This window comes from Cetorhinus maximus, chromosome 28, assembly GCF_964194155.1.
Source record: "Cetorhinus maximus chromosome 28, sCetMax3.hap1.1, whole genome shotgun sequence".
Taxonomy (NCBI): Eukaryota; Metazoa; Chordata; class Chondrichthyes; order Lamniformes; family Cetorhinidae; genus Cetorhinus; species Cetorhinus maximus.
The window spans coordinates 27,557,493-27,701,671 of record NC_135906.1 but is presented as its reverse complement, the minus strand read 5'-3'; the positions used below and the strand labels follow the sequence as shown (position 1 = coordinate 27,701,671).

The 144,179-nt window shown below is 41.9% G+C and overlaps 1 protein-coding gene across 6 annotated transcripts; it reads left to right on the top strand.

The window, feature by feature from the left end:
- Window positions 1-24,997: 24,997 nt before the first annotated feature.
- Window positions 24,998-143,113, top strand: LOC144668975 (MHC class II regulatory factor RFX1-like). Of its 6 annotated transcripts, none has more exons than XM_078531511.1 (19): window positions 24,998-25,104; window positions 46,174-46,508; window positions 73,073-73,182; window positions 96,814-96,888; window positions 104,163-104,258; window positions 109,809-109,912; window positions 111,595-111,715; window positions 114,543-114,724; window positions 117,033-117,152; window positions 118,989-119,128; window positions 120,225-120,343; window positions 124,302-124,411; window positions 124,698-124,849; window positions 124,991-125,088; window positions 133,442-133,591; window positions 135,492-135,700; window positions 139,158-139,311; window positions 139,829-139,874; window positions 142,752-143,113. In XM_078531511.1, exons 2-19 carry the CDS (start codon window positions 46,223-46,225, stop codon window positions 142,907-142,909), a joined length of 2,430 nt encoding a protein of 809 aa, XP_078387637.1. In that variant the 5' UTR covers window positions 24,998-25,104; window positions 46,174-46,222; the 3' UTR covers window positions 142,910-143,113. The 6 variants fall into 6 exon arrangements, with proteins under 6 accessions (XP_078387637.1, XP_078387635.1, XP_078387634.1 ...); XM_078531509.1 differs by having other exon boundaries at window positions 111,595-111,862; window positions 119,013-119,128; XM_078531508.1 differs by having other exon boundaries at window positions 111,595-111,862.
- Window positions 143,114-144,179: the final 1,066 nt, after the last annotated feature.

Below are 144,179 nucleotides of genomic sequence, written 5' to 3'. Positions count from 1 at the left end.
ATCCACTTCAATATACTGTAATAATGGTCCCAGTTTTAAATCCGTGGAAGTGAATGGGTTTTGGGTGGGTTAAAAATCAAGTCCAGTAATAGTGAACAAAAACAAAAATACCTGGAAAAACTCAGCAGGTCTGACAGCATCTGCGGAGAGGAGCACAGTTAACGATTCGAGTCCGTATGACTCTTCAACAGAACTAAGGAAAAATAGAAAAGAGGTGAAATGTAAGCTGGTTTAAGGGGGGTGGGACAGGTAGGGCTGGATAAAGGGCCAGTGATAGGTGGAGATAACCAAAAGATGTCACAGACAAAAGGACAAAGAGGTGTTGAAGGTGGTGATATTATCTAAGGAATGTGCTAATAGGTGACATTAAGGGTAGAAAGCAGGACAGAGCAAGGTGAAGCTGCACAAACTCACTGCAGATGTCGGCCTCGAAAAGTTCCTCCAAAAACAGGGTTGAAGGATATGCCGGGAATGATAGTGAACCACCGGCGTGGGTGCGGCCGGTCACCATCTTGAAATGTCATCGGCATCCTACACAAGGAGTTGACGTGACTTAAAATCTTGCATATCTTTGTGTCACAGCCCCTAGCACCGACTTAATCACTTGCATCCAGTTACCTGTGAGCAAAACATGCATTTGTGTGGTGAAAAATTGAGGCTGACTCCTAATGTGAGTGTAGCACGTCGTGGCTGAAAAGGCAGGGGGCGGGTTGACTTGTACACTCAGTAAATGCAAAAGCATGATTTTTGGGTCCACGAAAAATGGGGTTTTCTTATACGCCCGGTTAACTTATGCAGCGTGATTTATGGTAAGAAACAGATTAAACAGCACTGGCAAAGATACTTGAACTCTCTGTTAAGGATAAATGAAATTCAAACCAAAACTGAAGTTGGTGCCAGTATTTGTGTGAATGGGACCGGCGCCATGTTTGCAGATATTCAGGTCAGGCTGCTACTTGCACGATTCAGTTTCCATGTTTGTTTATCCGCCTATCTTGTCCTGTCCAAGCTTGCTGGCTTTTGCAGTTGTTCAGCACATTCTTACCTGGCTTCCTTTCTTTCCTCTGAACCAGTTTCCATCAATCCCTGCAGAATGCCTGTAGAAAAGAAGGCACACCCTTTCCCTGCCTGTGAAACACCAGGAATGCTGTTCTTGTAAAACTCCATTGTGTGCAGAAGTTCAAACAGAGTTAAACCATCACTTGTTCAGTCGGGGTTTCTGGAGCTGTGGGAAATCTGTGTTTGTCACGTCGGTGACCAGAGTAGCTTACTCCAACACCACAACATCAGCAACCAAATTCACAAAAACCCTTTGTTATCAGCTTATTTGAGCTATGCCTCATTATCTAAATATATAAAGAAATGAAATGTTTTTAATGCGTAGCACATTTGTTAAAAGGAAATCAAAAGTAACTATTCAAATAAGAATTTCTTTTAGCCTAAGGTTAATAAGCAAATGGAACAAACTCCTAGTGCAAGAGATGAAAAAGGAAACTTTGGCTAGAAATTACCCTTTATCAGTATTAGTATCCTTTAGAATTCATACCACATTTGCTGAGGGTGGAGTCAGGCACGGTTATGAAGGTGAAAGCAGACACTCCTGATGGAGAGGATATCAGGAGTTCAGCTCAGAGTCCAATAGCATGCCAAAGAATGGTTTGATTCAACCTCTGAAAGTAGCCCAGGAGGGTGATGGGATCAGTGCAGGGAACGGGGTTTGTGACAGAGACTGAACACAACGATTTCCATTTTCCCAAAATTTAATCTGAGGAAGTTTCTGCTCAACCAGTCCCTATGTAACAGCGTCCCTATGTAACAATCCCTATGTAACAGCGTGGGGTGGGAAGAGAATCCAAACCAGGTGATCAAAAGCAAGTAGCCTGGTCCCTATAGCCGAGATGTGACTGCTTTCTTAAAACTACATTGCCTTTGCTTTAAAATCTATGAAGCAAACCAGATATCTTTCCATATTTACATATTTATATTTCTATTGTAGTTTTATCTAAAGCCTTTCATCAGCAGTCATGGATAATTGGGAGTAAGTCAACCCTGGAAATAATAATTCCCTTCTGGCAACCAGCAAGAGCAGTATTGGCAGAGGACTGTGCGCTGGTCACTTGTCCACCCTCCTGGTTATGCAATCTTGTGCTGCAGTTAGGAAGCATTGGACTGGAGTTTGCTGGAGGGAGGATTCTCGCTGCTTGTCCAGTTAGTTAGTCTTATTTATGTATGTTTAGGATTTTAGAAAGTTGCTGGAACTGTAAACTGTTAACAACACAGCGAGGGCAACAGGGCATCTGGGACCTTAGAGAACAACAGAAGGTACAATGTATTTCCTTAACCAATGAGATTAAAGGATTGAGAAATAAAGAGGAGGTACTGAGATGAAATTAGAATAGATGAATTCAACGTCAAGTCAGGTAAAGAGAGGACAATGAAGAGAGGGAAAGAAAGATTAGATTATGAGAGAAAAAGAGGGAGAATTTAAAATGTTAAAATTTGACATTTAAAAAAATCTTCTAAAACAACTTACAACCTGAAAGAATGAGATTCCACACTTATAATTTACTCTCTCTTAGCAAGCGAGATCGATTGGCAGTCATTAACAATTACCATGCCAAAAGGGTAATCATGCTGTTAATTATAAGAATTAACTTTCTGCAGCAAGATTAATGGGCAAATATGCATCTAATTCATGAAAAGCTAACGGCGTACTGCCTAGCCACATGTGACAATTCATGATTCACGAGGTATCTACCATCTAGAAGGTCAAGGGCAGCAGATAGATGGGAACACCATCACCTGGAAGTTCCCCTCCAAGTCACTCACCATCCTGACTTGGGAATATATCGCCGTTCCTTCACTGTCACTGGGTCAAAATCCTGAACCTCCCTCCCTAACAGCATTGTGGGTGTACCTACACCACATGGACTGCAACGGTTCAAGAAGGCAGCTCACCACCACCTTCTCAAGGGCAACTAGGGATGGGCAATAAATGCTGGCCCAGCCAGTGAAGCCCACTCCCATGAATGAATATCAAAAACAATATTTTTCTTGCTACAAGTTGCTGTCCATATTTGCACATTAATAACAGCCTGAGTGACTATGTTTTCAGAAAAATCTGGCGATGTATTTTAAACAATGAGCGTTCTTCAGCAAATTGGTAAATATTGGAAATTAACAATGTGACTGGCTGATATCACGAAACCTCAGTCAATAAATTTATAATTTAAGAGGGAAAGACTAAGAAAGGAGAAAGAACATACATTTCTATAGGGTCTTGCACAATCTCAGAACATACCAAACCATGTTACAGACCATTAAGCACTTTTGGAAGTGTTGTAAGTCAGGCTAATTCATGTCTATGTTACTCTGTACTTGACCAGACCCATATTCTACCTCCATAAACTTGAAGTTATTCAAAACTCTGCTGTCCTGTCATAACTCGTACCAAGTCCTGTTTACCTACCACCCTGACCTACATTGGCTCCTGATTAAGCAATACCTTGATTGTAAAATTTTCATCCTTGTTTTCAATTCTCGCCCCTCCCTATCTCTTTAATCTCCTCCAGCCCTATGCTGTCTGAGACGTCTACATTTATAATTCAGGCCTCTTGAGCATCCTCAATTTCATCTGCTTTTTTCCATTCCCATGAGATTACATGGCTCTCAGGTGGGTTATATATTGAGTATATGTTGTCGAGCACTAGGTTTGCTAACTGTGATTATGTCTACTCCTGGAGGTTTCATCACATGTCTTTCCCCAATGCTCTGTTACTTACAATAAGTGCTTGTCATGGAAGAATGAGTTCAAGCGAGTCTTTTACTTCAGACTGGTTTATTCTCAAGACAGCTCTGCTGTGTAACAAGACTCTCCCATTCCCTTCCACACTGGAGTGTTACAGCTGTACCCATTTATAATCTTTAGAATGATCGACCTAAACTGAGTTGGTGTAGTCGGTGACCACTTTCATGCCTTCGGAGCCGGCATGTTTGGTCAGTTCCCCTGGCAACATGAGACGGACGGCGCTCTGGATCTCCCTGGCCGAGACGGTGTGGGCGCTTGTTGTAGTGAATGAGGTGCGAGGCCTCGGAGGCGATGCACCCGAAAACGTCAACAACGATGGAGTCCATCTCACTCATGGCCTTGGACAAGAGATCCTGGTGGAAGGGTGGACCTGGGGCAGAACCCTGAACACATCAGTGGAATAGCTCTGCTTGCAAGATTTCCTCCGTTTCTTGGGCGGCTTCTTGGTGATTTTAGTCAGCGACCTGCTTCGACACCTTGTGGGACGCACCACCCTTAGCTGCAGACGCCACCTCAGGCATTCCACTCCACTTGGACCAAATCAAATCACATCTACGGGTGAACCAATGCCCATCGCCTGTTTTAACAAGCAGTTGTCTTAACAATGTAATTGCCAGTCAACAAGAAGATTGTTATTGGACCTTGACAATTCCTGATACATTGACATGCTCCAGCCATTAGTTGGCCAACACATCCATCCTTGTGACGCACGACCTTCCTATGCCAATTGGAAAGCAAAAAGACTCATTACCCAATTGGATTATACGCGACTGTCAGCCAAACAGCCTTTATTGACCCCCATTTTTAATATTTTCATACCTGGTAAAGAGAAAAGTTCAAAGGGAGTGAAAAAAAGTTAATCTTTTTTAATATCCCTGTGGTATTTCTCCAGGGCTGCACACAGCAATTCCTGAAGACTCTAGGCCAATCCTGGGGCTGGCAATCCTATGAAGCACAAGACATTGCCGCTATGTTGGCCAGATTGAGAGGACTGAGGGTCTTTTTCCCGCTTATCATTGCCTTTATTCTTCTGTCACCTGTGCTACACAGCTGACCGGGAGCCTCTAGTGGCAGGAATAGATACTGCACAGCACCATCCCGAGTGAGGTATAAAGTAGAAATTTTGGGGTTAAATCCTAAAAAAGTGAGAATCATGTGTTGCTTGGCAAAGGTTTTGATTCCTCGAGAAAGACAAAAAGGGCCAAGTGCTCATTAATCATGAAGTCATTTGCAAATGCCATAACAATTCACTCAAGCTCAATCCCAATCATCATTACCATTAACAAATTGTTTTGTGGACACGTTTTCATGACAACAATGCACTTTCAAATACCACAGCGTGTACTTTGAGGCTTTATCAGAAAATTTTACATCAGCAACAATATTGACATTATATTTTGAGTACAGTGAAACTGTAACTCAGAGTAGCCGTACATTATTACTGATCCAGCTGGGCGGGAGCAAGGAGCATATTAGTACTTGCCAGAGGATCCCACAGATTACTCTGCATTCTGGTTATAGTTAACATCTGTGCAGTAATACGAGGAGTATTTTGGCATAACCATATATTAGCTCAAAAGACCAAACTTCACTTTTTTAATACCAAAGCCAAATTAGTGCTTCGGTACAGAGCAGGAAAATGGAGAGGAGAAAAAAACCATGAAAATAACTTAGCATCTTTGGTCAATAAATGTCTACAAATAAACGTTGAACATTCACTGGCCAGAGACAAGAACTGTGAGAGAAAAGAACTGGGCAAGAAAAAGTGGAGCTGGATTGGACATGTCGTGAGAATTCTGCACATCAAGTAACAAAAATGTGTACTTATAAAAAACTTCTAACATAGTGAACCTTCTCAGGAGCGCGCAGGTATCACTGAGAGTTGCACAGCATGAGGGGATTGCTGAAATAGGAAGGGGGTGAGTCCATGGCGGGATGTGAAAGCAGATAAAATAGAGGCATATAAACATAAAATGCTGGAAAAACTCAGCAGGTCTGGCAGCATCTGTGGAGAGAGGAACAGAGTCAATGTTTCGAGTCCGCATGACTCTTCTTCAGAGCTCTGAAGAGTCATACGAACTCGAAAGGTTAACTCTGTTTCACTGTCCACAGATGCTGCCGGACCTGCTGAGTTTTTCCAGCATTTTATGTTTTTATTTCGGGTTTCCAGAATCCACAGTATTTTGCTTTCATCATTAAAATAGAGGCATTGCTGTCCCAGAAGCCAGGATGGGGAGACCACAAAACAGTTGGCACAGAGTTGGAGAAACGTGAAAAGCAGGTTACACACAGCGCTACTTGGAAACGGTTACCCAAAACAGAATTCAATGGAGGACAACAGTGGTACATCTATATTTCACAAGGATTAATAAAGTTGTACAATGAAGATATTATTTTCCACTTAAAAAAAATTCTGCCTCTTTTAGTCTTAAACCTGGCCAGTCATCAATCCTCTATTATTATGTTGAACGGGCTGGTGAACTGCATTCAGGCTTTTTTCTATGGTTGCCATTCTTGCAGAATCATCCTGGAGTTGTAAAGATTAATTGGCAGGGCACTACTGCAAGGAATCCAGGAGAAAAATTGCCTCTCGTGTTTTTCACTCCTTGGAGGAAGGCGGGGAGGAGGGAATTTCCAAAGCTGTATCCATCGCCCTTCCTCTGACTGCACAACTGAAATGAGAAACTCGGTGCCAATGTAAACACATATCCAGTACTCCCAATGATGCCATCCTACCCAACTCACACAACTGAATTGTATAACTTTTTGATCAGTTAAACCATATAAAACGTTTCCAATACAAGCTGCTCCAATAAGCATCAAAGTTCTGCACGTATTATCGCTAAATCTGGCTCTTGCTTTATTTTCATCTAGTCCTTTGTCATGTGAATCACTGGACTGCAGCATTATTTTTGTGGTGCTCAGTCATTGGACTCAAACTGTTGCATACAACAAGGTTTCCCAAGGAATCACGGGGTTTTTAGTCTTTCTGTTTAGGGCCAAAGTACTCAAGGTTATGTAGGTGATTTCTTGTCCATCTGTCATTTATGCCTCAGGTTCATTTTACTACATCATTTCATAGACCATTAGTTATTTTTAATTGTTTCTTTTTCAGCTTAACATGGCTTCACAAGTGTAACATTCATTACAAGTTCACAGAGTGAATCCACGTCACTAATTTATCAAGAGGATTTGCAAATAGTTAGCTTGTCCAATACCATAAAATAGATTATTTCTATCTGTTGCAAACTTTCCAAGACCTAAAGTAAACTTAATTCGCAAATAATGAGTATGTTTCCTCCTAATGGTACAAGGTTAATCTGTGGTCTCCTTCATGGTGGATAAGTACATTTTTAGGATACTACTGTAGAAAGAATTCCTTTGGGCTCTCCCTCCCAATATTCTTTCCCATTGTTATGGCATGACTAATGGTAAATGCTGAGCTGCCCAAATCCCAGAGGGAAACTTGGAAGAGATACCAAAATGGTTTTTTCAATTTATGTTGTATGAGGAGATGTTCTGAAATCAGGAAATGATGTCCCTCACTCAGTGGGTGGGGGGCTGGTGTGCATTTTTCACACTAGACATTCCCAACCTGCAAGAAGGAAAATGCCATGGTGGTGGTGAGGGGGCGGGGTGCAGGAATGCTGAGGAAAATCAGATTTCCTCCATGATAAAAACTAAGTGTGGCCATTTGCACACCAAAGCATACCTCAGCATCCAGCACCCATAGAATCCTGCCTCACAGGAGAAAACCATTCTACCCATCACAAATATATTGTTTTTTTTGAAGGAACAATTCAATTAGTCTCATTCTCCTCCTCTTTCCTCATAGCCCTGAAAATTATCCCTTTAAGTACAAATGGTTAAAAATAATACTCTCAGTTTTTCTTGAATGATGTTGTTCATCCACCACTGCATCTAGAGGGGAAGAACATGATGTATTTCAGTCACTCAATTTAATTGTAAAAACACTTGTAGCATATTAGTTAAAAAATAATAAGCTTGGTTCTGAGTTTCAATACTAGGAACTTAAAACAGGAAATTCCATAATCCATGAGTCAGACTGACAGTTTACTGACTGCTGCATTAATTGTATCAAAGGCAAATGATTTTACCACATTCATCTCCTGGTCGGTATTTTGCATTGAAATGTTTAGAGCAAATAGAATTAGATATTTAAGGAGTCATGCCAATTATTTTGTGAGTGGAGGCACCATCTGATGTATTACTCAACTACATTAATTTCATGGTGACAATCCCAAGGCTTCGCAAAGTTAGTCAATACCACCCACAGTGATAATTGGGGTGCTATAATTAGTGGAAACTTCTCGAGGCTAAGAAGGGAAAGGCCAACTAGGATCCCCTAATCACCACCCACTGATTCCTGCTGGAAAGTACCTAGTTAGTAATGTTGATTCAAAACAGGATCGACCTCAGCTGTGATACCACAAATGGACAAAACTGGCCATTTAGGCCTATGTATGAAGTGTAGCCATTTAGGCCAGGTACTGAAGGACTGCTTGTGCTTTCAGAGCAGGAGGAAAGTGGAGGGATGAAAACTAGTAAAGCAAATGATTGTCTGATATAATTTTAACCAAAGCATAATTGGGAGGAGATTTTAACCCACGCAGTTGACTGAAACTGAAATCAACAGGAAATAACCCAGTCCAATTTAATTCCATGTAATAGAAATGATTGGCCTTATGGAATGTTGTACGTTTGGAAGTGGATGGAAATATTGGAATTCCATAGAACAACAGCAAATGGCAAGGGTTTGTTATGACGTGGCAGATGGTGTGTGCCAGGCAGATCAAAACCAAGAGAGAAACTTGGTCACGCTATCACAATGGTTTTGCAATTTGTAGTTATTACAAGAAGTGTGCACTGAATTCCAAAGTAATAAGTCCACCAAGACCTTTAGAGATTTTAAAAATTAAATTAAAATATTTATTAACAAAATATAAAAGATTTCAAGCACATACATAAGACTACAAATTACTTACTACTATAATAACTCCTAAAATTCCTAATTAACCAGACCCCCAGTTACAACCCCTTTAAGGCAACAGTCCAAAATAAGTTTTAGATTTAAAACAATCTCAGACAATACCCTGGACAGTGGAATTCCAAATGGCTTTTCCCCAACTTCAATTTCGTTATAAAGCAGACTTATACAAAAATGCTAGAGGCATCGTTAAGGCTATTTCATACACTCCTTACATGGACTTCTGACACATTACCTTTCAGTCTCCTTTTTAGATGTTTCTCTCTTTTTAAATATGTAAATCCTATTGTTCCATATGTCTTTGAAACTGTATCTTTCTCACTATATAAAAACTTTCATGTTGCCATTATTGCCAGTAACCTTTGGGAAAAGTAAACCTATTCCTTAGCCTTGCTTATCTGGCTAGTTGTAAACAGACTAATATCCCTTTGAAATCGAAATCTCTTCATTTATCAAAAAATGCAAATTCCCTTCACACCTTACATGCTAAGCCAACATCCACGTTTACTCATTAGCATGTCAAGCTTCTTTTGATGATTTCAATCTTGCAATATACTTGACTACAAAATGTAATTAGATCACACACAGACCCAACTATTCTTACCACCCCCCCCCCATAAACCTACTTCACAATAAACCAGAAAAGTATTATGAAAATTATTATACTTTCATCACAGGTTTTATCCATTGACAATGAGCTCAGATGATTTCTGTGTGCCTGGAGGAAACTGTGTTCTGATGAAGCCCCATTCATTTATTCTTCAAACTGTCAGATCCTACCCTGTTTACTAACGGCTCCTGTTTTCATTTCAGGTCTGCCCTCACTGCCACATCTATCCTCTGTCTCTATTTTCCCTTTTATTTTAGTCTGTTTCTCCCCATTGTCCCCTGTAAGCAGCATCATTAACCGACAACTGTTCGGCCCAAGGATTTTTATTTAACTTTACAGACTAAGTTAAATGCACTCCTCATCAAAATCTCAACACGATTTGTTAACAGTGGACAGTTGAGACTGAATGTTACCCACGCCAGGAATATCTGCATTGGGAAACCATGAGGGACACCAGGGTTCCCATTGTGTAGACAGGTAAAAGTGAAAAAAGCATTTTGTGATTCAGGAAAAGAGAAAGAGATTCACCAAAGAGATGGGAAAAAAAGTGAGTGTTATTTAACAAACCTGTGTGATTCTCCTCTTGCTGGCTCGCTGATGGAATTTCCTTATAAAGATTTTTTTTCAAAATGAGTTGCATATTTTCCTGGGGGGGGTGGCAAGGCAGCACAGACAGACTGAAGGGGGTACTCAAGCACATGCCGGGGGAGGGTGGGGGGAGTGGGGTGAGGGAAGTGGCCACACACTTGGAAAAGCTTGTCAAAAATGGGGAGCGGGGGGCGGGGTTGGTGGATGGGGGCGGGGTTGGTGGGTGGGGCGGGGTGGGGATGAGGGATGGGGCGGGGTTGGGGGTGGGGCGGGGTTGGGGGTGGGGTGGGGTTGGGGGGGCGGAGTTGGGGGTGGGGTGGGGTTGGGGGGGCGGGGGCAGGATTGGGGCGGGGTTGGGGGTGGGGTGGGGTTGGGGGGGCGGTGTTGGGGGGTGGGGTTGGGGGGTTGTGGGTGGGGCAGGGGTGGGATGTGGGGCAGGGTTTGGGGGGGGTGGGTGGGGTTGGGGGTAGAGGCGGGGTTGGGTGTTGGTGGTGGGGGGCGGGGCGGGATGGGGTGGTGGGGTTGGGGGAGTGGGGCGGGGTGGGGGAGTGGGGCGGGGTTGGGGGTGGGGGCTGGGTTGGTGGGGTGGGGTGGGGTGGGGTTGGGGGTTGGGGTGGGGTTGGGCATGTGGGGTTGGGGGTGGGGGCGTGTTTGTGGGTGAGGTGGGGATAAGGGGTGGGGCGGGGCGGGGCTGGGGGTGGGGCGGGGTTGGGGGGCAGGGTTGGGGGTGGGGTGGGGTTGGGGGTAGTTGGGGGGGTTGGGGGGCGGGGTTGGGGATGGGGTTGGGGGAGTGGGGCGGGGTTGGGGGTGGGGGCTGTGTTGGTGGGGTGGGGTTGGGGTGGGGTTGGGGGTGGGGTGGGGTTGGGGGGAGTGGGGTTGGGGGGGTGGGGTTGGGGGTTGGGTGTTGGGGTGGATTGGGGGGGCGGGGTTAGGCATGTGGGGTTGGGGGCGGGGGCGTGTTTGAGGGTAAGGCGGGGTTCGGGGTTGGGGGCTGGGGGCAGGGTTGGGGGTGGGGGCGGTGTTGGGGTGCGGGGTTGGGGTGGGAGTGGGGGTGGGGCTGGGGGTGGGGCAGGAAGTTGGGGGCGGGGTTGGGGAGTGGGGCAGGGTTGGGGGTGGGGCAGGGTTGGGGGGGCACGGTTGGGGGCGCGGGGTTGGGGGAGGGGGGTGGGGTTGGGGGGCGGGGTTGGGGGTGGGGTTTGGGGGGGCGGGGTTGGGGGGGGTGGGGGGTGGGGGGGCGGGAAGTTGGCGAAGCGTTTGTGATCCTTCACAGCTGAAAAGCAGCTAAAAGGTGTCGAGTGGGAAAGCTGAGAAGATTTTCCTCAAATTTGGGAGAATTTGTTCTACTGGATACACAACCCAAACCAATCTGGAAACTTAACAGCAGAAATCGAGAAGAATGTGTTTTTTAAAGGTTGGTAAATAATAAGCCATTTGGTCTATTCGGACCAGTCGGGATGTGTCATTATCTACACTGGGCTATACAAACACTCAAGGTCACCACTGCTTTAATAGTAGAGTCTACCAGACACCTAAAGGATAAATCACAGCAGACAGCTGCTTTTACCTTGTGATGTGAGCTTTGATAGCAAGGCAGGGTATCATTGACTACACAACACGAGTCAAAACAAAGGGGTATCAGGCCTGTGTGTTTGATCGATTTCTTTAGTTTGCTGAAGAGAAACAAAGCCTGTCAGACGTTGTCTAAGTATCACTCCAGTGAAGATCCAGTTTGGACTGACGAGTAATGTAATAAAACTCACAGGCGCTGCCACCAGCACATCAACACTAAAATACCATCTTCCACCAACAGCCCAGCCTTATCCTCAATCACCAACACACTGCATCCCATTCTCAAATAGACACATACAGACATAACAACACAGGAGTCCATTCGGCCCATTGAGAAAATGCTGGCTCTCTGGAGAGCAATCCAGTCACTCCCACTCCCCCGATGGATCGTCCATCCACGTTGGTGGGAAAGCACGCTGACGTGTTTCACAACAGCGGGTAAGGGCATGCACTATGTGGGCTGCACTTTGAGGGGAACTCGGAGTGAGTGCACAGTAACGTTGTGCAGCACTCGCTGGGGTTGTCTGTTGGTCTTCAAGCTTGAGGAGCATTAGTGGGGGAGGTCAAGGGCAGCTCTGCTGTTGTATATAGTGCACAAGTATTCAGGGTCCGGGGTCGGGGTGGACGAGGGAAGTGGTCTCACATTAGGGAACCCTGTATAAAGTGACCATTCCTCTGCAGCTGAGACAGTTCAGGCACAGCCACATTGATATGATTGGAGTCGGGCCTCTAGCTTCTCTGCCCACTCAAGCAACGCGAGGCACGAAAGTGCCACCAAGTGCTCCAAAGCTTTTCACATACTCCCCACCCCGGCACAGACTGCAAAGTTTTGAGTGTTTTAGTGGGCTGCAGAACAGTTGGACGACTGCACACGTTGTACAATCTCCTTGCTAAAACTGGCCATGGAGCAGTCACTGCTGGAGGTGTTCACAGCCTCTTGCAATGTCAGCATCCCGGTTTGGACCAGTCTCCCCTATGGTTCAAGCTAACAGTGCAGCCTTGCAGTGTGGGTTAGGAGAATGCCTGTGCCTGAGCTGAGAGCACAGCCTGCAGCCCAATGGGCAAAGCTGCTGCCAATCGGTCAGGTGGAATTAGGTGGATGTAGGTGGGGTTTTGGGCAGCCATGCAGCACACTGATCTCTGGCCATCCAAGTGGTGGTCAGCACTCTCCGGGAAACATTAAGGGGCCTTTATACTTAACCAGGACAGGTTCTTAGTACACCTATGCTAACCACACGTCTCTCTCCTTCACCCTGCAGGAGGAGGACATCAGGATCATGGAGCCTGGTGAGCTAGCTGTATGCCTGATGGCCTACAGAGAGCGATGACTACAGAGAAGAGAGCGACTGAGGTGCCTGGCTGCGCAGAGGGAAGAGCAGCACCCTCTGGAAGAAGGGGCAGCTGGGGCTCCCACACATGCTGCTGAAGAGCCACAGTGAGACATCGCTGGTCGGTGCCTAGCGACATCCAGGGTCTGTAGACACCGCCTTTCATTCCTGCAGATGACCGAGAACCAGTGTCGCCGAAGACGGCGCATGTCTAGGTAACTGGTCGGTCACATCTACCACCTACTGCAGGATTTGGTGCCACAGGGACATGGAGGGCATCCACTGCCAGTGGCTGTGAAAGTGACAGCGACGCTCAATTTCTACCCCAGTGGCTCCTTTCAGAGGTCCACAGGTGACCCTCTGTGGGATATCACATGTCTCACCTACAAATGCATCCATGAGGTCACGGATGCCATCTTCTCGAGGGCACACAACTTTGTGCATTTCGCCCAGGACTGGGACAGCCAGGATGCAAGGGGGCTGTGATTTGCCCAGACCTCGGGTTTCCCACAGGTGCAGGGTGCGATCTGCACTCCTGTGGTGCTCAGATCTCCATCGCAACACACGCAGCCAACTATATCAACCACAAGGGCTTCACTCACTGAACATGCAGCTGGTGTGCAACCATCAGAAACGCATCCTGCAGGTGTGTGCACAGTTTCCAGGGAGTGTGCATGAATCCTACATCCTCGGTCGGTTACAGATCCCTAAAGTCTTCCAGGGTCAACTGAAGATGCAGGGCTGGATGCTCGGGGACAAGGGCTACCTGCAGAGATCATGGCTGATGACACCCGTGCGGCCGCCTCAGACTGCAGCTATAATGAGGCTCATGCTGCAACTCGCAACTTGGTGGAGCAGACCATTGGGATGCTGAAGATGAGGTTCCAGTGCCTGGACTGGTCAAGCGTAGCCCAGCAATGCAGTCCAGGGAGGGTGTCACACATCATCATCGCCTGCTACACCTTTTACAGCCTGGTGCTGCAACAGGGAGAGGAGCTGGCTGAGGAGGAGATGGAGGAGCTGCAGGTCTCCTCCGATGAGGAAGACACAGACAGGGATGAGGGTGAGGAGGTCCTTAAAGACGATGATGACGTGGATGAGGCCCTCGCACTAGCCAGACAAGGCAGGTGCACTCGGGAGGCCCTCATAGCTGGGGGCAGGATTTGTGGAGGATGATGATGAGATGCAGTGAGGGGACACCATAGATCCTCACATTGCACCTGTGAACCTTTGACTCCAGTCTGGCTTATGGCAGCGCGAATACCCTCCATGAGAATGCTCCCGTCATAGAGACACAGTGGAGGCCCTAATAGTCGCTTTATTGCAGGAGAATGATTACAACATGCAGTGAGGACACTCCATAGATCTTCACACAGCCTCTGAGAATATCTGACTCTTGTCTCGCCGAGGGCAGCTCATTTGTGCTCTGTGATCAGGGTCATATCATAGAGACACAGCCATGAAACTTTAAAAGTATCTGATCCTTTGTCGGCCTTCAGCACCTGAGCCCTTCAGGAGCACAGCATCACTGGTCACAGATGCTGAAGAGATGAGGGGGCCAGCCCCAGCCTAAAGGTGCTGAGAGTGCACAGAGAGAATGAGGGAACTCTGTGACACCTGCCCACAACACTCTGGCAGCAATGACCATCACCATCGAGGTGCAGGCATCAGTAACGTGTCCAGGGAGTGTGAGGCCGGACCATCACTGTGGTCTGAAGGTTACACACTGCACAGGGAAGAGGCCCTGGACTGAGACACCTGCCTTTATCTTGTGCAGAAATATTTCACACCTGAGTGACAAGAGCACTGCTCATCAGAACAAGAAGCCATAGGATCCTTGGGAGTTTATTGACAATAGTGAACATTATGTACAAGTGATTAACACCCGGGCCCAGGCTGTGCAACTAATTCTTCTTAACTCTCCTAACCTTACTGCTACGTCTTGGTCCTCCCTGGACATCCACAGCTGACTGCTACGCCCTGTCTGTGATGACCTTGGCGGGCATCATCTGGAGGGCTGAGACCTGGAGGGCCCCGGCCTGCTATCGGGGTCCTGCTGTGTGGCAGTGGCACCTTCCTCGGCCTGTGGAGCTGGAGCTGCTGGGGTCACAGGAATAGGGGCATTCAGATGGGCTGGACACTCCCGAAGTCACCTGGATGGATGGCCCTGGGGTGTGCACCTACTGATCCTCCTCCCTATGGGTGCTCGAGGGCCCCAAACTGACTCCTTGAGCAGAGGGGGTACCTGGAGTGAGATCGAGCTGCCCGGCACCCCTCTCACGTACACACTGTTGGAGGCCAACTATGGCACCAGCGATGGAGTTGACCCCGTGCAGCAGTGCAGGAGCAACGTCCTGGACCAAAGTCTCCATGGCGGCCGCTATCCTACCAGTGTTGACCTCAGTGCGTTGGCAATGCCAGCGATGTCACCTCAGCCTGAAGACGGACAGACTCCTCCATCGTGCTTTGCAATCTGAGGAGTTCAGCGGACATCCCTTCCTGATGTTCCCGAGCTTGCCTTTGCAGCTCCACAACTGTGACATGACTGAGTCCAGATGCTTGTCACCTGACTCGGACTCAGCAAATTTCTGGCCTCCAGCAGCTCCTCCGAGTGCCGGCGACCTGGGAAGTCCCTGCCGCCACCTGCTGTGGATCAGACAGTGCGATGTGCTCACCAGATTGTGATCCCGAGGCTACTCTAAAGCTAGGTCCCATTGAGGTGTGTGTCTCTGCGCTGGTGACGGGACTTCAAGGAGGGTGCCTCCAGATTCCTCTTCAGAGGTTTCCTCAGGGCTTGATTGAAGGCCCTGGGTCAAGGACTCTGTTGGTTGTTTCCAGATGTGCCTGCGGAAGCAAAGGCAGATAATTAGTGCTTGGCAGTGGCCTGTGAAACAGAGCACATCACTCACAGCATGGTTGTCTGATGTGCACTACTGGACCCTCACTTGGTAGAGCATTGCTGATCTCACCGTCAGCACAAGACTGGTCCAGGTCCTCGCCAGCCAGCTGGGTGGCTCTGTTTTCAAAGTCTGTGAGGACGTTGATGTCAGGCATCCCTCCACCGGTCTGTGACCTCTCTGTGTTGTGTGCCAGCTTGTCCTGCATGGATAGAGATGGAGAGAGTGTAAACAAGATGCCTGCCGGGCCAGATGATAAGTATGTCTGGCATGCGTGCGTAGTGAGTGATCCCATGGATGGGATGAGGACAAAGACGTGAGTGTGAGAGAGTGATGCCCTTTGAACTGGCAGTGAGGGAGGGCCCTGTGGATGTGCAATGGGTTTGTGAGTGTGTGAGTTGAGAGTGATGAGAAGAGTGACTTACCCTGTCAGAAGGGAGGGGATCATTCATCCTCTTGCAGCAATGGGTGGCTGTCCTCTTTTGAAGGGCATGGGCACTGACCACTGCTGCCACTGCCTCCCAAGCCTGGCTGGCTTCCATGCAGCAGTGGTGGGCTGGAAGCACTGAGATGTGTGCGTGCAGCTGGATTTTAAATATGGCGCCCGGCGTGATGGCGGGTGGGTGAATGAGAGCCTGCCCGCGATGGAAAGGGTGTGTTTCCCGGGAACGCGTAAATAATGTGGCGGGTTTGGGACCATATGGTGTGAAAACCATGGCCATCGTTTAATCCACCCACTACTGCACTTGGTGTAAATCTGGGACCGTTCCACCCATATTGTCCTGTAATGAAACATCAGAGGTACTGAACTGGGTATTTAACTCGCCATCTTTACCCTAAGATTACATACATTTATATATACTATTAACACTGAGATATGCTGAAACCATTTAATGTATTTCTTCCTGTACAATAAATGACTGTCCACAATGTGTTACAGCCTATTACTGATTCAAAATCACTCCGTTCAAATTACTGGATAACTCAAATTTGAATTGAGCTAAATATAAATTCCTCCAGTGCTGTTTTACTTCACCTCAGTTGTTTGAAGAATTGGATAATACAAAGTCTGGAAGTGTGAATTTATATGCATTACGCAGTGATTTAATTCCACCACAATGAGGCGCTGTTTGCTACTGTCACAAGTAAATAGTACTAGCCCCCTCTTGTGAGACTTCTCCCTGCAGAGAAATGGGTCTTACTTAGTTTTTACCCAAGCCTTAATTCAGTGGGAAATGGAAGTGCAGAGTTAAATGCATTCCCAGCTATTAAATACTGACTCAGAGCAGAGGTTTCAATACTCTGAGAAATTATAGAGTATGCCTCATCAGGAGCTACATGTTGGGTGTGTAAATAGTCAAAGGAAGGGTTACATTATTTACAATTTGTGGTATGCAACAGGTAAAAATGCAAAAAAAAAGCCAATGAGAGTCAGTCCCTAACTGTTTGCAACTGTAGTTTACTTGCCAGTAAAGTCCATGACTGTAGAGATAGGCTTTGCTGTGTTTTTGCTGAAACTTCACTGAAGAATTACTGACACATATGTGCTGTATTTTTCACTTAAAGGGCAATAAGAACAAGAATTGAGATTGCAGTTCAACCCTGTATCCAATTTTGTACCTAATATGCTGTGAGCCAAAGAATAAATTGTGCAGTTATAAAATCTGTTACAATTTTTTCTTCTAAACTCTTTCCCTTCACTTTCTGTAGCCTGGCTGACCTTTTTCACAGCTACGAGCTGACCTCTAGGGCCTTACCAACATTATCACCTCCCCCCTAACCCCTAGATGGCCTCACATGGAGATATTACAGTATGTGAGCACTGAACAGCAAACATAAGCAAAAATCTGGCTGATTTCCCCTTTCCTTATTCTGAGATGCCAAAGTCAATGCTATCACTGGCATCGCGACACTGGCTGAAATCATCAAATTCAGCATTGAACTTTGCATTGAACCCAGACTTCCTTAGTTTCCATCTGGGCTATCAGAGGGAGCTAAGTGGCACATATCAGGAATTATTGTGCTTGGCAGCTATTTAATGCTTTATTGTACCATGACACTATGTCTAGATGCACAGCAAAAGTTACCTGTAACTGAATTTCACCACAGTGGAACTTACTGTAAAACAGAACACAACTCAATGATTCCCATAAACTGCTCTGCACAATTGTCAAGAAAATATCTCTGCGGAATCTCAGTTCAATCTGCAAATTGAAAGTCATGCAATGTTGCACTGTAAAATACCTCTGGTGAAGTCAATACGTCAAACAATTTAAGTTTGACAGTCAACTTCTTTTGGAAAAGTTTTTGGATCTAAGTTCCCTTCAAATCACCCTCTTAAAATATTTGTTCAAAGTTTTATTTTGTAAACTGATTTCTCTCTAGTTACAATTTTGGTGTTTTTTTTAAACGAAGGGAATAAATATTTAGTTGAGTAAAAATTTACTCCTACTTGCCAAGCATGTCAGGAATGCATTAGCATTCCCAAAAAAGCATCTTTAATCGAACCCTGTTAGCATCTCTGTACTGTTGGAATTAACCCTTTTAGTCTTAATTTTAGCGTATAATCAGAATGTGTAACTCCCTAGTTATGTTTGTAACTGTAACTGAGGTCAAATAGTGCCTCATGATCATTCACAAATAGGGTGACCATTATTGGTGGCTTTAATCTAGATCTCTCATTACAGTGTTTACAAACACCCAAACAAACACTGTTAATGTAGCGAAATGTTGACAGTGAGGGTGTAGCTATATTGGCTACTTAAGCATGGCTATGAAGTAGCTTTATAATTCCAGAGTCCAATGGAAAATTCCTGGAGGAGTCTCTCGTCAATTGGGTTTGACACTATCTGGAGCAGAGCTGCAATGCAATGTTGAGCTAGGTTTACTGGTGTCGGCCATGGCTCAGTTAGTAGCCCTCCTTGCCTCTCAGTCAGAAGGTTTGGGTTCAAGTCCCACTCCAGAGACTTGAGCGCAAAACCTAAGCAAACACTCCACTGTGGTACTGAGAAAGTACTACACTGTCAGAGGTGCTACCTTCCAGTTAAGACAAACTGATGCCCTGTCTACCCTTTCAAGCGGATGTAAAAGAATCCAGGACACTACTTTGAACAAGCATGGCTCTTCTTCCTGGCGTGCTGGACAACCAACATTGCTGAAACAGATTATCTGACAATTGTCTCATTTTTGTTTGTGGGACCTTGTTCTGCATTAACTGGCTTCATGTTTCCTACATTGCTTTGAGAAGCTAGGCACTCCTATCTATGTTCTTAAAACATATACAGTTTAAGTCCAGGAGCGGAGCTCTACACAATTGTACAGATGTTGCATTTTACAGAGTTTTTGCTTTTATATTGAACTTGATTGGGAGCCAGTCAGTAGATACACGGTATCTAGGTATCTGACTGGAAGCAATCTGGCAGCCATTAGTTTGTAAATGGTATCTACAGTGTAAGAGCGTCTTAAGATCTGGACAATTTGAGAAATTACAACGTGTGGCTCCAAGGCCGTCTAATTGATGTGCTTACACCATCAAAGTGTCAATTTGGCTCAGTTGGCAGCAGTTCTATGACTGAATTAACAGGTTATGGGTTCAAGATCCACCATAGACTTGACCACAGATTTAAGGCTAACACTTCAGTGTAGTAGTGAGGGATTGCTGCAATATTGGAGATGCTACCTGAGGTGCTAAACTAATTCCCAGCGTGTAAAGGTGCCATGGTCCTTTTAGAAGAAAAACAGGGAGGTCTCCCAATGTTCTAGCCAACGTTCTTTCCTCAACAAACATTACAAAAAACAGAATAATTAAAGTTTGTGGTACCTTGCAATGTGCACATTGGCCTTTATGTTTCTCTACATGGCCAAATAGGTTAAATTCAATAGTAAATTCATTAGCCAGGCAATGCTTTGGAATATCCTGAGAATCAGATGAAAAGCTACTAGAATGCAAGTTGCTTTTCCTTCTTTCCTTAAAACTAATTGAATTTACCATTAATAGCTACAATACTGCTTCTGTAGAAATGCACGAGCATTTTATAGAAAATGGCCAATTTACACCAGTTAGAATATAAACACAAGAACAATTAGTAATCTAATCAATTGCTCCAGGGTTGAAGTTAAAGATATTGAACAGATAGATCCATGCAAGCAGGTGAGCATTTGGGCCCATTTCCAGTTCTGTAGCAGTATGCCAATGTGCCTTACTATAAGAAAAGCTTTTGGAGACTCACAGAATACAATATTATTCAGCAAGTAGAGTCACTGAAGATTGCACGAGCAAACAAGTCATGATCTCAGGTCCAGAAACTCAGTTAGTATCCGTTTGTGACTTGCGGAAATAATAAACACTGTGATTTAGCAAGTGTAGATAGATAGGAATAAACGTGAGAAGGGTTAAAGCAGTGTACCACATAGAGATGTCATAAAGACCTGACATCAACTCAGAAAGAAATCAATAACTCCATGTTTGCAATGGCTGCATTAATTGGTTAGCGGAAGTGTCCTGTGGATGAGAATGTTATTGCTAAGGCAACATTTGTTTACAGCTGATTCTCTATTCCATGCAGATGGATGGTTTCAATGTTCAGTGTTCTATTAAATCCATAAAAAGATAGAAGGGACTATCTAAAAATCATGAATAGGTGTTATCTCAGAGACTAAGTAATGAAGTCCCCTGGAATAAGTTACAAGAGAAAAGTTGTCTTCAAAGTTTTGCTGAATTTATTGTACTTATGGTTACATCAGTCACCTAAATACTTGAATTAAGTTTTATTTTGTTAAATAAATAATGCACTTTAGGATTGTAATTTAAGGTGCTTGTCACTGACTGGACTATAAAACATCATGTCCATTATAGGATCCAGGTGCTTATTTCATATGTTATTCCATTCACAATGGAAGAGCAATCAAAAATTCAATTACATTGCTGAGCTATATTGCCAAAAGAATTGTGTGCAGGTCTGAGGCAATAATGCTAGTGCATGTTAACTGTTCACGCATTATACAGGCAAAGATTTGGACTTAGAGCCTGCAATGGGAATGTGCGTTCATGCTCCCTATATATTTCCATGTACTTCGCTGTTTGTGGGATCAGCACACAATGAGTTAAAAAAGCTTTCAGTTCCACTGAACAGGGATTTTTTTCCCCAAAAATTTATCTTAATCACAAAATTTGTAACAGTGCATCACATAACAGTTCAAATTTGACAATACATAAATTGCAATACAGATCAGTTAATTTCAGTACAGGACATGAGGTGCCTCACTGCACTTGCCAGTACAGGTTATATTTACAAGGTACAATTACAAACATTCGTCAGTGCATACAACACGAGGGGTTTTACCTGGTTTACCTTGGTGTACTATGGCCGGAGGATCTTAAGACAGTGGCCTTTCCCCAGTGAGCCTTTGTGGCGGCTGCCCCAAGCTTTAGTGCACCCCTGAGTCCCGGACCTTGGAATGTGCCACTCAGCAACACTTATTCATTAATAGCTCCTTGCAGTGGAATACCGGCAAGTTTCGGAAAGTCCAAAGAGCACCTTTCACTGAATTGATTGTACTCCAGTAGCAGTTGATGTTATCTCAGTATATATCCCTGGTAACAGCTCGAAGAGAACTGAGTCCCGCATCACAGAGCTGCTCAGTGGAAGGGGGATGATGAAAAGTGCCTCCACCTGTAGAAGGAAAACAGACTCTCCGAATCCCTGTGGCAATCAGATGTAGCAACAAGGTACCAAGCTGTATCCACAATAGCCTGCAATTCTATAGCGAGAAGGAAGGGAAGATCCCTTCAACTTTCTGCTGCAATCTTCTCCCTATATAATTGTTGCAATGTCATGTATACCTGCACTGTATGGCAAGCCCCTGTTACATTAGCTTTCAGTAACTGCACACCAAAGGAAACCCTAAATAGTCAGAAAGATGCTTAGAAGTATGAAGTGGTACAGAGAAAGAACAGAGAGTCTGGGGGTGTGTATGCACAAATCGTTGAATAAGTCAGGGCAGTTTGAGAGAGTGGTTAAAAGGGAATACAGCATCCTCGCTATATAAATAGAGGCATAGAGTATAAAAGCAAGGAAGCTATGGTGAACCTTTATAAAACTCTGGTTCCAGTTCTCGAGAAGGTTTCCAGGGTGATGGCCTTGAGTTACGTAGATAGTTTGGAGAAACTGGGGCTTTCTCCTTAGAGAAGATTGAGAGGAGAATTGATAGAAGTGCTTAAAAATCATGAAGGATCTGGACAAAGTAGATAGAAAGAAACTGCTCCCATTGGCAGAAGGGTCGAGGACCAGGGAAAACCGATTTAAGTTGATTGACAAAAGAACCAATGACGATATGTGGAAAACCTTTTTTATGCAGCAAGTGGATAGGATTTGGAATGCACTGTCTGGGAATGTGGTGGAGGTAGATTTAATCGTGGCTTTCAAAGGGGAATTGCGTAAGTGCTGGAAAAGAAAAAAGTTTCAGGAATATGGGGAAAGGGCAGGTTAGTAGGGCTAGCTGAATTCTTGCAGAATTGCATGGATATTTTGGGTCAAAGGGCTTCATTTTGTGCTGCAACCTGTCTGTGATTCTTTGAAGGTGCTTAGAATTACATATGGCACAGAAACAGGCCATTTGGCCCAAACAGTTCATGTTGGTTTTTATGCTCCACTTGAGCCTCCTCCTGTCTTCCCTCATCTAAATCTACCACCATAGCCTGCCATTCCCTTTACCATCATGCGCTTGCCTAGCTTCCCCTTAAATGCATCTATACTATTAACTTCAATCACTTCCTGCGGTAGCAAGTTCCACATTCTCACCACTCTCTGGGTAAAGATGTTTCTTCTGAATTCCCGACTGGATTTCTTGGTGACTATCTTACATTGATGGCCTCTAGTTATGCTCTTCTCCACAAGAGGAAACGTTCTCTCTGTATCCACTCTATCAAAACCTTTCATAATTTTAAAGACATTTATGTCATTCCTCAGCCTTCTTTTTTCAAGATAAAAGAGAGCCATCCTGCCAATCCTTTATATGTATACCCACGCATTTCTGGAAATTTTCTCTGCACCCTCTCCAGTGCCTCTGTATCCTTTTTATAATATGACGACCAGGACTACATGAAGTACATGAAGTGTGGTCTAATTAATGTTTGATACAGGTTTAGCATAACTTGCCTACTTTTCAATTCTATCCCTCTAGAAATAAAGCCAATTTCTCTATTTCCTTTTTTTATGGCCTTGCTGACCTGTGACACAACTTTTAGTAACTGATATATTTGTATTCCCAAACCCCTTTGTTCCACTACCCCACCTAGACTTGCACCTTCCAAAATAATAAGTGGCTTCCTTATTCTTCCTACCAACATGTACTACCTCACATTTTTCTGTGTTGAACTTAATTTGCAAATTATTTTCCCAGTCTACAAGTTTATTAATGCCCTCCTGTAATTAGTCCTCCTGAGTATTGAATACTGGGGAGATGGTGCTGTAGTGGCAATGTCATTGGACTAGAAATCCAGAGGCCGAGGCTAATGATCTGGGGTCATGGGTTCAAATCCTACCACAGCAGCTGATTCAATTAATTAATAAATCTGGAACTGAAAGTCAGTAATGGTGACCATGAAACTATCATTGATTGTTGTAAAAAGCCATCTGGTTCACTAATTCTCTTTAGGGAAGGAAATCTGCCATTCTTACCTGGTCTGGCCTACTTGTGACTCCAGACCCACATCAATGTGGTTGACTTTTAAATGCCCTTTAAAATGGCCTAGCAAGACACTAAGTTCAGGGGCAATTAGCGATGGGAAACAAATACTGGCTTTGCCAGTGATGCTCACATCCCATGAAAGAATTAAAAAAATTGGTGTCTTCCACAAGTTTAAAAATTGTGATTTTCATTCCAAAGTCCAAGTCATTGATGTAAATTGTAACAGCAGTGGTCTTTGTGAAACACCACTTCCCACATTCTCCCACTGAATAACTGCCCTTTACTCCAACTCTGTTTTCTGCCTTGAGGCCAGCTAGAAATACATTCTACATTCTGCCATTTGTCCCCTGATTCCATGTTCTGTGATTTATTCGCTAGTATATTATTGGACATCTTATCAAATGCCTTTTGGAAATCCAGATAAATTACACCTTTGTCTACTATTGTCTACTTTCTCTGGGAAAACCTGGGATATCAAACATTTGTTTATCCAATCCTGGAGTATGCAAGTTGTGTGTTGCATCCTAATATGGCGAGAGGTATAAATAAGATTGAAGCAATCCAAAGCTGTGCTGCACAATTCTGTATGAATCAGTATGGGTTATACACCAATGTCACATTCTTGATCAAAGATTTGGAATGGGAATCACTACTGTAAATGAGGGAAAAATACACTGACCATGTTCTATAAAATATGGAATGGGCTGATGGGAATTGACAGAAACAAGTACCTGGTGCCCTCCAGCAATGACAAAATACGAGGACACCATCCACACAAACTACAAAGACCATTTGTTTTCAAGACATTGTATCAACAATCTTTCTTCCCAAGGTCAATCCCAAAATGGAACAAGCTGCCAAAGGAAATAGTCACAGCCCCATCACTTGAAATCTCCAAGACCCATCTTTAGATTATTTCCATTTAAAAGTTTTCGTTATCAGGACAGCTATCTCAACAGATCATGCCTGGTTTAGCTCACACTACCCGCATAAATGTTGGTGGAATATTAGTCCACGATGCCAGCAGAACTAAAGCAGAAGCAGAAACATCTGTATGTTCAACTTAATAACAACAGTTGTAACACTGTCACTATTCTTCTTTTGTCTTTCTTTGGTAGAAAAACAACATTAACCTCTGGTAACATGGTGAATAGAAGCTATTCCAGTCCTGAGCAAGCAATGATTCACAAGATGCTCTATTGTTAAGTTTATTGTAGGGCACAGTGGTCCATTCAATGAACTACATCTCCCACAGCGCTTCACTCGACGTTACTTTGGGCGCATGCGTAGTACGTGCGCTGCCCGTCTCCATGACCCAGGGTAATCGTCACCATCGCGCGGAAGGGGACCCCGCTTATTGACGTGGCGTTAAACCAATCGAAATGGAGGAACGGTCGAGTGACAGGCAACTGGCCAATCAACGAAGAGATGTTGGGCAGGACGGTCGGTAGCGACCCAGTCAGCATCGTGGAGGTGGGCAGGATTTCCGGTGTTGCGTTGCCTGGGTTGATTCCGGAGGCTAGCAACTGTTGCCTTGAGGACGAGCGCCATAGCCACCGTAGTCCTGGCGACTGTTACCCCGTCAAACAACAACTTACGCCACAAAGGTGATTCTTTTTTTCTCTCTTCTCTGCTCATCAAAAAACTTCGTACGATAAACAAAAACACTTTTTCCTGACAGGAGATTATAAAATGCGGGCCAAAATTCTCAGCCAAAGAGATTAAAAAGATAAAAAAAATTAATATGACGATGCCAAAAAGATTTTTCAGGCACAAAATGGCGGTTGTTAGAGTCCAAAGATCACTCTAACTATTCAGTTACGGGAAACTATCGAGGTTTTATTCTCTCTTTGTAATAGTTGTGAAGTAAATTGAACTTTTTATAAAAATTGTGATCATTTTTGTGGTGATTGATTATTGTCAGAAGTAGCGTAGGCCGTGTCAGAAACAACACTGTAATTGATAGGATGTTAACTTAAAAATTATGAATTTGTCTGCATTTCATTTGTGTTAAGGGCGGGGGCGGGGGCGGGTTAAAAAAATAATCTGCTCGTTATTGTTAAACGACTACAGTTGTATGGAGTGAGCGAGAAAAGGAGGCGAGGTCCGCTTTTTTTTTGCGGAGCAAGCCTAACTGGATGGGGGTGGGGGGAGGAGGAGGAGCGGTGGGGGGGGACTGTAATTGATTGACGGAGGTCTTGGCCAATAGGGATGCGGCCCGCCGCGGGCAGGTGCTTTGGGTGAGCCAATGGGCGGGCGGGAGGTGGGCGTGGCTCGCTGGCAGGTTTGTCTGCGCGGGAAGCGGTTGGGCACGAGGCAGGTCTTCAAATGCCGTGACGTCATCGCCACCACTTCCTGGTTTGGGGTTTGCCTTCTGGCCGGTGCAACGTTATGGTCAGCTTCACATAAGGAGCACAAGTAGGCCATTCAGCCCCTCCGGCCTCCCCCACCCTTCAGTAATAATGCCCTGGGAACATGGGTTCAATTCCCACCATGGCAGCTGATGGAATTTAAATTAAAATAAATCTGGAGTATAAGTCTAGACTCGGTAATGGTGACCATCAAACTATCATTGATTGTCATAATAACCCATCTGGTTCATGGAGGCAAGGAAAGCTGCTTCCCTTTCCTGGTCTGGCCTACATGTGACTCCAGACCCACAGCAATTTGGTTGACTCTTAACTGCCCTCTGAAATGGCTCAAGCAAGCCACTCAGTTCAAGCGCAGTTAGGAATAGGCAACAAATGCCAGTGCCACCCACGCACCGTGAAAGAATAAATTAAAAAATGAGATCATGGCTGACCACCTATCCCCAATTCTCCCTGTCACCCATGGCTCAGTTGGTACCGCTGTCACCTCTGAGTCACAAGGTGCCAGGTTCCATATTATCTGCTCATTATCACATTGCAGTTTGCGGGAACTTGCTGTGTATATATTGGCTGCTGTGTTTCCTACTTTATAACAGTGTTTACACTTCAAAAAGTACTTAGTTGCCTGTGAAGCTCTTTAAGGTGTCTGATGGTCATGAAAAGCACTATATAGATGCAGGTCTTTCTTTTGGTTTGATAACTGCTGCACCATAATGATCATAGGAACAGAAGTAGGTTATTCAGCCCCTCCAGCCTGCACCGTCATTCAATAAAGATCATGGCTGATCTTCCAACCCCAAACTCTCCCATCTCCACAACCCATCACCACAACCCAACACGTTACCCCAAACTGAGCCCTCCCCCCAGTGACACCAAGTAGGAATCTGTATCTGAGGATTTTGAAAGCACACAATGAAGTCAGCGATGGGTTCACAGGTTTTGGGCAAGTGTGCTTTAGTGTGAATTAGCCGAGTTTTCATTAAAGTGCAGTATATATGAGCCAGAGCTCAGATGACTGGTGAGACAACTGTTGGAGAGACTGATCAGGGAGATTAAGGTGAAGAAGAGGGGTTTTTCAAAAACGTCACATTTCCAGTTTGCCTCAGAAAGGAAGTTATACACACATACAAACATAGAAAATAGGATCAGAAATAGGCCATTCGGCCCCCCAAGTCTGTTTCACCATTCAATAAGATCATGGCTGACCTGTTTGTATTTCAAATTCCACATTCCCATCTACCCCCAATAACAAATCACTAATTAGAAGACTTGGAGTGCTGCGTCCAACTTTGGGCACCACGTAAGAATGTCAGGCCCTAGCTCCACCCCACCTCCCAGCTATTTCCCATATCCCTTAATGCTCTCTGTTTTGAACATACTAAATGACTGAGCACCCAAAGCTCTTTGGGAAAGAGAACCTTCAAAGATTCACATCCCTTTGAGTGAACAAACGTAAGTCTTAAATGACCAATCCCTTATTCTGAGACTGATCCCTAGTTTCAGACTCCCCAGCCAGGGAAATCATGCTCCCAGCATCTGCACTGGTAAACCCCTTAAGAATGTTATATGTTTCAGTGAGATCACCTCTCATTCTTCTAAATTCTAGGGAGAGATCCAGTTTACTCGATCTCTTCATAGGATTATTCCCTTGTTCCAGAGTCAGCTTAGTGAATCCTTTTTTATGGTCCCTTTAAGGGTTAGCTGACATTACAATCTTTTATGATTAGACTAGAATAAGCAAGTTGCATGAATCCACATATGAGGGAGCTGACTGTCATGGGGGTAACAAGACTTACATGCACAATGTATACAAATACCTACAAATGTACAGTTTGGTCTTAATAGTAGCGGTGAGGAATTCAGCGTGATGGTTGTTATTTTCTTTATGCTGACCCGATGAATGGGAAGATGCATAATACTGTGTTCTGTGCAAGGGCGGTGTGTGTGTGCGAATCCTAGACATGCTAGGCCAAAGCGTGGAGTCAGTGGATTGGATGGCGTATATAAAAACTTCAAACTGCAAGTTACTCCCCAGGTCACTGCACAGTAATGTTAAGGATTTAGACCGCAGGAAAATTTTCAGAAAAACCATTACATATTGTCATTGCCTGTAAATGAGCATTGCAGCTTTTCCTAAGGCATCTTACTCTGATGTAAGTTCAGTGTATTTGAATGTATTTTGGTCTTTATACCAGTGTGGAAAGACTGTGCAAAACAGTTATAGTAGGGTACATTACTGCCTTCTCTGAGCAGTCATTCTATATTTACACCACACATCTGGTATGGAAATTATGGAGTTTTTTATATCACTATTGATGAAAATAGATACATCGTGGTGAATTAGAAATGTTGAGCTATAATATTCTATGTCTAATACTGCAGTGAGCTGGTAGTGCTACTGATTGGTCAATGGCATTAATGACCAATCAAATCCAGCAATGATATATTTTAACTATATGGAACTACGGACCATTGGGGGAAAAATGGAACCAGTATTCCCCATTGTTTTAATCCTCCACTCTGAACATTGTACTCACTTTGTCTCACAACTGCTGTATGCCTCTATACCTGCCCAAACATTTCAGTTCTGTTTTGGTATCTCCAGGCCTATCCACAGTGCTGCAACCCTGCTGCACTCCTGCACTTGCTGCAGTTTTGGAAACAGGGCTGCTGATTGGATTCTCCCTGGCTCAAAGTCCCTTTTCCAAGTTATCCTAGGATCTGCTGCCCGCCAGATGTATAAATTCTAATTTCAAAACTATCAGCTGAGGTGAATCACCTAGTGCCACGCATCTTTTTTCATATAGCACTCTCATTGTCTGACAGTTGCTAATCATGGCTGTCCACACATTGCAATGCCATGGTATCACAATGAGGCAAGGAGAAGAGGTAGACCCCAAGAACCATCTCAGTCAGTCCAAGAAACGTGGGAAATAAATAAGACCCAAACTCACAGACATTTATGTGTGGCCACCACATCTGCAACCCCTCCTGATACATATCTGGAACCCCATAACCCTCCACGTCCCAACATCCTAATAACGCCTGTTTGGCAACCCAGTCCCTATTCTATTGACATCTGCCTGTCCCCCATCCTACCAATGGCTGACTAACCCCCTCGGTCTGCCCACGTACATCTGTTTCCCCCCCCCGCCTCATCCTACCCACTCCCATCTGTCTGCCTCGTCCTGCCCACTCCCGTCTGTCTGCCTCGTCCTGCCCACTCCCGTCTGTCTGCCTCGTCCTGCCCACTCCCGTCTGTCTGCCTCGTCCTGCCCACTCCCGTCTGTCTGCCTCGTCCTGCCCATGCCCGCCTGTCCCCCACCTCTTCCTGCCTGTGCCCTGCCTCATCCTGCCCATGCCCGTCTGTCTGCCTCGTCTTGCCCATGCCCGCCTGTCCCCGTCTCGTCCTGCCCACACCCGTCTGTCTGCTTCGTCCTGCCCACACCCGTCTGTCTGCCTCGTCCTGCCCTCACCCGTCTGTCTGCCTCGTCCTGCCCTCACCCGTCTGTCTGCCTCGTCCTGCCCACACCCGTCTGTCTGCCTCGTCCTGCCCACACCCGTCTGTCTGCCTCGTCCTGCCCACACCCGTCTGTCTGCCTCGTCCTGCCCACACCCGTCTGTCTGCCTCGTCCTGCCCACACCCGTCTGTCTGCCTCGTCCTGCCCACACCCGTCTGTCTGCCTCGTCCTGCCCACACCCGTCTGTCTGCCTCGTTCTGCCCACACCCGTCTGTCTGCCTCGTCCTGCCCACACCCGTCTGTCTGCCTCGTCCTGCCCACACCCGTCTGCCTGCCTCGTCCTGCCCACGGCCACCTGTCCCCATCTCGTCCTTTCTGCGCCCACCTGCCCCCCGCCTCATCCTGCCTGCCTCGTGCCTTGTCCTGCCCGCGCCCTCCTGTCCCTCCTTCCCCAACCACTGTCCTATCCATGCCCATCTAACACCCCTGTCCTAGCCACACCTGTCTGTTCCCCTTGTACTACCAATGAACCTTTGGCCCCATATCTTATTAGGCAACAACTACAGTATTGCATCTACTACTGGTCACCATACTTCTGGCAGAGTATGAGGGTTCTGCAGAGGAGATTTAACAGAATGGTTTGAGGAATGGGGAATTTTAACTGTATGGTTAGGCTGGAAAACCTGGAATGGTTCTCATTGGACCAAAGGATATTGTGGAGTGATTTGATCAAGATGCACAAGATTATGACAGTTTAAATAACGTAGACAAAAAGCTGTTCCAGTTGACAGTTGATGGGGCGTTGGTGGGGCAAATGGCCTCCTTCTATGCCTTAATAACTCTGTGACTCCTCCCGACACGCATCTGGCATATTTGAATAGTATGTAGTTCAATTTCGATGGTCATCTACAAACACTCAGGACTGAACCTGCACTGTCGGTGTTATTAAGCACCATACTCTAGCCAACTGAGCTAACCGGCCCCCAAATGCTGCGTACTGTGACTAAAAGGTAAAGCACATAAGAGGCAGAGCCTAGGAAAGTTAGCTAATATACTGATCCCACTATTAAAATTGTCACTGATAATTCACAGGAGCGCCCTACTGTGCACCTGATTGAGCTGCTGGTAGCACTTTCCTAACCATCAGCTGGAAACAGGCTAGTATCAGAAACTTCCTCCCCACCCAACCATGCCCAGTTTTCTTTACATCTATGTCTATTGTGGTTTCTCCTGGCAGTCTTTCCTTGCCTGGCCTCAATCCCAACTTCTACCTAGTTTGTTTTGGCTCTTATTTTTTCTGTATGTTCTCACCTTCAAAAGATAAAACATCCAAATGCAATGAACCAGTAAAAGAACATATTTAAATGTGGAAAGGCATGGTGAAAAATGCACAGAAGTGTAAAGGTGGGGTTGTAGGAAGAAGTGTTAGAAAAAGAATGGGAGAAACAAATATACAGAATCAAGAGCAAGTGTAATGGCTATACAGCATGTGTAAAAGTGGAGGATAAATAAAAAGACGTAGAGGTGACAAGAAAACAGATCATGAGAGAGGAAAGCACAGATCGACACAGGGATCAATGATCTAATCAGTTGTCTAATTATCAGCATAATATGGCTTTCAGTAACTTACTCCCAAAGGGCAAAATTGGAAGCATGCAGCAATGATCATAACATGGTTCATTACAAGTTACTGTTGATCTATCCCCAAATCTGCCTACTCTTGTTACTTGCTTGCTTGTTCATTCCCTTTCTGCTGCTAACTTTAGATATTTCTAATCTAGGGAAGTAAAGCAAGTTAGAACATAAAGTATCAATTTAAGAATTTTTAAATATTGTTTGCCTGTGAAACACTTAATTTATTCTTTCATGAGATGTGGGTATTGCTGGCAAGCCCAGCATTTCTTACCCTCCCCTAATTGCTCTTAAACCGAGTGCCTTGCTGGGCCATTTCAGAGGGCAGTTAAGAGTCAACCGCCTTGTTGTGGGTCTGGAGTCACAAGTAGACCAGACCAGGTAAGGATGGCAGATTTCCTTCCCTAAAGGACATTAGTGAATCTTGTGGGTTTTTACAACAATCAATGATAGTTTTATGGTCAGCATTACTGAGACTAGCTTTATATTCCAGGTTTTATTAATTGAATTTAAACTGCCATTGAAACACAGAAACTGGCCTGATGGCATAAAGTTATCTGTTTCCACTCTCACCTGAACTGATTTCCAGTTTCCAAAACTGGCTCCACAAGCCCTTCTTATAGTGGAGAATTTTATGCAACTTAGTGGCCCTAAAAGCTGAAATGTTTGACCAGATCAAGACTGTGACTGAACTGCACAAAGTTTCACTGTGCCTAAACCTTGCTACCTTCTCTCACCTGCTACATTGCATTTTTGACTAGTACTCCCTGAGGGAGACAGTGAATTCTGTATCAACACATTTCAAGTTGGGGTTATTACCATGACAGTGCTTTATAGTAAATACCACATGGGGAGGATGAGTTCATATAATTGACGAATGCATCAAAATGGAAACAAACTAATCATCCATCAAGTAATGCCACTCTTCTTCACTGCACATATATATCACTTAATATTCTTACTTTAAAGCAGCTATCTAATCTATTTTATAAAATAAATAAATAACGTTCCTCCTACGACTCCAGGATCATCATTTAGGGTAATTTGGAAAATTACAGAAAAAGCAGGAAAAGTTTACAATTATTATTTTCCTATCAGTTTTTCTTGCCTTCTCTCTTAAAGGCATTGATCTCACTAGAATATAGATGCACGCGTACTGTTTGTACCTGTGGCACCCTGCCTAGTTGGCTATTCTTCATATGTAAGCATAGACGGTGAGTGTTCGGAGACTATTTGGTAGGAAGCATCCAGGAGCGACTTTGTCTTGCACCATGTGCAAAGGTTCAGTTTGGGCCCTTGTATTTTACTAGACAACAATATTAAATTCTAGTGTCAAACCAGCAAACATACTTTTATGAAAAGGTATGCTCACTATTAATACCATTGCGTAGATGTCCTTTCGCTGTATCCAGTCGAGCCCTGTCAAATTGCACAGGTCACACAGACCTAACTCTGCCCTTTTAAGCATCAGCTTCGAACGCAAACCTGTCTAACCTGACCTCACGCCTATATTGTCACTCGTTCTTTTACCAATTTTCCAGCAGAAACCACTGGATAGCAATGATAAATAGGAACCTTAGGTAATCTCTCCATTCCTCGTCCACTGAAAGATAAACACTTGCATTTATATAGTGCCTTTCATGACCACCAGACTTCCTAAAGCGCTTTACAACCAGTGAAGTATTATTTTTTTGAAGTACAGTTATTGTTGGAATGTAGGAAACACAGCAGCCGATTTGCACATAGCAAGCTCCTACAAACAGCAATGTAATAATGACCAGATAATCTGTTTTTGTGATGTTGATTGAGGAATAAATATTGTCCAGAGCATCAGGGATAACTCCCTGCTCTTTTTCAAAATAATGCCATGGGATCTTTTATGTCCGCTTGAGAGGGCAGACAGGCCCTCGGCTTAACATTTCATCGTCTCCACGTTTGCAGCACTTCCTCAGTACTGCACTGGAGTGCCAGTCTTGATTTTAGTGCTCAGGTCCTGGAGCGTCAGTTGAACCCATAATCTTGTGTTTCAGTGACAAGAGTGCCGCCAATTGAACCACGGCTGACATTGAAACTAAAGGAGCTAACTCAATGTAACCCAGAAACCAAATTAGGTCAGTAATAGACTCTAGTCAGTGAATAATAAGAATAAATCATATCTACAAATATGTATATTTCTGTCTTAGTGACAAACCGTAACTCCTTTGTAGAATTTGCTTGCTTTAGATGTAAATGTGAAGTTGCCCTGGGATCATATATCAGGGATGCATTGCACTGATCCTCTTACCAACATGCAAACCTGGGCAAGGGAGGGCAAAAATAAAATGCAACTTCCAACAGTAACTGTGCTTTTTTTCCCTTTGAAAATTCAATGCTTTTATGTTGGGAGTGGGAACTATGGCCAATTACTACTATTATAAATGTTCAGCATCTCAGATTTGGTCTAAGATTTGCTAGGACCTTAATCAAAATCCACCAAGGAAATAAATTCAGCAGTGAAGCAACCCAAAACAGTTGTTCAGTAGGCTAATAGAAATTTTCTAGAATTTTTTTGTTTTTTTCATATCTGTCCTCGGGACCAATCAGGCCATAAACAAAAAGAAGTTAATGCAGGAAATACACTTTGGATCAATCAGCATCTATGACAAGTGAAGAGATATACATTTGTGTTTTGGCTTAGAACTCGAGCTTGCATTCCTACACGCCCTGCTGCAACCCACACAAAATGTTGCACTTGTTCTCATTTAGGATGGTGACGAATATATTGCTGTTTATTTTCTCTTAAAATAAATGAAACGCTACCTGGCTGCAATGTTCAGATGCGCAGGCAAAACTATTCTTTTGTAAAACGGTAATTGAGCTGATATCTTGCACATTAGATTAGATTCTGTTTTCTATGATGTGTTAGAGAGCGCAGTGATAGTAATCTGTTGCCCTCATGCCACATAAAGGTACTAAAAAATAATGCATGTGAGTCCTATGTGAATTGTGACTGTTCCACCACATAAATAGTGATTTCAATTCCTGAGTTACTAACTACTGTGAGCAGAATTCTGAAACTTATAAGTCCCACATTAGTGATCGGCACCTGATTCACAATTCTGCAATTTGGTAATGCAAGGTCACAATTGTTCAGAAGCATATATTAAATTGGTTAAAAGTTTAATCATTTTAAGGGCACAGGTGAAAGCTGCTACATTTTATTGTGTCAAAAAATACCTTGGGCCTGAGCAAAAATGAACAAAAACATAAAATAGAAATGGAGGGAGGAGAAAAGAGGATCTAAAACTGAACCCTGGCCCTTCTCTTGGCCGTTATTAGAGGTTTATTTTGCTGATAAGATACAATAGTTCGGACATAGTACCCTTAATGCAAGAGTGAACCGCTACGTTTGATCTCAACTGCACTGTCCTATGGGCAGCAATTCCGCTTCTCTAGTTTGAAAGGCATATTGCTAATGAGCACTAAGCTAAAGAATATCTGGAACATATTATCAGAGGTAAGGGATTGTGAACATCCTATTGGCATGTAGCTCTGAAGAGAAAAGTAAATATGTCTAATGGAGTGCTATGTGCTATGGTCAACTATTGAACAAGAGAGCATATTCAAGGTGCCTTTTTACTGATTTGCAAAGCATATTATGATTTCTATTTGTTATTTAAATGAAAACTCTACTTTTTTTTTGTTTACCATGGTAGTACTTTGCTTTAATGATGATATCGTTGGAGTAAGTTTCAAAAAGCACCCTTCAGAATAATTTCTAGTCCTGTGGATAGTGAAACTATCAGTGACTTAAATAGAATAATGGCTGCTGTTTCTAGTAATCATTCATTATGCATCACCAGGAAAAGTAAGTATGAAAGCTATAACCCGGTCTATTTACTTGAACAAAATTCATACTTCCTGGAAATTGGCATCTTAATGGGCTGCCAATATATGATCATCAGTTCCCTGTATATCATAGTACTTTTATTAAGCCTTCAGAAGGTCAGCAAAATTTTGTGTCCTTTTTCTATGTATATTTATTATTTATAGATTAATCTTTGTTAATAGAGCAGGATGGAAATAGATCATAATAACTCCAAATTTGGTAGATAGGTGCCTGTTGTTACGGAGGCGACCAGACTGGGGAGACTGATTTTCAGTTGCATAGCTTCTAAGTGTTCAAAGAGATCTCATTTGTATGTTTGTTTGTTGCGCCTCTATATTTTTGACATATTAACACAATACCGTGCATGATGATGGGACAGCTTTCACTCCTGTTCATTCTTGAGGTGGTCTGATTAAAATCTAGTGCGTTTTGAGTGCGTTTTACAAGATCGAGCTATTTTTCCTATTCTAAACAGATTTATCGTAGATAAGAGAACTGTGTTTATTTCAAATTGAATGTCACAAACCCAGCAGGTGATCTCACCTTATATACGTTGGCCCAGAACTTCCTTTCCCTAGAGGGTCGTGCTGGAAGGTACCCCAGAAGATGCATTGGGGGGACCCCATGCAAGGACTGTGCAGGAATTGCCCGGGAAGTTCAAACTCCCGATGGACAATTACCCTACACTGGGAACCATCCAAATCTCTGATTTAAATTGGAGACGTCGGATGCTTCTAACTCTCTTAGCAGAATAATTACCCAGAAAAAGTTAAAAGGAATAAAACCGCTTCTAACCCCTATGTAACTATATTGAAGCCCCCCCCTCCAACCCCACTGGACCTACTGACTATCCCACCAACCACCCAAGCCCAACCCCCGGACTATACTCCAACCCTCCTGCCCTAACCCCGTCCCCGGCCCGTCTTAACCCTCCTCCCCGGCCCGTCCTACTCCCTACCCCAACCCCTATTCCCCACGCTCTCCCCCCCAAGCCCATTCTACCTGCCATGCCCCCCCGCCCTGACCTGTCCTACACCCCCCAGCCTCCCTACCCTGGCCCGTCCTACTCCTCACCCCAACCCCTACTCCTCCCCCACCCCACCAACCCAGCCCGTTTTACCCACCACGCCCCCCATTCTGGCCCATCCTACTCCCCCCAGACCCCTCACCCCAGCCTGACCCACTCCCTCCAGCCACCCCCCACTACCCTGGCCCGTCCTACTCCCTCCACCCTAGCCCGTCCTACTCCTTTCATTCCCCTCCCCAGCCGGTCCTACTCCCCCCATCCCCCCAGCCCGGCCCGTCCTACTCCACCCCCATCCCCTCACCCTGGCCCATCCTACTACCCCCACAATCCCCTCCCACTCCAGCCCGCCCTACTCCCCCTCCCACCCCAGCCCGTTCTACTCCCCCCACCCCGGCCCATCCTACTAGACATGAACCCTGAGAATGGGAAGGAGGAGGTCGGGGAGGTCAATGTGGATGGGGGTGGGATTCTCAGGAAGGTAGGAACATGCACGTTTACCTGAACATCCTGGAAAGTCAAGGGTTCAGGTTGATAGGTGACAGTGGGGAGTGGGAAGGCGATGCTGGGGGGGTCGACAGTGATGGGGAATAGGACATGGGTGACTGGGGGAGGGTACAGGATGGGGAGCTGGCAATATACTTGACTACGACCATGGTTGTCGAAATCAAAAGTGAGCAGAGCCTCGTGTTGGACAGGCACAGGGATTGCATGGGAGCGCAATCAGTGTGTGGGTGGAGATGTAGGTCAGCTCAGATGGACAACTGAAAGAGAACCCCAGCTGGCAGCATTGAAAATGGCCGAGATAGGAAGATGAGTGTGACAGATGAAGGCTTCGTGTGGATGGGAGAGTGCTTGCATGAGGCCCTGAAAGGCCCTGCCACACACACACTTCTCCCTCCAGATTCACTCCTGCTCTGGCTGCATGCAGCTGAACTGCTCGTGGTAGGGGAAGGGGGTGGGCGAGGGTGGGAGGACCTGCAAAGCCTGCCAATGAAGCTGAAATACAACATTACACATTATTCAGTAACAGTGAATATATTTTCAGATTATAAAGTAACAAAATGTGTTCACCTGTGCAACCACTTGTGATCAGGATTTCTTAACTTTTCTAGGCCTACCACTTCTTCTAGGTGCTGCCCTGGCATCTGCAGCAGGGGTGTCAGCCTGTTCAATGGTTGGCCCTGTTGCCTCTAATGACTTTGGCATACGTCCTCTGGCGACCAAAGGCTTTGAGGGCCCCGGCTTGCTTTAACTGTCATCCTGTGGGCCAGCTGCTCTCTCTGCAGTGGCAGAGAATGAGGTTAAGGGGGTCACAGGCAAAGGGGACTCAGAAGGAGAGGCAGCCTCTGAGATTTCTGAGTGGATGACCCAAGAGTGTCCAGTTGCCACTCCTCCTCCCTTCGGGTGCCTGAGGGCCCTGGCCTGACTCGTTGAGGGGAAATAGCACCTAGAGGGATGTCGAGATGCCCCGTTTCCCCTCGTGTTGCCACTGAGAAACTCACCCATAGCTACCATGATGGATTGCAGGTCTGCGCGCAACTCTGCGATCTGCTGGACCAGGGTCTCCATGGCGTCTGCCACCCTTCCCTTGGAGACTTCCATGTGCGCACATGTGGGCACCACTTGGTCAGAGAGCAAGCGGATGCACTCATCCAACTCACGTGCCACTCTTGTTGAGTGCTTCCAACAGTTCTGTGTGATGCTCCCCCACATTCTGCTCTCTCTTCACGATGCATTGAAAGCCAAATCCAGAGGCTCATCATCTGACTTGGACCTCACAGATGCCTGATCCCCAGCAGTCCTCCGAGCGCTGGGGGGGTCGGCTGAACTTGCCTCCTCCTGCTTCAGACGCATGTTTGTATGGTGACCACAAGATTGTGAACCCGAGTCTAGGTCCCAGCAAGGCATATGTCTCTGTGCTGGTGCAGGGTGTGGGTAAGCGCTGTGACAGGCCTTCCAGGCTGCTTATTTCCAGCTCTTCAATGGAGGAGGCATCCTCTTGGCTGGAGGTGAGGACCTGGATGGAGCTGAGGGACTGGCTGGCTGAGGGCATCAGACGCTTGGCAGAGGTCCCTGTGACCCAAAGTAGAGATAATTAGTGTAAGGCAGCAGAGTCAAAAACAAGAGAGAGAGAGAGCACTCGCAGTTGCATTGAGAGAGGGATGATATGGTGCGCGATCTCATGTGGGTGTTCCCCGCTGACCTCACCATCGTCACAGGCATGGTCCAAGTCCTCACCAGTTAGTGCAGTGGCATGCTCCTCAAAGTGAGTGAAGGGCCTAATGTGGACCACTTCACCGCAGGTCTGGGACCTCTTCCCACTGTTGTAACCCAGCTTCTCCTGCATGAAAGCAGATGGAGAGTGTGAGCAGGACGCATGGCACTGCGTGGAATGTTTCAGAATCACAGAATTGTTACGGTGCAGAAGGAGGCCATTCGGCCCATCATGTCTGCACCGGCTCTCTGAGCATTTTAACTTAGTGCCAATCTCCTGCCTTTTCCTCGTAACCCTGCACATTGTTTCTATTTAAATAATTATCCTATGCCCTCTTGAATGCCTCAATCGAATCTACCTCCACCAGATTTCCAGGCATCCAGTGCATTCCAAACCCTAACTACTTGCAGTGTGAAAAAGTCTTCTCATTTGCTTCTTTTGCAAAACACTTCAAAACTGTGCCCCCTGGTTCTTGATCCGTTTACGAGCGTTTACGTTTACAGATTCTCCCTATCTGCTCTGCCCAGACCCCTTATGATTTTGAAAACTTCTATCAAGTCTCCTCTTAGGCTTCTCCTCTCCAAGGAAAACAGTCCTAACTTCTCCAATCTTTCCGCATAACTGAAGTGTCTCATCCCTGGAACTATTCTCATAAAGCTCTTCTGCACTCTCTCCAGTGCGTTCATATCCTTCCTATAGTGTGGCACCCAGAACTGTACACAATACAGTTAGCTGAGTCTAACCAGTGTCTTATATAAGTTCATCAAAACCTCCCTGCTCTTCTACTCTATCCCTCTATTAATGAAGCCTAGAATACTGTATGCTTTAGAAACAGCTCTCTGTACCTGTCCTGACAGTTTTAATGATTTATGTACATATATACCCAGGCCTCTCTGCTCCTGCACACCCTTTAGAATAGCATCCTTTATTTTATACTGCCCCTCCATGTACTTTGGTATATAGAACATCACCTCGCACTTCTCTGCATTGAACTTCATCTGCCACCTATCTGCCCACTCCACCAATTTGTCAATGTCCTTTTGAAGTTCTACACTGTCCTCCTCACAGTTTACAATTGTCCCAAGTATTGTGTCATCTGCAAACTTTGAAATTGCCCCCTGCACAGCAAGATCTAGATCATTTATATACATATCAAGAAAAGCAAGTGTCCCAATACTGACCCCATGGGGAACTCTGCTTCCTTCTTCCAGCCCAAAAAATATCCATTAGCCATTACTCTCTGTTTCCTATTCCTCAGTCACTTTTGTATCCACATTGCTACTGTCCCTTTTATTCCTTGACCTATAACTTTCCTCACAAGTCTGTTGTGTGGCACTGTATTGAACGCCTTTTGGAAGTCCATATACACCACATCAACGGCCTTTCCCTCACCAATCATCTCTGTTACCTCTTCAAAAAACTCCAGCAAGTCAGTTAGACACAATTTTCTTCAACAAATCCATGTCGATTCTTCCGAATCAATCCACATTTTTCCATGTGACTACTAATTCTATCCCAAATAATTGTTTCTGGAAGTTTCCCACCATTGAAGTTAAACTGATTGGCCTGTAATTGCAGGGCAGATCTTTACAACCTTTTTTGAACAAGGACGTAATGTTTGCAATTCTCCAGTCTTCCAACACCTCTCCCGAATCCAGGAAACAATGAATGATTATTGCCAATGCCCCTGCAATTTCCACTCTCATTTCCTTCAATATTCTTGGATGCATCTCATCCAGTCCCGGTGCCTTATCAACTTTAAGTACCGACAGCCTATCCAATATCTCTTCAATCAATTTTAAACCCTTCTAGTGACTAAGTTTCCTCCTCTGTCACCGTGGCCTAGGCAGCATCTACCTTGTAGGTAAAGACAGATGCAAAGTATTCACTTAACACCTCAGCCATGCCTCTTGCCTCTAGGTGTAAATCCCCTTTTTGGTCCCTAATCGGCCCTACTCCTCCTTTACCACCCTTTTACTATTGATGTGCTTATCGAAAACTTTGGGATTTTCTTTTATGTTAGCTGCCAGTCTTTATTTCATAATCCCTCTTTGCTTCTCGTATTTGCTTTTTCACATCCCTTCTGAACCTTCTGTATTCAGCTTGGTTCTCAATTGTATTTGCTACCTGACACCTGTCGTAAGCATAATTTTTCTTGTTTAACTTAATTTCTGTCTTCTTTGTCATCCAGGGAGCTATGGAGTTGTTTGTCCTACCCTTCCCTTTTGAGGGAACATACCTTGACTGTGCCCAAACTATCCCCTTTCTGAAGGTAGCCCATTGTTCAGCTACTGTTTTTCCCGCTAACCTTTGGTTCCAGCCTATCCGGCCCAGCTCCGTTCTTGCCCCATTAAAATCTGCTCTGTGCCAGTTGATTATTCTTACTCTGGATTGACCAATATCCTTTCCCACCGTCATCCTAAACCTTATGATACAATGACCACTGTCCCCTAAATGTTCCCCCACTGTTACTTGATCTACTTGGCCCACCTCATTCCCAAGAACCAGGTCTAGCAGTACCTCCTTTCTTGTTGGACTGGACACATACTGTTGTAGGAAATTCTCCTGAACACAATCTAGGTATGCTTGTCCCTCACTGCCCCTTAAACTACCACTATCCCAGTCTATATATGAGTAATTGAAGTCCCCCGTTATAACTACTCTACGATGTTTACACCTCTCTGTAATTTCCTTGCAGATTTGATCCTCTATATCCTTCCCACTAACTGGTGATCTATATATTACACCAAGCAATGTAATTGCACCCTTCTTATTCCTTAACTCTAGCCAAATCAATTCTGTCCTTGAATCCTCTGACACATCCTCTTTCTCTAGTACTGCAATACTCTCCTTAACCAAAAAAGCCACCCCTCCATTTTTCCCTTTCCTATCTTTTCTGAACACTTTGTAACCAGGAATATTTAGCAACCAGATCCACCCTTCCTTAAGCTAGGTCTTCGTTATCGCCACAACATCATAATTCCACAGGGCAATCTGTGCCTGTAACTCCCCAATTCTCCAAATCCCTTACTTCGACTCCATCTATTAACTTACTATTCTCTATTTTAGTGCTATCTGCCTCTCCCAACATTTCGTGCACCCTGGTATTACTTTCTAATATTCTCTCCTGGTTCCCACACCCCTGCTGAATTAGTTTAAACCCTCTTCAACAGCACTAGCAAAACGATCCGCAAGGAACTGGTTTGTGTGATGAGCAGAGCCACGGACAGGATGAGGACGCAAACTCCATAGGATATAAACCTGATGTGAGGGTGTGTGAGAGAGTTAGTGGTGTTGTCCCTTGATGAATGAGATCCCTGTGGATGTGTGATGGGTTTGGGAGTGTGAGAGTTGAGAGCAATGAGGTGATTGACTTACCCTGACGAATCATCCACTTCCTGCACTGGATGGCTGACCTCCTCTGTGCTCCAGTGACGTCCGCTGCTACCACCTCCCAGGCCGGATTGATGACTCTGGTGGACCTCCTGCGGCCAAGTGGGTGTAGAGGACATCGCGGCGGACTTCCACTGCTTCCAGCAGGCGCCCCAGCGAGGCGTCACTAAATTTGGGGGCTGCTGTCTTCTTTGCTTTCAGGGCCATCTGTTGCTTGGAGCAGTCTTGGTCTGTAAACATGAAGTAGGCTGCTCCTTGGTGCATTTTAAATATGGCACCCGGAGCGAGGAAGTGCTGAGGTCACGCTGTGGTGGGCAAGTCCGATCCCACCCGCCAGCAATCTGGCATGTTTCCCGTGAATGCATTATTAATGAGGTAGGACATGCCAGGAAGAGGACGACACGGTGCGAAAACCCGCCATTGCGGCCGGCTGGTGAAATGATTTTTGCACTTAGTGCAAATCTGGGACAATCCGCCCATCATCTTTAACATCACAAAATATCCAAAAGCGCTTTATAGGAGCATTATCAAACAAAATTTGGTACCAAGTCACATAAGGACATTTAAGATGGATGGCAAAGCTTAATGAAAACGCGTGAACTTATTGTGTTGATGATGAATTGGTTAGGAGGAAGGAGACAGAGAGTAGGGATAGTGGGTAGGTATTCAAATTGGCAGCTTTTCACTATATTTGCAAACGTCTTGAATGAAGGAATGGAGTAACATGTATCTGACTTTGATGACAACACTAATTAGATGACACAGTAAGTGTAGAGGGGAGCAGAAAGTTACAAAGGGACATTGATGACTTAGTGGGCAAAACTGACTGCTAGAATAAAGTGTGGGAAAGTGTATGGCCATCCTCTTCAGACCTAAGAAAGATGGTTCAGAAAATTTTCAAATTGGCAAGAAGCTAGAAACTGTGGATAAGCAGGGAGATTTAGGAGTCCAAAAATAATTTTAAAAATTAATGGCATATTGGCATTTATCTTGAGAACTGGAATGCAATGGGATAGGAGCGATGTTACAGCTGTGCAGTGCTCCAGTTAATCCTATCTGCAGTACTGCTTTCAGTTATGGGCACTGTTCCTCAGGAAGGATATATTATTGTCGGGGGTACAACATCCATTCATCAGGATGATACAGGTCCAAAAGGGTTAAATTATGAGGGCAAGTTGCATAGATTAGGCTTGTATTCCTTTGAGTATAGAAGATGAAGGTGTGACCTAGTTTGGTGTTTAAGACGATGAGGAGTTGAGAAAGAAACTGTTTCCACTTATAGAGCAGGCCAAAACAAGGGAGCATAACCTGAAAATTAGAGCTAGGCCATTCAGGGATGAAAGCGCTTCTTCACAAAGCGTAAAGGGTGTTGAGGCTCTCGATCCTTGGCCTGGAGTAGAGAATTCCAAAGAAATGAAGTGGCACTCAGATAATATCAAGGCCATTGTCCTATATAAAAAACAATTGAAAAACTGAAACTTTTAAACTATGATTGAAAGTCCACATTTGCAAACTGCGTAAACATTGTTTGATGTCACTTTGTATTGTACATGTGCTGCTTCAGTGATGGAAACCATGAGAGTGTCAGAACTCTGGAGTATTGCAAAGTGTGAGTGAAACCTAGCTGTCACCTTTAGTGAGAGTGAGATATCCTGACTATTGGGAAATGTGAGAGAAAAACAGGCTCAGTTATTCACATCATGAAGTCCTTAATAGTACTGTCAAGCAACGGGGCCTTTCCCTGTGTTGCCAAACTCCCAGCACCACCATGCAGTATTATTGAACTCCACACCATCCCAGTTCTGCCAAACCCAAAGACCATTTACCATGGTGCTACCAGATTCCAGAACCACTGCCAGTATGGCTAAACTTCCACCCCTTGCCCTTAGTATTGCCAAACACCAGATGCCTGCCTTTGACCTCTTTCATACAATCCTGCTGTAAGGTATGGATCAAAATTAAACACATAGTTAAAGGCCACTCTATGGTGGCTTTTACATAATAATGGACAGATCATAGAGTTTAATCTCCAAAGCACCAGTAAAAGCACTGAATACCATGTAATAAAATAGAATTTGATTTTTTCAGTCTATACAATGGCCCTGGTAATACATTATTTGACATTTCATCCCCAGCATTAAAAAATAGTGCACTTATCCTCTATCCTTTGATCTATTGATAATTGCTATGGAGTCTATGCTAATATGATGGCTTTGATCATGGTTTTCTTGCAGATCAATATTAAAGATGGGAAACAATCTTATGTTAAAAAAGAGAAAGGTAGCCATTCACTTGTAGCCTGAAATTAACTACCCTCTTCTAATTTGCAACTAACTTTGACCTTAGCAGAAGTTAGAACTTGGTAGTCTGAAAGGATGACTTCTTCACCATTGCAGCAGTTGTATTTTGCATAGTCTGATGCTCCTGGCCTTGTATAGAATTGTCAATATACTGACTTAGCTTGAAAAATGCTCAGGAAAGATGTATCAGCGTAATGACTCAGTTTACTCCATTCAGCAAATTAATTTTTTGACACAAGATGTGTTACTATGAAATGGGTAGAAATAAAGGGCAGGAAATTCTTAATTTATCAAAGAATTTCTAAAAGTCGTAATGAATTTGTCTTTTGATTCTATTATTGCTGGTAAGCCATTTGGTGTGGCAAAGTGCCTTAAATCCTAAGCAATTGTGGGTGATTTTTATTTTTGCAGTCCCAGGCAGCATTTGCCCTCAACCAGCTTTTCATTTTAATTGGTAGCATGGTTTAAAGTGATGTGAGTTTCTCTCTCAGTTCACTTAAGATTGACGGAAGTTTCCAGCTAGTTACTGTAACAGCTGGTATACAGTCAGCAGTATCTGCTTCAAATTAGAGTTGGAGTTAAACTACGAAGGAGTGCAGCTGAACACAAGTTAAATCTATAAGAATAGCACAAGTTAAATCTATAAGAATAGCTGGTTAGTGCTTGAAGAGGCTTGCACTCAGTTCCACTCCACTCCTTAGATTTTAAATGCAAACTTTAACTTTGAACAGTGTTGGTGAATGGAATGTTGTCAGCTTTATGAATACCTATTACAGTAAGCAGTTAGAAACTTCTCTCACTCTGAGGCTGGCTGACAAAGGCAAACATTAAAACAACAAAAACTTGTATTTATAATGCGAGTTAAATGTAATAAATATCCTGAGGTGCTTTACAAGAGCATTATAAAACATAATACGATACCAAGCCACCTAAGGAGATATTAGGGCATCTGACAAAAAGCTGATCAAAGAAGTTGGTTTTAAGGAACATCCTAAAGGAGGAAAGTGAGGTAGAGAATTCCAGAGCTTAGGGCCTAGGCAACTGAAGGAAAGGCCACCACTGATGGAACGATTAACATAAGGATTCTTTGGAGGCCAGAATTTGAGGAGCATAGAGATCAGGTGGGGTTGTAGGACTGAAGGAGGTTACAGAACTAGAGAAGAGTGGGGCCATGCTGTTGATTAAAATGTAAGCATAGGTGAGGGGAACACTGAAAAATAAAGTTTCCCTGTAAGATGAAAACCATGTGATTTGCTGGTTGGATGTTGGGCCAAAATAAATATTTGCTGATTTTATTTTAGTTGAAAAAAATCTTCTTGACACTTGCCACAATGGGTCCCAGTACAAATCGCACGTGTCACCTACAAGTGGCATATCTACATAAATCATTGAACAGGTGCTGTGTTTTAAGAGTTTTATTTTGGGTTGTGTTATTGTCACATGAAGGTCGTAGTTTGGGTACAACATTAGTGAACGTCATACTTGTGTTACCCTGTGGATAAGGTTTGCAGAGATCAACTGTACTTTCTATGTTCTTGTTTGAGCTAGCAGCAAGGCTAGATAAGTGTGATTGGAGCCACAGTATTTAATTATGGAGTATGTCTACTTCATGTGCTTTGCTCTTTATCTCATTCAAGAATTAACATGTCCTTTTAAAGGTTTATTGGTTCAGCATATAACATGCAGTGTTATATGCTGAAACACTAATGTGGGGCACCTCAGAATGAGCATAGGGTTTTCATTTTCATTCTCAACCACATTGCTGTGGGAGGGGCTGAGTATAGACCATATTATTTGCAGGTATGGAGGGAAAGTGACAATCCCTGGGCAGCTCTTTGTTGCCTCCTTATGCATGATTGAAATGCCATTGAAGCAAGTTACCCACTTGGCCCCTTCAGGATAGAGCAAAGAAGAAAAAAAGCGCAAAAATCAGAGGATAAGCATGCTTTAAAAAAAATTATTTTCTTTCCACCTCTTTTCCAATTTTTGCCCCTTTAGGTCCCAACTACAGGCACTCACTGTTATTTTTTTTACTCTGATAAGAGAGCAGGAGAATTTGCTCAGTTTGCTTAATCAGCTGATAGAGTTCGAATCTTGCAGAGCAAGACTAATTTAACCAATTTTTCCAACAATGGATCATAGCAATTCTTTCTGATCAAAGTATGCGGCAGATTGTGTTAATTAACTTGATGCTGCCTTTTTCAGCCTGGATTGCTCAATCATGAACCATATGCAGTATGCATAGATTGGTTAAAATACATGTGCCTGCTTAAATTTTAAATGTGGGTTCGCAAAGTCATTGCTTTTGTTAAACATAATGCAGGATGGTAGTGAGAATTAGCTAATAGCAACCAATCAGATTGCTGGGTTTTGGTAAATTATCCACTGATTTTCTTATTTTGTTTTCTTAGTGGGCAAAGTGGAGAGTGCCATTTAACAGTACCACCTGCAGAGGTTGGTATGGCAACACAGGCCTACGTTACAGAACTCCCACCATCTCAACAACAGCCTCAACAGCAACAGCCACAGTCACAACAACAGCAACAACCAACCCAACAACAGTATGTTACTGACCTGCAGACTGCTGCACAACCATCACAACAACAACAGCAGCAGCAGCAACCACCACCATCCCAAAAACAGTATGTCAGTGAGCTACAGGTATCGCAGCAGCAACAACAGCAGCCTTCTGCTCAGCTGTCACCAGTAGCAGCACCGCAGCAGTACATTGTGGTTACGGTGTCAGGTGAGTACAGTATACAATATATATGGGTAACCTGTTGCCTGTTGGTGCCTCACTGCAGTTATCCAAGATAAATTTAATGTGTCCTTGTTATTGCTGTCCCTGGCAGCCTGTTTTAAATCTAATAATTGAATTCTCTGATATACCCCCAGAAGGGTACAAAACTCAATCTGAACCTCGGGCCTGTTTTTCACGAAGTTAGGGTCTGCAAAAAACTTTAAACCAGACTTGTGGGACCAGCTAGATTAAATCCTAACAATGTACCCTCTACACCTGTGCAGCAATCTGGAAAAAGCAAGTACCATTCCCTTTAAGATTTGCATGGCTGTGCAGCAATCTTAAAGGGACTGTGTGGTACAAAACCATGCAACACAAAACAAAGAAAAATTAAAGGGAACATTGAGCCATAATGATCCAGAATTTTTCTTTTAACCAATGGAGCATTTCATTATTCCTATTGTTCACGCAGGATTTTAAGGGGCAGGAGTTTTTAGCCACATTATGGCAGTAGAATTTCATTGAGGAAATGATCCTCTGCCTGAATAATTTAACATTGTCAAGTGTGACCAGCACAATTGAACAAAAAGAGAATTGAGATTTTGTACATTGGTCTGCATTATCCAGGGATTGGTGAGCATTGCTTCTATAAACTTAAAAAAAATGATTTCCAAATTGAAGAAAGGTTCAAAAGAGTAAGTTAAGGATGCAACTCCTAGAATTAGAAAGCAAAGAGATGTGGCAGCTCTCAGTTGATGCAGCAATAACGATTAGTTCCAGAAGATAGCTGGAACTAGGTAACATGGCCGCGGTAGCAGCGTTTACCTCCGTGTTGTATATTGTGGAAACCATTATGCCATGTTGACTTATATGTGGGTTTCACAGCCAGTAGGCCAGTGACAGCTATGTTGATTTATTTTATTGTCAGTTCCACAAGCATTTGGATCTTCAATGAGAATACCACTCGCTTTGCTACTGCATTGTCGCAGTGTGAAACAGCTAGCTTCACCTGTTGCTCAAATTTTTGAGATACCTTGCCCTTCCAGGGTAATCTGAGGTAGACTGGGCACTTTTCAGGGCTGAAAGTGATGCCCTTAGGCCCGTTCATCAGTTTGCGTGATATACAGCACAAAATGATCTGATCAGAGTAGCCATTATCCTGCAGGCCTATGCAGTAGCAACAAGAGTGGTATTCACCACTAACAGGATGCTGCTGTCAAGCCAAAAAGGGCGTTTCTGCCTATCACACAAATGAGTAATGTGGTATATGAATTTCGGTGCCAGTGTGATGCTAGGTATGTAGGCCATACGTCCCAAAGACTGGCGGATCGTATCAAAACACCATATCCCAGCGGCTATTCACAATGGACAAGGTATAGACCGCACCCAACCAGCCCATGCTTACAAAACTCAAAACATAGTGTCCAACATTAGATTGGACAACAATTGCTAAATAATCCTCAGTGTGCTAAGAATTACACTGACAACCAATTTAAGATGGTCAGTCAGGATCGCAGTATGGTGCATTTGTGTGTACTGGAAGCTACGTATATTAATACACAGGGCTCTGTTCTTTGCAGACAGACAGAACATGTACACACATTATGCCTGTTTCAGCTAAACAAAATAAGTGCCAGCCATTCGCTGACTCATTCCTCAGGGCGATGCCTCGACCAATCTGGGTCAAGCTGCATGACTTAAATTTCAAACAACACTTGGTAGTTAACTGTCAGTCACCATCACTAGTGCATTCTCCATGGCAACGCCTCTACCAATCAGAGTCCACTTGCCAAACAATTAGCACTGTCTTCACATAAGAGAAAAAACACTGTCTTCCCCCTATATTGGTATTCTTACGAAGTGTCCTGAAGAGAAGAGTACAAGATGAAAAGCTTCAACTTGTCACTTTTTTTAACAATACTTAGGTTCTGTATTACCAAACAACTATTAGCTTTCCAATTGGTCTCATTCCTCAGCCCTGTACCCTTAGCCCTGGAGTTTTTTCCCCTTCAAGTATTTATCTTATTCCCTTTTGAAAGTTGTTATTGAATCTTCTTCTGCCCTTTCAGTCTTTGCATTAGAGATCATAACTCACTGAGTATATACATTTCTCCTCACCTCTAGCTCTTTTGCCAATTAGCTTAAATCTGTGTCCCCTATTCATTGACCTTTCTGTTACTAGAAACTGCTGCTGGGGCCTGATAAGTGCTTATTAAGGTTTAGCATAACATCCATGCTTTTGCCTCAGATATTGTCTCTAAAATATACCACCAACTGGCATGTAGTTGCTGGATTTATCCTCTTTTTCTGAACACACTGTATGTAACATTTGCAATTTTCCAGTACTTTGGCACAGCTCCCTTACTAGAATTGTGCCTCTCCTATCTCCACTCTGAGATCCCTCAGCAAACTAGGATGCATCCCATCCCGACTGGATAATTTTTCTACTTTGAGCACGGTGCTCAAAGTTAACTGTCTTAAAGTTTAAAGTTACCTTTAAAATGCTTCCACTTTATCTATTCTTATCCTATCCAGTTTCTGTACTACCTATTCCAATATTGTTACATTGGGGAATCCTCTTCTGTGATGAAGACAGATCGAAGTACTCATTTATTATCCCAGCCATGACGTCTGCCTCCTCAAGAAGATATGCTACTTAATCCAAGCTGCTGATCATTTTAGATTGAAGGAGTATGTTTGCTGATTTAAAAGCACCTATTTATTGGTGCAAAAAGTAGACATAATCGAATGGTCCATCAAGCAAGTGCACAAATGTTATACTTCACAAGTAATATTTTGTTTAGAAAATATGTGAGCTTTTTCACTGAATTGATAGACTGAAACTGAGGTGCTGTTATATACTACATCAGTTTCTAATGGTGCTTTAAAAACCTTCAGAAAGACAAGTATTTTATTCTGAAGGTTTATTCATGCACTATATCTGTACATAAATTTTGGGGACTTTAATTAAAGTAGTGAGAAATGTACAAAAAATGCTTCAGTTTTTGTGTCTCTATGACTGTGACCTAGTTGCTTGTTTTGGATGTATAAGGAACATTTAGAATCCACTTAATCCAGTTTAGTTTCACATATCCCATTTAAATCAAAATCTTTTAGGTCGCATTGACCTGTTTGATTCATTTTAACTGATGAAAATTACTGCTAGTTTTTATTGTATGAATGGCAGTGGCTGGTGACTGCACTAGACGTCATAACTTCTAATATGCTGTTCAGAACTCAGAAAAGAGCTGTTATTTTCTTACATTATGAACATAACTGTAATGTTGTTATCTGTTATTAACTAGCAATCACTATATAATAGTAATTCAACATGGTAGAATGATGAATAGATTCAAGGTTTGAGTGTATATTACCTATTTGGCGTTACTTGGGCTTGATAGATTCAGGGAATGGAAGTAATTATAAAATACAACAATAAAGGCTATAGACTGATGGCTCATAAATACTGCTTGGTTTTAGTCACTTGAATTTTAGGGAGAGGTAGGAATAGGATGTTTCTTTGTTTTGCTCAGGAAAGTCTTAGTTTATTATTTAGGAATCTAAATTGTGGGCATTTAGGTTGAAAAGCTTAGGAGAAAAGAGGTAAATCAGGATGTGGCAACTTGGTGATGTCCAACTGGATTCAAAAGGCAAGATTGTAACAGGAAAGTCAGCAGTACTACAGTTTGGAGAATCTGGGATTGATTTGAGTTTCAAGTAGGAGACTAGGGCTTGATTGTTGATCCGCAGTTTTCCTTAATATTTACCCATGTCTGAGTCTGTTCAGTCACTTTTTAACTCATTCGCAAAGACACCATTGGCATCAGGGGTTGCAATGTCAAGACATAGTGTGATACTTTTAATACTCTTTGTGCAGAATGTATTCAGGTTGAGGTTTATGATGTCATTATGCAGTAGTTGGCAAATGCGGAAATAGTCAACTATGTAAATGACGGAATATCTCCAAGCTAAGTAATTTCTGTATGAAATAAGCTGTTTTTTTAACAGCTGTGGTGTCAAATCTGTTAAGTTTTGGAATATGTACATAGCTGTTTCTATTTCTAATGTTAGCATTCATAATCAATCATTGAGCCTCTGACTTTCATATTGACCCAGATTTTCCTGGGACTTGTGTCTTTGTAATGGCGTATCAGCATCGTAGTGACCTTGAATTGCTCAAAAGAAAGAAGAAATTATGGAGTAAATGATTTACACCATTAATTATGTCGCTGCATATTTTTCTGAGACTTTTGCACAGCACTACCATTACTCTCCTACCTCCTGTGTAATTAAAATCAATGTGACTGCGAATTCCCTACACTTTAGAATCATAGAAAATCATAGAAAGTTTACAGTACATAGAGTCCACTTAGCCTAACATGTCTGTGCTGGCCGAAAAATGAGCCACCCAGCCTAAGATCACTTTCCAGCATTAGGTCTGTAGCCCTGCGGGTTACAGCACTTTAGCTGCATATCCAGGCACCTTTTAAGAGAGTTTAAGTTTTCTGCCACCCTTTCAGGCAGTGAGCTCCACACCCCTACCTCCCTTTTAGTGAAAAAATGTTTCCTCATTTCCACTCTAATCCTTCTACCAATCACTTTAAATCTATGCCCACTAGTCACCTACCTCTCTGCTAAGGTAAATAAGCCCTTCCCATCCCCCCAACCAGGGCCCTCACAGTTTTGTACATCTCTATCAAATCTCCCCTCAGCCCCCTATGTTCCAAGGACAACAACCCCAGCAATCTTTCCTGATAGCTGCAATTTTCCAGCTCTGGCAACACTCTTGTAGACCTCCTCTGTGTACCCTCTCCAGTGCAATTACATCCTTTCTGTAAAGAGGTGACCAGAACCGCACACAGCACTCAAGTTGTGGCCTAACTAATGCTTTATATAATTCTAGCATAACCTCCCTGCTCTTATATTCTATTCCTCTGCTAATAACAGAAAGGATTCCATATGCCTTCTTAACCACCTGTCCTGCTAACTTCAGGGACCTGTGGACATTCACTCCAAGGCTCCTCATTTCCTCTACGCCTCTCAGTATTCTCCTATTTATTGTATATTCCTTTGCCTTGTTTGACCTCTCCAAATGTCACTTCACAGTTCTCTGGGTTGAATTCCATTTGCCACTTTTCTGCCCACCTGACCAATCCATTGATATCTTCCAGCAGTCTACAGCTGTCCTCCTCACCATCAACCACGCAACCAATTTTCGTGTCATCTGCAAACTTGTTGATCATTCCCCCTATATTTACGTCCAAATCGTTAATACATGCCTTAAAAAGCAGGGGTTATGATTCTTTGAAATTCTCTACCCTAGAGGGTTGTGAATGTTCCATCGTTGAATAAGGCTGGGATAGACAGATTTTTGGCCTCTCAGGGCATCAAGGGATATGGGGAATGGGCGGAAAATAGAGTTAAAGCACAAAATCAGCCATGATCGTATTGAATGGTGGAGCAGGCTTGATGCATCATGTTGTCTACTCCTGATCCTATTCTTGTGTTATTGTAGTACTGACAGCAGAAGGAGAAAAATCATAGAATCATATAGTACAGAAGGCAGCCTCTCAGCCCAGATGAGGTGGATGTGGAGAGGACGTTTACCCTGGGGGGTGAATCTAGAACTAGGGGTCCCTGTTTAAAAATAAGGAGTCGCCCATTTAAGACAGAGACGAGGAGAATTTTTTTCTCTCAGATGGTCGTGAGTCTTTGGTGACAATGTTAGAAATGCAGGTCCCTTTAAGAGTAAACCAGGACAAGCTTCAGGGTAAAAGCAAAAAACTGCGGATGCTGGAAATCCAAAACAAAAATAAAAATAGCTGGAAAAACTCAGCAGGTCTGAAGCATCTGCGGAGAGGAGCACAGTTAACGTTTCGAGTCCGTATGACTCTTCAACAGAACTAAGGAAAAATAGAAAAGAGGTGAAATGTAAGCTGGTTTAAGGGGGGGTGGGACAGGTAGAGCTGGATAGAGGGCCAGTGATAGGTGGAGATTGCCAAAAGATGTCATAGACAAAAGGACAAAGAGGTGTTGAAGGTGGTGATATTATCTAAGGAATATGCTAATAGGTGACATTAAGGGTAGAAAGCAGGACGAGCAAGGTACAGATAGCCCTAGCGGGAGTGGGGTGGGGGGAAGGGATCGAAATAGGCTAAAAAGTAGAGACAAAACAAAGGATGGAAATACATTTAAAAATAATGGAAATAGGTGGGAAAAGAAAAATCTCTTGGAAAAAGGGGGATCGGAAAGAGGGTGTGGATGGAGGAGAGAGTTCATGATCTAAAATTGTTGGACTCAATATTCAGTCCGGAAGGCTGTAAAGTGCCTAGTCGGAAGATGAGGTGCTGTTCCTCCAGTTTGCATTGAGCTTCACTGGAACAATGCAGCAGGCCAAGGACGGACATGTGGGCATGAGAGCAGGGTGGAGTGTTGAAATGGCAAGCGACAGGGATGTCGAGAAACTCACCTCCTGACTCCCTAAAGCCAGCCCGCCATCTACAAGGCACAAGTCAGGGGTATGATGGAATACTCTCCACTTGGCTGGATGAGTGCAACTCCAACAATAATCAAGAAGCTAGACACCATCCAGGACAAAGCAGCCCGCTTGATTGGTGCGCCATCCACAAACATTCACTCCCTCCACCATTGACGCACAGTGGCAGCAGAATGTGCTATCTACAAGATGCACTGCAGGAACTTACCAGGGCTCCTCAGACAGCGCACTTGCAAACCCATGACTGCTACCATCTAGAAGGACAAGGGCAGCAAATACATGGGAACATCATGGCCTGGAAGCTCCCCTCCAAGCCACTCACCATCCTAACTTGGAAATATGTTGCTGTTCCTTCACTGTCACTGGGTCAAAATCTTGGAACTCCCTCTCTAACAGCACTGTAGGTATACCTACACCACATAGACTGCAGTGGTTCAAGAAGGCAGCTCACCACCACCTTCTCAAGGGCATTTAGGGATGAGATACAAATGCTGTTCTAGTCAGTGACGCCCACATCTCATGAATGAATTTTAAAAAAATCAAGGAGAACTGAAGAATCAGATCTATTTTTATGTTTCCAATATTCAACTGTGACCTTCAGTGATAACCATGCACCCCCATCCCCCTGCAAACACAACAGCCATACTGTCCTGTAGAGAATTTGATCATCACATTATAACTTTGTGTCTTAAATATTATCCAAACTAGAATTATTAAAACTCTACAAATCATGAATTTTAAATTAAACAATGCACAGTAAATACCTTTCGGAAAAACCAAATGTGCATTGTCCTTGTACACATCTCATTAACTGAAAAAAATGATTATTCAATTGAGTTTGAAAGTGTGATGTTCATGATAAGAAATAAGACAGTCCTCTGAGTCATACTGTGAGATTGGGTTTCCAAGGTCTGTCTTGGATACATAAGCTGATGCTTTGTGAATAGCCAGTGAAGTTGGATGAAGCACAGCAACAACCTGTGAAGTAATGGAGTTCTTGTCAATGAAAAAGTCAGTATCCAATCGTGATAATTTTTGTATCATGATCATGTCTGCCAGTAAGTAAAGCCTTTGTATTTATAACTCGTGTCTTTCTAGAATATGGCTGAAATATTCCAAGCATGTCAAAATACGAGGACTTTGCTCTGTATTTATGAAAATTTTGGGCTTTTCTTTTTAAAAAACTGTTATTTTTATGTTTACCATTTTTTTGAACAAATACAATTCTCAATATAAACTCTGTCAAAAGTTACTACCTTTCAAAGTAAGTTTATTAAAATAATGGCAGTAGCCTTTATTTTTCCAATGTGTTTTAGATGCAGGATATCCATACTCTTTTTTGTAGTTGAATATTGTACTGATTACTGGAATTTTATTTGATGACATGTTGCTGTGAGAGATATTTTGGAGCACATCATATAATCAATATATCTGTGTGTGCATTTGGTTCGTTTTAGGGTAATGAACTATTTTGAAGCACTGATTTATAGAGAACATGATCTGAACAATGAGATTAAATAATTGTCCAATTCTAAACAACACCAGACAGCACTTTTGTTTTATTTATTCATTCATGGGATGTGGGTGTTGCTGGTTAGGCCAGCATTTATTGCCCACCCCTGATTGCCCTTGAGAAGGTGATGGTGAGCCGCCTTCTTGAACCGCTGCAGTCCATGTGGTGTAGGTACACCCACAGTGCTGTTAGGGAGGGTGTTCCAGAATTTTGACCCAGTGACAGTGAAGGAACAGCGATATAGTTCCAAGTCAGAATGGTAAGTGACTTGGACGGGAACTTCCAGGTGGTGGTGTTCCCATATATATGCTGCCCTTGTCGTTGGAGATGGTAGTGGTCATGGGTTTGGAAGGTGCTGTCTAAGGAGCCTTTGGGAGCTCATGCAGTGCTCGAGCAAAAGGCAAATAGAGTGGCTGTTTGATTTCTGCTGATGAAAGTTGTTCATCAGTTCTGACAGTGGACATCTCACTTCTATAAATGTACTAATCGCCTTCCACACTACATGTATATCAACATGAAAGGAAGCTAGATTTAGAAAAATAAAAATGGCCCAGGTTTTCCTTGCTCAATAGCGATGAACACTGAGAAGTTGGTCACTATTAAGCGATGCAGTGGCAGTGCAACTTCAGGCAACCTGAAATTGGGAAGTTACAGTGCATCTTGAGCCAATGCTGATAATCCCGCCATTCCAATGCTCAAAGCAGCAGGGACCATTAGTTTAAGAAATTTGCCAATTTGCTCATAACCTTCATAGATTTTTATGTGCAAAGAGGTAGGGCTCATAATTACAGGTGTAAGTCATAAAGCGACTAAAAATTGTCAGGGAGGGTGGATGAAAATATCAGCAATAAATCATGGTTCTTCACAATTTGTTACAATGAATGAAAAAGGATCACAAATAACAACAATGGCTCCTCTCAATACCCACCCCAGTTTCTCTCTTTCCTCCTCCCACACCAGCTCCTGATTAGCGCTGATGTCAGAAACAGCACTTCATGGGAGGGGAAAATCAGGCAGTTTTGCTTGGTTTTCCCCCTATTAAGTGCTGTTTCCAGCATTGGTGGGACTGAGGAGCCGGGAGGGGGTGTTGGGGGGTAGAGGATCTGGTTGAGCAGGGGAAGAGGAGCCAGCGGTTGGGGTCGGGAAAGGAGCCAGGTGAGCAGGGGAACAGGAGACGGGTTGGAAAGAGTTGAGCTGGGTCGTGCTGATACCTGAGGGATTGACCCTAGCAGATTTTCACCAACTGTTATAAAAGTGTTAAAAGTTTTTAAAAGTTTAAAACACTTATAAAGAGTATCATCACTTTTAAAATATTTTAAATCATAATGAAAAAACTCACCAGTCATTAAGCTGAAGACTGACATTAAGGAGCATGTCTTCAGATTGTGACATCACGAGGTGTTGCTTCACCGTCAATGCGCCACATTGCTATTTCTCCCAATGCTGGACCCTGCTGCAGAAAGAAGAGGAAGTTTCCTGATATATATTAATAATATTAATTTTTAAAAATGATCTAGGTCTTGGTGCGCAGGGGATAATTTCAAAGTTTGCGGATGATACGAAACTTGGAAGCATTGTAAACTGTGAGGAGAACAGTGTAGAACTTCACAAGCAGATAGACAAGTCGGTGGAGTGGGCAGATAGGCGGCAGATGAAGTTCAATCTGCAGAAGTGTGAGATGATGCATTTTAGTAGGAAGAACATGGAGAGACAATATAAAATAAGGGGTGAGATTTTGAAGTGGGGTGCAGGAGCAGGAAGACTTGGGTGTATATGTGCATAGATCATTGAAGGTGGCAGGACAGGTGGAGAGAGCAGTTAATAAAGCATGCAGTATCCTGGGCTTTATTAATACAAGAGCAAGGAGGTTATGCTGAGCTTATATAAGATACTAGTTAGACTTCAGCTGGAGTATTGTGTACAGTTCTGGGCACTACACTATAGGAAGGATGTGAACGTATTGGAGAGAGTGCAGAAGAGGTTTACACGAATGGTTCCAGGGATGAGAAACTTCAGCTATGAACATTGGAGAGGTTAGGACTGTTCTCCTTGGAGAGGAGAAGGCTAAGGGGAGATTTGATGGAGGTGTTCAAAATCATGAGGTGGTTGGATAGAGTGGATAGGGAGAAACTGTTACTGCTTGTAAAAGGATCAAGAATGAGTGGGCACAGATTTAAAGTGATTTGCAAAAGAAGCAAATGTGATGTGAGAAAAAACATTTTCACACAGTGAGTGGTTCAAGTCTGGATTGCACTGCCTTGAAGTGTGTTGGAGGCAGGTTCAATCGAGGCATTTAAGAGCGTATTAGATGATTATTTGGATAGAAACAATGTGCAAGGGTATGGAGAAAAGGCAGGAGAATGGCACTAAGTAATAATGCTCGTTTGGAGAGCTGGTGCAGACATGATGGGCCGAATGGCCCGCTTCTGCAGCATAACAATTCTGTGATTCTGTGACTTTCACTGCAGCCTACAAGCCAGGTAAGTATGGACTTCTTTTGTGCATTTAGCAGCAAATATTTAGCCACTGTCAGGGAAACAACGTTTCTGGCCCTGAAAAACAAGTAAGGAATTGCATTCCCTCAGAAAACATATAAACATTGTAGAATTTAAATTTTTACAAGTTGTTTTAAGATAATTAAGCTTTTCCCTTAATCTCTTTTCCAATAATTATTTCATTTTCTTCACGTGATTTAATTATAATTTTTTTTCTTGCTTTTTACTGCCTGTTTTGTTATCTGCAAATTCTTCAACCTGATTGGCTAAACAGCCTGCCTGCTCTGTTGTTGGGCAGCACAGATTCCCTACAGATGATTCCAAATTTAAATTGACATCGGAATAGGGGAATACTATGGGGTTTTTTTTCTGATGCCGCAAGCAAGCATCGTTTCCTCGCTGCTAACCGCATAATTCAGACCATCAATGCATATGTTCTAGGAGGTGTAAATTTAGCGGAGTTCCATTTCATTAAACGAAACTAAATCTTGAGTCTTGGATGTCTTTCTTATTTTCAAACCCTATTTTAACCTATTTTCCACCATTTTATCTGTTCTCTACCACCGAATATGGGTAAGTGACTAGTTCTAGGCTTCTGTCAGTGATCCTTGAATCCTGTGGGAGGTGAGAAAGACAATCAGGTTAATTTTCTTATTTAGATTCCTACCCATGGGCGGCACAGTGGTTAGCACTGCTGCCTCACAGCTCCAGGGACCCTGACCTTGGGTGTCTGTCTGTGTGGACTTTGCACATTCTCCCCGTGCCTGCTTGGGTTTTCGCCGGGTGCTCTGGTTTCCTCCCACCATCCAAAGACGTGCTGGTTAGGTGGATTGGCTACAGTAAATTGCCCCTTAGTGTGAGTGTGTGCCCTGTGATGGACTGGCATCCCATCCTGGGTGTACCTCGCCTAGTGCCCATTGCCTGTCAGGATAGACTCCAACTTCCAGCAACCCTGAATTGGGTGAAGCCATTCTGGAAAAGTGAATGAGTGAGATTCCTGCCCTTGGGAAATCATGCCATCTGTAGTCATTAGGCAGTATTTAATGGCGGCGACAGGAGTCTCACCTACTGGCTCTTCGGGGAAGGCCAGCCAAATTAAGTGTTGAACAGGCACTTAAGTGGCCAGTGATGGGCTTTCCCTGGGAATTCCTGCCCCCACTGATAGCTGGAGGTTGACAGCTGTCCACTGCAGGCAGCACCACCAGTGGGAGCGATGGCTGCTGTCGACAATGCACCCATGTAGAGCGGATTGTGTAGAGGGGATTGCCGAGGGACCAGGCTGGGGTGAATGAGGGCGAGGTGGGCATTGCAGGGTAAGGGGTCGCAGGAGAGGGGAGGTCGACAGCAAGGGCAGAGTGGGGTGGCTCCCAGCGGGCCTCTCCCTTTCTAATGCCAAGTCCTTCAGTAAGGCATTGACTGTCTTTGAATGAGTGACCTCCCTGGTTGCCTGCACTGTCTTGCCCATATTCGGTGCCCACTGAATACCAATGGCAGCAGGATGAGGCCCTCAAGTGGGCATTAATTGTCCAATTAAGGGCTGCAATTTGCGCTGAGGCAGGAAGTACACCCATGAGGCTTTTCACCCCAGACTTAATCGGGGCAGAGTTGGGAAGGCAGCGGTGTCCCCACCCGGCATCCTTCTGCCTAATTAAATGCCCGTCTGCCTCCAAACTTGCCTCGGGGAGGACATTAAATTCCCCTCATTGTTTCTGATTGAGATTGGCAACTCACTGTTTACAAAGCAGATAATAACTTAAAAGTAAATTCATGAATAGTTTCTTTTCCGTAAAACTCTTCTTAAATTAGCACCTTTTTAGGTCCTAGGACCTTACGCAACCTCAGGATGTCCTAAAGTGCTTTAGAACCAACGAAATGTGTTTGAAGTTCAGTTACTGCACAGTTGATTTACAAAGTTCCTCATGTTCCTCATCATAAAATTCTAGGTATTAATCTAGTAAACCTTCTCTGAACTGCTTCCAAGGCATTTACATTCTTCCTTAAATAAGGAGACCAATACTGTACACAGTACTTCAGATGTGATCTCACCAAGGCCCTGTATAACTGAAGCATAATCTACCTACTTTTGTATTCAATTCCCTTTGCAATAAACGATAACATTCTATTAGCTTTCCTAATTACTTACTGTACCTGCATACTAATCTTTTGTGATTCATGCACTAGGACACCCAGATCCCTTTGTAGCTCAGAGTCTCTCACCATTTAGATAAGATGCTTCCTTTTTATTCCTCCTACTGAAATGAGCAATTTCACATTTTCCTACATTGTACTCCATTAGTCAAATCTTTGTCCACTCACTTAACCTATCTATATCCCTTTGTAGCCTCCTTATGTCTTCTTCACAACTTACTTTTCTACCTACCTTTGTGTCATCAGCAAATTTAGCAACCATACCTTCGGTCCCTTCATCCAAGTCATTTATATAAATTTTAAAAAGCTGAAGCCCCAGCACTGATCCTTATGGCACGCCACTTGTTACACCTTGCCAACCAGAAAAAGACCCATTTATGGTACCCTCTGCTTCCTGTTAGCCAGCCAATCTTCCATCCATGTCAATATGTTACCCCTACATCATGAGCTTTTATTTTCCGTAATAACCTTTGATGTGGCAGCTTATCAAAGGCCTTCTGGAAATTGAAGTACAGTACATCCACTGGTTCCCCTTTAACTGCAGCACATGTTATTTCTTCAAAGAACAATAAGTTGGTTAAATATGATTTCCCTCTCACAAAACCATGTTGACTCTGCCTGATGTTACCTTGAATGTATTGAAGTGCCCTGCTATAGCGACTTTAATAATGACGTCTAACGTTTTCCCTATGACAGACGTTAAGCTAATCAGCCTGTAGTTTCTTGCTTTCTGTCTCCCTCCCTTTTTGAATAAAGGAGTTATATTCACTATTTTCCAATCTAATGGGACCTTCCCTGAATCTAGGGAATTTTGGAAAATTAAAATGAACGTGTCAAATGTCTCACTAACCACTTCCTTTAAGACCCTAGGATGAAGTCCATCAGGACCCAGGGACTTGTCAGCCCGCAGTTCCATCAATTTGCTCAGTACCACTTACCTGGTGATTGTAATTTTCTTGAGTTCCTCCCTCCCTCCCATTTCCTGATTTACATCTATTTCTGGGATGTTACTTACATCCTGTATAGTAAAGACTAATGCAAAATAGCTCCTCAATTCATCTGCCATCTCCTATTTTCCATTATTAATTCCCCAGACTCACTTTCTATAGGACCAATGCTCACTTTCTTAATTTTTTTCTTTTTTAAATATCTGTAGAAACTCTTACTGTCTGTTTTTATATTTCTAGCTAGCTTTCTCTCGTACTCTATTTTTCCCCTCCCTATTAATATTTAAATCATTATTTGGTGTTTTTTATATTCTGTCCAATCTCCTGACCTTCTACCCATCTTTGTGCAATTATACGCTTTTTCTTTAAGATACTTTCTTTAACTTTTTTAGTTAATCACGGTGGGTCCTCCCCTCGGAATTTTTCCTTCTTGTTGGAATGTGCCAATTCTGTGTATTCTAAAATATCCCCTTAAATGTCTGCCACTGCATTTCTATTGCCCTATCCCATAACCTAATTTGACAGCTCGCATTAGCTAGCTCACCCTCATAATTGCCCTTATTTAAGTTTAAAATGCTGGCCTTAGACTCACTGTTCTCTCCCTCAAACTGAATGTAAAATCTAATCATGTTATGATAGCTAGATTTTTTTGTAGCCTCCAACCTAATGTATATTCTGCATTTATTTTTAATTATATTTATCAGTGCCTGATCAAGGGACTGGATATCAGGAAGGAGAGGGCCCGCTGAGAGCCTCTGCCCTTGCTGCCGATCCCTCCACAACCCTCTACCTGCGAAACCCCCCCCCACCCCCCCCAACCCACATTTCTTACCAGTGGTCTGGGTCACTCAACTATCCTGGGACTCCTGGTGAGTGTTTTTCCTGTAACAGCAACATTGCTGAGCTCTGATTGGCCGGCAGCTCTCAATAGGCAAGACCCCCAGGGTCTTGATTCCAGAGATGGCCTGCCGGTGGCCTTGTCAACGCCTGATAAGCTTGTGGTCTGGCGAGCCTTCCTGTAAAGAGGCAGTGTGGTCTCTCACCGGCTCTACAGCCAGCAGGTGAGACCTCCAATGCTCAACAAGATTCTGATTAATCATTCAAAGTTAGTAATGGCAACTTTATTGTTATGCCAGGAACACACAGGTTGGTATAGATTTGTCATTAAAAGAGGCGTTAAAACTTAGAAAGAATGTGCATTTATATAGCACCTTTCACAACCTCAGGACATCCTAAAGTGCCTTTAACTCCAATGAAGTATTTTTGAAGCATGGTCACGGCAGCCAATTTCCACACAGCAATGTTCCTTGAACATCAATGAGATAATGGCTGAATAATCTGTTCTTCATATTGGTTGAGAGCTAAATTTTGGGCCCAGACATCCAAGAGAACTCCCCTGCCCTGCTTCAGAATAATGCCATGATTCTTTTATGCCCACCTGGAGGGCAAACTGAGCCTCAGTTTAAAGTCTCATTCGAAATTTAGCATTTCGAATAGTGCAGTACTCTCTCACTGAAATGTCAACCTATATTTTGTCTCTGGAGTGGTTCTTGAACCCACAACAAGTGAAAAGAGAAGGTCACTGGCACCGGACAGAAGTGTAATTAGAGACCCAGAAAGAGAGAGAGAGACAGACAGTAAGGAAGGTTAGGAGGATGAAGAAATCACAGAAATCCTGATTGCCATGTGAGATGCACGATGAGTGATATAAATCACAGAAAGGAAAACCACAGAGAAAGCCAGATAGAGAACTTACATCCGCTGAAAGGAAAACCAAAAGTGCACACTAAATTAAGTATTAGCTACCTGGATTAACTTGGGCTAGTAACTGGAAAAATAATTACTGTACTCAGAATCCTGCCTCTGATGTCTTCATGTCACTGGAGACATGCAGATTACAAATCAGATCTGCGTACTTTCTCATTCTCTCTTTAAAAAACTGACAATTTTGTGTAAAGCAGATAGGCTTAAAAGCAGATTGGGCAAGAGTTAGCAGAGAAATAAAACGGCACCTATACTCAGCCTTCCACCATTATGTACAGTGCTCACAGATTGTGTGTTTTGAAGTGTTCATTTGGTGGGAAGATTTTTGGTTGAATTTTGCTCAATGTAATTTACCCATTATCATTATGCCTAGAATATTATACTTACAAATGCAAGTATTATTATGGCCATACTGTTCATCACTTTAGAATAAAATTAATGGATAGCGATAATTACTTTTTCATTTTCCTACCAGTTTTGTACCAGCTTCTTTGCATCTGAAGATACTGCCTGTTAACTGGGGTATGGCTTCTTCACGCCACCTGTCCTTTCATACCTCACCCAAGTTGTCATTATTCATTTACGAGCTTTGGTAGGTTATTCACAACTCAGATAAAAACAAAAAACTGCGGATGCTGGAAATCCAAAACAAAAACAGAAACAGAAATACCTGGAAAAATTCAGCAGGTCTGGCAGCATCGGCGGAGAAGAGCACAGTTGATGTTTTGAGTCCTCATGACCCTTCAGAACTAAGTAAAAATAGGAAAGGGGTGAAATATAAGCTGGTTTAAGGGGGTGGGGCGGGGTTGTTAAGTAAAAGTAGGAATAGGTAAAAACAACTCAGTCCTATTCCTTCCTCACTGGTTCATCACACTTAAAGCTATCTCATCATTTATCATTTAAATGCTTTTTGTGGACCTTGCTACATGCAAATTAGTTGCCGCATTTCCCAATAACTACATTTCAAAAAGTACTAATATGCATGTAGCATATGTAAAAATGCAATGAGATAACCTATGAGATAGCTTTAGGTATGAAGTACAGGTGAGGGAGGAATAGGACTCAGTTGTGATGGCTACAGAGTTAAATAACCTACCAAAGCTCGCAAGTAAATAATGACTATGTGGGTGAAGCATGAAAGGACAGGTGGCCTCAAGAAGCCATATCCCAGTTAACAGACAGCGCCTTCAGATGCAAAGAAATGCTTGGGAATATTCTGAGGTTGTGAAAAACACTATATGAATGGAATTTCAATTATTCCTTTCAGCAATAGGTCTTCCTAGATTTCTGGATCATTTTTCTCTACCCTAACCTAGGTATGCTAACGATCTGATACCTCTCTAAGGTAAAAGCAAAATACCGCGGATGCTGGAAATCTGAAATAAAAACAGAAAATGCTGGAAAAACTCTGAAGAGTCATACGGACTCAAAACGTTAACTTTGTTTTTCTCTCTCCACATATACTGCCAGACCTGCTGAGTTTTTCCAGCATTTTCTGTTTTTATTTCTGATACCCCTCTAAGCCTGCCTCACCTGGGATGGACGATGTCAACATAGATTGGGAATCAAACCTGGTTTTTGCTAATTTGTCCAGTTTAGCTGTTTGCTGGCTGCTGGCTAATCTGACTGATCAATTAGGAGAGCTTAAATATAAGTTTCTATTGGCACTACAGCAAGCCCTAACAGTTTTGTGCAGTACTAACTTGCATTAGTGACTAACTAGAGGATTTTTAAAAAATCTGGCGACATCTTCTTTTGAAATATGGGATCTTGGTTTTACCATATGTGAGGGATCTTTCCTAGTAATTGCAACCTCTGCATTTTAAATTGTTTATCTGTGTGCAAGTCATAATGTTTAAAATTATACTTGCTGAATCTATTCCGTGCATTCAGTATAATGAACAGGAAGATTATTAAGAGCACTCTCACTTCTGAGTCAGAAGTGAATAATCCAGGGTGACAGACCAGTAAAGTACCAAGGGAGCAAGATGCCAAATAAATGCAAGTCTTTCTTCTTTTATTGTATTAGAGTCAATGGTGTCTATAAATTTTATCAAAATATTTCAAGGTTGGTCCAGTTTTTGACACCAATGTGTTATGATTAAGTGGAATAAGGAAACAAAATGAGAAGGTGGTGCACTACTGTTCCGGTGGGCATTAGGGGTTCAGGTGTAAGGTTCTGTCATTATTTTTCCATACAGTGGTTTGTACACATCAGTTGCCCTGTGAGATTGCACTTAGATATTTCCTTACAGGGAGTGAAAATTGTAGGATGATTTGTCCCAAGCTGCTGTTCTGCATGTCCTAAGAGCTAGATCAAGAATAAATCATTGAGAGCAAGTTGTCTTGTCATCCTCTTTATTCTGGAATAGAGGTAGGACATGGGAAGTGAAATTAAAGTTAAAGATAAGGATTTACTGAAACAAAAAAAAGCTTTTATTCTTAATAACCAAAGAAAGACAACAGGATTTAGTGAGTTGTAAGCCAGTTTGTTATTTAATTATTAGGATATCTTTTGTTGTGTTCCTTCTGTTATCATCGTTGTGGGTCTTAGGATTGATTGAGACTGCTGCAGGCAAGGCAATTGGTAAACTTTACCTTTTTTTGAACATTCTACTATGCACATTACAAGGCTTCATATAGAACTATCCTTCAACATACTCTGTTCTCATGTGATCTTACATCGCTAATGATGTAGGCTATTTACATATTTAACATTAACCCTTTACATTACTGATCAACAACTAGAGTCTGAAGAACGGTTTGTGATGTTTACCTTGGCCCTCTAAGCTCTAAATGGACACTTGACCTATATATAGTTGCTCACTGAGCCTTGCTGAGATCCCTTGAGTTTGGGAATCGACACTCGGCCCTGCTGCAGTACATAATTAATGTAATAAGATTTAAATTGATTTAGATTAGTTTTATTTACAGATGTTATGGCATGGCTGATGGTAAATGCGGAGCTGCTCAAATCTCAGAGGGAAACTTGAAACAGCTGCCAAAACAATTTTTGTATAGTATGAGGCGAGGTTCTGAAATCAGGAAATGATGTCCCAAACTGCTTGTGATGATTTTATAGTAAACATTTATTAAAAGAATAAAAGAAAAAAAACATAATTACACTTAAACACAAGAATGGCTTTACATAGTAAACAGTACTTTAAAACAGCTCCACAAGATCTGATCTTAACTACTCCCAGAGCTAACCTTCCCCTTTTCTGTTCAGCAGTTATCCTTATAGATTTTAAAATCTACAGAATTCCAGTAATTTTACCACACAGTGCCTTTTTTCCTTGGGGTATCCTCTGAGGCTGACAGCAACTGGTTCTTCAGGTCTGGCCTTGTTCACATTGTCTTCTTGGAGTTCTACCCAGCTACTCTGCTGTCTTCTGGGTGTTCTAACCAGCTACCCTCACCTAGGCATCAGTATTTCCTTAAATGCATTCCTTCCCCTTTATCTCTCTAATGTCTCAACCAGTCTCTTCAGAAATGCTTTCTTCCCAGAATTGATTAAACTCGTTTCGTTACCCTAGCTCTTAGACTTGTAAAAACAAACTTGCCCTACCTTTACCTTACTTACACCATTTACAACCTACATGTATCCCCCTTTGAACTAAAACAACTCAATTCAAAAACACTCCTATTATTGCTTTATGTAAAACTCTGATTGAAGTTCCTCTTGGTTCATTAACATATCAAAACCACTTCTTATTGTTGGTTTTAGACTCATGCAGTCACTCTGGCTCTTCCTGCAATTACCCCAACTGTCTGTCTCCCTGTATATAAGAAAAATGACAGTGATATTAGCAGATGAAAAATATTATAACTTATTGTTTTCTTGATACAGAACACACCAAATAACTGAAAATAATACTTTTTAAACATAATAATTATTTGCTTCTTGTGAATACTTTATAATCTGTTCAAATATGAAACACAATAGTGTACATGGACTTCAATATCCCTTATCTCTTCACAAGAACATAAGATCTAGGAGCAGGAGTAGGCAATTCAACCCCCTGAGCCTGCCCCGCCATTCAATACGATCATGGCTGTCCTCATTTCGGCCTCAACTCCAATTTCCCGCTCTCTCCCCATAACCTTTCAACCTGTTACTAATTTAAAATCTGTCTATCTCCTCCTTAAATTTATTCAGCGTCCCGGCATCCACTGCACTCTGAGGTAGTGAATTCCACGGATTCACGACCCTTTGAGAAAAGTAATTCCTCCTCATCTCTGATTTAAATCTACACCCCTTAGCCTAAAACTATGGCCTCTCGTTCTAGAATGCCCCACAAGGGGAAACATCCGCTCCACGCCTACTTTGTCTATCCCCTTTAGCATCTTATACACCTCAATTAGATCTCCTCTCATCCTTCTAAATTCTAGCGAGTATAGGCCTAACCTGCTCAATCTCTCCTCAGAAGACAAGCCCCACATCTCTGGAATCAATCTACTGAACCTCCTCTGAACTGCCTCCAATGCAGCTACACCCTTCCTCAAATAAGGGGACCAAAATTGTGCACAGTACTCCAGGTGCGGTCTCACCAATGCCTTGTACAGTTGCAACAACACTTCCTTATTTTTGTACTCTATTCCTTTAGCAATAAATGCCAAAATTCCATTTGCCTTCCTTGTTACCTGCTGTACCTGCATACTAGCTTTCAGTGATTCATGCACGAGGACACCCAGATCCCTCTGCACTGAAGCATTCTGAAGTTTCTCTCCATTTAAATAATAAGTCGCTTTTTTATTCTTCCGACCAAAATGCATAACCTCACACTTATCCACATTAAACTCCATCTGCCAGATTTTGGCCCATTCATCTAACCTGTCCATATCCATTTGTAAATTTCTTATTTCTTCATTGCAACTTACTTTCCCACCTATTCATCATATTAATAAGCGCAGTTTAGGTTTAATTAATGAAGCTTGAGTCACTGTCCAAGACTCCTTGCACATCTTACACAGCTGAGTTAGCTCCTATTGAGTGATCTCTCAAGTAGCTTCTACAAAATTCCAGAACCTGTGTTGCTTCAGGGTGAGAGGAAATGTTTAGACAGACATACAGGCTCACTCGGTGTTGGGCCTTGCAGGTCAGTGATTTTTTTTCAGCATGTCAGCACTAGACAAATGATATGTTCTGTGAATTCAAATTCAACTCTGGCACTAAGCAAGCCTCTGGACCCAATGTAAAATCCTGTTACTGTTTTGAAGATTGACCCCTGATTCCTTGTCCAGTTCCTATCTAGGAGGCAATAGCCTGGAGGAAACTGCTTTGAATGGCCTTCCGTGATGTGGACCAGAAATCTTACACCAGGGATTGAGCACAACTATTGATGGGGTCTTCCAGTGCCTTTATTAGGCGATGTCCATGGTTGGAATCTGTATTGTTGTTTATGAGTGCATGAAGGTGGAATTGAGGTAGAAGGTCAGCCGTGATTATATTGAATGGTGGAGCAGGCTCAAAGGGCCAAATGGTCTACTCCTGCTTCTATTTCTTATGTCCTTATTTATCTATAATCTGAAACCTTGTAAGTCCTTATTTCCCCCAGCCAGTCCTTACAGAGCTTGGTTCAGAGTCCAATCAATCAAACATAAAATAATCAGGTTAGTCATGTGCTTAGCAACAGCCAATGATATAGTTTGAAAGTGGCACAAACAGAATTGATACATGATTTCAGTTGGCTAATGTGATTGCTGATTTTTTTTTTAAATTATAGATTGGCTTCATGATTTCAAGTGAATTTGAATTGTGTAATAATATCCTTGAAATTTAATGACAACACAATAGTGTTAATGACATTTCACTTGATTTTAAAAAATTAAACCACACTAGATAAATGTTATGCATTTTGTTATGGCCATGTGAGGAGGAGTAAAAATTGAGTCTCCTATCATGCCACTCCAATTTTGACCATACAGAATTTTTTGTGAATTTGTAAGGATGAAGATATTTACTCAATGTCTGTGCTTTTATGTGTGCTGGTTATAAAGAAACTAGTTTGGCAGGCTTTCTTGAGTGTAAAACAAAAAGGTGTTCATTTTTATTGAGTCAAGAACTCACCCAGGCAAAGAAAAAAAATATTTAAAAAGATAAGCTCATGTGGGTGCCCCGTACGTGTACCCACACACACACACACACACACACACACACACAATTACAAATTATATTGTAGGAAGTTACTTTCTTAGCCAAAATTAAAGTTCAATGCAAAAAGGGAAAAAAGAGTTCACTGTTTATGAGTCCCTTACTGGTACAGTTGGCTGAAGCAAAATTTTTTGCATGGTGGTCTTGAAAATTCTGTAGAGTTGAAGCCCATGTAGATTGCAATTTCTGGAGACGGTCCCTTTTTAAAATGTAATCAGTCTTTTCCAAAAATTCAATAATTTTTGCTTCTGAGATTCCTTTTGATGAAAAATTCTCTATCTCTGTGCTGGATTTTAAACTGGAATGGAGTTAGGGTCTTGGGAGAGAAAGGAACTCATTACTGCTTCATTGGTAGCTTTATCAGACTACTGTTTTAGCAGCTTGTGTGCTGCATTAAAAGAGATTCCAAAAATGGTTATGCCAGTCACGTGACCTCTCTCCCCATAATGATTTCAGAAGGCATTCGCTTAGCTGATGTCTGAACCAACCATGGCTTTTGTTTCATGGCTGAGGTGATTAGATTCTGTATTATCCCTGGGTGGAATCATCCTAGATTTACACTAAGTGCGGTAGCGAGCATGAAAAACAATGTTTTAGCTGCCGGCTGCAATGTCGGGTTTTCACACAATATTGTTCGCTTACCAGCTCACTAATTATGCAGCCACAGGAAATACACCACCTGGCTGGCGGTCGGCCTCTGAATTGCCCACCATCATGTTACCTCACCGTTTCCTCACTCCAGGTGCCCTATATGCGCACACAGTTCTCTATGCCTGCAGCCCAGGACTGCTCCAGTGAAGGCATGGCCCCGAAAGCCAAGACGAATTCAGTGACCTATCACTAGAATGCCTTTTGTGGCCTCTTCCCTTGCCTGAGGCCACTTCTCCCCCTTCCCCAAGCAAGCCCTAGCCCTGCAGCCGTTGAAAAGCCCCACCTTACGGCTGTCTGGTAGATAGAGACCTGCCCATGACCCCCACAAAAGCGGTGTGGTGCTGCCTGCAAAGCCTGGCGCTGATAACTGCGAGTGCTGCCCGAAGCAAGGTAGGCAAAGAAACTTTGAGGTCCCGAGCGAAGTGCAGCTCACCAGGTGCACATTGCTTACATACAGTTGTGAAACACGCCGATGTGCCCATGATGATCCAGCGTGGGGGGATGATTCTGGCGAGCAGGGCTTATAATGAGATGCTGAAGTATTGAAATTAGGCTCCCGACGTGCGGCAGCAGGGAACATGGCCTGCCACTGACGGGTGGATCGATGATCGCAAACTGATTTCACAATGGCGTAAAATCCATATTGTCTGCTCACGCACCATGACACCCACTGCCAACGGGACCGGATGATTCCATCCACCACCAACGGGACCAGACGATTCCACCCCCAGCCTTTAACTCCTGAACATCCGTTATCCATCTTGATGGGATAGGAAGAACACCTTTCCATGTAACTATTGTCCTAGTAGACTTTGTCTCCGCTTGAGAGATAACTTTGTAGAAATGCAAATGTGAGGTCCAATACAGTTTCAGTAAATCCTTTTGAAGTAGTCCTTGACATCATCAGGTGTGAAATTCCATAGAACGATGTCGTGGCTTGTCTGAATTGTAATTCACATTGGAACTTTACAGAAACAGGTGATAGAAACACAGAAAAATGGATGAAGGAGTAGGTCATTTGGCCCTTCAAGCCTGTTCCGTCATTCAGCATGATCATGGCTGATCCTCTATCTCAACACCATACTCCAGCTCTCTCCCCATACCCCTTGATGCCTTTAGAGTCTAGAAATCTCTTTCCTTCTTAAATATATTCAGTGACTTGGCCTCCATAGCGCTCTGTGGTGGAGAATTCCACAAGTTCACCACCCTCTGAGTGAAGAAATTTCTCCTCATCTCAGTCATAAAAAGCCTACCCCATATCCTGAGATTGCGGCCCTGTGTTCTAGATCCGCCAGCAGCCAGAGGAAACATCATCCCTGCATCCAGTCTTTCCAGCCCTGTCAGAATTCTGTGTTTCAATGGGATCCTCTCTCATTCTTCTAAACTCCAGTGAATACAGGCCTAGTTGGCCCAATCTGTCCTCGTACGACAATCCTGCCATCCCAGGAATCACTCTGGTCAACTTTAGCTACACTGCCTCTTTGGCAAGTAAATCATTTCTTAGGTAAGGAGACCAAAACTGCGCACACTACCCAAGGGTTGGTCTCACCAAGGCCCTGCCATAGGAGTAGTAAGACGTGTTTGTTCCGCTCACAGTAAGGCCAACATACCATTTGTCACCTTAACTGCTTGCTGCACTTGCGTGCTTGCTTTCAGTGATTTGCAACTTGCAATACCAGACATCAGCTGACTTGTGGCAGCCATCTTAAGTCAGTGTCTTTTCCTGCTTTCAAAAAATCCTTTTTAAACAGTTCAATATATGTTTGATCAGCCAACGAAATTAAAGATTAATATCACTCATGCACAAGCCACATCATCATGACAATTTAAAATAAACTTCTTGCTTATTGGTATACCATATCCTGTTAGCGCTGAGTGTAATTTTTTTTCTTTTAAGTCTCAAATTTGTACCCTTGATTTCATTGTTTAAATCAATCAGCTTGTGTCTTCAAATTTCTTTTATTTGTTCTTGAGATGTAAGTGTGGCTGACAAGCTCAGAATTTATTGCATTCCTAATTACCCTTGAACTGAGTGGCTTGCTAGGTGATTTCAGAGGGTAGTTAAGAGTCAGCTATATTGCTATGACTCCACATTCTGGAGTCACATGTAGGCCAGACTGCGTAAGGGTGGCAGATTTCCTCCCATGAAGGACATTAGTGAACCAGATGAGTTTTTACAACAGTCCAGTGGTTTTGTGATTATTATTAATGAAACTAGTATTTTTATTTCAGATTTATTAATTAATTGAATTTAAATTCCCCCAGTTTGCCGTGCTGTGGTGAGATAACTCATGTCTCTGGAGCATTAGTCCAGTCCTCTGGTTACTAGTCTAGTACCATTATCACTGTGCTACAGTTCCCCAGTTTTGGGGAAATACATTGTGTTGGAATTCTGTACCCCAGAGGGTTATGGATGCTCCATCATTGAATATATTTAAGACTGAGATGGACAGATTTTTGGTTCCTCATGAAATCAAGGGATATGGGGAGCAGGTGGGAAAGTGAAGTTGAAGTCGAAAATGAGCCATGATTGTATTGAATGGCTGAGCAGGTTCGATGGGCCGTATGGTAATGATATCCTAGTTTGAAAAGATAAAGCAAAAAACATGGCCAAGGTTCAGAATGAGACATCATTGGAACAATAAATTGTCAATAAAATAAGTAAAATAAACACCAGTGGAACTGAAGATGTTCCTGTAATATTACAAACTCCTAAGATCATTTGTTACTTTGGATTTATTTAAAATAAATGTCAAATATTTTCACAAATAAAACAGAAGTTATGAATGAGTATTAAGGGTTGTGTCAGGAAGATGTAATAATTTTCATAATGTTATTTGGAATTTATTGTAGAGTAATAGTGGGGTCTGTGTCTTTGGATGTGTGTGCGCCTGGGAATTAATTGAATTAGAGGCAGCTGGTCTAAAGGCTTGATGTAAGAAGAGAAGCTAGGTTTGAAATGCTAAATAGGTAAACATGGGTGAAGTTTTAGAATGTGAGGTGTAAAGGGAACATTTGCCTTTTTAAATAAACTGGACTAACTTGAATTCAAAAGCAGGGGTGAAATGTTTTACCTAGCCAGGAGAAGTTAAGAAACAGTGTGTTTATTTTTTCCCAAAGATTACTGATAAAATTGGTGCTATGATAGATTTTTATTATGAGAGAGGTAAAGTCCAAAGACATAGTGAAACAATGGGAATTTGCATTCAAAGGAGAAAATATGTATGAAGGAGAGAAGGCTGTGTGCAAGGGAAGGCATTTTTAAGATCTAGCACAAGTGTGAAAAGCCTCAAGTTGCTGTCTACAAGGAACCAAAACTGAGGAAAAACTCACTTTAAAATTCAACTGTCCAGGATGTGTGCTTTGCCTGGGTCTATTTAAATCTATGGGCAGAATCTTCTGGCTGGCGTGTGGGTGGCGGAGCCCGCACGCCAGCGCTTAAAATGTCGCGCGAGCATCCTGACGTCAGCACGCGGCATCGCGATATTTCGGCCAGTGGGCGCACTATGCAGCGGGACACGTGCCCACCATTAATTAAAAGCTTCGTTAAGGCCCTTAATTTGCCAAGCGTCGACGATTTTGAGGGGCCCGTGCGAACTTCAGCTCGGCGCACGGGCCCAACAGGCAGGCGGGTAGGTGATTTTTTTACAAACCTCATCCAGTGGCGGGATGAGGTTTGATAGTGGCTTTAAAAAAGTTTAATGAAGTTTTTGTTTATTTCATTAACGTGTCCCATCTCATGTGACGTTTTCACATGAGGGAGACATGTTAATGAATTTTTTATTGTTCTATTTTTTATATTTGCCAGCCTTTCAGCGATCTCCCTGAGGCAGCACTTTGCCTCAGGGAGATGTGCGCTCTTTCGCGCGCATGCGCAAAAAAGCGCACTCTGACAGTTGGGGAATCCCTCCACCCCCCCCACACAGGAAGCGCATGGCGCTTCCCATCGGGCGGCCCGCTGGGCGGGCCTTAATTGGCCTGCCCACTTAAAATGGCAGCAGGGCCCATTTCGGTGGTGGCGATCGGCTGCCCACCTGCCGCCGAGCCAGTGGGGCTCGCCCGCCCATCAAGGGCAAAATTCTGACCTATGTGTTTTATTGTTGCCTTGATGGAGATGTAACTGGGAGTTAGATTAATTAGGGGATTTAGAAGTTATTATAGCAGTAATTTGTACACCTATGTATGTGCTTAAAATTATTTCTTTTATTAATAAATGTTTAATTTAGTTTTGTAAAAGCTGTCTAAACCTAGGTGGCCTTTTTACTGAATTCAAAGCCCGCATCTCAAAATAAAAACAAATTGCAAATAGTTGTGGCAGCTGCTTCAAGTTTCCTTCTGGGATTTGAGCAGCTTGGCATTTACCATCCGCCTGCTATAACAGGTTGTTACTGTTTTTGTTTAGAAGCAAACATGAGGCCAACCGAGACAGGCTCAGATTCCAGTTCCTCTTCTGCTGGTGCGCAGTCTGGAGTGCCGACACAAGTGGTACAGCAGGTTCAGGCATCACAGCAGGTGAGTGAAAAGTGCAGTGAATCTTCACACAAATTAAACTTTTACATGTTGTTGAATATATTTTGTAACTTATGAATTCTGTTTACTCAGCCAGCAGTGTAATCAGGGAGTGGTTTATGTATTTTTCTTCTCCAAATTATCTTATGCTCTTTTAAGGGAATTGCTACTATCGTTTTAGTTATTAGTATGGAACTGCTTTTGTTACGATCTCCATGGAGGAAACCATAAATCAAAAGACTCTAATTTTAAACAACCCCCAAAGTGAAGAAATTACCAATGAGATTTCACTTGTTGTAACTCTTACTTTAACACCTATCAGAACCAATGCAAATTAAACGTGAATTAACTGGCAAATGATGCTTCAAATAAAAAGGTAAATTTAATTTTAAATAGTCGACACCACAAAGATATGTCTTTCACAACCACAAGCACCCGCATCACTCCCTGCAGACATGTGGCATCACCTGCAGTTCCAGAGTTCTCTAACTCGCCTCTGGTGCATAGGATCTCTCACTTTCCCACTCAGTTTGACCCTCGAATTGCGTTCACCGGCAGCCATGTTCCATCCACTGTCCCTGGAGACAGTCATCACTCAAACGGCACACTGTTGTTGAATCTCCTTAGCTAGGTTCACAATAGTCTTGATGGCACAAATTCCCCAGTTACTCCTTTATCCTTTTTAATAAAAACTGTTAAATGGTCTGGTTGGCTCTGTAAAGACTGAGGCAGCAGTAAAACTGTCCAATTCACAAACCCTGCTATAACCCTATCTTTGGCTTTCTGTCCTGTTTAACTGTACTATACACACAGCTCCTTGCAAATGTGTCTTCTCTGTTCCCCCCTCTGTTGCAGATCTCCTTTACCTGCAGCTCTCCCTTGTGTCTGGCCAGATGGCTATTGTATGTTAACTTCTTTCTTGTTGGCACTGCTTTAAGGTCAAGGGGTCACGAGGTCACTTGGCTCAGTATTTCTTAGTATTCAAGAAAATTACAATAGACCCCTTTACAATTGATGCAAACTCTTAAAAATCCATTTCAAGCATTCTTAAAAGCAACTACAGATTCCACAGATATTTTAAAGAAATTAGTTTCCTTACTATACTGCTTCCAGGTCACAGGTCATCACACTTTGGCTGTGGAGTTCTGATAGCTGTCATCAATGTTGTTGAATGGTAGGGGACACAATTCAAGCCAGAGTGAGCCATTCACTTCCTAGACTTCATTAATTAAAGTAACAATACATTTCTGTATAAATAGGATGGTAAACAATTTAGCATGAGATGCATTTCTGCTAAATATTTTTTTGATGGATTAGCAACTTGTTCATTGTAATGTGCTTTATGTCTTTTCTTTTGACTTCATTAGTAAATCACTTTGTTTTATTTTTGCTACAGTACTATCTCTCCAGCTGAACTAGTACTAGTCTCCAGCCGAAATTTTAGTTGCAGTCTGTTCAACCTTATAAATAGCCACTCTGAGTTGCACGAGAGCAGCTCAAGGTGATTTATACTGTGATTTTTCTTCTGTCTATGGAGAAACAGCTAACCTCAGATTTTACTTCTCCATCTTGGTTAATCCAAAAATATAAAGTCACTACAAGGCCTAAGGTTCAGCTGATTGGATCATTAATCGAAATGCTAAATAAATATCACATCACTTTTGATCCTTATCCTCAAGCAGTCTGGCTGAGAATTGTTGAAACAATGGAGAGGTAGTGTTGGAATTTAAATTTGTTTAGAAGTCCAGAGCTTAATCACTTGTACAGATGGGATATTGTTTTATTTTTGAAAGCATCTTATGCGCTGATTCACTTTGGTTTTAACATGAAAAGTAATTAAACCTGAACTACGTTTTATGATATTTTAGGTTCCCTAATCTGAAGCTACTTTGAAATCAGAAGGAAGTTTTCTTAATTAAAAAAACCTCTTGAAAAGGAGGGTTTTTTTTTGCAAGACATCATGGCCCAGAACTTCCCATCTCTTGGGGCAGGGTTGTACCCCAGAAGATGGTCGGGGGACCCCCCAAAGCCCTCCAGATGATCCCATGCGAGGACCGATTGGCAATTGCTTGGGAAGTTTAAACTTCCGATGGACAATTACCCTGCACCGGGAACTATCCTACACTCCGATTTAAATCGGAGATTTTGGATGGTTTCAATTCTCTTAGAAGAATAGTTACCCAGGAAAAGTTAGAAGAGTTAACACCATTTCAAACTCCTGGGTAGCTGAAGCCCCACTAAACCCCTCCCCACAATTAGCCCCCATGCACCTCACTGCTCCCCCACCCAAATCAACCCATCCTACCCACTTACCTGATACCTTACCCTTTCCCTGGCTTCCCAAAGTGGCATTTGAACAAAGGGACCTTTAAAATTACTGTTTAACAGTAACTAGTGGCTTCATTTTCCCCAACGCTGCTGCCTTGTACTGGAAAGATTCAGGAACCAGGTGCGCTGCACATTTCTCAGCAGGCCCTGGTGAGAACTGTGCAGGTCCAATCTAAAGTAAGTAAAAAGGAGCAGAGTGGCAATCCAACGGTGATTGTCACTCCACCAAAGTTTGGGCCCCATGTTTATTACGATCACCAATAAGGAGAGGAGAGGGCTCAGGCAGAAATAATAATAAAAGTTGTCATGATAATGAAGGAGAAACACCGAATTGTGTCTGGAAATATTGGACTTTAAAAATCAGATCTGAGTTTTTAAAAATGCACACAAATCATTGGCTGGAATGCTGCAGGGTGGCTCCCTGAGAGGCAATGGAACCCCACCCTGTTGCCAGACAAGGTACTTCTAAGCAGATCCAGAACCTAATTGCTCCCTCCAGTAGAGACAATGGGACATAATAGGAGATAAGTATCATCTCATCAAGAAATCCTGTGATCCAGAGAGATTTGTGAATTCTACTTCCCACTTGGAATATACAAAGAAGGAGTTAAAAGTGAGTTAAAAGTGCTTAACTGTTGGTGGGTGTTCTAAGAGCGAACAAGTGCAGGAAGTTTGACTCAGAAGTAACAGCCACACACAGTACCCCTGCAAATTGCCATTTTGCAGGTATTCCGATCTCTCTCCCTCTCTACCGAATTCAACACTACTGAAACCTCAAAACCAACTACTGTTTACCAAATTCAACAGTATTGGAACCTAGAAATCGACTACCCATCTACCAGAGTCAACTCTACTGGAATCTCCAACTGCAATGGCTGCAACGCTCAATCACCTACTCCCCATGAGTCAAGGACTGTTCCGTATACATTTTTATATATATATTCACTTCAAGCTAAATTCTTACTTTTAACCTGCATGGCCATATATGCATGTGTTTTATCCTTTCTGGTTAACCAGTACAGAAATACTAGCCAACCTAGATTCCTTGTTCTCCCATCTGGGTGCAGAACAGCAAGCAGACCTGACGAGGCCTTTAAAAGCTTTTGCAGAGACAAGCCAGGCTGTACCACCCTAGCCCTACATGATGTGGATGTGGGAGTGGCCCCTCCCATAAGGCAACATCCGTACCGTCTAGGCCCGGAGAAGCTGGCCCAGGTCTGGGAGGAGATTAACTACATGTTGGAGCGTCAACTAATAAAGCCCAGCAACAGTAGCTGGAGCTCCCCAGTTGTGCTCGTGCCCAAGCTGGACGGCTCCACAAGGCCCTGCATTGATGACCGGAAAGTTAATGCAGTCACCCGAGCTGACTCCTACCCAATAACCCGGCTGGAAGACTACATAGATAGAGTAGATAAAGCAGCCTATATCACAAAGGTAGATTTACTCAAGGGATACTGGCAAGTTCCCTTGATGGCCCCCACGAAGGAAATCTCCACCTTTGTAACTCCAGACGGGTTATACCAGTTTAGGGTTATGCCCTTTGGACTCCGATATGCCCCGGCTACCTCCCAAAGGTTGATGAACCAGGTAGTGGTGGGCTTGTCCACTTGTGTATTGTACCTGGATGACTTTGTAGCGTACAGTGCCCTGGGAAAACCACGTGGAGCAACTGGAAGCCCTCTTCCAGAGAGTACAGCCAGCTGATCTAGTGGTCAATCTCACAAAGAGTGAGTTCGCTAAGGCTAAAGTGACCTATCTAGGAGACGTAGTAGGCCAAGGTCAGATACTGCTCAGGGCTGCCAAGGTACAAAAGCTGTAGCCCAATTCCCCATTCCCACCACAAATCATGAGGTCCTTGGGGATGTGTGGGTTCTTCCGCAAGTTTGTCCCAAACTTTAGCACTGCAGCCTCCCTGCTGACAGACCTGCTACAGAAAAAAGCAAAGGTAGTTTGGACCGAGAAATGCCAGACAGCCTTCGAAAAGTTGAAGGCCATTTTAATAGACAAGCCCATGCTTGCAGCCCCGGAATTTAATTAGGCATTTGAAGTAGCCATTGATGCGAGTGACATCGGGGTAGGGGCTATTCTCCTACAGGAGGATGAATCTGGAATAGAGAGACCAATCGAGTACTTCTCTAAAAAGCTCATCAAGCATCAGAAACGGTACTCAGCAGTAGAGAAGGAGACCCTTGGTTTCTTAATGGCCCTCAGACACTTTGAAATATATGTCCGAAATGGGTACAGAGAGACCACAGTCTATACCGACCACAATGCATTAACTTTTGTGGAAAAATGTAAGAACTCAGAATACCAGGTTATTCCGTTGGAGTTTGTTCCTCCAGCCGTACCACTTAAAAATCACCCACATGCCTAGGAAATCAAATGTGATTGCAGAGGCCAGTCCAGAACTTAAGGGAGCCCAGTTCGAACCGGGAAAGATAAATTGACCATTGCTAAGAGAATGAATGAATCAGAATGTTTTGTTGTTTATAAGTCTTTCCCTTTTTTATAACAAAATGAGAATGAATCTTATTTCATTCCGGGGAGGAGGGGAAGTGTCATGATAATGAAGGAAAAACACTGAATTGCATCCAGAAATATTGGACTTTAAAAATAAGATCTGAGTTTTTAAAAATGCACACAAGCCACTGGCTGGAATGCTGCAGAAGTTTGACTCAGAAGTAACAGCCACACACAGTACCCCTGCAAATTGTCATTTTGCAGGCATCCCGATCTCTCTCCCTGTACCGAATTTAACACTACTGGAACCTTGAAACCGACTACTCTCTGCCAAATTCAACACTGGAACCTCAAAACCGACTATCAGTATACCGGAATCAGCTCTACTGGAATCTCTAATCACAACGGCCGCAACGCTCAATCATCTACTCCCCACGAGTCAAGAGCTGTTCCATATTCTTTCCAAATATATATATTCACTTACTTCAAGCTGAATTCTTAGTTTTAACCTGTATGATTGTAAATGCATGTGTTTTATCCTTTCTTGCCTTTAGTAGTTAATAAACTTACTCTCACCTTTAACTCAGGAAAGTCTGATCAAATTGGCTTCTTCAAAACCACAACAATTGGGTCTAGGAAAAAAGGAATGTGCAAAAGGGATCCTTTCTAGATTAAACCTAATGTTGTGACCAACAGAAGGAGGGTTGCTGAATAAAGACAGGGAAGCCAGTTCATCCCCCCCTCACCCAGGGCATAACAATTTGGGGGTGTCCCAGGCAGATGGTGACAAATTGAGGGGTCTCACCTAGATAAACAACTTTGGGGAGCCTCGCGGGGGGGTAGGGGGGGGTGGGTTGTAACAAAATAAAAATAGCCTAAAGATAAAAAGGAATGAGCGAGAAGTCCAGGAACAGGATCTTGGGTTTTGGCTTGGGTCAGGATCAAATGGAGGTCATGACCCCATGGTGTGTGGGAAGGGTCACCTGGCAAGTGATTTTCCCCAAATTGGTCATGTAGTGGCAAGAGGACAGGCTTACTGTCCAATTAAGCACTGTTTAATTAAGTGGGCTCTCAAAGCTGGAGGGCCATTAGGAGGCCCTCCAGTTTGGAAGGAGCAACAGCCTGCAGTTCAGATGAGAAAAAAAGGGTGTCTAAAGACAGTGGGTGGCTTTACTTTGAGACACCCTCTCTCCAACTTTTTGAACTTTTAAATTAATGAAAGGACTCAGCAGTCCCTCCAAAGGGCATCCACAGGCCAACAACTGTGACCAGGCAGGTGGGGAAGACCTCAAAACTTGTCTGGGCTTTGGCCCCCACCACCCCCATGCCCACCTCACTGCCGCAGGCAGCTGGCCTAGTCCCCGATGCCTTGGAGGCCCTGCAGGCTGACTGGAAAATTTAGTTGACCTCTGATAATAAACTTTGGTAGATCTTAATTCCCCTCAGTTGGCTACCCGCCGCTTGCGGGAGGTTAGCCTTTTAGAGTCGCATCCCACTTCCAGGAAAATAACCTGAGGGTAGGATGGTGCCAGTAAACTTTCAGAACAGCCGGTGCCTGCCCGCCTTTGCACTTGCCTTCATATGGGGGCAAAAATTCAGTCTCAGATCATAAATAGCATTAAGTGTAAAATAAATAGTTTAAGGTCTGAAAAAAATGAGATATCAAAGATACAACAGGAGTGATGAAAAACAAGAAGTGTGTGAAGGTTTGAAAGTGTGAGAAAAACTGCATCTGGGCCATAGGGTCTGTTGCCCAAATAAGAGTTTTATATACAAATGTACGTGGCACAAGGAATAAAACAAATTAGAATTGCAAAGCCAGATTAAAGACTGATGTAATGGGCATTATAGAATCCTGGCTACAATCTGGGCATGAATAGGAGATAAACATTCCAGAATATAGAATTTAAAAGGACAGGGAAATTGGAAAAGTAGGAGTAGTAATACTGATGAAAGAGACAATTGCTGCAATAGAAAGAGGGTATAGTCATAAGGGTGAGCAAGCTATAGAACTGCTTTGGATAGAACTGAGAGAACTGATAGAAAATGATGCAAAACTTTGGTGGGAGTTTTCTTCAGACCTCCAAATATCAATAATAAAGTTGATCAGAAAAATTTGATGCCTAAGCAGAATATTTGTAATGGTTTTCACATAGACTGGGAGAAGCAGAACAGCTCAAGTCCCGATGGTACAGTATTTTTTGAGTGTAATCGATCCTCTTTCTGGTGTCCCGAGAGCGGGCCATTCTAGATTTAGTGATGAAGAATGAGCCAGAATTAGTCAAAATCTAATGGTAAGGAAGCACCTAGCTGGCAGTGACCATAATATGATTGAACATGATCAGTTTAAGAGGGTGAGTCACAAACCAAGATTTTAAAGTTAGTTATGGCTGACTTGTGTAATTAAACAAACCGAGTCAACAAAAGAAATGCAAAAACAATCTCACAAAAGGAGAAATATAAAGAATAGCAAAGGGATACACAGAGAATAGTTGGTGCTGCAAAAAGTTAGGAGAACAGAGTAGCCAAGTGTAATGCGAGCCTTTCAAAGACTGGAGGTGATATGGGTCCTGTACTTCCGCAGGGTGGCAATCAGAATGAGATTACCACTCCACTCCTTGTTTCCTACCTGGAGATTCAGGCGATCCTTTCTCATCCCATCTCCTGACTCAGGCCAGACGAGAACTGTGTAGGGCAGCACGATCCTGAGGCCTTTAGTCGAGCGCTGCACAGTCGGAGGTAAGGAGGCCGTGCCCAGTTTTTCACAGTGAGCTGCCGTAAAGCAGTTAGGTTTAAAGGTCCAGCCGTTTTCAAGCCAGGGAGAAGATAGGTTTGTAAGATAAGTGCGCAAGAGTTGGTGGGGGGTGTGGTGTCGGGTGGCTGGGGTTGGCATCAGTCGGAATAGTCAGTGGGGTGGTAGGGATAGACAGTTTGGTGGTCAGTGTGGGGGGTGGGGGTGGTCAGTTGAGGAGGTCATGTGGGTGGGTGGTCAGGAGGGTTGGGTAGTCAGTGGGGTTGGGGGGAGGGAGGTTGAGTGATTAATGTGGGGATCAGTCAGTGAAGGCGGGTCAGGTGGCCAGTGGGGGGTTTCAGGGGGTGTCCCGTGGGGGGAGGGGGTGTGGTCAGACCTGTTTGGGGGAGGGAATGAGCACTATTGTTACCCGGGACTTAGAAATGGTTTTAATTCTTCTAACTTTTCCTGGATAACAATTACTGCAGGACAGTCTGAACCATCTTAAGTTTGCAATTTAAATCATCTTTTTGGTGGTTCTGATTGCAGAGCAATTGCCCAACACAAGTTTGAACTTCCCAGGCAATTGCCAAGCAATCCTTACCTGGGGACTTCCCCGTGGTTGGGAGGTGTTCCCCAGCGCAGCTTTGAGGTATCCCCCCAGTTGCGAATCTCGGGAAGTTGCAGGCCATTGTAATTGAAAATCAGGAAATCACAGGCTTGCAAAATATTTACTTTGTTTTTTTCTTTCAAGGGTTGTGAGCCCCGCTAGCAAGGCCAGCATTTGTTCTCCATCCTTAGTTGCCCTTGAACTGAGTAGCATGCCACACTATTTAAGAACATAAGAACTAGGAGCAGGAGTAGGCAATTCAGCCCCTCGAGCCTGCCCCGCCATTCATTACAATCATGGCTGATCTCATTTTGGCCTCAACTCCAATTTCCCGCCCTCTCCCCATAACCTTTCAACCCATTACTAATTAAAAATCTGTCAGATTTCAGAGGGCAGTTAAGAGTCAACCACATTGCTGTGGGTCTGGAGTACCATCTACAAGATGCACTGCAGGAATTCTGGGATGCAAGGCTCCTTCGACAGCACCTTCCAAACCCACAACTACTACCACCTAGAAGGACAAGGCCAGCAGATAGATGGGAACACCACCACCTGGAAGTTCTCCTCCAACTCACTCACCATCCTGACTTGGAAATATATTGCCGTTCCTTCACTGTCGCTGGGTCAAAATCCTGGAACTCCCTTCCTAACAGCATTGTGGGTGTACCTACACCACATGGACTGCAGCGGTTCAAGAAGGCAGCTCACCACCACCTTCTCAAGGGCAACTAGTGATGGGAAATAAATGCTGGCCCAGCCAGCGAAGCCCACATCCCGTGAATGAATAAAAAAAAGTCATATGTAGGCTAGACCAGGTAAGGATGGCAGATTTCATGAACCAGATGGGTTTTTACAACAATGGCTTCATGGCCACCATTACTGAGACTAGCTTTTCAATTCCAGATTATTAATTGAAATTGAATTCCACCAGCTGGCTTGGTGGAATTCGAACCTTTGACCCTAAAACATTAGCCGAGGCCTCTGCCCAGCAACGTTACCACTAGGCCATCATCTCCCCACGGTTTTCTTTGTATCAGACTTTACAGTAGAGAAACAGGACAATGTACCAGAGATCTGAGGGAAAACTAAACCTAAATAAAGTTAAATGTGCACACCATCATTAGTGTGTGATTAACCCAGTAATTTGTGATGAGGAAGAGATGTGCTGTGAGTTCTAAATTAGCAGAAATTATTGAATGATTTGCACGCCAATAACCTCTTAAAAAGGGAGTTTATTTTCAAGAAATTGCTGCATTTGTGGTGCTAAAATTAAATAAACTTGCTGCAGAAAGTCAGGGCTGGGAGTTGTCATGTAAGGACCCTTTCAAGTTTATGTTCCTGCAATGCTACTCAATTCAAACACCCAGAAAGGGAACAGTTAAATCTGAATTCTTATTCCTGCAGGTAGTAAATAAAGTGTCCCTGGAGGTTTTTAAAATTCTTCATTTTTAAAGTTTTTTTCTTTTCCTTTCTGTACCTTTACTTTCCGACTCACATAACTTAACTATTCTGACTTCATCTGTATTTTTCTTTCTGTATCTAATTTGACTGTAACCATCAAATTTCCTTCTCCATTGTTCCTCTGCTTTAAAATTTTTTTTAAATTCATTTGTGGGAGCCCCATTGACTTTGCTGCGCCATTATCTTTTCGCACTTTTTTTGTGGTGCAAATTCTTTCCGAGCTTAATGATGAAGGAAAGAAATCTGCCAAATGGGGCACATCACGAAATGCCCCACTCCAGAAAATAGTGTGCCTTTATTTTAACCAGGTCCTCTGGTACTGTACATGGTTATTTCTGCGCGTTATTAAATACATTTCTTTAAATAGACTATAAGTATTTTACAATTTAGTGAGAATATGTTGACTTTCCTGTTGCCTTATAAGCTGACTGTGTGAAAAATTCCATTTCCTATGGGCTTGTACTTGAATTGTAAGTTGCAAATCAGAATTATTTTAGCTGCATTTTCTTTGTCCTATTCATAGCCTTTCACAGAGACCTGTTTCAAGGCACGTTCCTGCTGAATCAAATGGAAAAGTCCAATATGCAATTGAAAAAAAAAGTTCTGCATTAGGATTATTCATTCAAATACAATAACATTTTTCCAAGGATGGTGGTGTGTATGAAAGGAGTAAGAGGAAAGTTGGGTGGAACTATGGTTTCAACCACCAAGGAATTGTGGAGATTTTATACAAATGAGGTTTCAGGGTGGTATTAAATCTTAGTGAAATTAAAAATGACAACGCCCGTTAACAAGAAATAGTACAGCTCTCCCACGGTTTTGTGCATAAAATATGTGGTTTGTCCCTCTGCACTCCAATATTCACAAAAATGTAAAAAAGTTATTTGCTACGAGAAAATTTTGAAGAAGAATTTTTTTCCTGTAGTTCTATGTGATAAATTTCAGTAGTTATTGTTCTAAACGAATACTCAAGCTGTGTTATATGGCAAATTTATGTGGATTTGCAAAGCCGATCTGGTGAGGACTGAAGTGGTTACAGCATATTTTATAGATTAGTCTTTACAGCATGTGGTAATATATTTTTAAATAAAATTCAAATAATGGATAAGCAGGTCAAGATTTTCATATATGAACATATGAATTAGGAGCAGGAGTAGGCCATACTGCCCCTTGGGCCTACTCCGCCATTTGATAAGATCATGGCTGATCTGATTGTGGCCCCAGCCCCACTCTCCTGTCTACCTCCATTCCCTTTGACTCCCTTGTCAATCAAGAATCTACCTAACCAGCCTTTAAAAAAACATTCAGTGACCCTGCCTCAATTGCTCTCTGGGAAGGGAATTACAACCAATGCACCTACTATCTCTGCAGCCATTTCTTTTAGGATCCTTGGTTGAAGTCCATCAGGCCCTGGTGGCTTGTCAGCCTTTAGTTCTATTAGTTTTCTCAGTACCCTTCCCCTAGTGATTGTAATTGTAAATGTTTTAAGTTTCACCTCTTGATTTACAAGCATTTCTGGGATGTTATTTGTGTCTTCAATAGTGAAGATAGACACAAGATATCTGCTTCTGCCATTTCCTTATTTCCCATTAATTCCCCAGACTCACTCTCTACAATTACTTTAGTTACTTTTTTCCTTTTTAAATACCTGTAGAAACTCTATCTGTTTTTACATTTCTAGCAAATTTTCCCCCATACTCTAATTTCTCCCTCCTTATTACTTTTTTTAGTCATTCTTTGCTGGTTTTAAATTTTGTCAAATCTTCTGACCTACTAGTAATCTTTTCAGAATTTTTTTTTCAATTTGGTACTATCTTTAACTTCCTTAGTTAGCCATGGATGCTGCATTAATCTCCGAGAGTCTTTCTCACTGGAATGTATCTTTGCTGAATGTTATGAAATATTTCTTTAACTGTCTGCTGCTGCAGAATGACTGAAAAATAATAAGGAAGGAGAAATTAGCGTGGATATAAGACTATAAATATTTTACAGAGATATGATGCCCTGCTTTACTAACATAGATAACACAAGTCAAAAAACGCAAAAGTGGATGTAACAATAAAATTTGTCCATTGGTTACACGGATAAAAAGCATTAAAGTTAGTTTTGATAGGCAATTTAAGAACTTTTGGTTGTTTTTCAAGGCCTATTTTAATGTGAAAAATCAATATAAAATCAAGAGAAAAATAGGAACCAAAAGATCCAAGTAAATTTGGAGAAATTCAGTAAGAAAAAGCAGTGGCCCTGATCTTCCAGTCTTTGAATAGTCGGAGACCAGCTGTACCCCCAAAATATATTATAGGACCCCATGGAAGTCCCAACATAATGATTTCATGGGAAAATTGCCCAGGAAGTTTGAACTTCAAATGGGCAAATCCCCTGCTCCCAAGGACCCTCCAGGAAAGTCTCCAACTCTGAGATAGAGTCAAAGACTTCAGACAGTTCCAACTTAGTTACCTGAATAGTTACCTAGGAAATGTTAGACAGATTAAAACCTAGTGTAACAACTGGGTAACTACAGAACTGACCTCCCCAGTCACTCACTGACACGCCCCGAATTCTCCCACCAGCCCCTCATCCTTTGACTAACCCCGACACCCTGACTTCCCCCTCATCCCCCGAATTGACATGACTCTTGCCACCCCCACCCCCAACAGTCCAACTACCCCCTGACCAGGCCTGGCTAGCTCCCACCACATGACTATTACCCCTTCAATTCTGCCTCCCGACTCATCCCCAACCTGACCTGACCAAACCTCACCATCCTACCCCCTTGCCTCACTCTTCTTTATTCTTTCATGGGATGTGGGCATCACTGGCAAGGCGTCACAGGCATTTGTCACCTGTCTTTGATTTGAATGGCTTGCTAGGCCATTTCAGAGGGCATCCTATCCCTTACACACCCTACCACCTTACCCACTTAGCATACTCAAATATCACCTCACCTAACCTACCCCATTACTAACCTTACCCCCACTTAGCCATCCTGCACCGCTCCCCCCCCCCCCCCTCCTCACCGCCTCCTTATCCACTTACCTTCCCTCCGTAACTTTTCAAAGCACATTTAAACTCTTACCAGAATGCGGCAGCTAGTGCCGTAAAAGGGGGGCATGATTCCTGCAAGGATTCTCTCTGCTGCTCCTCCTGAGGTTTCCTGAACTGACAGTTCTGCAGGATTTCCGTCGGAAGATTGCCCTGAAAAGTCAGAGAAAGGCGTGTCTGATCAGGGTCGGAAATAGGCTTTCTGACCCTGAATGGAAGATTTGGACCATTATTTATTTGGAAGAGCCCTAAAACACAAGAAATTAAACAAGGGAACTTATATAAAAAAATCCAGGCACAGTTAAGACAAATTGACAATCCATAATTATTTGCACAATTCACTTTTATGGGCTCAATAGACAAACTTTGTTCACCTGGTAATTTGGATATAGCCAAGGCTGCAAATACTTTCTAAGCATCAGCTGAGCCGGAATCAACAACTAGGGATGTGAGAAGCAATACTATTTTTGCCACTTCCCATCTGCCTGAAAGCAGCATCCATTCTATTCATACCCTTTAGATTCACAGTTAAAATGTTAATGCTTAATGTGAATCAAGACAGCACAACTAAATTCTTTAACTGCCTCTGCCCAAGTGGTATAGTGGCCATTGCTGATCAAATTGGCATTTTGAGGGAAGTGTCTGATGGATAAGTTGGCTCCTGGATCAATCTATGTGTGAGTATAACATTAAAATAAGGCCATTATATATGGCAAGGTTTTTTCATAGTAACCTTTATAAATAAAACAATTTTTCCTCCTATTGCCATTATAAGTGGTGAACACAATTGAATTTGGACCATTTGGGAATAAATAGAATGCATCTTCAGAGTGTGTTAATTCACATACAGATTCTTCTTCCAGTGCCCTCCCCTCCACATTTAAACCACAATTAAAAGTTTGCAGTAGCTCAGAAAGAAGCTGTTTGGAGAGCCTGCAGCAAATTGCACGGTCTTTTATGAAAGACTGTTTTCATAAAACATTTGAATCCAGAAATGTGTATGTTTTAGAATCAAGCATCACTGCAGCATATAGTGCATGCTCCAACAGGGGGAGAACAGTAGGGTTATTCTTGGCAATTGGGAATTATAAAGTATTCATTAGTAAATGGCTGATTTAAACTTGACATTAATTCTGAAATCTTTGGAAAGTTGCGCAAAAAGAGAATATGTGGGAAATTTATCTGGTGTGGCCTGGAAGTTTTACTGTGGTTGAGATTGAAACTCATTTTTGACGTATCATATCTAACTCACGCCTGGCCTGGAAATGTATATTGCTGTAAAATTGTTCCATTTCAAGGACTTGACCTTCCTCAGTCTATAAAAAAGTAATAGATAAATAGATACTGATAAATCCAATACTGCAAAACTTAGAGGGGCCAGCTTCAAAAGTCTGAACTAATTTCTACTTGCATTTTTAATTTTAGTATAATTAATCATTTCTATATCTGATACTGGAAATATATCATATATGATAGCAAAGATTGAGACTGTTATAGTCTGAAGGTAAAGCTTACAACTTTGCAGAGATTTATTTTGTTAACAACAGAACCTCATGCAGACTAATAGCAAGGGACTCAGCCTGTCTCTGGCATGCATAATAGGAATTTAAAAACGCAGTGATACACTGATATATTAAGAATATTATTTGCTACAGGATGTGGGGCTTGGTAGTTGGACTGCAGAAACTTTGTTTGAACCTCCCCTATTGATAACCTTTAATGAGTCAGCCTTATTTCTAGATAAGGTGTGTCTGACTACACAAAATGGGTAATGAAATCCATTCAACATTTATGAATGCTGAAGCCAAAAATAATATTTTATTTTAACACTTCTACTCCCAATGATGGATTTGGTTTCTTCTTTTAAAATTAGACTTTTTTGCAGTCTTCCAAAATGTAATATTAACAAAACATGCCAGCAAAACTGCAACAATTCTCAACCTCCCCCCCCATCCCCCCAGGTTTAGATAACGTTGTTACGATCTTGGAGCAGACCCCCAAATGTTTGGTACCATTTGATTAGGGACCAAAAGCTTTTTGTTTAAAGTAGACAAAGTTTGATACTCAAGACACTTGCTAAGAGAATAAAGCCACAAGATTCCAAGGGTTTTGGACAAACAAAAATAAACTTTATTATATAAGTACATGTGAATTAACAGGCAAACTGTGGTCAAAGACACAGCACTGCACAATAGAGAGCAGGTGCGACCAAGACACATTCCACGGAATTCTCAACAGCCCACCCAGATGTCAGCAAACACTGTGGGCCAACCAATCTTGTTGAACCTCACAAGGGACTCCAGTTTTCACCTTCAAAATTGAAAGGTTTTTTGGAGACTGCTTGTCACTGCTATATTCTGGCTCTGCTGGAACTACAGAGCTACCAGATAATGTGATTGGCCAGCAGCTCTCTAGGGTGGGATTTCCTTCCATATGGGGGTGCAAGTCCCATTCTGACTCAATTAAGGCTGGCCCTGGCTTAATATTGCTGCAGGGGCGGCCAGGTTTTGGTTAGGAGCTGACCATGGCCTTTTCAATTAGGGAGGGGGGTGTGTAATACGCCCCTCCATAAAGTCCAGTCTATCATTTTGGGAAAGAGCGATAGTGGGGATGTGAGGAACAACTTTTTTATGCAAGAAGCGTTTCCATTGATAGAGTTCACAGATGGCCTTATTATGAATGCTTGGCTGAGCTCCAAGACTCATTTAATGAATAACCTCAGCATGGATCTATTTTCACAGGTGGATTGAAATCTTTCAATTTCTTGTATGTTTATTTGGACAAGAGTAAGATGTGTGCAGTGAGGTAAAGTTTCTGTTTTTTGTACTCTAATGGTTCTTTCTGCTGGAGACTTTTATAGGGTTGTAAGAGCAGCAGTTTTTTTCCAAAGCAGATTTCTGAATGAGTGTTTTTTTTAAGTGTATTTCAAGTCTTCCCGTTGTTACTTATTGGCTCTATAGTGCATACTGTGTGAGTGGGCATGGAAGGGCGAATGATGTAGCATGAGTAAGACCTTTTAAAAATAACTTCCCAAAGGTCCCCGAATCCATTATATGGTTCACAACTCCTCTGAGGGGCTGTGAACTATGTGTCCTTGAAAAGTTAGCTTGAATGCACGAAAATTGCAAGGGGCTATGAGATGCCTGCCTCCGCAATAGAGCTGACCAGGTTGGGGATGCGGGTTCAGTACCCTCACTCTTATCACCCCTGTGCAAATTGCCGACGCCGGAAATGGGGAAGGAATCCTGGAATCAGGTCCTGTGCACCATTTTTAAAGGCCTCCAGAGTCAGCCTGATTCCGCAGAAATCTCACCATAATTCTATGACTCAGAGCTAGGCAAAGTTGTGCCAAAAAGTTATCACATATCCTCGAGTGTTTGCGACAGCTACACTGTTATTTATGATGATTAAAGTGTTTATTTTTGGGAGTTAGAGATTATTAGACACACCCCTTTGGAGCAAGTTTCAGAAAATTTCAGCCAACCACTTTTCTTTGGGGGGGGGGGCCCAGTGAAGATACTAACCCATAACTAATAACCCTGAAGAACATGCAAGAATCTCCCTGCTCCCTCAGCCCATCATTATAACTTCCAAAACCACGCCTGAAGCATTAACTTTTGTTTTCTTGCTAGAAATGCTGATTGACCTTTCTTCAGCATTTTGTTCTTGTTTTGCCTTTTTTTTTTTGCTTTGCATTCCAAAGTAATGCACTGTCTATCATTGTGAAAAATTAATTTTTATAATTAAACAAAAATAAGTAATTGTTCAGTCAACAAGCAGAGAAAGATATGGTATACAATATTCAGAATATTGGCGTTTAAATTCAAGAGTGAGTAAATAATGTTTCGGTTGTACAACACATTTGTCTGATCCTATCTGGAGTATGCATTCAGTTTTGGGCACCTAAGTGCAATCACTAATTCACCAAAAATATACCAGGGATTAAAGAGTTAAGTTATGAAGACAAATTATGAACAAACTTTGCTTGTATTTCTTTGTGAATAGAAGATTGAGCGGTGATATATTTGAGATGCTTAAATTGGTAAAGGAATTTGATAGGGTAGATGCAATCCAAAACAAGAGGGAATAATTTTAAAATTATAAAGAGACCAATTATGAGTTAAATCATAAAGTGTACAAAGGGTTGTGGAAATTTGTAACCTTCACCACAAAAGGCTGTGAAATCTGAGTCAATTAAAATCTTTAAGACTGAGATCAGTGAATTTTTGTTTGGCAAGTTTATCAAAGGAATATAGAACAAAGGTGGATAAGTGGAGATGAGGTACAGGTCAGCCATGATCTAACTGAATGGAAGAACAGGCATGAGGGGCTGAATGAACCACTGGGCAAACATTTTCGCTCGGCAAGCGCACGAAAAGGCATGTGCCTGACCCGCTCGAGCGTGAAATGATGTACGTTGACGTCGGCCGAGCGTGCCGATGTCAATGCGCAGTCGCGCAATAGTTTGGTTGGCAAGCATGCGCTGGAGTCGGCAGCGCACCCGCCGACAATTAAAAGGCTTGTTAATGCCATTAGGTAATCAATGAAATTAAATTTTTCACAGCCTGTCCAACCTAACGGTTGGCAGGCAGGCAAAAAGATCAAGCGGCCTTTGCATTGCTTTGGAAACCTCATCCACGGGTGTGGTACCTTAGCCACAAGTAGGCACCTATCACACAGAAAATGGAAGTCATTTTTGGGGGCAGTAACTACAGAATGATCAGTGACCCAATTAAACCTAAAACTATGACCAAGGTTGACAACTTCAAAAAGGCTGAGTTCGAAGAAATGAAGAATGTTTTAAAACAAATGGATTGGAGGAGGACATTTAACAATATTCAGTGGAAAACAAATGAAACACCTTTAAAAGAATAATGCGGGCTAAAGCCCATACCTAAGATCAGTGAGTTTATGCTAAACAGGCATGATTCTAAATGGATTACTAAGCAAATTAATAATGAATGAAGAAGAAAAGGTACATATTTTGTGAATGGAGAAAGAAGGGCACACTGGCATGAATAAAAGAGCACACAATAAAATATTAAAAAGTGCGTCCTAGAAAAAAAATGTGGCCACAGAGGCAAGATATAATAGTGAAAAATGCTTTCAATATTGTCACAGCAAAGGGCCTGCCAGAAACAAATGAGAACACTAAAATATGGAAATTGCCTTGAAATTGAGATCAGCAAAAGATAATAAATAATCTGAACAATTGGTTCTTCCAAGTATTGTCAAGAGAAGACATGAACAATATGCCCTGCCCCACAAAAGGAGTCAGTGGCGTTATTCATCACTAATTAAAGAGATGGAAGCTCCAAGCATGCAAAAAAGGGTTAACACACACAAATCCCTAGATACAACAACAATTTGCATTTATATAACACCTTTGAAATGTGAAATGTCTTAAGATGCTTCCAAGGTGCGTTATCAAAAAAGAGTAATAAAAATGCTCCAACAGCAACTTGCATGTTTATAGACCACCTTTAATGTACTAGAATGCCCCAAGGCTCCTCACTGCAACATTATCAAACAAACTTTGACTCTGAGCCACGCAAGATATATTAGAGGTATTAGGTCAGATGCTCAAAAATTGGGTCCAAGAGAAAGGTTACAAGAAGCTTCTTAAAGAAGTAGAGAGAGCTGGAGATGTTTTAGAAAGGGAATTTCTAGAGTTTAGAGTCTTGGCAGCTGAAGACACAGCAGACAAGGGTGAAGTGATGAAATCAGAAATGTGTGAGATGCCGAAATTGGAGGAGCATGGAGATCTCAAAGATTTGTGGGGCTGGAGCAAGTTACCGAGATGGGAAGGAGAAGCCATGGGCTGGTGGCAGGATTTGAAAACCTGCATGAGGATTTTAAAATTGAAGCATTGTCGAACTGGGAGTCACTGTAGATGGGTGAATGCAAGGACAAAGTGACTTGGTGTGAGTTAGGATAGATGGTATTTATCCCACAGTGTTGAGAGAGACTAGCAAAGAGATTTGTGAGGCACTGACAATCATTATGAGGGGGACGGGGGAGAATTTTCATGTCAGCTTGTGGGGTGGGCCCAACACGCCAACGTGTAAAATGACGCATGTTGACATCAGGCATGTGTCCTGATGTCACTGCGCATCATTCAGATCTTTCGTTCGACGGGCGTGCGCCCGCCGAACTGTCAAAGGCCTGTTAAGGCCAGTAAGAAACCAATTAACGTAATTATCAATGCTTAATGTTGGCGGACAGGTGAAGAGCCCAAGCGGCCTTCACATTTTTGAGGAAACCTCATCCACGGGCGGGATGAGGTTTTCTAAAGGTTTTATTAAATAAATAAATCATTTTTTCACATTTCATAAACATGTTCCAGCTCATGTGACAATTTTTATCCTTCTTTATTGAAAAATCTCTATATATACTTAATCTCCCTGAGGCAGCTCCGACTCTCCTTCCCCCCGCTACCAGGGCGTGCGTCACACTGGGCGGGCCTTAATTGGCCCACCCAGATAAAATGGCGGCACGGAGCCAATCGCGGGCGGCGATCGGCTCTGCGCCCACTCCCGACCGGCCCACCCAACAGGGAGAAAATTCTCCCCCGTGAATATTTGAGTGGTACCATTAGTTTGGAAACAAACTAATCTAATGCCATATTCAAAAAAATGACTAAACAGATAGTCAACTGCAGATCCATTTGTTTTAGTTCAATTCCCTGTAAGATAATGGATTTGTTATCAAGAGTAAGGATAACTGGTTCAAAAACAACCCAGTAAACAGCTTTATATGGGCAAGATCCCGTTCGACTAACTCTCCTTGATGAAATAATAACCCAAGTGGTAAATCTATTTCAACTTAAAAGAGAAAGTTCCAGACCAAAAGTTGTGAATTAACCATAAAGTTGTAAGATCTAAGGCATGACTTGAGCATGATTAAGAAATTGGCTAACGGGTAGAAAAAAATGGGTACTAGTTCGAGGAATGATATTGGGGGCCATAGGGGATGTACTGAGTGTTGTGCTTTAGGGTTCAAAAATCACTACTGTTTTTAATTTACATCAATAACTTGGATTCAGAAGATTAATGCTAATTGGTCAAATACGCAGGTGATACTAATTTGGGCAGCACTGGATGATGTAGTACAGCAATTACTGAATGAGTGAAACAAAAATATTTGAGTGAGCCAAGCAATGGCAGGTGAAATTTAATGCAAACAAGTGCAAAGTACTGCACATATGAAGAAAAGTGGCAGCACAAGTACTCTCTGAATGGTGTTGAAGTAACTAAGGATGAGTTTGAAAGAAATCTTGGCGTTATAGTGAACTGTACTGCTCATATTCAACCAGTTTGGACCAGCAGTCAATAAAGCTGATCGCATGTTGAACTACATAGTCAAAACTCAGGATCAAACCTTACAGTGCTGTGGTCGGACAACATCTAAAATGTTCAGTTCTGGTAGCAGAGAAACAAAGGAGATAGTCACACTGGAGGCAACATTTATGAGGCTCCTTCAATATGGTACAATGTCCCAAGCATTGCAATTTGACACCAAGCAATGTGAAGAAATATTAGGACAAATAACCAAAAAGCTTGGTCATACAGGTAGGTATTAAGGAGCTTCTTAAAGGAGGAGAGAGAGCAGGGAGACAGAAAGGGAATTCCAGAGTAATACTGCAACCGACTAGGCGATTGGAGGCATGGTTTGCCAATAGCAGAGTGACTAATGATCGACATTATTGGGGTCTGAGTTATAGCATAAGACTAAGCGGCATTGGTGTATTCAGCCTAGAAAGGAAAGCCTTAAGAGGTGATCTTATAGAGGTTGATGAAATAATAACCAGTATGGAAGAGATTTATCTACAATACCATTGTAAAACAAATAGTGGGGATAGGTTAGAGATTCAAACTAGTGAAAGGCAACTTTAGGACTAATTTAAGGAGGTTTTTAGAAAGTGGTCAACATCCGGATGATGCCCAGGCACTAAAATTTCCAATAGACTGGGGTTGTCAAGTTCTTGGCATGTGATGATAATGGTGCTGACACCCTCCAACTGCCTGCAAATGAGATTCCCTTCTACTGACCCAGTACGATGAGGCAGGGTCAGCGTTGTATAGCAGTAGCAGGCATGATCCTGTGGTCCTGCCTAGATTGCTGCCCATGGATTTTCCGGCATCTTTAGGACATCGCTAGAGCTAGTGCACAGCTAGCAGTAAACAGCTGAAAAAGTTGGATTGCCAAAGGTTCTTGCAATGCATTAAATTGTTTTATTGTCCCCTTTGATACACAATGTTACATCTAAGACATAACTTGGCAATAATTATAAATATGGTTTGGAACCTGCTTTTTAAATCATTTGACTAAGAAAGGCTGGAAAAGACAAATTAAACACACTGCAGACTTCCTTTATCCACTTTTAACTTGAGGATTTTCTTTGCCCAAGTTCGAAAGAGTTTACAGTGAATATATAGGCAATATATTTGAATCACAACATGCAACTGTGATATCGTCACAATATATAGACTGGATTTTTTTGTTTTTCTTTCCACCAAAAATAAATCATATTGAGCTGGTAAAGTTTTTCTAATATAAACCATAATCCATAAATGTTTTCAGCCAGTTCCTCCTGGCTCTTTGATCCATTATTGAGCCACACTTGTTTAAGTGTTGACTTTTAAGGGCTGTTATTTTTACTCTCCATCACTAAAGAGTTAATGCCTTTTACATGGAATTCAGTGATTTAAAACCAAGGTGATGCCTGTAAGCCTCAGTGCAAATTGACACTGTTAGCATTAAGATCCACCTGTAATAATTATTTTTTATGCTTCCAAACATCCTACAATAGGCAATTGGCAAAAACTCACTTTTCAAAATTTCCCTGAATAGAAGCTTGTGCCCTATCAGAGCAAGTAACTGAATTTAAGGTAAAGGTATATCCAACACGCTTTCACTTGTTGAAGGCGCAACTTTTTTTTCAAGGGGGTGTTTGGGATCATGCTCTCAGGAAAAATAATATATCTTTGCTGCTTTGTTTGGCACATGTATTTAGGAATTTACCATGGGTATTGTACACTTTCCATCCGTTGTTCAACTTTGTTGAAAATTAGTTCTCTTTGTCATTTGAACTGAATTGGATTTGAAAACTTCATTCTCCCAGTACCCATAGATGACAGCTTTGAAGTCAGTGGGAATCAAAATCTGGAGGAATGTAAAGCAGTTGTCAGCTTGATGTCACCGATTTTATAATATCATTGACTCAAAATCTAAGGTGATGTCCATTTAGTTTGCAAAGCTTCAGTGTTATTTGATGCTGTTGGCATTAAGAAATGTATAACAGTCAGTGAAAATCTACATGTAGTTATTATTTTTAATGCTTCCATATATCCTTAACTAGTGAACTAGCAAAGGCTCACTATTCAAAATTGCCCTGAATTTAAGCCTATGACATATCAGGACAAATAACTGAACTGAAACTGAAAATATAACTTAAGCGAAAGGTAGATCCAACATGATCCTCTGGAAACACAGCCCCCATTATTTTCAACAGCTGACAAGTCAACTATAATTATAGGTAGTTCATCTAAGCCTGTGACTTTATTTTTATTTTATTCATTTTATTACAAAGCTAGCATTTAGAGCTTCATTATAAGTGTTTAATGATTTATCACATATTACACATCAGCAATGACTGACAATTCAGTTTTTACTTCTCATTTGAGTGTGTGATTTACTGTTGCACGCCTGGTCAGGTTCAGAGGCTGGATTGGCTCTGTGTGAACAGTGAGGCTCAGATCATAGTTGGGCTAATAAGGAAGGTGTCTGCATCTACCTCACCCACTACCCCACTGCACAATAGCACCTGCATCCAACAAGTGATTTTAATTTCATCATTCACATAATTAGCTCATAGGTCTGGATATGAATTCATAGCTTACCTTTCTTTGGTGGCTCAAGCAATGCAATTTTCAATGATTCTATGTTGATTGGCCTTTAACACAGCCCTAACTATCCTTAGGAAGTAAAGTTTTTATGGTGACCATTTCCATTAACCCATTTCAGCACCAGAGTTGAGCTGAACTAGAGTAAACTGAAAGAAAAGTTTATTGGTGCTTTCTAATGACTTTGCTCACCATCTACTTTTCTGTTAACGTTGTGAAGAACCCTATACAATATTTTGCTTTTAGGAGCCAAGTGCTCCGAGAGCTGTTATGGAAAATTTATACGTATTCTTTAAATTGCAATCAAAATAAAGCTTTTTATTTATTGGCCATCCAAAATTTGCTTTGGTTTCTGTGGTCACACTGAAAATTTGGATGATTTCCTGAAATTTTAGTCTACAAATAATTTTAGTTAATTACTGATTACTCAATGGAAAATCAACTCTGAGGACTGCAGTAACATCTCTGCACCAAATATGTCTCACCTCTTAGTGACTGCACAAAGCACCCACTAATTAAGATTTTGTAGTTTACTTCTTTGCTCTTCTTGTCAAATGAGAATATTCGATGATGAGTTTCTGTGACTGGAACAGAAGTGGGGATATTGGGAAGGAAAATTTGTCCACCTGTTTGTAAGTCAGCATACAGGACAAAACTGGCCTATATTAGACATAGACATTTTTAAATCAGAAGTCACCAGCTTACTTAAAGGAGTAATGTTCCTCATAGAATGTGTAATGATGGAATATCTAAATTGTAATTCTACTGCCAATAATCTGCCAAATTAAGTTATGTTTTGTACATTAAACTGCATCACATTACCCAATTTTTAGAGTATTTTGTAAGAGTACATTTGTCATTCATTATCCTGAGTGCAATAGTGATTAATTTGATTACTAACAATTTGATACCTCAGGGGGTTAATAAGGTGTTGCTGTTTTTTTTCAGTGACAGAAAGCAATTGTTTGTGTAGAATGGGAAGTTCAGGCTTGGGTTGGGTATATATGTTGACTGAATTTCCTTACACCACATTGAAATTGTTTCTGAGTGCATTTCAAGTTGGATTCTCTATAATGTATTACTTTTCTCCTGAGCAGAGGCTTCTAGTACAGAATGCTGTGCAGTCAAAAGTGGATCAGTTCCCGCAGCTCCAGCTGCCGGGAGTCCAGCAGGTAACAGTAACACATCAGGTAACAGTTTTAGCAATGTTACTTAGTCTATAAACAGGGATGCCACAAATTCTGGAGTAGTTTACTGAAGAATGTTCTATGACTAATACTGATACAGTAACATTAGAAAATAGATTTCAGAATTATCTTACTAAACCATTTTGTGCCATATTTAATCATGGTTACTGTTTCAGTTATCCTGACCTTACTGCCATTACAATGAAAGGAACAGAATAATTGGTATGTTGCGGTAATGTCAATCCAAATTGGATATCTTTGTATTTTACAGTAATACGAACATAGCCTTATGGAAGACATGGGGAGCTGTTAAATACCACGTTTTCCACAAGTGATTAACTTTGCTACCTGAGAATTATCTGTCTTGTAAAACTACATTTAGCAGTTCTTTGACACACTTCTTCATAGTGTGAAACCATCACTGAATTGTCATTGTTAACATTAGGTCACCTTCCTGCTTGCAAACATTCACTATATAGGCTTACATGTGACCAACGGTCATTTGAATGACACACTGAGGCGCCTGGCGCTTAGAGAACCATACTCATCAAGGAAATGATGGAGAGGATGATAAAGGGGGAAAATTGGCAAAGAATTGAGGAAGGAAAGAAATATATTAACTTTCGTATGAGAACTTGCTTCCACAGATATGGAGTAGTACTTTTGGGGGATCTGTTTCACGTCTGACCAGTGGAATTCTGCTCAGTGTTACATATACCTGGGTCTTTACATATTCATCAAACCCTAAAATAACTCAATTATTAATTTTCTTAAAAGAGTCAATGCAGTGATCCACTTCAGTGAAATTTACATTGCTGTGTCATGTGCTTGCCGAATCTTTTTGTATGCCAAACTACTGCATGAGCATAAAAGCAAAACACTGTGGATGCTGGAAATCTGAAACAAAAACAGAAAATGCTGGAAAAACTCAGCAGGTCTAGCAGCATCTGTGGAGAGAAAAACAGAGTTAATGTTTTGAGTCTGTATGTCTCTGAAGAAGGAACGTACAGACTCGAAACATTAACTCTTTCTCTCTCCACAGATGCTGCTAGATCTGCTGAGCTTTTCCAGCATTTTCTGTTTTCATTGCATGAGCATGTTGCCCTGTAGGAATTATTTCAGAAATATATAGGCAGTCTCCTTATTCTAGAAGTCAAATCTACAGAAAATGTTTGAACCCACAGTCATTAATGTTAATTTCTTGGTGGTTTTGTGATACCACCATTGAAACATATCCTTACATAATTTTAATGGAAGAAAAGCTCACTAGCTTTTGTTCAATTACCAGGAGAGTAGAAACTTTCTCACCCATAGGAAAAATTTAACATTAAGAAAATCTTGCATTGCATTGGCTGCTTCAGTTTTGTAGTCTTGAATATATACAAGCAAACTAATAAGAAAATATATTGTAAGAACTTTACATTTATTTAATTTCTTCTGGCAATAGTAAAAATGGTTTCTAATTTCTAGTAAAGAGGTACACATTTATTGGTAAAAACAAAAAGCTAAAAGCTACTGCGGATGCTGGAAATCCAAAACAAAATAAAAACAGAATTACCTGGAAAAACTCAGCAAGTCTGGCAGCATCGGCGGAGAAGAAATCAGTCAACGTTTCGAGCCCTCATGGGTTAGGATGATAAATGGCATCCTCAATGAGACCAGAAGAGCTATAATTCTGCAATGTTGGAAAAGGACATAAAACAAATTAATAATTAGATTAACAAGAAAAGAGACATTTAAATAATAGTTAAATATTTTGGAACAATAACTGTTTAATGGAGCAGTAAGAAGCAATGTGGCTTATTACTAAAAGCTAGGCGTTGTGAGGAATTTTAAAGTTACGGATAATGAGTACAATGAGAAGCAAAAGACAAATTACAGTGAAGGCCTTAGGTTCAATTTATAGCATTAAATGTACATAACATAATGTTAAATGCAATTGCATAACTGTGTAGGTCATCTGGTACAGTACTGATGTTAACTGCCAGCAGAAATGGTGCCTGCTCAATGTGCTTTCATTGCACATTATTGATGTTATTTGTACCAACCGGTGCAAAGTCTGCTTCATCTGTTTCATAAGATAAATTTAATTTATGTGGCCAGTTTATACTGACTACCCTAGATTTCTCCAGCACTGCACTACAGTTGTAGTACCCACATCTGTGGTGCATAATGACATTCAGTTTGGATTGCTTGTACACATTGTAGTGATGCTATTAACTTTCAAAGAACGTTGGTGCCCCACTATGTTTAGCCAATATAATTTGACCAGTACTCTCACAATGCAGTGGAAATATAGTACAACTATTAGTTGAGATCATTAGGTACTGTTTTTGCACAACTTCATATACTATCTTGTCCTAGTACTGTTCAGGTTAAGGGTTTTCAAAACTATCGTTTGTTGTTTATAAGTGTGTGATCAACTCGGCTTCCTATTCCATTAATGGGTTTATGAGTTTAATTTCTGTTAAAAATGCCTTGGTTGCTCAAATTTCCTTTAGGCCTGTGGCGCTGAATGTCTTCATTTTGTTTGGTTGTTTATTCCAAATATTGTTTAATCTCTGGAATATTGTATTCCCCATTTGAGATTCTAATTATTTATTTATAAGTCACATAATATATAATTGAATTTAATAGTACAGGAGGAGACCATTCAGCTTATGCCCATGCTAGCTCTCTGAAAGATTTACCCACTTAGCCCCATTGTACTGCTCTTTGCCTATATTCTTTTGAATCTTAAAAAAAACTTCCCTCTTGAAAGCTATTTCTATGAATTCCGTTTCCACCACTTTGTGCTAAGGCATTCCATGTGGAAGAACACTTTTTTAAAAATATGTAATCTGTTCCTTCATTCTTTTGGTGATAATCTTAAATTTATTTCTCTAATTGCTGGTTTTTGAACAATGCAAATGAATTTTCTCATTTAATTATCAAAATCCTTCATAATTTTGAGAAAAAACTCATCAACTTTCCTTTTAACCTTTTGTTCTAATGAAAAGACAAGATTCACCTCTCCTGACTGATCCTGTCATTCCCGGTATAATTTTAGTGAATTGTTTGGCAACCTCTCTTTGGACTTGACGTTCTTCCTAGCTATGATATCCTATTGACCCTGTTTTGTAGATTTAAAATTTGTCATGTCTGCAATATTTTAAGTAGTTCACTTGTTTGTTTTATTTTACTTAACTAAATCCTTGAACTTTGCCAGTTTAAGGCTTGTCCCTAATTTCTGTTTATGGCTGTGGGTTCAGGGATGTCAGTCAGTCTTGAGTAAAGCTGAATGTAATACAGTAAGGCCAAATTATGATATGTCTTTCCTCTTTATTCAGTGGAAGGATTTTGCCAAAATTGCATTGAGCATGATTGGGGCATTCTGTACATTCGCCTGTTCACATTTTATTTGAAAGTAGTCAGTGAGAAAAGTTATGTCAATTTTCTCTTGGGATGCTTTTTTGTTTTGGTTGTTATCAAGGAAACTGTATTCTCCACATTATGTAATTTAAATGTCTTGTTCTGTTGTAGTGTATAATGTAGTCAGAGATATGTGATTCCATGTCAGCCTTTGAGAGATGATCTTCAGAATAAATTGTACTTTCCTGTCACATTTGTTGCATTTTATGCTATGCCTTGAATTCCTGAGTGTTCTATTTTGATTGTGGGTTTGCTTAACTTTGATATTATAGATATGTTTAATGTAAGAGTTTACTTTGCAATCCACTGTTTTGTTGTTTTTAAATTGCTGTTCATTGATTTTCTTTTCAGTCATTACATGAGGGGAACAAACTTTTTTAACTTTTTTTTCTGGCTTTTGGGCATTGTAATTCCTAGAGCTTTATTGGGAATATATTTTCTATTATCACATTGATGGGTTTAGTGAAAAAACAACTATGCATTATTAGCATGCTAACCTCTGTGGTTGCTGATGAAAACAAGTTTTGAGAAATAATCACTAGTGCAAATGCTGTGCATATTTTGTATCTCATGATAAATGGCAAGTTCACATTAAAACTCCTTTTAATACGTGTATTTTGTATAGCTCCCTAAGGATACTGCTGAGTGTAGCACCGTAACGAAACTGCAGGATTTACAATACAAGTAATTAACTATTCATTACATTTTTTTTCTTGATCTATTGGTGAAGCATGTGTAATCTTGCAATGATGGAAAACAAGGTTTTTTTCCCTCTGGCTTCCCAGAAAAGAAGCGACTTCATAGGGAAACTGGTGAATGATTAGCAATAACTTATGGGCTAAGCCTTGCACTCTGAGGACTTTCAGATTTGATTCCTTCATAAAATCTAACTAAACCTCTTGAATCAATGTCAAACGTTTATTTTTTAAAAAGTTTTGTCTGTCAAACATTAATTCAGTTTTCTGTGCATAACTTTTTATGCCTCACATGTTTAATTATTTAAGTGCTTACCTAAAATTATATCTAACAGTATTAATATTAGCATACAACTAGCATGAACAAAGTAGTTGAGATCCCTTATCCTGGTGTAATTCTAGGAAATCTTCTCTGCATTTTCTCCAAGGCCTTGACATCCTATCTGAAGTCGGTGATAGAATAGGCCACAATGCTGTAGCTAAGGTTTAATTAGTAACTTACAGTGCACTAGCATTCCTTAAGGTAAAAGCAAAAAACTGTGGTTGCTAGAAATCCAAAACAAAAATAAAAATACCTGGAAAAACTTAGCAGGGCTGGGAGAGGAACACAGTTAACGTTTTGAGTCCGTATGACTCTTCAACAGAACTAAGTAAAAATAGAAAAGAGGTGAAATATAAGCTGGTTTAAAGGGGGTGGTGGGACAGGTGGAGCTGGATAGACGGCCAGTGATAGGTGGAGATTGCCACAAGATGTCATAGACTTGCATTCCTTCCTTGCTTTTGAACTCTATGCCTCTATTAGTAAAGCCAGGGATCCCATGTACTTTTTTTTAAGGCTTTATCAACTTGTCCTCCCACCTACAAAGATATGTTCATGTGATCTCATTTTTCTGCACTCACTTTAAAATTGTTATATTGTCATTTCTCATTCTTCCTCCCAGAATGTATTGCTCTGCACTTCTGCTTTACATTTCATTTGCCATATATGATGCCCAACTTTTTCCTGTTATACAGCCTACCTGTGTTAATTCATGGTTTATTTTAGTTTAAGAATTGTCTATTAAGTAATACAAAATAATGGTGCAAGAGGTGATGGAATATGGCTGAGAGTATAGGAGCTACAAAGTTCCTACATGGAGATGATTGTGAATGCAGTGGAGATGATTGTGAATGCAGTGGATCAATGTGTGCCCATGCAAAGCAAAATCACTAAGCTTAAAGGCACTCTCACCCCTGGTTGAAAAAAATTGCCAAGCAATACATAAAGAAAAAATGCATTCGCGAAAATGGAACAAATCTTTCAAATATCGCTGAATATTAGAGAGGCACCTGAGGTCGAAGATGGCAGATGTTATTCTCGTTTTTCAATAGGCAGGGAAAAATGACCTAGGAAATTACAGAATAATGAGTTTGACATTCATTATGAGTAAAGACATGAAAACTCTTACTAAAGATGAGACATGAAATAGCTTGATAGAAATAAAATCATAAAAGATAACCAATCTGTATTCATATAAGGGAGGTCTTTCCAACCTAATTTGTTGGTTTTCTTTGAGGGTGTGACAAAGGAGCTTGCTAAAGGGTTAGGCATTGGATATGCTGCACTAGGACTTGAATAAGGACATTGATACAATTTAAGTCTCTTTGATTGGAAAGTTTGGTACTGAAAATAAAGAAAGCTGGAATCAGTGGATACACATTACAGTGAATATATAGCAGGTTGACTGTTGGAATCCAGAAGGTGGTGGCACGAGGATTGCCAATAGTGTTATCAATGGGTCCCTGAGGAGCCTGTTTGGGATATCTTTTGTCTAATATATTCCTGCTCTTCCCAATTCCATATTCAGGGTAAGTCTGTTCCAAAAACTTAGCTTGTAAGTTGCAGGTGGTCTCACAGTCTGGTTCTCCTGAGTGAAACTGGGCAAACCAGTCTTGCATTGGGGCTCTCAAACATGCATTAGCCTTTTATTTGCATTTGCAAAGGGTTAACAACTATTTCAGGTATAGGCACAGCATAACAATTTCTTCTTTCCCTGTTAGAAACATGTTTGCTTCCCAGGATATTGGGGGCTGATAGGCCAGTTGGAGTCTGCATTTAAAGGCCAAGTTTCAAAAGCCTCCCCCACTGGTGCTTTTCTCACCTTGCGTTTGTTCTAGGCTATTGTCAGAGATTGATTGTCATGATTAGTCAGCAACTTGAGTGATGTTGTATTTTGTATATTTGTTATCTAGAAGTTCAAAGCTTTTTTTAAATCGAAAGGGAAAGCTGAAAAGCTATGGATCTCGCTATAGGTCCCAATGCAGCTTCTCTCATGTGCTTGCAAACTGCTTAGAAACTAAATACTGCAGAATATTGGGAATATTTCTGTTTTCCTAATGTACATAGTTATAACCCTGGTGCAAGATTTTCCCCTCACCATGCTCCTAATCACTGTTCTTGAATCTCTGGTAAAACAATACTTATGTCCGGACCTTTGACCAACAAAGTTGTCAAAATAGTCTTTTTGGAAGCATCAGAATACTTATCCATAGGTCATTTAGTCTATTCTTGTATGACTATTTGATATCTCAACAGTTTGAAAGTGTTTAGTAAAGTTAAAAGAAAAGCAAAGTGTAAGGGAGGAAATCTTCCATCCCCTCTAAAAAACCATTTTGCAAACCATCTGCTTAGGATATGCTTCCTCTAAATTCTATTTTTCAGTTCTGTCTGGACCCACCATCCCATATCTCCTCTCCGCAGAGAACTGCTCCCTGATGTCAGTCAGAGGAGCATTGGAGAATGGTACCAGAAGGAATTCTGAAGATCATCTTTTCAGCTGTTGCTGGCTTCTCCCAGCTCAGGCATAATTGGGGTGACAATCTATGAAATTCCCCATGGAACTTTTACTGATGCTCCCATAGCCACATCAGAAGAAGAATTTTCTAGTTTTCTCATGTTCTCAGTTTTACCTCTGGTGTGCTAAGGGAGGAGGAACAATGTGCAGCAGTTTTGAAAACACTTTGTCCAGCAATCCTTTGAATCCCCAAATGGCAAAGCAGCTCTTGAAATATTGAATATTTGACATTGCAGAAAATAAACTAAGAAAGTGAGTCGTCCTTTGAAAGCTGCCGGTCTACAAAGCAAATTAATTGATTTTTATTTTGCTTTGACAGAGATCTGTTGTGCAAACAACACCCCAGGCTGCTAAAACCAGCCAAGTTCAACAGCTATCAGTACAAGCGCTGCAGCAAGTTCATGTTTCTCAGGAGGTATGTGGTATTGTTTAATTATTTTATCTCCATTTTTATGTTTTCTCCACGCAAATTAACTCATAGACCAAATTACAGACGTTACCGGTTTGTTAATTGTTAGTTATGACTCCATTCCAAGAAATACGAACAGGGTTGCATAGGAATGGCAGAATTATGGCTGTCGTAAAATATGCGGTGAAGAAGGCATTATAGTCTTAAATGATACATGAGATCTTACCCATTTGGCAAAATAATTCTGTGGCTGCGTTACGGTTATTTTCTGCTCAATGATTGGCCATTCATTTAAATCATATTTTAACTAATAGACAACTATCCTAGAACAGAAAGTTTAGGTGAAATTATACATATTTTATATTTTCTTTATTATAAGGCAAACAAAGAGTTGCACCCTGATCTGTTGGGGACAAGACTTCACTAATTTTTCTCATTTTATAAGCTTCACCTCATTTTTCTTCCCGTCTGCTGAAGGCAGTAACTAATGCTGAAGTAAAGTTCTAAAGATATCTCGCTGTTTATCATACACAATGATGCCATCTTTTTTGTAGAGTCAAGATATTGACAGTTAGCTGTTCAACCAGGGGGGAAGGGATGGTGGCATCACAACTGAGCTTTAAGCATCAGACATGCACTTTTCAGCTGTAGTTCCTGCGCCAGGGGGAAAAAAATTTAGCTGATTTTCTTCCCCTTTCCTAGCTTGGAAGCCACCCATTGCTGTTCTCCTGGCATTGTCCTTAGTGAGTTGAGTTAACTCAGCGCAGACCAGGAATCTAATATGCAACTATTCATTTAAAAAGTGCAGTACCACACAACTCTTACATTTAACCACGGAGTCTCTTCTGCAATTTTGACCTTTTGCGCATCCCCGATTTTGCTCACTGCACCTTTGGTGGCCGTTCCTTCAGCTGCTGGAATTCTCTCCCTAAAGGTCTCTGTCTCTCTCCACTTTAAAGTGTGCCGCTTTGACCAGCCTTTCAGTCATCTATCCTAATATTTCCTTATGTGGCTTGGCGTCAAATTTTGTTTGATAATGTTTCTGTGAAGCACCTTAGGATATTCAACTATGTTAAAGGGGCCATATAAGTGCATGTTATTAGTGAGCCTTTGGCACACTTATTAATGCTTTGAGTTGGCTTTAATACTGTTTTGTGACTTAATATGTATATTGACTAAATAACATGGAAAACTCAGTGTTAAAGAAGCCTGCACTCTGAATTGGTACTATTCTTTCAAAAAAATGAGGTATACTTCAGAAATAAGCCAATATCCAGTGGGTGTAGGAAAATGCCACATTGCAGTAATGGCCTTTAAAAGGGACAAGGGGTGGGATTTTCTGCACCCACCTGCCGCAGGGATCTTCCGGTCCCGCTGCAAGTCAGTGGACTCCTGGCTGGGGCGCCACCTCGCCCGTGGCAGGTCCAGCCCGTGACGGATCCGGAAAATCCCACCCAATGTCTCAGTAGTTTTGCTTGTTGAATGATTACCTATTAATTTGAATCAATTACTCTCAAAAGATGAGGCAGGCCAATGCCTATGATAGGTAATTCAGCATTTCAGCATTAATCCAGGGGCAGAATTTCACCCATGTCAGGCAGATTCTGTCGGGAAGCCGACCACCGCCTGTGATCGGGGCCGGAAGGCAATTTCACGCTGGCGGGCCAATTAAGGCCCGCCCAGTGTGAAATGCGAGTGGCAGCACTCAGTGTTCCCTGTGCGGGTGGGGGGAGGAGGGTGAGCGGGGCGAGTACGACCTTTGCGCATGCGCACTTCATAATCTCCCTGAGGCACAGAGCTGCCTCAGAGAGATGAAGTGTTATATAAAGAAAATAAAAATGTAATGATACATGTCCCCTCTTTTGACTCTGTCACGTGAGCAGGGACATGTTATTAATTAAGTTTTAAAAGTTTTATTTTATTTTTATTTGCTTTAGGAAACCTCATCCTGCTGTGGTATTTCCTAAAAAGTGGAAAGGCCGCAAATTTAAGTTAATTGATTATTTAATGGCCTTAACGGGCCTTTTAATTGTCGGCGGGCGCGCTGCCAACTCTGGCACACGCCCGCCAACTGAACCATCGCACGACTGCGTGTTGAAGTCAGCACACTTGATTGACATCAACGTGCATCATTTCACCCTTGAGCAGGTCGGGCGTGCATCCACTGAGCAAAACATTCTGCCCCAGGGCAAAAATCCTAGATGATCTGAATTTAACCAGACAGGACTAGATTTCTTACAAAATGAGAAAATTCATCATTTTATTGCAAGCATAGATTTTGCATGAAAGTTAAATCTGAAATGAACAAACACAAGATAAAATTATTGGAGCTAGAACATATTTTCACTTAAGTTGCTTTCTGGCATTTATTCTAATGGGCCAGTTCTAGCTCTTGGATGATGGTCTCAGGATTTGTAAGGTTTGAAATGAGCAAACTATCAGAATTTAAAATGACTTACAACATTCCACTGGCCTGTTCTTGAATCTCTCAAAACTAAATCAAACAAGTGTTATACATAAGCTGTGCATGTAGCCAAAAATGTTTATAAAATAGCTTACTATTTGAAGTATCCCAACTCTTGGTATCCATTTTGCTTTTCAACAGAATGTGTTTAGCAAAGCCATATGACAATTATTTAAATAATAGCTCTTTGATCTACCAATGTTTGTTCTGTCATAGTGCAGCAGCTTTTTGGTGTGTCTGACATCCAGGATCATCGAATTCTCCTCAAAGGAATGAAAGGACTTAAACTGAGAGAAACAGAAAAGTTGTAGCATTGAATGCCTATATTGGGCAAATGTTCAGTTTGTATTTTTTGTTTCATATTTTACAAACTATACAATGAATGTCCCTATAATCTAAGTAGATATGATAGTATTACAAAATGTACATTCATAGTTTCAAGAATTCTGTTACAGCATAGAGTGAATTTTGTGTCCAAGATGAGGGATGACCATGCTAGGGAATGGAATTATCTTTGTATCTAGTATTGTCAGTTTACATATAGCACAGGTTACATACGTTGACCCTTTTGCCCATCAGCCTCCCTGCACCAGCTTGTGTCTTTCAATTTCCCATATTAGCTACACTATTGAATTAGATTTTCCAGTTTAAATTATGAGTCATTTTATACTTTATACCTGTGTCCCTTAGGAGTTGGGTTGAGATATTCCAAAGTTATTACTTAGGACGTTTAGGAACCATTAGAAAGGCCATTCTATATCGGTCTTTATTAGTCCAGTTTCATTCAATGCTGGCATGTTCATCCATCTTCTGCTCTTGTGAATGTATTCTGATAATTGATTTAGTAAAAATAATTTGCTTATATTATACACTAGAGCACGGAGAGTGAGATTTCCAGTTTGATAGAGAAAGATCAGAAGCTGCAGGTAGTTGCCGATTCTCCCAGCTCAAAGAACAGTATTCATGAAGAACATCAGTTAGGAAATTCCCAACCATTGAGTCCAGAACATAAAGTGCATGTCTTGCACATGATGCCCTCCACCTCAGCACCAAGGGTCGAAGTGATTCGATTTACTCCCCAGCATCTTCCCAGCACAGAGCAGAAAGTGATTATTGAGCAGGTTCCATTTTTCTCCATGTTACCAGCCAGCCCTGAACAACGAGTCAAGGTCCAGCGAGTCCCTCAGGCACTAGTTTTTGGAACAGGACCAACTGCTCTTAAAGTAGGTCAAGTAAGAAATAGTCATAAGGATAAACGGAAGGCTGTGTTATTCAAGTTCCTTAAAGATGTTTACTGTATAAAAGTTGCGCTAATTTTGTTTGTCTTTTAAATATTGTATTTTAGTAATGAGCATTGTTTATTTCTGTTAAGGGGATAACTAATCTTCCTAAAATATATATAATATATTTTAGGAACAAGTAGCAGTGATTTTAAAACTTGATTGTATGAGGGACCCCTGAAAATACTCTTGCGTCGTCCAGGATCCCTGCCCACAAATTTTTGAAAACTGTGTCAGGAGCCCAAAGGAAAACAACTCTCGTTGTCTTAAGAGTTTCTTTAGGAAACAGGAACAGAAGTAATGTGTTAACCATCAAATATAGAGTAATATTGATCAACAAATTGTTGACTATGTGCTAAGATGCACAATATGTCTGACCAGGAACAGAAGGAAGTCTGATGACTTGCTGGAAACCTCAGGGTTCATTAACCCCATTTGAAATTGTTTGGTATACAATTTATCGATATTCATAATTTAAGGATATTTATTCATAAAATTAGTTCCTGAAAATTCACTGCAGTTTTTCAAAATATGTATTAAAGTGGAAAAAGCTTATCACAATTTTTATGGATCAATTTATTGTACCTGCCTCATCTGAAATTAAAAAACCATTTCATGTTGGTTAAATTGGAAGTGCTAATGTGTTTAAAGGTTGGGAAATTGTGGCTCAATTTCTGATGTACATTGCCATTGGATGAGGTTCATGACTGGCAGCTCAACATAGTAGCATTATCCTAATTTTTTATATTTTTAAAATTGCATCTATTAAGGCTATGTCCAAATGCAGCAAGACCTGGACAATATCCAGGTTTGGGCTTGCAAGTGGCAAGTAACATTCGTGCCAGGCAATGACCATCTCCAATAAGAGAGTATCTAACCATTGCCCCTTGACATTCAATGGCATTACCATTGCTGAATCCCCCATTATCAATATCCTGAGGGTTACCATTGACCAGAAATCAAACTGGATGAGCCATATAAATACTGTGGCTACAAGAGCAGCTCAGTGGCTGGGAATTCTGCAGAGAGTAACACACCTCCAGACTCCCCAAAGCCTGTCCACCATCTACAAGGCACAAGTCAAGAGTGTGATGGAATAATCTCCACTTGCCTGGATGAGTGCAGCTCCAACAACACTCAAGAAGCTTGACACCATCCAGGATAAAGCAACCCCCTTGATTTGCACCACAAGCATTCATTCTCTCCACCACTGACGCACAGTGTGTACCATCTACAAGATGCACTGCAGGAACTCACCAAGGCTCTTTAGACAGCAAGTTCCAAACCCACGACCACTACCATCTAGAAGGACAAGGGCAGCAGACACATGGGAACATCACCACCTGGAAGTTTCCCTCCAAACCACTCACCATCCTGACTTGGAAATACATCGCCATTCCTTCACTGTCGCCGGGTCAAACCCCTGGAACTCCCTCCCTACCTACACCACATGGACTGCAGTGGTTCAAGAAGGCAGCTCCTCGCCACCTTCAGAAGGGCAATTAGCAATGGGCAATAAATACTGGTCTAGCCAGCGACATCCAGGTCCCATGAATGAATAAAAAAAGCACTATTGCCATTATGATATTGGATCCCTTGCAGGCTTCAAATAGTTGTACCAGAAATTTAAAATGGTTCCTCCCACCAGCATCATTATACATAGAATAAGTCATATTCATTGAATGGGAAGGCCATTATTAAAGAAGGTGATCTAACATTTTGCTCCAAGACAAATGTTTCGATGTTTTAGTTTGTGAACTAATAAATGGTACACCCTAATAACTTTTTCTTTCTGATGACCTCCATATTTAGGTTCAGCAGTTACAACAGGTCCCAGTGCAGCCAGTTCAGCATGTTTATTCGAACCAAGTGCAGTATGTAGAAGGGGGTGATGCCAGCTATACAGGAAGCACAATGTGAGTAGAAAGAATGTCTGTCAGAATACTTCAAGAACTGGTCAAGGAATGTGAATGTTAATGGAATTTGTGTTATTTTTAAGGGTATAAGTTTGTATATTTACACTATGTGATGGAATTAAAAGGAACTGCATAGAACTGGAGGGCCACTAATGGGTAATTGTTGATTCATGTGAGTGAATATAATGTTGGTCATTATAATATCACAGCACATAAACTGCACCCAGAGAACAATGGTATCATCACAAAGTGGTCAAATTTCTTGAAGGGAGGGAAATATCAGCATAGATGTAAAAACAAATGCCGCCCAAGATAACGGCTTTTAAAAACCGGCTATCCCACAAAAAACTGGCTTCTACATACTAAAGGTGAAAGGTTAGGGATTTGAACAAAGTTAACAAATCATCAGGCTTCTGTGGTTATACAGTGCATAATTATAAAAAGCCATTTAACCTTCATGAGCGAGGACAACCAAAACCACAAACGAGATGCAGGGTGCTGATTTCAATAACTGTGGTTACGTTTTAAAGCAAACAGAATCAGTTTTTTTTTAAAGTGCCTTTCAGTTAGGGATTCACCACTGCTGACGAACCAAAAGAATTTACTGTTGGCCACAGTGTGATGATCTAATTCTGACTTCATGTGCATTCCGCTTTTAATTGCTCCACCGTTGTCGGCTGTGCTTTCAGCTGCTCAGGCCTTAAGCTCTGAAATTCCTTCCCTAAACCTGTCCTGCTCTTTACCTTTCTCTTCTCCTGTAAGATGCCCCTTACAACTTAGCTCTTTGGCCAAACTTGGATCATCTGACCTACTACCTCCTGGCTTGATGTCAAAAGTATTTTTATTCGTATGCCCTTGTTAAGAACCCTGGAATGTTTTGTACGTAAGGGTGCCATATGAATGCAGGTGGTTGTTGTGGGGTGCTTGTACACTTCTAAATATTTAACCTAAATCTTTGTTTGGAAGACCGATTGCAGGCTGCTGATGTAATGTTAATAATTGCTGCTCAAACAACTGCGTGAGCACTATACAATAGATTTGCAATATAATTCATGTTCTGACTGATATAGCAAACTTCCTTCTGTTTAAGCTAATTTTAAGAAGTAACCACTAAAAAAAAGGCTTTATTCTAACCATTTATCTCAGGATTTCAAATTATTATAGGAAGTATACAGGAACTGTTACTGGGCTATATAGTATTGAAACTTATGAAGCTCTAAGTTTGTAATTGTTTTAAAAATCTACTTGCTTTTTTCTCATTTTTTAAACTTTCCCCTTGTTTATGAAAGAGCTTGCATTATGTAGTGCATTATCACATCACTCAGGCATTCAAAACTTTTCATATTCATAAATTATATGAAATGTTATAACAAATGGTCTGAATGAGCATATTTTGAATCTCCAAATTCATTTAATGTACCTGATTCATGCATTTTATATTTTCACCATAAAAAGTGCCTACAGTGTTTTAGACGAAAGTGAAGATCTATGGAACAAATTAGTTAGAAGAGCTGCATGCCCCTCCTGGGCAACCAAAGTAAGACATTTAACATAGAGCCTCTAATGTGGTTTGTTTATCTTTAATTCACAATAGGTTTGTAATACTACGCTCCTGAATATAAGTAGGCAAACTGTCACTAAAGTCATCTTTGTGGAACCGCTGCCATACTTTCTCATTTCAGACGCTCAAACACCTACCCTTATTCAGAAACTCAGCTGTACAGCCAGAACACAAGCGGGAGTTACTATGAATCTCAGGGGACACCAAACCAGGTTGCCACGCCGGTGACTTCGCAGAACGTGGTCAGTAGTGGAACGGTGCCAATGTATGTCACGGGAGGGCAGATTGTGGCCAACCCAGGAGGAGGGACCTATGTCATCCAGGGAGGTTACATGCTGGGGAGCTCCAGTCAGTCTTACAGTCACACCATGCGTGCCTCTCCAGCCACAGTGAGTCACTGGTCAACTCTTCCAAGTGCTGACTCCCCTGGGGTTTCTGTTTTGTATTGTTCAATAAGGGTGGTCCAGTAGCACAAATGTTAGAACACTTGCCTCCCAACCAGATGGTCGAAGGTCTGGGTCACAGGATTGCCTGTCGCTCTAAATTGCATGCCACTTTTGAGACCAAATTTAATACGTTTTTGCTAGATGTGATATATTTCTAATTTGGGATGCTCTTTTGAAAAAGCTGAGACAATAGACTTGCAGCCTAGCAAGTGTATTTTCTGTTGTTATTTCATGGAACAACATTGACAGCTGTGGTAGAGAAATCTGCGCACCAGACCATCCTAGTCTCCAGGCTGAAGGATGCTATCTGTGGGCGAGCAGCACCTTGGATAAAATTGGGAATAAATACAAAGTAAACAAACAAATATATTTTCCATTAAGAGCTTTGTTATTCATGTTTGTTGTGCATTTAATATGTAAAATAATAACTGCTTGGAGCATTATGTGGCTATATCCCAATTGAGAGTTCTCATGATATTATGAACTGCAAGAGTTGACACCTCAACATTTTGTGTAGTCATTTGAACCCTCAGTGCTATAGCCACTAAGATGCTCCCATACAATATAGATACAAGAGCATAAACATTTTATAAATTAATGGTTTGCTGTCTATCTTTCATATTGAGTGTTGAATCAAGTAACCTGATAAAATGTAGACAAATTTTGGTGAACCTTCTCAGGAAAATGTGGGTGGAGGAGCCAGTGAAAGTTTTTACAGAGTGTTACAAGACTATGCACTTCCGTATATTGTAAAAGCATTTGTTCACAGGCACAGTGGATATATTGTACCAATGTTAATTAATTGTGACTGTATAACATTAACACACTTCATAAAGGACCCGTTTATTGAATTGGACCACCTTGTAGAAATAATAGAATATTACCTTGTGCAGGGTTTTGTCGCAGATAGTGAATTGGATATTTTAGGGCATACTGCATTAAACTGTGTGACACAAAATACAGTGTACAAGGCACTAATATTTTTGTGTGCAAAGCCTTGCATCCATCCATCCATCCATCCACTTTCACACTGCTTCTCCTGGTGAGGGCCATGGTGACAGTAAGCTGAGCAGGGCCGACCAGACTTCCCTTTCCTCAGCCACAGATTCCAGCTCCTCCTGGGGGATTCCCAGACATTCCCAGGCCAGCCAATTCCTCCAGTGTGTCCTGGGTCGGTCTCAAGGTCTCTGCCCAGTGTGCCGTGCCTGGTACAGCTCCAGCGAGAGCCTATCAGGGGGCATCCTTATCAGATGCCCGAACCACCTCAACTAGCCCCGCTTGATCCGAAGGAACTGAACTCCTCACCCTGTCCCAGAGAGTACGCTCAGCAATCCTGCGGAGAAACCTCATTACCGCCACTTGTACTAGTAATCTTACCTTTCAATCATTACCCACAGTTCATGAGCATAGGTGAGGTTGGGGATGTAGATCAACCAGTAAACCAAGAGCTTCCCCCTAAAATTCAGCTCCCATCTCACCACCACAAACCGGTAGAGCGCCCGGAAAACTGCAGCCGCTGCACTGATCAGCTGATCAATCTGACGCTCACCCCACTATCATTCACGAACCAGATCTTGAGATACTTGAACTCCTTCACTAAGGGAAGCTGTTCCCCCTCTGGAGGGAGCAGCCTACTCTTTTCCGGGAGAGAACCATGATCTCGGATTTGGAGGTGCTGATCCACATCCCAGCTGCGTCACACTCTGCAATGAAACATTCTAGTGCGCACTGGAGATCACCGCCTCGTGATTTGATTCAAAATGAACTGGAGTGCTTTATACACCTAACAGGCTATTTTAGCTATTGGAGGAATCAGAAAGCCTTGGCAGAATTATTTTACTTTTTTATTATTCTCATTAAACACAAAGGAATCACTTCTGTGTTTGTAAAGCTAATGTCGTTAGAGACAGTGACAGATCGCTAATGTGTGTGTGCACCTTATGCCTTCAGGCAGAGCAGTCAGAGGGAGATATACAGAAGAAAGGCAATGAGTGGAAAGTCTTAACAGAAAGAGGGAGAAAGAAAAGACAAAATGAATGAGAAAAGTAGAGCGATGCAAAGGGAATGATTGAAAATCAAACAGAAAGGGACATAATCATTATGCATAGACAACAGGATCAGATTTTCAATTTTGCCCACTTGGCCGTGAGAAAGATGTTGCGGATTGGCCTGCTAATGTAGAAACAACCGAATTTCATTTCCACTAAAAACAATGAATAAGGACCAGTTTCTGTCATGGCAGCTGACCTGCAGCACCAATTTTGTGCCCAGGCAGCAAGTTGAAAATCTACCTCACTTTATTTTTTTTCTTTTTCATGAGCAATTCATCAGCAGACCAATTAATTATTTAAATTACTTGTGAAATGCCACACTCTCTGAGTGAATCTTAAAGAATATTCTTCGACATGAATTATTGTCCTTTGCTTTGCTCCTGTGGATTTTCAGTCTGTTACATTGCAAAGTTAACATTTTACTGTTGATGTTCTTTTTCCAGTTACATTAAAACAAATGTAAAATCTGACAGATTGGAAATTTCCTTAACTTAAATTCCCACTAAAATGGTGTTGCAAGGAAAATGATGAATGAAAGTGATGAAAGAAACATTCTTTTTGTTCTTACACAGGTTCAGTGGTTATTAGATAACTATGAAACAGCAGAAGGAGTGAGTTTGCCTCGAAGCACTCTGTACTGTCACTACCTGCTACACTGTCAGGAGCAGAAACTGGAGCCTGTAAACGCTGCCTCATTTGGCAAACTGATAAGATCAGTATTCATGGGACTCCGGACCCGGAGACTTGGCACACGGTTAGCTTTCTCTATCCTTTTGTACATGGGTTTCGATGTATTTCAGATTCACTAGTTAAAGGGCATCTCAGAAGTCATTCATTTAATTTGAAATGTATGGACTAACTTCAGAAATATTCTGGTGCTCAAATGCAAGTTACCTTCAGTTCTGCTCCTGTTGAAAGTTAAACTTTTTGAGAACCTGTGCTTTGCAACTTGCAGCAAAAACAAATTTTCATGAGATGACATTTGTAATAATGTTTTTGCGTAAATTTGTGATGCATTTCTAACTTCACAACATTTGTGGAGCAGCATACAACAGACACTGACTGAAATCTGGAATAAAAACAGCAAATGCTGGAAATCTTCAGCAGGTCAGGCAGCAGCTGTGAAGAGAAAAAGAAAATTAACATTTCAGGTTGATGACCTTTCATCAGAAGCTGGAAAAAACTGAAATTTAACAACTTTAAAGCAAATGCAGATGCAGACAGAGAGGGATGAGAGAGTGGAGAGAACAGAAGAGTAGCTCTGTGATAGGTTGGAAGACAGGAGTGATTAAATGACAAAAGGAATGATAGGACAAGGTAAAGGGCGATGGTCATTGTATAAGTAAAGAAACAAAAGATGGATCTGGAAGAGGGCCTAAAATAAGAATAGCCATGTAAACGAATCACCACTAACAGCTGCCGACTGAAAAAATGGGAGTGAAAGTTATGATTGGAAATTGTTGAACGCAGCATTGAGTCGGGGAGGCTATAAAGCGCTACATCGAAAGAAGAGGTGATGTTCCTTGAGCTTACATTGAGCTGCATTGGAACAGTGCAGGAGGCAGAGATAAAAAAGAGGTGGGAGTAGGGTAGAGAATTAAATAATAGGTGAGCGGAAGCTCAGTATCACACTTGTGGACTGATCCTTTAAGCCCCTGCTGTAGCAGCTCTCTAATGCAACTGTTTGGCTTGCCAAATTGACAATTTTTATGTCAAGAAACAGATTATTGCAGCAATATTGATACGTTGCATATATGTAAACTAGAAGTGCACCATCATCTAGAAAGTTTCATAGTGGGCTATTGAGGGAAGAAAGCCTGGACCCAACATCTAAAGGACTTATTGAACTGGCATGTATTACCATTTTATTCCAGGAAAATAACTCTTTTACTCTGAGGGTGATAGAACACGTGATAATTGAGCTGAAACAAGCAATTCTGTATTTCAATTTTCCCTTTAAAAATATAATTTTGACATTGTGTGATAGCACCACTGTGTGGCCAGAGTTGGTGCTGCATGTAAAGATAGGAATGTCCAAAAAAGCAATCAAGAACAGTGGAAAATAAATTCTGCAGAAACCAAAAAAAGATCAGGCTAAATCTTAGCATAAGATAAGCACTTCTTTTCTGTCAAGTTTTAATAAATGTATGGTATTGTGGCATTAAGCAAAATCTGTGTAGGAAGTAAGTAGGAATACAACTATGTTATTGCAAGAGCAAATATAAATAAAAGGCTATTTAGTTTTAAGCATTACAAGAAAGATTCCAGTAAGAGAAAAGCAAATTAAAATAAATGGGCTGCACAACTGAAAATAGGAGGACCAGAAAAAAACTGTGAATTATTTGCAGCCATTTTTCCTTTTATTTCTTGTTTTAATTTGGAATTGCCAAGTTAGTTCTGGATTGATTTCTGAGGGACGTGCTGAGTCCACCTCAGAGCTGTGATCTAGCAGCACTTTTTATGCTGATTTTAAGCAATGCCTGATGCTTCAATACGAAGGTTGGTCACTAGGATTAGTCCGTTTATTATTTGGAATGTTTGATGTTAGCATCAATAGGAGGGATTCGTTTATTACTTTAGGAAATGCTTTTTATTCATTCAAAGGATGTTGGCATCACTGGAAGACCAGCTTTCATTGCCCATTCCTACAAAATGCAACTGAGTAGCATTCTAGGGCATTTCAGATGGCAACTAAGTCAACCGCGTTGCCTTGGACCTGGAGCATAAAGTGGCCAAACTGTGTATGGGTGCCAGGTTTCCTTCCCTAAAGGGCATTAATGAACAGATGGGTTTTTTACAACAGTCTGGTAGTTTCATGGTCATCATTCTTGATACTAACTTTTTTATTCCAGGTTTATTTAATTAATTAAACTTAAATTCCCTAGCTGCCATGGTAGGATTTTAATTCATGTCTCCAGATTGTTAATCCAAACCTCTGGAACACTAGTCCAATAACATAATCAGTATGCTAGTACACCCTGAATGCAAAGGTAGATACTGTGAATGTGTTCTAGGAAGTTACCCCTAACTACTGTTCAGAAACTATTTTCCTTCATTTATAGGGGAAACTCAAAGTATCACTATTATGGGCTTCGCATTAAAGCAAACTCACCACTAATTCGACTGATAGAGGATCAGCAGCATCTGGCCATAAGACAACAGCCATTCACACAGAAACAGAGGTGAGTGAACGAGAGAAGGGTCCCATTTATGCTGAAGCCGATGATTTGCATCAATTCTGAATCAACAACTGATTCAGACTAGGGAAGTACGTACCTTTAAGATAATGCTTTCATTTCCAAAATAAAAGATGTGTTTCCTCTTTTTATAGTGGTATCCATTAGACCTTCCAAACTTTACAAAAATTACTTAACTTTTGCCGAAACAGTTTTCAATAAATTGCCGCTATTGATTCATGAAAAGAAACTCTTACTGTCCAACATGCCTTATTCAAGAGTCAACTTACCCTTCAACTTCCACTGTCTGCACTTGTATTTGCTTCAGGTGATTGTCTTCAAATACAGTAAAGAGGACAGTGAGCAAGACTGGAAGTTGCTCAGTTCAGAGCAAATTGCCTAACCACAGTTTTCCTTCTCAAGGAACCTTATTTCTTGATTATCCCAGTCTAATAAATACTGCATGATATTTCCTACTTACCAGGCTATTTTATGAATCCTACATAGGAACAGGAGTTGGCCATTCAGCATCTTGAATCTGTTCAAATAGATAATAACTGATCTGTATCTCACTCTATTTACCTACCTTTGGTTGCCACGTCTTGATGCATTTACCTAACAACATCTGTCAATCAGGTTTGAATATTACAATTTGCATACCTTTCTCGGCCTTTTTAGAGAGTGAGTTCCAGCATTCTACAATCTTTGGATGATGAGTTGCTTTCTGATTCTTCCCCCCCCCCCACCCCCCCCGCCCCCCCACCCATATGGCCTGGCTCTGAATTTAAGATAATGCTGTCATTTTCTGGATTCTCCAAGCAGAGAAATAGTTTATTTTTATATACCCGAACAAATCCCTTTATCATTTTGAACATGTCGTTTGGATCACACCTCAACCTTCTAAACTCAAAGGAATACAAGCTAAGTTTATGCAACTTATCCTCATAATTAATTCTATGATTTAATAGATTCTGGTGCATCTTTGCTATACCTCTTCAAAGGCCAATTTGTATTTCCTAAGGCTTGGTGTCCAAAGAGTACTCCAAGGTGGGTGTCTGACCCAGACTGTGTATAACATGAATTACAACCTGCTTGAGATAAAGGCTAACATTCCATTAGCTTTCCTTGATTACTTTGTTATACCTGTGTACAACCTTTAGTGATTTGTGTACATGGACTCCCTCTAGTCCTTCGCAGTTAGTAGTTTCTCACCATAAAGAAACTATTCTGATTTGTCTTTCTAAGATCCAAAATTGATGTCCTCATAATTGGTCACATTGTACTCCATCTGCTATAGCTTCACCTACTCACTTTGTCTGTGTCCTTTTGTAACTTCCTGCTCCCTTCCATTCAACTTACTGTGCCTCCTAACTTGAAGATACAACTCTTCATTCCTTCATCCAAGTCATTCACATATATGGTGGAAAGCTGAGGTCCCTGCACAGACCATTGAGGAACATCACTTGTCATATTCTGCCAATCCTGAATGAAGAATTCCAATTTCTTCATTGAGTTAGTAGCATGTTGGTCATCATGGTGGTCCTACAACTTGCTGCCTGCTGCTATTGTAGTCAAAATGGTTAATATAAGCTGAGAGTTTTATTGTAAAGTTCGCAGGCGGTACTATGAGGTTACGTTTGATAATTGTCTTCCAAATCACTGTTGCATCAATGTCAGTATTTGGGAGATCACATGCTGGCAATGTCCCTTTCAGGACATTAATTAGCCCTACATAGCAATTCTGGATCAAATGGCAACAATGAAAAGTAAGTTTTATTCTATATTTCATTTTTGTTTTTGGAAAATGCTACTTTGACCATTAAGGAATGGACTGTATTTCAGTCCGTTTTCTCCTTCATGCTACAGACTCAAGCCAATCCAGAAGGTGGAGGGGATGACAAATGGTATGGGAGTTGGGCAACAGCAGGGTGGTGGCCTGTCAGATATCAGCGCGCAGGTCCAGCAGTATCAGCAGTTCTTGGGTAAGTTACCAAATCAGTTTCACTAACCTGTTAAATTCCTCTGTAGCAAATGCAGATAATATATTTTGCATCGCAAATTGAGGTAGTCATGAATGATAACATATTGATATTGACTATTTCATCCCTCTTCACTTCATTAGTAAAATGAATGAAACAAAATAGTTCTTCATACAATTTTATTTTCAGTGGCTTCTCCAGATATTTTCCCACTGTTACAACAGATCTTTTATTTCATTATTAAACATACATTTGAGCCTAACAGAAACTAATGACCCTGCACATGAATTAATGACTGTGTAAATCTGAGTGAAGTAGTTGTTAAGACCATACTGAACTTTTGTAAAATACATACATTATTGAAAACCGTTTCTTCATGTCTATAAATTAATGGTGGACATCATTTGTACTCCCATTGGGAGGAGCTGTTTGAGGTGAAAAGTCTAGATGAGCAAGCAATACAGAAAACTGTTTTGCAGGACTAATGATCTGGAGAAATGCAAACTGCCAAATTTTGTGTTGAAACATCAAAGACAATAGACTGATTACTGTAAGTTGCTCTGATTTGATGATTAGATTCTGAATAAAATCTCATGTTTTCCTAACAACTTTACCCATCTGGTGAGTAAAGTATCAATTATCCAGACTTAAATATTATGGCACATTATGGGACAATTAATATTTTTATTTCAAAAAATATGCCAACCTTACAGTATGTCCAGTCTACAAGACTTCCTGACAGGAGTGTAATGGTTTCCACCTTCATGACCATCACCAAGGCTTTTCTGTAACTGACCAAACAAACAAAGCAGATCGACAATTAGTGCCAATTCTCCCTATCTCCTTCCAATTAGTTAGTTGATCTGAGAACAACTGCTAAGTTTTGTTCATTTTAAGGTGACAGATTCCATTGCTGGATAACTTCAGAACGCAAATGTGAGACCACAGACTGTAAAATAAGTGCTCTCACTGACACAAGTGACCTAACCATTGATGAAGACTACGGCAGATTCACATTTCAGTGTTTGATACTTTTATTAAGAATAACCTTAAGAATACTAACTTGTGATTGCATTCTTCATTGTATAATATATTACAGATGCCTCTCGGGCTCTACCAGAATTTGTTGAAATAGACTTGCAGGGAAAAACATTGCCAGATGGTATCACTATGGAACACATCAAAGCTTTCCAGCTACTCTATCGGGAGCACTGTGAGGTATTATAATTCCTGACACATCCAAATAAAATCACAAGTTTATTGTAAACCAAGCATAAAAATTAAAACTTTAGTTTAGTAGCATAACGTTTTGGGCAGGAGTAAACTATTGGTCTCACTAATCTGCCTTTCCATACTTTTTGCGAGGTTCTTTAATATGATCTTAGAACAAGGATATGGTGCCTGACAACATCAAGGCTGTGGTGCTGAAGACTTGTGCTCCAGAACTAGCTGCACCTCTAGCCAAACTGTTCCAGTACATCTACAATACCGGCATCTCACACATCAAAGCATAAAATTGCCTGGGTATCTCCTGTCCAAAAAAAAGCAGGACACATCCAGTCTGACCAATTACCAGCCCATCAGTCTACTTTCAATAATTAGCAGAGTGATGGAAGGTGTATTGATCAATAACCTGCCCACAATACTGAGTTTGGTTCTGCCAGGAACATGCAGCTACAGACATTACAAACTTAGCTTAAGCATTTACAAAATAATTCAAAAGGCATAAGTGACTGTCCTTGACATCAAGGCAGATGACTGAGTGTGGCACCAAGAAATCTTAGTAAAGTTGAAGTTCTTGGAGCTCAGGTGGAAAACTTCACTGACTGGAGTCACGCCTACACAAATGAAGATGGTTGTGTTTGTTGGAGTTCCTCAGGCAGTTTTCAGTTGCTTCATTGATGACCTTACGACCGTTAAAGTCAGGAGTGGAAGTGTTTGCTAATGTTTACAGAGTGTGCAATTCCAATTGCAATGCTGCAGCTAATGAAGCAGTTTGTGGCTGCATGCAGCAAGACCTGGACAACAATCAGGCTTGGGCAGATATGTGGCACAACTGTTCCTAACCATTTAAATGCCAGAAAATGACTGTCTCAAACAAGAGAGAGTCTGAACGCCTCCCCTTAAAATTCACTGGTATTTCTATCCTTGGTTTCCCCCACCATTAATATCGTGGGCGGTCACCATTGACTAGAAGAAACTTAACCAAACCAGCCACATAAAACTGTGGCTGCAAGAGCCAGTTAGAGGCTGAGTATTCTGGTGTGGATCACCTCCTGGCACCCCAGAAACTTTCCACTGCCTACTAAACCTAAGTCAGGAGTGTGATGCAACATTTTCCACTAGCTTAGTGTCTTATTGACCTGATAATTGCTGCAAGTGAATTTGCTAGCCCGCCCACCCCTGCCCTCACCCACTTTTCTGATGCCAGAAACAATAACACTTGGGAATCTCCATGCCATTCAGGAAAATGCAATCTATGAGATGAGCATCATGTCCACCAAATTAAGCATTCACAGAATCACAGAATTGTTACAACACAGAAGGAGGCCATTGGCCCATCATGTCTGCACTGGTACTCCGAATGAGCAATTCACCTAATGCCATTCCTCCGCCTTCTCCCCATAATCCTGCACATTCTTCCTTTTCAGGTAACAGTCTGAATCCCTTTTGAATGCCTCAATTGAACTGCTTCCTCCACCACACTCTCAGGCAGCGCATTCCAGACCGTAACCACTCCCTGTGTGAAAACGTTCTGCCTCATGTCGTTTTTGTTTCTTTTGCCAATTACTTTCAATCCGTGCCCTCTTGTTCTCGATCCTTTCACAAATGGGAACATCTACTCCTATCTACTCTGTCTAGACCTCTCATGATCTAGAATACCTCTATCAAATCTCCTCTCAGTCTTCTCTTTTCCAAGGAAAATAGTTCCAACTTTTCCAGTCTATCTTCATCACTGAATTTCCTCATCCCCCCACCCCCACCCAAACCATTTTTGTGAATCTCCATTCACTGCATTCACTACCAGCACAACATGGCTGCAGTGTATTGTCGACAAGATGCACTGCGGCAACTCAATCAATAATAATCTTATTTTACAGAATAAGCACCTCCTATTTAAGTAAATTGGACAGTAACTTTTAAATTTGAAAAAATTGGAAGTGCAGACTTTTCACATTTTGGAGGGCAGATGGAACCCGTGATAGAGCAGGAAGGTGCAAATTTATTAATATTTTTCTGACTTGTCCTGTGATGGGTAGGTCCCCTCTGCTCCACTAACCCTCTTCACTGCCAATGATAAGTTGATCATCTGCATTTGAAATGTAGCTGAGCATGTTCTCACCACTCTTGAGCTGGCCTGCCCGTCCCTATGAAAATTTGAAAAGATTCAAAGGTGAGCTCCTTAAGTGCCTTACTGGCTTGATCCTTGTTGCGAGTGAATTTACTAGTCTGCCCAGCCCCTGGTCTCACCCGTACTGCTAATGCCAGAAACAGAGGCAGCGCAATATCACCGCTATCTTTTCCAGCCGTTTGCCTCCATTCCATCCCAAATCAGGCACAAAAAACCGGCCCCACATATTCCAAATTAGGCACGAACCTACTATGTGGTACTTGTCGAATGCTTTTTGAAAATCTAAATGCGTTATGCCTACTCCATTACCTTAATCTACCCTTTCTGTTACTACCTCAAATAATTCAGTAAGATTGGTCAAGGGCAACCTCCCTTTTTGAAATAATTATATTTTTGGTTTCTAGATATTTTTCTATTTCATCTTTGAGTAAAGCTTCCATTATCTCCCCTGCCATTGACGTTAAGCTAACTCGTTCTCCAGCACTTTTCCCTTTGCTTGAAAGTATTGATATCTTTTCAGTACTTATGTTGTCACATGCACCATGTTAGCCACTCTAGTGAATACCAAGGCACAGTAATTATTTAATATTTCTGCCATTATTGTTTTCTTTTGTTGTTTGTCTGTAGAATGTTTTATTATTTCTTTACGTATCCTTAATAATTTAATTTTGTAGTTTCACTTTACCTTCCTAATTTTTTTTTTACTTCTTTGCTAACTTCTTTGTATAACCTCTTGTCATCCTCTGCTTTTTGTCTGCATCCACAATGGATGGAATTAAATGCCCGCCCCCCCCCCTCAACCAGGCACGTTTGGAGGTGGGGGCTGGGGAGGATCAGTGTGATTGGGTGGGAGAGTGCGGAGTGGAAATCCTGCCTCCTTCCTATCATGTTTGGGGTGGAGTGGAAAGACTTGAGTCAGTCATCCCTCTCAGAGGCAATTTGGAGCCCTCATGTGGCTACTTAAAAGCCTCATGCGATACATGGGGGGTGACATCCAGGGAGGCCACCCAGCAAACCCTGTTGTGATCCCTCCCCACCCTCCTTCACTGGTCTCCACGACCATCCCACCCACATGCATCCACACTTAAGACACAAGGATCCATTGTCAATCCCTGGTGAAAGCCCCACTGTAATACTGGTAGTGGTCACCGCTCCCGATGGCACTGCCAATACTGGAGAACTGCTGGCCTCTGATTGCCCTATTGGGGGCTTAATAAACAGGAGGTCTGATGCTGCCCAGGTAAGTGCCTGATTGGAATGTAATAGTGTTGGATTTACCAGAGAAAAGCGATGTGAGTCTCCCACCAGTTCTCCAACCACTAGGTGAGAACCAACCATTTCCAGCTAATGTATGTCATTGTATTTAGTTGCATTTTATCCCTTATTTCTTTATTCATCCATAGTGTGTCATTAATGACTAGTTTGTTTCTTGCATTTTAATTGAATAGATTTCTCTTGAATTCTATTGATAATTTTAAAGTATCTCCCGTTGCTCTATTTCTTTGTTTATTAGTGAAATGTTCCATTTATTTTCTCTAGTTCCATTCTCACCTCATTAAAATTAGCTTTTTTTTCAACTTATTACTTTGGCCTTTGTCTTAGTTATGTCTCTCTCAATCTTTGCATTAAATCTTTAATCTAGTCAAGCCTTACTTTCCTTAGAATTCATAATGTATTTCATTTATAAGGAAGTTGATCAGTGGATTTACTGGAATTAATTAATTCTTAATTCATATTCCCTTTATACTTATTAATGGCATTGCAACCTGAATTACCATTAGAATAGCAGTAACCTCTTCAAATGTCTTCATTTTGTCTCTATAGGCAATCCTGGATGTGATGGTGAACCTACAGTTTACTCTGGTTGAAACCTTGTGGAAGACATTTTGGCGATACAACACTTCCCAATCCAGTGATGGCTCAGGATTATCAGTGTGAGTGATTAACAAAACATCTTTTAGGAAGAAAGGAATTATAAAAGTGATGGTGGGAAAGAGACAGAGTTGAGCTACAGATAAAGTGGTGTGCATGTGTTGCATTGGACTCGAGGAATAATATAGCTCTAATTCCTAACAGAATGGCATCTTAGGTTAGATTTTTAGAAACTCGTTAGTATTTTGTCAGGGCCTTCTCTAGCAATCAAAAGGAAAACTAAAAAATTGCATAGTCACCAGCAACATCCCAAAGTGTTGTTAACTCAATGTTGTTTATTTTTTGCAGTCACGATGAAGCTGAGAAACGCCTCCCTAAGTCATGCCTGGTTGTCCTCTGTAAGTATGAGCCTTCTCTGAAGTGGACAAAATACTGTGATAACATGCTTTACCAAGGTCTGGTGGAGATCCTTATCCCAGATGTCTTGCGGCCTATCCCGAGTGAGTATTTCCAGGAAAGTTAAATAATTCATCAGTTATTTGGAATTATGACTAGAGCAACTTTGTAGATGTATGTTTGCTAGCCTGTGTGCACTGTGGATCATTATCCACAGCTATTGACTGCAGTTAATCACCTTCCAGGTGCCTTGACTCAAGCAATTCGGAATTTTGCAAAAAGTTTGGAAAGCTGGTTAACCAATGCTATGATGAACGTTCCTGAAGAAATGGTTCGTGTGAAGGTAAGATGGGTTTCTCAGTTTTTAAGTGTAATCTGACACAAAAGCACTATATTTTTAGGAGAGACAAATATAAGCATGACCATATTCATTTTATCAGCCTTATCTAATCAAAGGCTTATGACTTGCTATCAGTCATGCCATGCAAAATGGAGTCACATCACTTGTACCTAACTGGCAAACTTGAAAATTAGGAACACAGCCTGAAATGTCAGGAAAAAATGGCTGACATGAGGCAAATTTTACTATGTCTAAGAACATGAATATTTAAACTACACCAATAGCTGGCAATTATACAGTGCCTTTAACCTAGAAAAACATCCCAGGGCACTTTACACAGAGGTGTAATCAGGCAAAGGTGGGTGTTAAGCCAAAGAAGGAGACTTTTTAAAAATTAATTTATGGGATGTGAGCATCGCTGACTAGGCCAGCATTTATTGCCCTTGAGAAGGTGGTGGTGAGCTGCCTTCTTGAACCGCTGCAGTCCATGTGGTATAAGTACACACCACAGTGCTGTTAAGGAGGGAGTTCCAGGATTTTGACCCAGTGAAGGAACGGTGATATATTTCCAAGTCAGGATGGTGAGCGACTGGAGGGAACTTCCAGGTGGTGGTGTTTCCATGTGCCTGATGCTCTTGTCCTCCTAGATGGTAGCGATCATGGGTTTAGAAGGTGCTGTCTAAGGAGCCTTGGTGAGTTCCTGCAGTGTATCTTGTAGATGCTACGCACTGCTACCACAGTACATTGGTGGTGGAGGGAGTGAATATTTGTGGATGGGGTGCCAATCAAGCGGGCTGCTTTGTCCTGAATGGTGTCAAGCTTCTTGAGTTTTGTTGGAGTTGCACTCATCCAGGCAAGTGGAGAGTTTTCCATCACACACCTGACTTGTGCCTTGTAGATGGTGGTCAGGCTTTAGGGAGTCAGGAGGTGAGTAACTCGCCTCAGGACTCCTGTTCTTGTAGCCACAGTATCTATGTAGTTAGTGCAGTTCAGTTTCTGGTCAATGGTAACCCCCAGAATGTTGATAGTGGGGGATTCAGCGATGGTAAAGCCATTGAATGTCAAGGGGTGATGGTTAGATTCTCTCTTGTTGGAGATGGTCATTGCCTGGCACTTGTGTGGTGCGAATGTTACTTGCTGCTTGTCAGCCCAAGCCTGGATATTGTCCTGGCCATGCATTTGGACATGGACTGCTTCAGTATCTGAGGAGTCATGAATGGTGCTGAACATTGTGCAGTCATGAGCGAACATCCCCACTTCTGACCTTATGATGGAAGGAAGGTCATTGATGCAGCAGCTAAAGATGGTTGGGCCTAGGACACTAGGAACTCCTGCAGCGATGACCTGGAACTGAAATGATTGACCTCCAGCAACCACAGCCATCTTCCTTTGTGCCAGGTATGACTCCAACCAGCAGAGAGTCTTCCTCCAATTCCCATTGACTTTAGTTTTGCTCGGGCTCTTTGATGCCACACTGGGTCAAATACTGCCTTGATGTCAAGGGCAGTCACTCTCGCCTCATCTCTGGAGTTAAGCTCTTTTGTCCATGTAGTGAGGTCAGGAGCTGAGGGGCCATGGCAGAACCCAAACTGAGTGTCAGTGAGCAGTTTATCGCTAAGCAAGTGCCACTGATAGCACCGTTAATGACCCCTTCCATCACTTTACTGATGATCGAGAGTAGACTAATGGGGCGGTAACTGGCTAGGTTGGATTTGTCCTGCTTTTTGTGTACATGACATACCTGGGCAATTTTCCACATTGCCAGGTAGATGCCAGTATTGTAGCTGTACTGGAACGGCTTGGCTAGGGGCACGGCAAGTTCTGGAGCACAAGTCTTCAGTACTATCACCAGAATATTGTCAGGGCCTATAGCCTTTGCTGTATCCAGTGCCTTCAGCTGCTTCTTAATATCACATGGAGTAAATCAAATTGGCTGAAGACTGGCACCTGTGATGCTGGGGGACTCCGGAGGAGGCTGAGATGGATCATCCACTCAGCCCTTCTGGCTGAAGATGGTTGCAAATGTTTCAGCCTTATCTTTTGCACTGACTGTGCTGAGCTCCCCCATCTTTGAGGATGGGGATATTCATGGGGCCTGTTCCTCCAATGAGTTGTTCAGTTGCCCACCACCATTCACAACTGGATGTGGCAGGACTGCAGAGTTTAGATCTGACCCATTGCTTGTGGTATTGCTTAGCTCTGTCTATCACTTGCTGCTTATAATGTTTGGCATGCAAGCAGTCTTTTTTAGCTTCACCAGGTTGACACCTCATTTTTAGGTATGCCTGGTGCTGTTCCTGGCATGCCCTCCTGCACTCTTCTTTGAACCAGGGTTGATCCCCTGGTTTTAGTGGGAATGGTAGAGTGGGAGATATGCCAGGCCATGAGGTTCCAGATTGTGGTTGAGTACAATTCTGCTGCTGCTGATGGCCCATAGTGCCTCATGGATGCCTAGTCCTGAGTTGTTAGATCTGTTCAAAATCTATCCCATTTGGCACAGTGGTAATGCCACACAAAACAATGGAGGGTATCCTCAATGTGAAGGTGGGAGGACTTGGTCTCCGCAAGGACTGTGCAGTGGTCACTCCTACTGACACTGTCATGGACAGATGCATCTGCGGCTGGCAGGTTGGTGAGGATGAGGTCAAGTATGTTTTTCCCTCTTGTTGGTTCCCTCACCACCTGCCACAGACCCAGTCTAGTAGCTATGTCCTTTAGGACTCGGCCAGCTTGGTCTGTATTGGTGCTATCAAGCCACTCTTGCTGATGGACATTGAAGTATCCCACTCAGAGTAAGTTCTGCGTCCTTGCCACCCTCAATGCTCCCTCCAAGTGGTGTTCAACATGGAGGAGTGTTGATTCATCAGCTGAGGGGGCACAGTTCATGGTCATCAGCAAGAAGTTTCCTTATTCGTGTTTGACCTGATGCCATGAGACTTCATGGGGTCTGGAGTCAATTTTGAGGACTCCCAGGACAATTCCCTCCCAACTGTATACTATTGTCCTGCTACTTCTGTTGGGTCTGTCCTGCCGGTGGGACAGGAAATACCCAGGGATGGTGATGATGGTGTCTGGGACATTGTCTGTCAGGTATGATTCAGGGAGTATGACTATGTCAGGCTGATGCATAACTAGTCTGTGAGTCACCTCTCCCAATTTTGGCACGAGCCCCCAGATGTTAGTAAGGAGGACTTTGCAGGTTTGACAGGGCTGAGTTTTCTGTTGTCGTTTCCAGTGCCTAGATTGATGCTGGTCCGCCTGGTTTCATTCCTTGTAGACTTGTTTTTAGCGGTTTGTTACAACTAAGTGGCTTACTAGGCCATTTCAGAGGGCATTTAAGAGTCAATCACATATTTGTGGGTCTGGAGTCACATGTAGGCCAGACGAAGTAAGGAAAGCAGACTTCCTTCCCTAAAGGACATTAATGAACCAGATTAGTTTTTCCAACAATTGACAATGGTTTCATAGGCATTATTAGACTTTTAATTCCAGATATTTATTGAATTCAAATTCCACCATCTGCCATGGTGGAATTCGACCCCAGGTCCCCAGAACATTACCCATTGTCTCTGGATTACTGGTCTGGTGACAATACACTAGGCCACCACCTCCTCCTCAACGAGGAGTAATGAGAAGCATTGTCAAAGATGTGTGTTTTAAGGAGTGTCTTAGAAGAAAGATGATGAGGGCATTCCAAAGGGCCAAGCTGGCTGAAGGCATGATGCGAAAGGGACAGTGGGATGTACAATAAGCCAAGGGTCTGACAAATGAAGAGCTCTGCCGGAGGTCGGGCTGGAAGAGCTTAGATGAGGGGTGGATAGGCCATGAGGTTTAATCATAAGGATGAGAATTTAACATTGAAGGAACCAAGAGCTATGACTTTAAGAAGGACAGGAATGATGAGCGAGTGGGACTTGGTGTGAGATAAGTCAGGGACAGCTGTGTTTCAGATGTGTTGAAGTTTATGGAGGATAGGAAACTGGCCAGGTAAGCATTGGAATGGTTGAGTGTGGTGGAGGCATGGAGAAGAATTTCAGGAACAGACTTACTGAGACAAGTTGCATGTTAGTGATATCATGAGGATGGAAATAGATGGCAATTGAGATGGAGAATATATGGGATTGGAAAGTCAGTTCAGGGCTGACTAGGAATCTGATGTTGCGGTCTAATGGAGTAATTGGGAGATGGCGTTATCAATGATCAAGACCCTGGGAACAGATAAGCTGCATAGAAAGCTGTGTAAGAAGTTCCAGGTCAAGGGAGTGACCTTGAATATGGTAGGAGAGTTTATAAGGAGAGAGAGCTTTCAGGAGTACAGAAGAACAATGGCATCAGATGGGAGGGAACAATACTTTTTTTCTATTCATGGGCTGTGGACGTTGCTGGCTAGGCCAGCATTTATTGCCCATCCCTAAATGCCCTTGAGAAGGTAGTGGTGTGCTCCTTTTTGAACCATTGCAGTCCGTGTGTTATAGGAACATCCACAGTGTTGTTAGGAAAGGAGTTCCAGGATTTTGACCCGGCGGCAGTGAAGGAACGGCGATGTAGTTCTAAGTCAGAATGGTGAGTGACTTGGAGGAAAGCTTGCAGGTAGAGGTGTTCACATGCATCTGCTGCCCTTGTCCTTCTAGGTGGTAGAGGTGACGGGTTTGGAAGATGCTGTCGAAGGAGCCTTGGTGAGTTGTTGCAGTGCGTCTTGCAGTTAGTACACACTGCTGCCACTGTGTGTCAGTGGTGGAGGTGGTGAATATGGAAGATGGTGGATGGGTGCCAATCAAGCACGCTGCTTTGCCCTGGATGGTGTTGAGCTTCTTGAGCACTGTGGGAGCTGTACTTATACAGGCAAGTGAAGAGTATTCCATCACATTCGTAACTTGCGCCTTTTAGATGGTGGACAGGCTTTGGGGAGTCAGGAGATGAGTTACTCTCCACAGAATTCCCAGCCTCTGACCTGCTCTTGTAGCCACAATATTTATATTGCTGATCTAGTTCAGTTTCTGGTCAATGGTAACCCCCAGGATGTTAATAGTAAGGAATTCAGCAATGGTAATGCTATTGAATGTCAAGGGGAGATGCTTGGATTCTCTTGTTGGAGATGGTTATTGCTTGCCACTTGTGTGCTGCGAATGTTACTTGCCACTTGTCAGCCCAAACCTGAATATTGTCCAGGTCTTGCTGCATATGGACATGGACTGCTTCAGTATCTGAGGAGTCACAAATTTTACTGAACATTGTGCAATCATCCATTTCTGTCCTTATGATGGAGGGAAGGTCATTTATGAAACAGCTGAGGGTGGTCGGGCCTAGGATACTACCCTGAGGAATTCCTGCAGTGATGTCTTGGGACTGAGACGATTGACATCCAACAACCTCAACCATCTTCTTTTGTGCTAGGTATGACCTCAACCAGTGGAGAGTTTTCTCCCTGATTCCCACTGACTGTGGTTTTGCTAGGACTCCCTGATGCCACACTTGGTCAAATGCTGCCTTGATGTCAAGGGCAGTTACGCACACCTCACCTCATGAGTTCAACTCTGTTGTCAGTGTTTGGACCAAGGATGTAATGAGGCCAGGAGCTGAGTGGCCCTAGCAGAACCCAAACTGAGCTTCAGTGAGTAGGTTATTGGTGAGTAAGTTGATAGCACTGTCAGCGACATTTTCCATCACTTTGTTGATGATCGGGTTTGAGCTGATGGGGCAGTAATTGGCCGGGCTGGATTTTTTTTGCTTTTTGTGGACGCGACATACTGGGCAATTTTCCACGTTGCCGGGTAGATGCCAGTGTTGTAGCTGCACTGGAACAGCTTGGCTAGGGGTGCAGCTAATTCTGGAGCACAAGTCTTCAATACAGTTGCTGGAATGTTTTCGGGCCAGTGACCTTTGCAGTATCCAGTACCTTCAGCCGCTTTTTGATATCATGTGAAGTGGATCGAATTGACTGAATACTTGGATCTGTAATGCTGGGGACCTTAGGAGAAGGCCAAGATGGGTCATCCGCTCAACACCTCTGGCTGAAGATGACTGAAAATGCTTCAGCTTGTCTTTTGCACTGATGTGCTGGTTGTCCACCATCTTTCATGAGTGCATGTGGCAGGACTGTAGGGTTCAGATCTGATCCATTGGTTGTGGAATCGCTTAGCTCTGTCGATCGCATGCTACATCCGATGTTTGGCATGCAAGCGGTCTGTGGTGTAGCTTCACCAAATTGATGCCTCATTTTTAGGTATGCCTGGTACTGTTCCTGGCATGCTCTCCTGCACTATTCATTGAATCAGGGTTGCTCCCCTGCCTTAATGGTAATGGTAGAGTGGGGATATGCCAGGCCATGAAGTTATACATTGTGATTTATGTACAGTCCAGCTGCTGCTCATGGCCATGGAGCCTCATGGATACCCAGTTTTGAGTTGCTAGATGTATTCAAAGCCATTTAGCACGGTGGTAGTGCCACACATCATGATGGAGAGTATCCTCGATGTGAAGACGGGACTTCATCTCCACAAGGACTGTGTGATGATCACTCCTACCAATACTATCATGGACAGATGCATCTGTGGCAGATATATTAATGAGGATAAGGTCAAGTGGGTTTTTCCCTTTTGTTGGTTCCCTCACCATCTGCCGAAGACCCAGGCTAGCATCTATGTCCTTTAGGACGTGGCCAGCTCAGCCAATAACGATGCTGTTGAGCTACTGTTGGTGATAAACATTGAAGCCCTCCACCAGAGTACATTCTGTGCCCTATCCACCATCAGTGCTTCCTCCAAGTGGCGTTCAAAATTGAGGAGTACTGCTTGTTCAGCTGAGGGGCGGACAGTAGGTGGTAACCAGCAGGAGGTTTCCTTGCCCATGTTTGATTTGTTGTGATGAGACTTCATGGGGTCCAGAGTCGATGCTGAGGACTCCTAGAGCAACTCCGTCTCGACTGGATACCCTTTTACCATCACCTGTGGTGGGTCTGTCCTATCGGTGGGAGATACCCAGGCATGGTGGTGTCTGGGACATTGTCTTTAAGGTATGATTCAGTTAGTATGACTTTATCAGGCTGTTGCTTGACTAATCTGTAGGACAGCTCTCCCAATTTTGGCCAAAGCCCTCCCCTGTTAGTCAGGAGGACTTTGCAGGTTTGCCAGGGCTGGGTGTGTTGTTGTCGTTTCCGGTGCCTAAGCTCATGTCGTGTGGATCGTATGGTTTCACTCCTTTTAGACTTTGTAGTGGTTTGATAACAGCTGAGAAGCATGCTGGACCATTTCACAGGGTATTTTAGTCAACCACATTGCTGTGGGTCTGGAGTCACATGTAGGTCTGATCAGGTAAGGACTGCAGATTCTCTTCCCTAAAGGACATTAGTGAACCAGATGGGTTTTACCACAGTCAGCAATGGTTTCATGGTCACCATTAGACTAGCTTTTAATTCCAGGTTTTTATTAATTGAATTTAAATTCCACCCGCTGCTGTGGTGAGATTTGAACCTGTGTCCCCAGAGCATTAGCCTGGCCCTCTGGGTTACCGCTACACCACCGCTTCCCATTGTGATGGATTAAATAACCCGATAGTTTCATTTTGGTATTAATTTTATGTACCTAATGTGTTGTTACTGGTTATAACCCAAATACTGTTTTTTTTACATTTGGAACCTGATTAATTTATTCATTTGACATTCTTCATCAGATGATGCTACATTATTGTATTTCAGTACATAGTTTAGGTCACTGGCCATCAGAGGACAATGAGGCATAATCCCTCTGTCGGGTGGATTGGAGGAATCTAATTCACCATAGATTTTCTTCATCTGACTCCTGTAACTGAAAGGAGGTCTTGAAAGTTGGAATAGTACCAGGAACATTTAAAATTCCAAGACGTTGGGGACAGCTTTGTAATTGACCTACAAAAAAAGACCATTTGAAGGATATGCTTATAATCCATAGAAATGTATATTATTACAAATACAGCTTTAACATTTTTATATGTTTATATTTCAGGGTATAGCATGTATTCACTCCATCACCTCAAATAGCATGGTGCCCATTGACCTAGAGGTCACTTTGTTTGTGTCAAATATTATACTGACCCTGAGCTTCACTTGCCCTTTGAGCTCGACACCCTGCTCTATTGCACATTGTTTCACGATCTGCAGGGGAAGGATTTATTCAAAGTGTAGTTCCTCTTAGAATTGTAACACTTTCTTAATTTTATTCTTTACTTTAAATGAAACAACTATAACTTATGTTTTAAAGCTCTATACCAAAAAATAAATTTGTCCTTAACTGTTTTTTTCCACCATTGGCTCATTGTTAATAAATTCTAAAATACATTTGTTCTTTAAGTATTCATTGTTGTTCATTTCTAACTCTTGTAGGTGGCAGCAGCAAGTGCCTTTGCACAGACTTTGAGACGTTACACATCCTTAAACCATCTTGCTCAGGCAGCCCGTGCTGTGCTGCAGAATACTGCACAGATTAACCAGATGCTGAGTGATTTAAACCGAGTAGATTTTGCAAATGTTCAGGTAACTAGCACTGCACCAGAGGATAGTTCCAGATCCAATCATGATCATTTGAGTTAGCTGACCTCAACCAAACAATGTTAAGGGAATATTGGCCTAGACTTTACGGTAGTAATGACAGCAAAACTAGTTGCTGTCATTACTCCTTTGAAACTGACAGCAACTTCTGGAGTCCGCATAGGCACAGTTAAGTGCGGAAATCTGGGGGTTGTTGTGAATTAAGCTATGCTTCTTCAGAGGAGAGGGTGTGTGCTGGAGGTCCACTGGACCACAATCAATTGGAAGTCTATGAAATGGCAAGAACTTTCCACTCTTATGCTCTTAGTCTTTTTGTCAAAATCCTTGCAAAATTTGTACCTTATTGAATGAGGTGTAAGTGGATTTTTACGTAAATTCTCGGATGGATGGAGGGACTAAACAGCCTCACTGGCATTAAAAGAGTAATTTTATATTTGTTGAATGTTAAATTTCTCTACTATAAAAGGAAATTCCACATATTTTTAAAATAACATTTTATTCCAAAGTTTATGATATTTTATTTTTTATCTTAATCCCATGTGTATGTCCCAATCATTTATTAACTGTAAGAATTTTAAATTATAAGTGCTGAACTTCTTTTACTTCCCAGTTTGCTATCTGCGAGAATACTTAAATGTAACTGGCTGCTTACCTTGCTTTATGTCACCACTTGCTGCTGTACACCTGGAGATCCCCTTGGCTTAGTGCCAGAAGCAAACTACTATTGATAAAGGAAGTACGCACCACGGAGATCAACATAGAGCGTCATTGCTCTGACTGCAAAGTCAGTCCATTGTGTGGACTTAGTGCCCCAGTTTGGGAAGGACAAAAAGATTAACTGGGAGTTACCTCAACTAATTGTTATCCTTTGACCCCTGCTGGAAATGACATCATGTAGCAGTTGGGTAAGGCCAGGTTTGGTCTTAACTCTGATATCCCATGTTGAATAGTCTAGTATTTAAACTGCCCATATTCACAGATGGACAATGGTCCAGAGCCCTCCCAATATTTGGGAAACTACACTGCACCATGAGAGGAAGAAAAAAAATATCACAGGGTAAGATGTGAGTCCTCGGAATCCAAGGTGAACAGGGCCAATGTGATAATAACTCAGTACTTGTGACATCTCTTTAAGCTGTGTTAAAGCAAATGCCATATCAATGTGGTAGCTGGAGATTCTTAACCAGTATTGTTAAAGGAAGACTTGCAATTCTTTAGAACTTAATCAGGTATTAAAGTGATTCACATTCAACAAATTATTTGCAGTGCCGTTACTGTTGTAAGTGGACATAGCAAGATCCCATGAATGACAATGAAATCAACAATCTTCTTTTGGTGGCCTGATCTCAGGGAAGAATGTTGGCCAGAGCAGCGGGAAAACTCTGATCTTAGAGTCATGGTCATGGAATATTTAAGATCCATATCGACCACTAGAGCAAGCAGGTAGAGTCATATGAATATATGACTTAGGAGTAGGAGTAGGCCATTCAGCCCTTTGAGCCTGCTCTGCCATTCAATAAAATCGTGGCTGGTTGTAATTTCTCATCTGACCAAAACATCATTCTCTTAGTACTGTACTGAAGCGTCATATTCACCTGAAGCCCTAGAGCAGAGCTTGAAACTACAAACTTCTGACTCTAAGAGTCAAACCAAACTGTCACTTGTGACTTGTGTCAGATTTACACTCATATGTTCAGTCAGGAGTTGATGCTACATTGATTATCAGTTCATGTAGCGTGAAACTAATCAGCAGAGCTAAATCAGCCTCTAGAGAGTGGCATTATGGCAATGAGACCAGTCCCTGGCTGCATACCTAGCCTTTTGACAATCTGTTAACATTTGATGAGCAGATTTACATGTAATAATGACCCATTGATTTTTTCAGGAGCAAGCCTCATGGGTGTGTCGTTGTGAGGATGGCGTAGTGCAAAGGCTGGAGCAGGATTTTAAGATGACTTTACAGCAGCAAAACTCCCTGGAGCAATGGGCATCGTGGTTAGACAGTGTGGTAACCCAGGTCCTCAAACCATATCATGGCAGTCCCAGTTTTCCCAAGGCTGCCAAACAGTTCCTGCTCAAGTGGTCCTTCTATAGGTAGGTCTTAAAGTATTGTCCTCCATAGGTAGAAGTGTGTTATTAAATGGAAATTAATTGAGAAGGTCCATGTGTCATAATGCACAGGAGATTCAATTATGTTATTTGAATTGAGGTATGGTATCAATATATTTCACTCACTTGAAGCAAGCTTAATTTTATACTGCACAGGGCTTTATTTCTTAGACATTCAAGGCAGTCTCATCTCCCATGTGGGGAATATTGATGAGTAAATGTCAAAGATTTTGTACAATATTAACCATGTAACCAGGGTCTGTCCTTTAAGTTTATACATGTCTTTTGGAGTGAAAGGTTCGTGCTGTAGCAACATTATTTGTTCTGTTAGCATGCTCTTGGGTCGTTTATGAAGGGACTACCTCCCTACCTATAACATGTTACAGGGCAGTAAATATGTTATCATACTTTGAACAAATATGATACCTTATTTTGAATGTTCCCTCACTTTGAACTCAGCTGCAGATCTGCTTCCACTGATGTGCCTGCCATGATTTCTGGACATAAATATGTGGTTTTAAAGGAAGAAGAAGGAGGAAAAATAAACTTGCATTCTTAAAAACCCCATTCATATCATTAGGATGTCCCAAAGCACTTTGTACACAGTGGATTACTTTTAAAGTGTAGTCACTTGTTTTGTAGTCAAAACAAGAACTACACAGGACATCTAACTTCAAAGGATGCTGGTTAGACAAACTGACATTCCTGTTTCTTTTGGCATCCTCCACACAGTGCTGGAGTGGGCTGGCTTCACACCTGCAGAAAAAGATTAAGAATTTTTAATGCCATGATATTGGTAAGCACCTCTAACTAATATAAAAGGAGAATGAGTATATCGGAGTGTTAGTCCTGTTCCATAGCTGTGAGAAATGTCCGACACTCCAAGCTGCTGAGTTTCAATTGTTTGAATGAAGTGGGTTCAGGTCTGATTACCCAAGAAAACTTTTTTTAAATCTATACCAAAATTCTGATTGTATTGATTAGGGTAACTAGCACTGGGAGACTTGGATCCCTCTTTCCCCCCAAAAAGCTCAATGATATTTATCAATGCCAGAATAAGTTCTATGGTATGACTTTAATCCAGGGAGTTTCGCTTTAAAGCAATTTCATAGCATATGCCTGAGTGTACTTAAATGAGATCATCAATACTAATAGTTATTAAAATTTTCATGTCTTGTCTTGTGTAGATGTGGAAGGGACCTTTTTCAATGCCGTGGAGAACTGAAATTGAACTAGTTGTTTTCTTGTTTTGCTCCGTATTAAACTGTGTCCACTGTACACTTCCTGACATGTCTCCTGGTAAATAACTACAGTTAATTCTTTTCCCGAGATGGTGTTCACAGTGACAGTGATTAAGCTATTTGGCTCCTTCTCAGTTCATAAATTTTGTTGAAGACATGCTCCAGTATAAGACTATCTCCAATCCACCCTTGAAATCCTTCCGTTTATGTGGTACAAGGAAAATATCAACACTTAAGCACAAAATTCTCTCAGCTCATTCAATTTTGATTTATTAAAATATATAGTTTTGAAATGATTTTGTAGAGGTGAGTAATAATAATGATGAGAAGATCTTTCTAAAGGCAATCTAAAATGAAAGCCTGATCTGATGCCCAAGCCTAATCTCTCATTAACCTTGGATCATGGGATAATAGAAAATCAGACTGTTTATTGGCATTAAGCTTGTTTGCTCCAGATTTAAATGTCACATATAAAATATACAGGATTTGTGAGTGATCCGTCTTCTGCCCAAATTAATTCAGTAGTTATATTTATTGAGAAATACACTAATACCCTTAACTTCCTGTAGTTGAATGCTGTGCATAAAATTGTAACAAGCACATTGAACAATTGTATAGATAACTACTGTAAAATGACCAACATACTACACTATGATCGTATGACTCAATTTTACATCATGATAATCCAGGACAAAATTAACAGTCACTCGGACAAGCGTGGATTAACTAAAGAAAGCCAGCACAGATTTGTTAAAGGCAAGTTGTGTTTAACCAAGTTGATTGAATTTTTAATGAGGTAACAGAAAGGGTTGATGAGGGTAACTTGGTTGATGTGCACTTCCAAAAAGTGTTTGATAAAGGGTTACTTAATAGACTTGCCAGCAAAGTTGAAGCCTGTGGAAGAAAAGATATAGGAGCAGCACAAATACAACTTTGGGAGAGCGACAGGAAACAGAGTATTGGTGAACATTTGTTTTTTGGGGAGGAAGGTATACAGTGGGGTTTCCCAGAGGTTGATACTAGGACCACTGCTTTTCTTGATTTATATTATTGACCTGGAATTGGGTGTGTAGGGCACAATTTCAAGATTTGCAGGTGACACAAAGTTGGAAGTATTGTGAACTGTGAGAATAGTGAAGACTTCAAGAGGACATAGACAGGCTGGTGGAATGGGTAGACACGTAACAGAGAACTGTGAAGTGATACATTTTGGTAAGAAGAACAAGGAGAAGCAATATAAAATAAAGTGTTCTTTCTAAAAAGGGTATTGGATCAGAGACCTTGTGGGGGGTATGTGCACAAATCGTTGAAGGTGGTAGGGCAGGTCGAGGAAGTGGTTAAAAAGGCACACAGGACACTGGGCTCCATAGCCCAGGCGTAAACTACAAAAGCAAGGAAGTTATGACAAACCTTTATAAACTACAGTTTCGGCCTCAACTGATGTATTATGTCCAGTTCTGGGCACTACATTTTAGGAAGGTTGTGAACCTTTAGAGAGAGTACAGAAAAAATTTAGGAGCATGGTTCTAGGGATGAGGGACATAAGTAACAAGGATAACTTGAAGAAACTGGGGTGGTTGTTCTTAGTGAAGAGATTTGATAAAGGCGTTCAAAATCATGAGGGGCCTGGACAGGGTAGATAGAGAGAAATTATTCCCATTGGCAGCATTTGAGAACCAGAGAACCCCAATTTAAGATGAATGGCAAAAGAACAAATGGCAACATGAAAAAAAAACTTTTTTTTTTATAGAGTGGTTAGATTTGGAATGGACTGCCTGAGAATGTGGTGGAGGCTGATTCAGTTGTGGCTTACAAAAGTGATTTGGATAAACATCTAAACAGAAAAAATTGCAGCGCTATGGGGAAAGGGTGTGAGAGTGTGGAATTAGCTAAGTGGCTTTTGCTGGGGGGGGTGGGGGGTGGGGTGGTACAGTCACGATGGGTAGAATAGCCCCCTTTTGTGCTTAATCATTCTATGATTCTATCATAATCTCCACCTAATAAATTGCCTATCATGGTTAGATAATTAAGTAGTAGGTGGCAGGTGGAGACTAATAATAAAAACACTTTTACAGCACTTTGTCTTCTTTTCAAGCCAAAAACTGATGCGGGAGATTTCAAGAGTGAAAGTGTGCAGCAAAGAACTCTTTTTAATAACACATTTAAGGGGACATCAGAAGGAACTGTTCTTTTTATTTCAGTTCAATGGTGATTCGGGATTTAACTTTGAGGAGTGCAGCAAGTTTTGGGTCCTTTCATCTCATTCGCCTGCTATATGATGAATACATGTACTATTTGATAGAGCATCGTGTGGCACAGGCAAAGGGAGAAACACCCATTGCTGTCATGGGTGAGGTAAGTCGCATCCTGCCTCCATCAGGTTCTCATTATTGTATGTGTTTTAATTTGTTAATTGCTAATGTAGTCATTTTTATCTTTGTGCTGAACTCTGGCCGATATAAATGTTGTTTGCTAAACCTTTTGCAGCTGCCATAATTGTTGAAATACTGTCCACTCTTATAAATGCAAAAAATAAAACTATTAATTTTTTTGTGTAAAATTGGTGGAGAATAAAATTTTTTAAATTAGTGAAGGCATTTGTAAATTTGTGAAAAAATATCAGTGTGTAGTCATAAGGAATGACAAATGCATTCAACAAACAGAATTTTTAATTCAAATCTTGATTTTGTGAAACGTGATAAAAGTATTTATTGTGGCATTAAATGGTTAATCACAAGAAGACGCTATTAAACGTCAGGCTGTTAGTCAAGCACTCAACTTCTTCAGCTGCAAGTCCAGCTAGCTCACTTCCAGTTTTGTCATGCATTGAGGTTAAAGGCAAAATAAAACATTTTTCTTCTTTATGTTGTAGTTTGCTGATCTTGGACGGGCCTTAAACCCTCTGGACCCTGATAAAGGTAGGTAATGTACTTGGACACAAAATACTGAACACTTCTGTTTATTTTATTAACAAGTTTGTAGCATTGGAAGATTTCTAAACCAATACTTTGGGTCAGATTGATTATGCAAATCTGGAGGGTGAGAGACATTGTACACCAGGAATGTGCAAACGGTCCTCATTTAGACTGCAAACTCATATCTTCAGTCCACTGGTTGCCTTGCATTCTTACTCTTCGGCATTTATGTTGACTCAGCAAACATGACCACCTGATTGGGAATGATGGTTGCCTATTTCCCTCGTGTATTGGTACTGCACAATGTGACTGGTCACTGCTGCTAAGTGCCAGTTATTTATCCATAATGTGCACCACATTCTTCAAACTCCTTAAAGTATCTCCGTGCAAGCAAGTTTTTTGGAACAGCAAGATCTGTAGGTCCATGTGGAAGTTAATTATGAAAATACACTAAAACATGAGAAGATAGGAATGAAATCAGACCTGTCACCACGTTGTATTAACCCTGTTGTTTGGGACTGTGTATGGAACCAGGTCAGATAGTATTCATCCCAATATTAGCTATGGAATTGAACTATTAATCATGTGTGAAGAATAAATACCAACATGAACTGGTTGGGCTGAATGGCCTATTTCTGTTTTGTAATTTTTGTCTATATGTAATTAGCACTGAGCCTGCATTTTTTAAGTGCATTCTCCTCATTTCTAACTACCCTTTACTGTTTAAAGACCTTCAACATGTTGTCACCTCCCAAATCCACAATGATTTTTCCTACAACTCATCTAGACTATTCTCCTATTCCCGATCTCACTAGCACGTGGCACTGGGAGTAATCAGAGATTACTACTTTTGAAGTCCTACTTTTTAATTTATTTCCTAGCTCCCTATATTCTACTTTTAGGATCTCATCCCTCTTTTTACCTAAGTTGTTGGTACAACATGGACCACAACCTCTAGCTGTTCACTCTCCCTCTTCTGAATGTCCTGCGGCCGCCCAGTGACATCTTTGACCCTGGCACCAGGGAGACAACATACCAACCTGGTGTCATGCCTGCGGCGCAGAAAATTCTATCTGTTCACCTTATAATAGAATCCCCTATCACTATTGCTCTCCCCACTTTTTTTTCTGTCTGTCGCCCTCCTCCCACCCCGTCAGCTGACCCTTGCTGCATTCCTCTGAGAATGCATCTCCTCTAGCAGTATCCAAAAGTGAAAATCTGTTAGAGGGGGAGATGGACCCAGGGGATTCCTGCAGTACCTGCCTAGTGCTTTTACGCCATCTGGAGGTCACTCATTCCCTTTCTGTCTGTGCGCTCTTTACCTGTGGTGTGACCACCTCACTGTATGTGCTATCTACGAAGATCTCATCCCTGTGGGTGCTCCCCAGTGACTCCAGCCACAGCTCCAGCTCCAAAATGCAGATTTCAAGTAGCTGCAGCTGGAGACACTTGCTGCACACGTGGTTGCTCTGGACACTGGAAATATCTCTGACTTCCCACATTGCACAGGAGGAGCATTCCACATGGCTGAGCTACCCTGCCATGACTTACCCTTAAATTACTTCCTTTACTTTTACTTCCTCTAGTTTAAGGAATATTAAGGACAGTAGAAATACTCACTAGGTCCTACTTACCACTATTCCTCACGTGCTGGCTCCCGGTCCCGCTCTGATATCGGGCCTGGTTCCCCTCGCTCTTTAAGGCCGCCACTCCTCTTGCGTTATCAAATGCCAAAAGCAAGGAGCACCTGTTTCGCTTCCTCCACTAACTCCCATAATCACCCAACTCCCAGCACTCTATTCTAAATCGCACTAAGTTGGTTGACTTCATACGCTCCTAAGACAAAGGCTCACTGACCTAGTTACAGAGGAACCCGTTTCAGCTGCTTCTTTAAGTAACTAAGCCCAACTGCTCATCCAGTGGAGACTTTGTTGAAACCCTGTTTAAGGCTGAGAACTTTAGAATTGAAACTGTAGATTTCAGTTAAAAGCTAACTTCAAACAAAATTAGGTTTTTACAAAACAATTTTTTTTTAAATTAAGACTCCTTACTCACCATCCACCATATACTTAGGCCTATATATACCAACCAATCAACTTACGGAACTCCTATGACGTCATTTTTAGATTTTTATCTGTAAACTCCCGGCTGTCTATCTCTGAACTCTCACTGCTTTATGGGCTTCCCCTGTAGCAACGTAAGACCCAACTACTGGAGGCTGAGGAAAGGTGGAAAATGAAAGGATCACCTCCTTCCCTCTTCACCAAACTCCATCACTCACCAAACTCCAACTTAAGCACTCTAATACAGCTCAAAGCAGCACTCCAGTGCATATGAGTAATTATGTTGTTTCATTCTCTTTGTAACTCAACACAAAAAATATTCTATATTCCCTGTTCCAATTCTCTTCACTTTGCATAAACAAATAAGGAGTCTAATGCCTGTCTGAGGGCCCTACTACAAGATTGCTTTGCCCTGTGGCAACCAGTGAGTGGCACTCAGTACCAGACCTTTGGGACAGCCTATAACAAAAGAGGTAAGTTTTCAAAATTTACTTACCTTGATATGGAGCCATGAGGAGTTGGTGCTTATCCCTGCCCCATATTTAAAGAATGTGGAGCACTGCTTCCCAGTCCGTTCCTTTGATCCAGTTCCATTGTTCTTGAGGTTTTCAAATAGTATGTTGCAGTAGATGATTCCAGTGGAGCTTTTCTGGTCGGCATTCAAGGCTTTCAACGTGTGATCCAAGCGATCAGTAAGAATGGCAGTAAAGTGTCCTGAATGAAGGAAATCAATTTTGTGGAGGAAGTGTCAAATTATTTATTTGATTATGATAAGCCTGAATTTTCGTTATTTTTCTTTTTAAACCACTTTAATCAGATGAGGAGGAGGAAGAAGAGGAAAGTGATGATGACAGTCAACAAGAAATTCCAATGGACAATGAACCCACATTAGTGACAGACTCCATGGAGCCACCAGCCAAACTGCCACGGACAGATTCGAGGGGAGTGTTTGTCCAAGCGCCACCAACCAACTGAGAACAAAATGTAGGACAAAAAGAGGAAAGCTTTCGCTTGAATTTAACACAGTTCACTCACCATCCATGGCACTTAATTGCCATTGCATAGAAAGACATTGTCTATAGTTATCACGAATCTCAAACATCTACCAAAATTATTTTAGTTCAACATTTATTTATGAGTTGTATTAAAAAATAAAAGAAGAAATTTCCTTTCAAAAAATTGGGCACTAAGAGTAGAGTACATTGGTAAATTAATCTCGTTATGCAGTTACAAAGTTTAAAGACACTCAGCTCACAGAATATATAGAAACTGAAGCTCCACCAAGCTCAATATTGTGCTGCACCCTTTGCAACCTGCTGCTTGCATCCTTTGAAAAAAATTAGAGCCAAATAGGACAGTAACCTATTGCCCAAACACCGTGATCTCATCTCCTTCAGCTAAATTTACTTTTGTTTTCCTAACCAAAGCAGTATATCAGTGAGTATTGTTTGCTGCCACTGGAATAAAATGAAAGGAGAAATTAAAATCCCCACTAGAATTTCTAATAAAATACTGGAATTCTTTCAAATTAAATTAAGTTTGTTTATAAGTGCACTATTAAACATTGTATAGGTATAGGAACTAGTGTGTTTGGCACTTGGGCATCTGATGCACCCTTAAGCAAAAGAAACTGTGGAACTGACCGTTGGGTCAGTGTAGACACACTATTTTAAATATTCAGATTTTAAAAGAATTACAAGCTGATTGATCACACAAACAGCTTCAGCAGCAGTTAACCTACTGCCAGGAAAGCACAGGTTGAACTGGGGACGTAGAGATGAACTGAATCAAAGATAACTCATCCTAGATTGACAAATACAACAGTACTTTCACAGTAATAAACCTCTTGTAAGGCAATCTTGGAGGAGTTCCTGTGTTTATTAAATGGGCTTTTGTTTTTAATACGTTAGTTTGTTATATTTATTAGACACATTTTGAAAAGCCATGCAATATTTTGCGCCGTGGTATTAGGTGGTATGTGTAACAGAAACACTGACTTCACACGTGGGTTGTTTTTATTTGACTTTCACACAGGTAAATTACTAACCATTTGGATGGTGTATTTACCTCTACTGGTCATAGAATGAACTTTTATTTCAAGTCAAATCCAACAAATACGATAGATTTTTCCATGTACTGCTTTGTCCTTTGTGTTCTGCTTAGGGTGACTCTAGTTACTGCTGATGGACTTGAAGAATTGACTATTTACGCAGAGCACAATGAGGCACTATCCTGAAAAATAGGA

Coding starts and splice junctions, on each gene's coding strand:
- LOC144668975 (XM_078531508.1), top strand. CDS start 46,223: ATGGCAACACAGGCCTACGTTACAGAACTCCCACCATCTCAACAACAG. Junction 119,129..120,224: donor GCAGTATCAGCAGTTCTTGG/GTAAGTTACCAA, acceptor AATATATTACAG/ATGCCTCTCGGGCTCTACCA. Junction 125,089..133,441: donor AAGAAATGGTTCGTGTGAAG/GTAAGATGGGTT, acceptor TAACTCTTGTAG/GTGGCAGCAGCAAGTGCCTT.